Source organism: Melopsittacus undulatus, chromosome 10, assembly GCF_012275295.1.
Source record: "Melopsittacus undulatus isolate bMelUnd1 chromosome 10, bMelUnd1.mat.Z, whole genome shotgun sequence".
NCBI lineage: Eukaryota > Metazoa > Chordata > Aves > Psittaciformes > Psittaculidae > Melopsittacus > Melopsittacus undulatus.
Genome location: NC_047536.1, coordinates 8886434 through 9029408, shown reverse-complemented (window position 1 = coordinate 9029408; position 142975 = coordinate 8886434). Strand labels below are relative to the sequence as shown.

At 48.2% G+C, this 142975-nt stretch overlaps 2 protein-coding genes across 3 annotated transcripts; one reads left to right on the top strand and one right to left on the bottom strand.

Annotated features, from left to right (window-relative positions):
- The first annotated feature begins 32700 nt into the window (after positions 1-32700).
- On the top strand, positions 32701-67640 carry NEURL1B (neuralized E3 ubiquitin protein ligase 1B). The gene is made up of 5 exons (XM_034067169.1): positions 32701-32802; positions 57992-58552; positions 61254-61961; positions 62860-62985; positions 63700-67640. The coding sequence occupies exons 1-5, from the start codon at positions 32772-32774 to the stop codon at positions 63942-63944; spliced, it is 1671 nt and encodes a 556-aa protein (XP_033923060.1). The 5' UTR covers positions 32701-32771; the 3' UTR covers positions 63945-67640.
- A 1457-nt stretch (positions 67641-69097) lies between these two features.
- Positions 69098-142136, bottom strand: SH3PXD2B (SH3 and PX domains 2B). 2 transcript variants are annotated; one of them, XM_034066767.1, is made up of 14 exons: positions 141998-142136; positions 129486-129566; positions 108707-108782; positions 98876-98952; positions 95773-95864; positions 87341-87366; positions 86935-86970; positions 80973-81107; positions 79399-79503; positions 77250-77367; positions 75802-76028; positions 75211-75260; positions 74614-74739; positions 69098-73712 (listed from the first exon to the last, which is right to left on the bottom strand). In XM_034066767.1, exons 1-14 carry the CDS (start codon positions 142067-142069, stop codon positions 72216-72218), a joined length of 2718 nt encoding a protein of 905 aa, XP_033922658.1. In that variant the 5' UTR covers positions 142070-142136; the 3' UTR covers positions 69098-72215. The 2 variants fall into 2 exon arrangements, with proteins under 2 accessions (XP_033922658.1, XP_033922659.1); XM_034066768.1 differs by lacking the exon at positions 86935-86970.
- Positions 142137-142975: the final 839 nt, after the last annotated feature.

Sequence of the window (142975 nt, the reverse complement as noted above, 5' to 3'; positions counted from 1 at the left end):
TCTCTATAAACAAGGCTTTTGGGGCCAGTCCATATGGCATCATCTTGGCTATCGCCCTTCCGGTGCTGGAGAGACAAAAAAGTCCTGCTTGCAGCCAGGCTGGGAAGGCTGTTTGTTCTGAACTGTTTTTCTGCAGAGCAGCTCCTCTACCAGTACCCAGACTTGTGAGGGTGCCAGAGAAGGGTTAAGAATAGAAAGAGAGATGAGGCAAGCTTCTGGGAACTTCCCCTTCCACTGAGACACAGGAACATGTGTTATTCTCTGCCCCTTTAGCAAACATGGACAGCATGACTCTCCCCACCTACGCCTGCTTGCCAGCTGGTTGTCTGTCTGTCTGTCTTCCAGCATTGAGCTGATTGAACCTGTCCCATAGACACTCCACCAGATCCTTCTGGCTCACTGCCACCTCACTGCCCACCTTTCAGTATGGAAGAGGGTCGTTCCCTCTGCAGGGAGAGATCCCATGAGCTTTTGTACTGCACAGTGAGGAACAGGTTGTGTCCCGTCACATCTCTGCACTAGATGGGTTGTACACAGCACTCTTTTGTTTAAAACTTGGCAACTCGGCGTTGCTTGCAATCAGAGGAGTTTTGCTGTTGAACCATCAAATTGTGATTCAGCTTGTCCAAATATCATTGAAGCTGGATGGACTCTCGTTTAGGATGTGGCTTGGTGAACCAGAATCCAAAGATTGAATGTGTTTTGTGGGTTTTGATGTGACTATTGGCTTGATCTTCCTTCTTCTAAGTGAGTGAAGGTAGGATCCAGCTCTTTTGCCATGCTTAAGTCAAGCACATTTGGATAAAGCAGGAACCAGCTCAAACCAACGAATTAGTCTTGATCTGAATCTCTCAAAGTCTGAATCAAAACCCCCAAACCTAGGTTGTCTTTAAGTTGTTTCCATTTTCATAACCGTCTGCAGTTTCTGATGTCAAGCTCCTGACAGACACTGTCCTGGGGAATTCCAGTCTCACTGAAAGTAGGAGTAAAATGGTAAGGAATTTGTTCACCAGACTTATGGCCAGTGGTATGAATGCCAAGGATTTCATCTCAGTAGTGTCTAACACTTACGTGCCTAGTATTTGCAGTATGCATAGTAATTAATACACAAATGTAATGTGGGTAGTGACTGAACAGCTGAGCAATGAATCTGAGCTACTTTCCTTGGCCAAAGTTACAATACACAGGTTCTGACTTAGTCTTTTAAGTATGTAACTGGGACATTTTTATCTAGATGAAGTATTTGGAACTGAATTGTAACTTGAGTTCTCCCTTTCCCCCTGCTGATTGCTGGAGGAAACCCAAAACATAGAGTTTGATTTCCTTCAAAGGACTTCGGACCATTGGACAGTCTGAATGTCCTAAATGTATGGTAGAAAACTCCATGAGAACCAGCTCTCTCATGGTATCCCAGTGTTTGGCATCATTGTCCCGTGTAAGTATAAATAAGCCCTTCCAGAAAGCTTGATTCAAGTTCAATCCCAAAAGTGGCCATAGGCCAACATTTCTGTTGGGACAATTCCTACTGTATTTCTGTCAAAACTTTTCCAGCTTTAGTTCTTACCAAATACCAGTTCCACCAGTCCTGGACTCCTCAAATCTGTTGGCCTGCATTACAGTGCAGGTTATTAACTTGGCAAGGAGGACATTGCTAATGTGTCATTCTAGCTCAGAGTTTCAAAGAGAGGAAGGAGTGTTTTGATCTGAAGGAGTGGGGCTGGCTTTCCTACAGAACTTCATGTGCTTTGTATTTCATGTAGGCAATATACATATACACTCCTTTTTCCTCGATTTTTCCATTTGTATTTTGGATGTACCAACACATTGCTTCTATCATACTTCATCAGTCTTCTTTAATTAGCTGGTAAGATCATTAGGGTAAGAACATTTAGCACATAAGGCAGCTCCAGTACATTTAATGAATAATAACAAATGCAGTTTCCCAGTTATTTTTCCCCCCATCCTCTCTTACAAAAGAACATGCTATTAGCTGCTTCAGCAACCTGCCCTACACAGTGCCCCAGGGACAGGGGTCCTGATGGGCTTAGCCACTGTGTCACAGTGTCACAGGCTTTGAGTAGACTCTCCAGCAGTATGGGAGTGCTTGTGGGGGCTTACATAGCTTCTCTGTGGACAGGAAAGAGGATGTGTTCATCTCACTGGTACAGGCATTCAAACTTTGACCTGTGGTGTTTCCAGATTTATCTGGAATCTTTGTATGGAAACAGAGAAGTTCTCTTGTATGCTGTAGGTAGCTTGATAAAAATACCTGCAAGTAGTAGTTGCAAGTCAGGGCTGGGCTCAGGTGGGTCTCTTGTGTCTCCTGGAATTGGGTTGTGCATTTTGCTTGGGCTGCCCTATTTCATTATGTAACAATTATCACACAAAGGGCTCAGGGATGCTCAGCTTCTCTTGCAGAATGCTTTGAGACCAATGGAAGAAAGCTGTCATGTCTTGGGAAATAGTTGCACTAAAGTGGTAATTCGTGGTGTTTAAACAGGATCTGATGACAGATGGGATTAAATGCAAAGCAGCTTGTTATGAGGTTTTAATAACTGTGACAGACCTGGGGAAAGTGCTGTGGAGTAAGTGATCAAGTGAAGGCAGAAGCACATGATGCTGGATGACAGCTGATAGTATTGCCCAGGAGGGAGATAAGATTATTTTGCAAGAAATTGTGTGATGTTTTGGGGAGAAGGAATGAGAAAAATCCCACAAACAGGAACTTGACATACCCACTGTTCTGTCATCTAACAGAGCTACTCCTAACAGCACATGTTAGTGCTAGATCATGTGGCTACAAAATATGGGGGGGAATATGTCAGTGTTATTGTCAGGCTGGGAACTGAGGGAGCTGGAGACTCCTTCCTGTTAGCCCTGGGGATCACAGAGTTTGAAGTTTGAAGACCACTGAAGTTGTCATCTCCTTCATGTGTCTTCCCTAGTCCTTGCTCTTTCTTGTGGCATCTCCCTGGGGCCAAGGAGGGGATGTTACTCAGAGCTGAAAAAGTGGCTTTGTGCTGTGTGGAGAGCAGTGGTAGGGTCATGCAGTGGCAGAGATCCTGTCATGCAGTGCAGAGGCATATGGGGATGCACTGGCCTGGTTTTGCTGAGGAAAAGACTCATGGGGGTGGAAGTGTTGGCTTGCTTGGTTGGAGGGATCCCCTCTCAGTTCCATGATTTCTGCTGTCAGAGAGGGAGAAAACAGTGGCTCACACAGGATCTATGTGTATCTGGAGCAGTTACACCCAAGTGATAAATGCAGAGAAAGAATGGCCATATATGAAGTTTAGTGATGGATGAGTGAGAGAAAAAGCCCTCTGCTCCTGGTGGAATAGAGTTGGGTGAGATAGGGTTGTGTTGGAGAAGAAAGGACCAGCATTTTTGAAGTGCAGAGCTGATAAATGTCTCAGGTGGTTGCAAGGGTTCTTTCTCTGCCCGTCTGCCTACGGCTGCTGCTAGCACTCTGATAAGGCTGCAGAAAGGCAGCATTGTCTCACTAAATCTTGTGTTGATGAACCAAATGTCATCATCAGTAGTCGTTTGTACCTACTGCCATTAATAACCATGGAAGAACTTGATGGAGTTTTCCACTGGGCTTGTGAATATCACATTTTGGCTTTGTCACAACAATGTGGACTTTAAGGAGCTGAGGTTTGCAATGACCAATAAAACAGCAGTCCCATTATTAAAAATGAGTCTGTAACTGGATGTGTTTTGATCTATTAATGTTTTGGCCTTTATGCAGCTGCCTCAGGATGCAGCCTGGTGGATATGGTGCTGCAGTCTTGAAACATGTCCATGACCTGAGCTAGGGACATCATGAACCCACATGGGACAGGGCTACATCAGCTACCTTGCCAGGATCTCACTGTAGAAGACAGCTGCTTCTGCTTTAACAGGAAATTGGGTTTTACCTAAGCAGCAGATCCCATTTTGTAGAGTGCATCCTTTATCTAGGAATATCCAAGATGGAGCCTGTGCTTCTCATGAATTACTTTTGCATGCCAAAAGAAGAGGCGGTTCTTCAGCTGAGGTCCCAGATGCATTCTGCTTCTTCAGAAAATAGGATTTAGTTAAAATGCTGATCTGGAGCTACCCAATTTTTGCAAGTCTGGAGTTCTGAGTTCTGGGGAGCTTCAATGATTGAGCACAGCAGGAAGTGAATTGGCTCTAAGCCTTAAAGGCTGCAGGGATCTGTCCTTATATATAGCCTCTCTCTCTGTAGATAGGTGTATATATATATGTATTTTACATTCATATATACTTACATATCTTACATACTTCCTAGTCTCTGGCAATTCCTAAAAAGAAATTCAACCTACTGGTAAGGAGCAGATGATCTTCTAGCATCAGGGTCATCCTCTTCCCTAGCCAGCTTGCTTTCATCTCCTGTATTTCTTGCATGGGGAAATTTTTTCCCTCTCCTGCTATATTCTGCTGAAGACAGCTCCATGAAACTGGAGTCTCAGTTGATCTTTTTGCTCATTTCCACCCACAGAAGTCTGTTTTTTTAACATCCAAAATACCTTGGTAACAAGATCATGGGTCTTGATTTGAAATGAACCTTTAAAAGAAGATCTTTTTTCTCTTCCTTTCCTTTCCCATATCTGAACACCATCACAGAAGTAAAGATATGCATCTTCATTCAAAAGACTGAGAGGGTTTTGGAACCTGTGTTTCCTTTGGTCTCTTTTCTAACAGAGAATTTAATCAGGTCTCTTCTGCCCCTCAAAGAAAGTCTGGTAATTCAAAGCACTGGAGCTAAGGAGAAGATCTGCCTTTTGCTCTCATTCAAAGCATAGTGAATCCAGTGCAAAGCCTGGCACTAACTTCAAGGGGTGTTACCTCAGGCCTTTGGTCTGCAGCTGTGCAAGTTTTATCCCACCGTGAGCCCTTGGCCTCTGATAGGGCCATCTGCAAGCAGCTTCTGCCTAGCTGTGTCAGGAGTAGCTGTCATTGCTGCTTGGTCCCAAGAGAGCCCAGAATCTCCTTCCCAACAGGCAGGAGGTCTTCACCCCCTGCAGTGGCACAGCAGCAGGAGTGGTGTTTGGCACAGCCTTGGTCCTTCTCTTTGTGCCATGCTGGAGCTCATGACTTCACCACTCTCCACAGCAATGCTTTCTGAAGGGGATTAGAGATAACTGCAGAAATGGGGTTTCTTTTGATGGATGATTATACCTCTTATTAGAAAGCAAGTAAAAGTAGCATAAAGAATAGTCTGCAACCCACAAACTGCCCTCTGAATTTAGTTCTGGATTATTATACCCTCAGCAGAGGGTCTCAAAGGTATGTCAGCTTTGCATGGCTGTGTGGTTCTGGGAAATGCATGTGTATGTTAAATGCAAGCTGTGTTCATGGGCCTCAGTGTCTTCATTGCTATTAGTTTGCTTTTGAGAGAGAATAGTGTTCTTTTCATGTGATTAGTGCTTTGAAGTGATCTGAAGTGGGTTTGGTGACAGTAGCTTCTTGTTTGGTGGTTTCCAACCCAAACCTGACTTGAACATCTTGAAAACTGCAGGGCAGAATCAAACGTGGAGCTGGCTGTAGTGCGGGAAAGGTCTCAGTAACAGGATAATACTGTGAGGTGCATACAGTAAGGTACATTTAGGGCCAGAATTTTCCAGTGTACCAGGCAGAGGGGAGCATGAAAATACCAGGATCACTGAGATCTAGATCTACTCTCTAATAGAAAATGGGCCTGTACAACAACAGGTGAATTAAGGTTGTGACTGGATGTACAAGTGTTCATAGGGCTAAAATCTGAACATCACTGTTCCAGGTGCTTGGTGGATGATAATATTGTAGGGTACATGATGCAATTGCATAGTTTCAAGCAAACTTTCCTATCTGCTTTGTACAGATCTGTGAACTGAAACAGGAATTCATGTGTTACAATAAAGTGATTCAAGCTTATGAAAAGGGAAGGTAGGGCCAGCTATTCATGAGGCTGCCCAGTCATTCAAACACTTTGATGGTGAGTCAGGGGTATCAAAGACAACAGGAATGATCTGAGATCATAAAGCACTAGCTCTCGTTGCTTTGTAAAATCCTATGGTTCACGAGCAGTGTCAGACGTGACTAAGGCACAAGGTGATTAGTATCTCTGCCTGGTGTCCCCCAGATAACCCCATGCTTTGGAAATTGTCAACAAAATCTGACTTAATGAGCACAAAGTCCTTTTTAGATGAGGGTGTGGGGAGAAGATTTCTTGCTTTTCCAGATTCTTCCTTCACTGTCACAGCAGCTGTGAGATTTCTTTGCCTCAGTACTTACTGTGCTTATCCACCCAAGGAAAGGCCCAGTCTGCTACCCTCCAACATAGCTAGCAGATATCCAAATGGGAGGTTAGATCCCAGAGGCAGCCAGCTTTGTAAACTAGACCCTCCCTTCCAATCTCATCCTGCAGATTGCATGTGTGATTGATCTGGTATTCTTGAACCCCACCTCCATGAATTGACTCCTAACAGCATCCAGGGAAATAGTGGAAATTCACTGACATTGGTCCCACTTTTCATTTTCCTTTGTTTAAAATAAACAAATAATAATAAGAAGAAAAGGTAATTCCAGTAACTGCAATAGCTCTCAGAGTTAATCCTGATGGAATGGGAGCAGGATGTGGGTTCCAACTGGTTTTAGACACTGTCCTAATGAACTGTGAGACTTTGGCAATTCAGACTCTGGCCCTTCTATCTGTGATCCATTAACATCCTCATCTCCCAAAGACTTTATGTAGAGGAAGATAAAGTTTTAACACACACAGCCACAAGGCAAACTCTAATAAAGGAGAAGAACCATACAAGTTGATGGCTATTATCAGTATGCCTTAGAGTCATGTGCCTTGTATCTGTCCATTCATATTTCTAGCTAGCAGATAGTGTAGCTGAATGCATAGTGTGTGTAGGCACTCTGGAGTGAATGGGACAATTTATTTCACTGAATCTAATGGCAAGTTCTCTTTTGAGGAAGAATATTCCAGCTGAGGGGTAGCTCATGTTGGGACAAACCCAAACCAGTTTAGGATCATTCAGCATTGACCACTGGAAAACTAAAAGGCAGTGGCTAATAAAATGCATTTTCAGTTAAGGAAACAAAATGGATGGTTGTCCTGGAAAACCTGAATTAAATAAAAGGGGCACCCTAGAAAAGAATCACTGATCTCACCTGGAGTAGGTGCTCTGGAGCCCCAGGGCCAGGTACATCTTGTATACAGGGAACATGAATGCACCTGAGGAAGCTAAGGTAAACGTTAGAAAGGAAAAAGTAAAGTGAAACTGTCTTCTGAGATATATTCCACAAATGGGGATTTTATTTTGCTTTGCTGTAGTAAGGAATAGGTGGGCTCCATGTGGGAGAGTGAGTGACACTGAACAAACATGAATGCAAAACCCACCAACTGCCCCAGGCATGACTACAGCTGCTGAGAAGCAGAAGATAAACATCTCCAGTGATTACCCATAAGCCAAATATAAGTGAAAAAGAAGTTTGTTTTTGAAGGCATTTATGAAGGAGAGAGATATTAAGGTAGAAAAGTGTTCTCATGTGGGTATTTGTGTGAGAAACAGCAGCAACCAGGGAGCAACAATCACTTAGAGCGGAGTAATAAAGAGCCTGGAGGAAAGTGCACATGGAAGATATGGCAACCGTTAAGAAAATAACTGTAAAAACGACTGCTTTGTTACTCACTAGCTCCCCTCCTTTCTTCTGGGCTGCCACATTGCATGTGATTACTGAACTACAGGAATTATCAACTGGTTTTCTTGTCAACTTATGCCTCCACAATCACCGTGTCCCAATCACTGACTCTCTATTATAGGGAACAATCCAAGACTCAGGAAAAATACGAGTGGGCGATTTCAGCAGTTTATAGGATCTGTGATTAGTACAGACAAGGAGACCATCCTGACCTGGTGTGCTCTCTTCTGACCATCACAGCAGTCCAAAAAGGTGTTGCTAAAACCCTGTGGGATTCCTGCTTTCCTCTGAGCAGAGCAGAACATGTCTTGCTAATTAAGAAGTTATGTTTTCAGGGTGTTTTTAGTGTTGATGGGAAGTATTGATGCTGCTTTCGGAAAGGACATAAGCAAGGCAGAGCTGTTCTGGCACCTGGCCCTTAAGAAAGAGCACAGGCTGATATTTTTCAAGTGGAAAGGGCTGAAATCGATGGGGAAAAGAGTAATTGTTCCTCGTTCAGAAGAGCACGTTCCAGATGATGGGGAGGAAAACTATTTTCCAAGAGGAGTGCAACTGGGCATTTTTCAGGCAAAGGATCCTCAAAGCAGACATAATTGTTTATATCCACTTAGGGGTGAAGCCTAAGATAACCCTACTAAAAAAAGTCATGATGTAAAGGCTTCTTGTACTCCCAGTATTTTTCCTTACCTGGTCCCCACCTGCAGCTGGGAGTTTGCTTGTTTTTATTGTGTTGAAAGACCTAGTTTGCCTGAGATCTTGCCAGTGACACTTGCAGCAAGGTTTCTTTCCTTCCAGATTGTTGTCATTAGCTTTCAGATACAGCTGGATCTGTGTGGAAATTCAGTTTTCTACCACAGGCATTCTCAGTGGCCAAAATACGGCATTGCTTGAAATTTCTAGGGACAAAGTAAACCAGATTTCCACCAGGCAGCAGGATAGCTAGCCTTGCCATAATAACAGGCTTTGAAGAGGCTGTGCATATCAAAGATCATTTATGCCCCATAAGGAGGACATAAGCTTCAAAATGCTAAGATGAAGTTGAAAAAGGAAGAATCAGAGAATGTTTTTCAGATTTAATTTGGGACCAGCCCAAAGGATACCCATGAGAGAGGCAGGGGGAAAGAAATGTCAAAACACAGCTTTCCAGCAATGCTGATTCTTTTGCATTTTGTAGATAGTGGTTAAGAGAATATCTTTATTTTTATGGTATATCGAACATGTTTGTCATGTTTGTTCCCACAGACATAACTTAAATGCCATGTCCTTGCTCAAAGGAGCTTTGTATTGAACCGGGTGGCTTTATTTTATAGAGCCATGTGTCTGGTGATAAACAAATCACACATAGTTTTTCATTCCACTCATGTAAACAGTTACTGTCCACGACATGTAACTATGGCAATTGGTTGCATTGTCAGGTTCTCAGATTCTTCCATCTCTGCAGATGCTGCCCACAGGGGTATTCCCCAGGATACAGCTCGGCATCTCTGAGGAAGTCCTAACCTCAAGCTTCAGCAGGTTTAATCCCCACAATCTCTGAAGATTTTTTGCATGAAAAGCTCCAAATGGCTACTAAGATTTTTCCATGTAACTTCTTAAATGTACCCAGAGTCTCACCTATAAGTGGAGTTAAACTCTGGTTGCAATGTTCATTAGAGAGAAAAGCAGCAAGACACAGAGCAATGGCCTGCAGTGATCTGTGGCAAAGCAGAGGGGAGGGATGTCAGGAGGACTTTGAAGAGGTTGCTGCAGTGTCAGATACCTTGGCAGGTTGGCAGGGAGAGACTCTTCCAGGTGTGGGGAGGATGCGATGGAGGGTAGGAAGCTCAGCTCATGGGCAGCAGCGAGGTGCTGTTTTTTCTCCTCTGTGTGTAGCCACCATTCTGCAGCTGCAATGAGTAGTGGTGTAAATGGGCTGGTGTCAAAGCAGTCCTCATTCAAGAGCAAATGCTGTGGCAGTGCAGCTGCAAAAGGCAGCTCTGTGGCAGCCTTTGCTGACTCTTCCGCATTTCAATCCTTGTATAAAGCAGTCTGTGCAGCTACTATTTCTATTGGGTGCTTTTGGACCTTGTCAGTTGTGGAACCACATCAGGTATGCTCTGGTTATTGCAGTTATAACTTTTATTTAACATTCAAATTGTAGCTTCAAGGAAAATTTAGCAAGATATGTGTACCCAGGAGTGTGCCTCTCCTAATGACTCCAATATCCTGATGTGAGGGATGCCTAGAGAATATGAAATGAGACAACAAGTTCAAAAGTATCTGCAGGGTGCCAGGGACAAGCCAGGAGCTCATGCCTCTCCAGAAGCTGTGATAAAAACTCACACGCTTGCTTTCCTTGTAGACCTGCTATATGTTATTTATCGCTGCTCACAACATGGTACCCTCAATCTCTGCTTCAGGCAATCCTTTTTTTCCAGCCTCTGAAGCAGTCATGGAAAGCTTGCTGCTCTCCCCAGCAGATTTGAGAGCTGGGCTGTGTTGGAGAAGGTGGAGATGGGTGGGAGAGTCATTGCTCTCAGTTGCCATTTGGTGTTTTTCTTCCCTAACCATGAGCATTTGTGACCATTTAAGGCTGAGAGGTTTGGTTTCCTGGTCATTACTTCACCTAATACTTGTTCTACCATGTGTGTAATTCCTTTTGGTTTCCTGCTAGATCAGTGATATATTTTCTCTATTAAAATGGACAGCAGCATACATCTTTCTCAGTCAAATATGCTTCTCAATACTGGGTGCATGGGAATGTCATCCTTGCTGGGTGTTTGTCAACCTGAAGTTTCTATGGCCTTATTCCAGTGTCACCTTGGTGTGTTAGGAATAGCTCTTGCAGCAGTGTTTGTAGAGAGCAGGACACCAAGCTCTGACCTCCTCTTGGAGATTTGGAGGATAGGTGGTTGTGTGCAGCTGCAGATCAATGTTTGCACAAGGAGAGCAATAAATTTCAGACTCTCACATCGTGAAATCCTGCAGTTTGGTCTGGGATTCTGTCCTGATCTCAGAAACTTTGTTAATAGTTAAGAAGGCCTTGGCAGATTCTTAACTGGTTAATAACTAACTCAGAGCAGAGAAGGTTTATCTTCTTCTAAATTACAGGTTAGTTTGCTTTAGTTTTAATAATAATTCTGCACGTGCTCCTTATAAAATTTCTTGAGAGCATAAGTCAAACAGCAACAGTGCAGGAGCACTGACATCACTTGTGCTCTTCTTTCTGTGTCAAGCCAAGGCAACTTTGGTTTAGTTGCCTCCTATGGAATATATTATAGAATTAAATATGCTAACGTAATTACAGATTGAAAAGGCCTATGGAACTTGGTTACAGAATCTGTCTTCTTGCAAAATGGGATTACAAATTCCAGGTGATGTCATCTCAGGTATGAAATCCTTCCCTTTGGAAGAGATCAACTTATTTTTCTAATAGCATTCCTGAGAACTACTATCTGTGAATCTGTGATTCTGCAATTGATTTTGTTTCTCCATACGTTGAAGCAACCCTAGAAAAGGAGTGTTCAGTCTCCAATCCCCTTGGATTATATCGTGGATGTTTCTTTAATCTTAGATCACAGACAGACAAGCATCAACTCATGAAGTGTCATGTACCAGCTACTGAGTATAGAGCTATAAGAAGCAGAAAATGCAGGATCTGCTTTGTTGATTAGTTCATGCTGCTTCTTTGTTAGCTGGTCAGAAGTCCAAGAACATAAGGAGTACTTGGCCCAGGACACTGATAGTCATGCAGTGAGATCATCAACAGTTCTTTCCAAGAGGGAAGGTTAAGGAGTCCTCCTCTAGGTCCCAAAATAGATTTCCTGTTGAAAACCCAGATAGTTACACTATTTCAGTATCACACAGCCACTTCTTGACGTTATGTGAAGAGTTGTGAACTTCAGTGGAGTTTATACCCTGATGCACATGACTTTTGATAGCCCTCCACCTATGGCTGAACTAAAATGATCTCAGCTGTCTCACAGCTGTGTAGATATGTCCCTCATAAGCTGATGTTTCTCAATTCTGATGAGATCTCCCAAAAGGCAAAGATGGGCCAGGGGTCCAGAAGACATTTTTGTTTGCTGGTCAATGCAAAGGTTTGAACAGTGTATGGAAAGAGTAAGATCAAAGATACTTGTATTGGCTTTTTTATGCCTTGGAGAAAGTATGTTGGAGTTTGCTAGGAGTGGCAGATAGAAACTTCTCTGCCTGTGAACATGAAAAGCAACATGAAACAAAGATGGTGCAGTATGGGATTTTTTTGTAGTGAGTTGGTGGCTTTTCTCTAGGGGGAAGACTAAAACTCCACAGCCAGCGTTGATGTTTTTGTTAAGCATATATGGCCATAAGGAAAACATCTGAGACATTGGGTGCATATTCTTACCAAATGTGAGATGTCCTGTTTTCAGAAAGAACACCACTCATTCTTTTTGACACATTTTAGCTCATCCGTCTTTGGAATTACTACCTTGATATTGTACCTTTAGTGAGTCTGAAAAGCAGCTCTGCAAAGCAACGAGCAATATGCATAGAAGCACTGAGCCTCTTCTCCCCAGAAAGTTGCTCTTGTCTAGTACAAGTCCTGCCCAGAGCAGCGCTGCCTCTGCTCCCCCAGCATAAACAGACCCGATCAAATGAGGAATGGCCAATATGCACACTGTCCTGCTCAGTGTCCACCCTCCCAGGCTAGGATGAGTTGAACTGCCTGAGGATGTGGCTTTCTGAATTCCACTAAGAATAGGATGTGTGGGGCTAAAACCTCTTTTTTGCAGGAGCTGCACACTGGTGCTTCACATGAATTCATGTCTGTAGCCTTAGACTGTGTAATAAATAGGTATGTAAGGTTAAATCTGTTATCCAGCTGAAGTCTCATGCACATCTGAGGGCAGTGCTGTTTTCTGGAAAGTGTCTGAACCTCTAAAACCACCAAGTTCTACTGCTTGCTACCCATATTAATCTCTTTGAGTTAGGGCTACATCCATGTTTAGTGCTCATAATGAGAGCAGTCAGTCTGCTCAGTTTAGTCTTTGTTTCATGATAGGATAATTACATGAGTTTAGTTCTCAATATGATAAGATCAAGATCTGGCATGGTAGCCGATCATCTCCTAACCCTAACAGTATGCACAGACTTAAGTAAGTGTAATACCAAGGACCCACTGTAATCTTACCTGCAAAAGGCAATGGAGCTCTGGAGACATGTGCCATTAATTCAGACTCTTTTAGGGTGAGGCAATACATCCTCTTCTTTTACCTACAACTCTTCTGAATCCCAGTGGTGGGCACAGACACTTTCCTATGACAGGGGCCTGTTCTAGGCCTAATTCAAAGAGGAGAACTTAACCTTGCCCTCAGCTTTCCCAATGAACTTTGTAGGATGTAGCAGTAAATCCTTTTCTAAACCCCAATTCTGCAGTTGGGAGTTGAAGAGAAAGAAGCATGGAAGAGCATGTGCTGTCTCCCAGGTTTGTGAGTGAGAGCTTCATGGATGCTTTGGGTTAAGGAGAACTAGGGCTGATGATTGTGGGTTATGTCCACATCCTGCTTACCAGAGAAAGTTATGTTTACAGCTCTCTCTTTCCAAGTGCATCCATTCTGTCTTTAGGTTTTGAGTTGGAAATGTCTTCTTCTTGAATTGCCCAGGGACTGTAATGCATGTGCTCTGATTAGGGATTTTTATCCCAAGCTCTGATAATGCCAGGCTGGGACAGGAGGGACACAGTGTCTCTCTGGCACTGGGAGCATTTTCCTTAGTCCTTCATCAAGTCCTGCTCAGCCACTGTGAGCTGCCCTGCAGATCGTATTTAAAGCAATTAATTTATATCATAAATTGTTTGTTGAAAGCACCATACTATACCCAGTCCTGTGCCTAGGTTACTTGACTGTAACTGGAGCAGAGGCTTCTTTTCTGCAAGCTGGACCAGTTTTCTTTCTCTGGCTCACAAGAACTCCCAGGACAGTTCTATTGAAACAAGTGGGGAAGGGGTATAGGCATGTTTAGGCAGGGCACAAGGGTGGGAGCAAGCAGCAAGCACTGCAGGCATCTGAATTTTGCACTGCTGCTGAATGTTTTGTATTCTGTGCCCAGCAGCCAAGACACAGGGGTAAGAGCAGAGGCTGGCTGATGGCACATACCAGCACTGCTGTTTGTCTCCAGTCCTTGCATACCAGCCACATCGCTGACCCAAAAGGGGCAAACTGGAGCAAAGTTAAGCCAGGCCTGGTATGCAGGCAAGAGCACGTGTGCAGGCATACCAGTGCACACGCCATAATTGTCAGGCATAGAGATGCAGATCTGTACTTTGTGTGTTGTCCGTGTGGTACTCAGTCACACAAAAAAAGTATGGCTCAAGGAAAATCAGAAACCTGTCCCAGCTTTTCCTTATCCTAGGAGGAGACAACTGAAGCTATGGGCCCCACCTCTTAATTAAAGGCATCAGAGATGAGAGGTATGTAAGACAATCATTCCTAATTACTAGCTACATGGGTTAAATGCCATCTTGGTTTTCCTTCTTGGTGGCAAGGTGAGCAAAGGGCAGAAAGCCTTTGACTGGGAGAGGGGGAACAGGTTAGTCTGCAGCTTTCTCCTTCCCCATTGGGAGAGCACTTTCAGGTCTCTGAGGGGTAACTCAGCCCATTAATTCCAGGCAGTTTTCAGTTTGAAGAGAATGGCAGGGACAGAACAAATAACCAAATGTCAAACTTCCTTCCTTCCCTGGAACCGTGAACAGAGCCTTGAGCACATTTTTCAGAGCCTTTAAATGCATATTATTATGTGTGTTTTTGTGTCTTCCTTTTCCCCTCCAATTCTGTGACTTCATCTGAGTCTTTAAAGAGCAAGGGGGACTATTCTTGGAGTCCATCCTCACCCTAGAAATCATAAACCTGGCAGCTACCCTAACCCTCTCTTCTTGGACATGACCCTATCTGAAATGCTCCTGGCACATCAAAGGAGCCAACACGTGCTCCCAAAGGGTCTGCTCAGGATTGAAGACACAAGTGTTCTGTTCGCACATATCTAACTACTCACAGCTTCTGCTCTCACTGCTCTGTCACTTTTTACTGCATCCCCATGACCTGGGAGCAGTCATCCTAATTAATTGAGCAGCTGATGGAATGTCAGGACAAGCATGTCGCGCTGAAACTCAAAGCCACACAGGTTTGCAGTGTGGACATGATGAAAAGGCTTCTTCCTGTACCCTGGTGCCTTATTTGCATAATTAACTCTGCCCTGAGTCAACTGAAACATCAGCAAGTTGATAATTTTCAAAGCAGAAATAATTTTACAACAGCAAAGTTGGTATCAAAGCACCTGAAACACAGAAGAAAACCCTCTCCTTTCTGCCGTGGTTCAGTGTTTTTGAACAAAAGCTTTGTTATTATTGTGGGATGTTTTTTTCTTGTAGTTGTACATTTTGACAGAGAATTCACCTCATTTTCATTAATTTTTTGTCAGGGGAAAAGTCAGCATTTTCTCAGTGAGAACTCACTGAAGCAAAGAAGCAAGGCTAGATAAAGGAGTGTGGCTAACTCCAGTGTACCTAGTGACAAAACCCAAAGTGTGTAATAAGCAAATGCCTCTTTGGTTTTGTGCTTTAGCAAATTACCGATGTAGACCTGAGTTATTCCTGAGATTTTATTTCAGTCCAGTTGCCTTAATTTCATGCTGACCCCAGGCACAAACTCTGCTGAGGATGTTGCTTTTGAATAAGGAGATGAGTGGAGAACAGATTTGGCAGCCCACTGCTGCAGGCTTTGCTCAGTGAGTAGCACTGATTTGTGTAAGTAATGCCATTCCAGTGAGACTTTGTTAAGGATTCAGGGCTGTGGATCCAGAGCATCTGAGCAGCAGATACTGGGTGTGTTGTAGATTTTTGGGATGGTGAAATTTGAAGGATTGGCAATTTGAATTTGGTACTGGGAAAATCTGCAAAGCAAAGGATGGGAGCTTTGTTCCTTTTCAGGACATTTTCTTCCTGCAGCTGTGTTTCAAGGGAGTCAGTATCTAGTAGGCTGTTATCAGGACAGACTCCAGAGATATGGGTGCTGTGTTCCAGTCGGTCACCCAAAGGAAGTCTAAGTTCCTTTCCTGGTCTTTCCTACCATTCTGCAGATAACCTGTGATCTGCTGCAGTCTCCGTGACACTGGGAACAGCTTTTGTTGGGAGCTGTCAGACCTCCTGGAAACCTGACATTAATGAAGGGGTCACTGTCACCTATCTATGGGGAAGTCAGTGGGGTGGATGACTGATAATGCCAATCTCCGCAGCACAGAAGTGACCCTCTAGCAGTTTGACCGTAGCAGTCAATTGCCAACACGGGTCAAGGTAGCTAATGTATCTTTAGAAAATATCCCTCAAAGTATGATGCTGTGTAGATATAAGCTGTCCTTGAGTGCTTTCCTCCGGGAGACATGAGGGAAGCCAGAGGTGCCCCTACATAACTTATGGAGTATGATCCCAACCAGTGTTTTGTCCTCATTCTCCCCATCCACCGTGAGCATGGCACAGCCATAAAATCGTGATCTTTTCCTCTCTAAAGAAAGAACGTTCTGAAATCATCTCCATGTATGCTGGAAGGGCCTGTGCCAGAATGACAGGGAAGGTTTTCTTCCCCGGTGTTTGGCAGGCATGGTGGCTGCAGCTGATAGTGTGCTCGTGAGTCACTTCTCAAACACCAAACTGGCAAGGAAGGCTGCACGAAGCCTCCTCAGTGCACGATGGCCTAGCTCTTGAAGGAAGGTAAATTCATGATTATTTATAAGGCAATGTTAGTGCAGTTGTATTCTCCTAGGAAATACATGGCCGCAGCCCCACTGGGGAAGTGAAGATGAGCCTTTGATGTCCTTGCCATTTGCCCTAGTTGCAATTCAGTTCAGCAGGAGCATTTGTGGTTGAGGCGTTCTCTTCGTGATTTCCTTTCACTTTACAATGAGGGGCTTCCACTTCAGCAAACCAGTTCCCCCGTCCGCTCAATAAACCCTTGAATGAAGCTTTCTGGTAATCAGGAGAATACCCAAAATTCCACTTTGCTATAATCACCTTGATTTTATCTTTTTAACAGTGAGCAGCTGTCCCTTGTCTGAAGCACATGGGTGTTTGCACTGGCCCTGAGCAGTTGTTCATACGTGCTGCTGACAGTCTTCACCTGTGCTGTGCCCAAGCCATCAGTGCTGCTTGAATTCTGTCTCCAGCAAAGGTCTAAGCAGAGTCTTCTGCACAGCCCGTTATTCAGGTTGGTGCACATTCCTGGGAGCAGTGACTTATGCTTTTATAGCTCTTGCTTCAGCTGCAGTCTACTATGGAATTTTCCTCAGTAAACCTCAAGAACAAATCTTTCCTATCATTAACTGCCCTGTTAGATTAAAAGATGATAAAACAATTGGTTCTGAGTTAGGATAAGAGGAAGGCAGAGCCCACGCATGGGGTGGAGGAAGGTATGAACCTGTCAAGGGCTCACCCCAGCCATGGGAACCCTCTGCATGGCCTAGAATGGTGACTGCTGAGGACAGCAGATGATCTGTTGTCAGGTAAAAGCAGTTGCTGCACCTAAGCAGGTCTGGGTGAGTGCATGGAGACACCAGTGTCACGGGCCATTGTACACACTTTTCGTTAGCTCCTGTGAATGTCAACTGTGTCCTTCAGGGCTAAGCTTGTTTCTGGCAGGCGCTTATAGGCAACCGATCAGCCTGGGCTGATTTAACATGTAGGGGTGGAGGCCATGGGGCAGGAAGGGGCTGTGCTGCAGCCCAGCCCCTGTGTTCTTGGCTGGGACAAATGTACCAGGAGACATGGTCGTCTATGGCAACTTGTCATACACCTGCACTCTCCATGGGTGTGACTCTATGGTGACGTCTTGTTCCCCAGAAAATCAGGTTTCGAGATACCCATTTTCTTCCTAGGTGAGGAAAGATGTGTGGGTAAAATCAGAAGGATTTCTTTGTTCCCTGTGGGGTTTTGAAAAGCATCCTTCATGAAAAAGAGACCCTCGAGTTTAGATTTACAGCAGCCCAAGCAATTATACAGCTGTATTGAACATCTGCAGCTCTCAAGGAAACTCTTGGTTCCTTATCCTCCCATTCTGTCTTTTTTGATAGTCACAGATGTGTGTGCAGATGTGTGGTTTATTTACTCCTCCTGATTTAGGGGATATTGCGTTTTAAACCAGCACATCTTCAGGTTGGACTAAATTCCCATTAACTCCCAATGACAAGAAGTATGTCCTGCTTAGCATCATATGTGGCTTTTTGAAAGGAGGAGGGTCAGCATGAGGTTTATGCCAGTCCCTCATTGGGATATCCACATTTAGCTGGGTTTGACTCTGGAGTCTATTTTATATCTGAGGACACTAACACATTGTGCTGGGCAAAGGTGCAGAGAGAATTAGTGCCAGAGAGGAGCAGGGTTAGGTTATGCACAGTTCCCAGAGCTATGCATCAGTATGTGTCTGAGGAAGGCTGTGTCCTTATTTGAGCACCCAGTACGTGATGCCCTGGCTGCATTTACCCTTCCTGTCTCTTCTGGTGGCTCACCAGCCTTGTGGTGGGCTGCTGCTGTCTGCAGTCATTTTCTGCGATGTGAGCAGCCACTTCCCAGCCCCCTAGCATCTCTTCTAGTCATGGAAAGGGAGAGAGAGAGCCAAGAAGCATCTTTTTGCCCTGTGTGACAGTACAGCACCCGCACAACTGGGCTGTGGTGCTTGACCTGAGTCCTCAGTACTGCCAGCCTGCAGAGTCACCAATTGCTCCCAAGTGACATCCCCTGTCTTTCCATTTTAAGCCTATTTGTGAAAAGAGGGCTGTTGTAGTTTTGTTCTTTTGATGCCAATCTCTATTGTTTGGGGAAACTTTTGCTAGGAAACTGGGACTGGGGAAAAGGAAACTCGGAGACAGAGCAGCCAAACCCTTTGCAGGAATCTGCTCTCCTCTGAAGGTTAAAGCTTGTCATTTTTTGATTTACTGGAAATGATTGGTGTTTCCTTTGTTCTCCTTTGCGGTGGCTGCTCTGATAAGCCCTGAGGGATGCTTTCCTTGGACAGATCTGGAACGATTACAGCAAAGAAATATGGAAAGTAAACCCATGTCCTGTTTTTCCTTATTCCATTTCTCGTTAATCAGCGATTTGCCTTGTTTCAGAGAGAGACTCATGACTCTGCCTCTAATAGCTGGGGACTTTCAATGGCTTCAGACTCAGAAATATCATCCACTACAGACTGCTGTGATGAGAGTGTTGCTGAACGCATTATGTGGTCTGACCTTTTGGTTTCTGGAGAGCTGGCTTCTGGGGCTGACACAGCTCAGAAGTGAGAGTTGTTTGGAGCCCAGTGTAAAGCTTGCTGGCAGCCCGGAGCCCTTTCTATATGCAGTGTTGCCCTGAGTCCTTTCCAGGATCAGGGTAGGAGAGTGCTACAGCTCTAGGCTGAGCAGGGCTGTGTGTGGCCCTGCAAAGAGATGTTGTAAGTTAAAGTCCGCTGTTTAAGTCCCGCTCATTCTAGGGATAAGTATTTTCTACTAGGCTGGGTGCAGATGGTAGATAGAAAGGCCAGCCCTCTGCTGCCTTGGTGCAGAATGCATGTCGTGTGAAGTGGTGGTGCTGTGGGGAGCCAGCTCCAGTCTGTTCCTTCCCAATGGGGAGTCCTCTCATGCCCCAGGAATGCTGTTCCATGAGGTGCCATTCCCCTGGTTGTCCAACAGCAAACTTTGCTCCTGTGTACCATGGGCTTCCCTGCCTGGAGAAAGCAGGCAGCCCCAACCCACATTCCCACTGAAGCGATAGGAGACTTTCCCAGTGACTTCAGTGGGCTGTGACCAGCTCCGAGGCATCTCTCAGTGCAGAAATGCAGTACAGCAGCTGCCACCTCAGAGCACTCTGAGGCTTGTTTGTATTTTATGAAGCACTGAGATGTGTGGGGAAAAATGTGTCACAAAAACCCCTCCTGAGAAGGCAGAGCCTGAGCACTTGTCACTGCTGCTCCTTTGAGCTTGTGTTTGATGTTACTTGCTGTGGGCAGCTTTGCTTCAAGGCAGGAAGAAGGGGGGCACCACTGTCTTGCTATGTGAGTTGAGCTTGGACCAACATGAACTTGGGGGACCAGTAGATGAGTGACCCACTTCCCATTCCTCCTCCACCCCTCTGTACTTCATGGCCTGGCTGTGATGAGTTGCTCTGTGCTGCGCTGGCTGCTGCAGCACAAACACAACCTACTGAGTCTGAGGGATCATTAGGAGCCAGCAACTGGTCTAGTTATCACCCTCATGCCACCTTCCTCTACCAGCCTTTAAGTCAAGCTGCAGAGTGATGCTGGTGCCCACTGAGCTGCTCCAGATGCCCCAGAAACCTTCCCTGTTCTGGCACACATCTGTCGGGCAGTGGGAGCAGCTAGAAGGAGGTACCCAGCAGCACTGTTCATAAAAGTCCAGATGAAGGATTGAAACGCCTGCTAGCACCAGGAAAAATGTTTGCTATGGGACATTAGGAATTATACCCTGTGGTGCGCATGGCTGCTCACATGCATAATTTCCTCATCATTGCCAGTTAAAAAAGCAGGTGATGGATGGGCCAGTGTAAGCCAAGAGCATAGCAAAGGCAGCAGGCTCAGTGCTTGCCAGGCAGTGGAGATGATGTCTTGCAAACTGTTGTCTTTATCACCTAGAGCTATCACAAGTGTTGTGAGACATCACTCATTTTTCACTGCAGAGATATAGAATAGATGCCACTTCCTCTTTCCTTTAAATAAAACTCTTCAGTAATAAAGTGCACTGCAAAGATGAGTCCTTCTATAGGTGCATGATGAAGAAATGTCTGCCACAGCCAAGGGACTTGGAGCCACGTATATGCTTGCCGGTGTGAAGCTGGTCCACTGAACCATGTGGAAGACACAGAGATTGAATGACTTTCCCATGATAAGTGCATCAACACAGCTTTCCTTCAAGAAGTTGCTGAAGTTGATAGCTACAGAGCTTCTCCCACAGCCTCTGAGATCTCTGAGCTGGCCACAGTGGTCCAAACAGCCGTGCATGGTTCAGTTCACTGAACATCCCCATCCCTTAGCACATCCAGGGCCAGCAGCAGCTCTTCTGGATCCATCCTGGCTTATGTGCACACAGCTGCAGTTTCCCAGCATCACCTCACAGATCAGCCCAGGAAGCCATGTCCCTCCCTGGCCAATGTCACCAGGCCTCACGGGGAGCTGCAGCTCATCTCGCTGCCTGGGCACTGAAATGGGAGAACCCATAAAGAACCTTACAGAAGTGTTTTGTAGATATTGCTGCTTGGGGAGACCTCGTCTTTCTCATAAGTCTGTGTAAGATGCTCTGGAAAGGTCTGTTTTCCAGACACTGCTGAGCCCTTCTCCTGAGAAAGTCAGCTGCCAGGAGTGCACATCAGTGTCCTGGTTTCAGCAGTTGGTCACGCATTGGTGCTGTCTGCTTTGGAAAAGCCAGGACACTGCCTTACCCCTCATCCTCATGCTGTCTGCAGTGTGTACCTCATGGGATGTGCTGTGACAGGCCAGTGTGGTCCTTGTTTGTGAGTGTGCAAAGCCTGGAATGGGGCGCAGCCTTTTCAAAGGGAAGGGTGGAATATCAAGGTAAAAGACCGGTTCTCTGACACCGCAGAAGAAAGTCTTTAATGTCCTATTAAGTTTTGTAACATCCTCGTCATCTGAAATTTCTTTGAGCCCAAACCCAATCTGGGGGCGTAATGAATTCAGTGTTCTCCCTCTATTAGACAGCTCTGATTTCTGCAGTTTTGTAAACATCCCCAAATCCACGTGGTGCTGTAGTAGTTGTCTTTCAGCTGCCTATCACAAAGAGCCTTCAAAGGAAAAGAAAAATCCTGTATCCCGCTACAAGTCACAGAGGAAAACGCATTGAGATTCAGATCTGAGCCTTGTGTATGTGAGAAAAATGGGATAGTTGCCAGGTGTAGGGTCTAAACTTATTGCATTGAGTGTCTACCAGGACACAGCCCTCTGTGTGAAGTGCGGCCTGAGCAGTTGGTCCTGCTGACAGTGCCAGCAAGGGAACCTGAACAGGCAGGCAGGTTCCTTTCTTCACACTCCTGCACAGATGTGGATGCATGCACTGCCATCACAGACTGGCTCTGGGGAGCTTCCCTGCTCTCACAGGTTCAGTCTTGGGATTCATTAGTAGAAATTGTTAAAAATTAAAATGTAGGTAGGTAGCAATAAATCAGGTCACTGAGTTCAGGGATAAAACAATTGCCAGGCTTATTTAACAGCTGAACCCAACATTACTGCTGATGTTCAGGAGGGCTGACACTGCTGCTGACTGATGTCTGTAACTGTAAGCTGAGCTGGGATGATGCCCTTGCAGCTTGTGTGGTCAGATGCCTCATGCAGGAGCTGCAGTGACCCGTGTGGAAGCAGAGCAGTAAGTTGGTTGATGCAGAGGTGTGTGTTGGTTAAAAGGATGATTTCTGCAGCTGGCTGGTGGGAAGGGACTTCCCTGTGAACCAAAAAAGAAGAGTTTGCCTAGCATATGCAGCACAGAGGCAAGATTTAGTAACTGAAGCTATTAATTAGAGTCTGTTTAAAGCCATGTTTCATGGCTGCAGAGTTATCTTCAGTCTGAGTTGTGGAGTCTCATGGGGGTGTTTTGGGTTTTTTAATAAAAATATCCTACCTCTTTACTTACTAGCTGAGGTAGCAGGTTTAGGCCAGGATCTCCTGGGAAGCCTCTAAAATTGGCAGTTAAAAAAATACCAGTAGCTTTTAAGAGTTACTGAGCATGGATGTGCATTTAATTTGCAGACAGTTCTGCAGATGTAGTGTACCTTGGCAATTGTGTTCTCCCCTTTTTCTTTTGCTAGTAAGAATGCATGGGAACAGGAACATCATTCATTAGGAACCTTTCTGCTTTGTTTCTTACATGGTCTCCCAACCTTCTCCCAGCAGCATGTGAACATCTCTACCTGTCTGTGTTGCTGCAAACTGAGTGTGCAAGTGCCTGGTGTGGTGATTCAGCCAGGGCCACCTTTTCCCCATAATGGGCATGCAGAAGAAGGGTTTGGCTGGACAGTTGCTGGGGCCACCACTGCCATGGGTGGCAGCAGAGGAAGGACTGAAACTTGCCCTGTTGCCCATTTGTCCTTTCTGCCAGCTCTGTAAGAACAGTAATGCTGAATGATGCCCTTGGACTGTACATACTTGGAATGTATCTAGAAACTTTGACCCTGCTGTCTTCCACATTATGTCCAAGGGAGCCACATCTGGATTTAAAGTCCTTACGAGAGCTGAATCAGATGTTCTCAGAAGGGTTATTATTGTTACTAGAGTTATAGATGAGTGTGCAGCAGCCCCAGCTGAGTACTGGGAATCCCTGTTGTGTTTGGTGCTGGACTGTAGAGAATAAGACAGGCCATGCCCCAGAGAGCTACCTGCCCTTTAGGTTACTGTAATAGAATTTGCTTTTCATTACACATCAGCACTGGATAAACTTCCACAAATTTCTGCCCTGAGCCTTTTGGTCTAACTTGAAGCCTCTTGCAAAATTGCTTTTAATTAAACAGCTACTGTGACTTTTTCTATGGCAGGGGAGGTGGCAGCTCCTTAGGCTACCTGCTGGAGAAGCAAAACCAGGCACCATATGCAACGTAAGCCGCTCTCTCTGTCTCTATCTCAGAAATGCCGAACTATGGGAGAGAATTCGTCCCACCAAACGCCCACCAAGCACATTTTTTAAATCTGGTTTCTCAGCCTCTCAGGAAAGGAGAAGCAGAATCTAGCTGTGTTCTTCTTGCCTGCTGGAACCGGGCCCCGCTTCATGAAATCAAATGGCTAAGGAGGAAAAAAAATATATCCAAGGCAAAGATGCTATTCTCAACAAAGGGAACAGTATATGCAACAGCTTCTGCAGCATTCCTACAACATGATGTCTTTCCCTGCAGACTCTCAGTTAGGGATTGATTGTCTAAGCAGAGAATTGCCCGATTCAGAAAGGCTTAAGGCACACTTCATGAACTGTTTGCTAAGAGGATGAATAGATGGGCATGTGTGTATATAAATCTATAAATCATGTCTTGTTCTGCCCCGAAGAGGACAGCTGAGGTTGGGTTCTTTGTCATTTGATTTCATGTTCTTGGCGCCAGGGATAAAAGCAGCAGTGTTTCACACATGGGTCAGGATTTGATGCTGCAGCTCCAGAAGGGCAAACTGTGTATAATGGGAGATAACAATTATTGTGAACACTACAGCTTGAGCTTGCAAATGGAGTAAGAATATTCATGCTGCTCTGATGTGTTCACAGTTAAGGGAAAGTCTGGTGAGTTTTTCTCATTTGGGTTCTCCACAATCCTAACGTGATTTTTATACAAGGAGTGCATGGGTTCCGGTTTGAAATCATGGGGTGTTTCGTAGTGCCCTGGTTTTGGCTGGGATAGCTTTAATTTTCTTCTTAGTAGCTGGTACAGTTCTATGTTTTTGATTTAGCGTGAGAGTATACAAAGCTGCTGTAAGCTATTGCTTCCATCCCAATCCTTGCTCCACAATTCCCATTGCTGCCTCTTCCTGCCCTTCTGCTCGCTCAGAGATGCTCTGCTGTGTTTGTGCTGATTTTGCTGGAGCTTTTTACAGGCTTTGCCCCAGTTTGTCACTGATGGGTTTTAAAGGAGAAGTGTTGATGGTGGGAGTTGGCACCAACCTTAGAGCTGAGAAAGGCGCTGCAGGAGTGCCCTGCAAGTACCTGTCCTGTGACCAGGGATTCTCTGGGAGATGTGCTGAGCAGGGAGGAGTGTTCAATAGCCAGCTGCCCTGAGGAGCTACTGTGTTCATCCTCCAGAGATCCCTCCCATTGCCTGAGGAATGATGCTCTCCCTGGCCCTCCCTGGGGCGAGCTAAATGAGGAGTCCACAAGATGGGCAAACCTGAATCCCTCAACCAAAGACATGTTTTCTGACAGCTGAAGCTGTGCCTGGGGGTCATCTCTTCTAGGAAAAGCCTTAGAAAACAGCTGTAAGATGACACAGCAACCCCTACAGTGCTTGTGCAAGCGAATGTGAACCCCAGAACAAGAGCAGCACTGTGGCTGTGGGGCATCCTGAGCCTGTTCTCCTGCTGGTTTGGGTTATCTCCATAAAACCATGTGGGCTGCTTTGCAATCCCAGGCAAACGTCACAGTGACTCCATCTACACAGCAGCTTTGGGTGAAGCAGGCATGGGTGGTGGGATGCAGGCTCCTTCACTGGGCATGGTGTTCAGCCAATGGTGATCTCATGGTGACCAGGAGCACTGTGACTGAGCCCTTGGAAAGGCGCATCTAGCATAAGAGCTTTGACTCACCTCTTGCCTCACTTATGCCAGGTGTGATGAATGAAATGCAGGAGGTGTGCAGAACAAAAGGCTTTGTTGATTTCCATGTGGATACTCTGCCTCACTGGCCTCCATGTGTGTTTTTCCTTTGAGATGATGTGCTGGTAGATGGCTTCATGCAGTCCCCTGTGCCTGGAACATCAGGTACAGGCAAGCAGAGGTGCAAGGTTTTGGTGGGCTGTGCTCTGCCTCCAGCCCATGCAGAGCTCTCCCACAGCCCATCAGGCAATAGCTCTGTGCCTGGGTAGCTGGCACGGCAGCACAGCATCCCCTGGGCATAGAGCTTCCCGCTTATAAATTAACTATGAGCCATCAAGGGTCAACTCCCATTTACTACAATATGTGTGAAAAGATCGGGAAGGTCAAGCAAGAAGTGAAAGATGTTTTTTTTCCATGACAGTTTTCTGCACTCTCCAGTATCTCTCTGCTCCTTCTTCCTATTTCATTTCAAGAGAATGTCATTAAATAATTGGCCCTATATTTAGAAGGTATTGGGGGTATTATGTGTAGATTTTGTTTAGTTTTGTTTTCCATGAGCTCCTAAGATGTAAAATATCAGCAGGTACTGCATTTCAAGTGGCCTTTCAGTCATTGTCCTGTCTAGGGAAATGAGTAACAGGTGAGAGAGCTCACAGCATGGGCAGACATCCTATGTTTGTGTTTCTCACTTGTCATCCCTTCCCCAAAGAGCTCCCAGAGGCCAGCCATTGCTGTCTGCCTGCTTCATCTGTCATACCGACCTCTCTTCTTTTGCTAGGAAAAAGGCCAGTTATCTACCCAGATGCGTCCCACTTCTAACAGATTCTCCTTGGCAGCACCATGCTGCTTTTCAAAGCGCTAGGAAGAAACCCTCCTGCCAGCAAATGTAGATCCATTCTTATGGATGGGTTTCTTTTTCTCTCTGGGGAGGACTTCTCAGTCTCCCACAATTCTTCATGAGGTATTTGTGTCTCATATAAAGCAGCCTCCTTGCCTGTGGAAATACTGTGAGCAGGGACTGTGCGAACGGAGCAAAGCCAGGCTTCAAGGACTCAGAAGGCAGCTGGCCGATGGGAACAGGATAGCTTCAGAAAGTGGTACCTGGTTTCCTCCCTGCCTAATGACCCTTTGCTAAATATGGGCCACTTCATTTTTAACAAAAGAAGAGGGAATGGAAGCTTGGGGGGTCAGGAGTAACAGTTGCAGATGTTAGGCTCTGGGTTTGTTTGGATCTGTGGAGCACACTCTGATCCCAAACTTTTCCACTCTGATGTGTGGGACTGGGTAAACGGACTCCAGTACTTTTAGACCAGGCTGAAGTGGACAAGTGTCCACAGCTCTTGATTCACACACACTTCTACTTCCTCCGGGGTGGCTGCTCATCATCCTCATTTCAACCTGCTCACCACAAACTCTGCCCCTGGAGGTGGCAGGTCTTCCTTCAGCTGCCACTGCCTGGGCTTCTCCATCAGGAAATGACAGCTGATCTCACTTCCAGGGCTGCAGAGCCAACATTGCTTCTCAAGACTACATCACCATGCAGTGTGTGGAGGATGGGAGAGGGGTTTCCCCAAGAGTTCTTATTTATCAATATTTATCAGAAATTATGCTCCATTTTCTGAAGAGTCTCACTGTGCAAATCTCTAGGTTTCCTGTTAACGCTTCCTATTCCTCATGTTTCTGAAAATCATTCATTAGCACCAATGAGCTTGTGACTGGTATACAGCACCCAAGGATTGTGTCCTGGTAGTTCTGATAGTGCTTCCCAAGAACAGCCTGTTGCATCCAAAACAAAGTCCTTCTGCTTTTCTTCCCTTATTAAAATAGTAATTTGCACTTACGTAATGTTCTTCAGATCTCCTGTGTGAACATTAGCTAACCCTGCTGTAAGACACAGGCGTGTTTCTGCTTTGCAGATGAAGAAAGTAAGGCAAGAAGAGGGTAACTGATTTGCAAAGGTCACACAGAAAAGCAGCAGCAGAGCTAGGGCTGTAATTCAGATAACCCGCTCTTCCCCTCCTGCTCCAGCCACTGCTGCACGGCACTGACAGTCCAAATTAAGAGATTATAATGCATAATCCATACTGGTGCGCCAAGAATTCTCTAAATCATATTACACTGTCACATAAAGTGATGACTCATTTGGTAACACAGCCCACAAACAGTTCCTTTATGTTAAAATTACATGGACAAGACTGGGTTTAAAAAGAAAAAGGAGAGCTTGTTATGTGTGCAGTGAATGCTGAGTTATAGATACTTTCATGGATTTTATTTTGGCTGATGCTGAAGGAGCATTTGTGAGCCTGTTTGTTGACAGTGGTGCTCGGGACCAGAGATGCTGACGTTCCACTAACAATAATAGGAACTGCCTCTGTTTGTTTCTAAATTGGAAATTCTTCCTTACATGGGACCAACCCACCCTCCGCCCGCGCTGAAGGAAAGGGCATTTGTCTGGGACTTGCAGATGGAGCATCTCCTCGCAGTGCTGGTGCCTCTGGGGCTGTGAAGCCACTCTTCCCCCATGCCCTGTGGAAAGGGTGAGGAATGGCCCAAGGTGATGCTTTTGAGTTCTCTAGAGAGAAAGCGCTGTTTATCTAAAGCAGTTAATAACATGGCAGAACAATCAGCCCAACTACACCCTTCCCAGGAAAAGATGCTTTCACCAAGTCTCCCTGTTGCTGCCTCTGCTGGCTCCACTCTCCGTGCTCCTTTTCACAGCCTCATGATCCTCACTGCAACCCCGGGTTCTGCCCTTCACGACTGCCTCTGCTGCTGTTTGGGGATTGTGTTATTATGGTTACCAAAGCTGTTTAGGATGTGGCTTGTGCAAGTGACACTGAACTGTGTTTTGCTGTACTGTGGTTTCACCATTTCCTTTCCCTCTTTCTGCTTAGGCTGTAATTCCTGCAGCTAAAGATCCTATTGCAGAGTCCTTTTTGCCAGGAATGCCCACATGTTCTCCAGTTGAGAGCTGCTCTGGCATCTCATTAGGGATTGCTTTTCCATACACTGCATGGTGGTCACAGCCACTTGCTGCACTTTGAATATAGAACTGTGGTCAGGGCAGATGGTCACTGCTGCTTTTGAAGCCACGTAGGGCTTGTTTGACCATCTCTGGGGATTGCAACTTCCCTGTCTGCGTCAGATCCCATGGCTCACCTCTGGCCCAACACCATTCCACCCTGTCTCCTAGAAAATGTGTTCTGATGTCCCCAGCTTTGGATAAATAAGCCTCACAGCAGCCAAATCTTCAGCAGGCGGTAAGAAGTCGGATCAGGAAACAGCTTCAATTGCTGCGTAGTCAAGGCCAGTTCAAGAAGAGGCTTGGAAGATTTTCCTACTGTTGTGCTGGAAGCTCCTGCTTCCCTTGATTTCTTAGGGGAAAAAAAAAAGTAAAACCCAGTTTCTGTGCGTGACCTGTGGAGACCCAGCGCATCCTGTACTAGTGCTAGGAGCAGAGGAGGAAAGTAATTGCATTCAGCAGTTGGAAGGCGTGGGAGGCAGGATGGCTTTGTGTGGTGCTGGAGGACGCTCCGTACATGCATCCCTCCTAAACAAATACCTCTTTAAACATCTATTATGGGAATTCAGGGAACAGCTTTTTTTCTCTTCCTCTCCTGCAAGCAGGGAAGAGGCTTATTAGTGCTCTCCTTCCATAGGCAAAGTGCGGAGGCTGGGAAGTTGTGAGACAAGTAGCATTTGGTTTTATCAGTCGAATCTGCTCTCTCCTGGACAGTCACTTCAGTCAGCAGGATGAGGAAAGGAAACACAAGGTGCTGGCAGGAGTGTGACTTCTATAGGAGGAAGCACATAACACCATTCACCACAGCTACAGAAATGACCTTTTTGTTGTTCATATGTCAGTAGAAAAGAATTACTTCCATGATACTGCTTGGTGCATCCATGCTGGTTATGTACTTGTTGAAGAAGATGTATTGTATGTCATTGATGTGCATGTCAGAGTAACTGTATTCTTTCAGACATGGTGTTATTTGCATGCTGGAAGAGCATTGTAGGCTTGGGCTGTCAACTTAGGTATTTTTCCAGGGTATCTTTTGTTCACAGTCTCTGAGAATTCCCAGGGGGCTCCTGCTAAGTACAGGAGGGGACAGGAGGTTTCAAGGTGCAATGTGATGGAAGTGGTTTGGACAGTCTCAGAGCTCCAGACAGACAAATAGATGCTTCAAGCATCTACTCAACGTTGGAGAGCAAAGAAAACCAGAACTGAAGGTGCAGGGGTGTGAAACAGGAGTAGCGCTGACAGCCCCAGGCTGAGGGGCAGGGCTATACACAGCTCTGGAGGGGAATGTCTGCAAGCAGCAATCTGGCCTTTGGTAAAAGAGATTCAGGCAGGTCCACAGGTTTGCAGTGGAGCTCAGCTGTGAACAAGACAGAGCTGGCCAGTGTGAGAGTGGAGGATAAAACTGGTGCTTGCTGGGAAGAAGCCAGTGGCAGGGGTGACTGCAGCCCTGCTCTGTGGGCAGGGGAAGGTGCTCCCAATGGGACAGCTGTAGTTGGGGATCAGGGGAGACTGCTCTGCACAAGCACAGAAGGGTTTGCTGCCCTGAAGGGGAAGGACAGGCAGAAATTCCAGTGTTCTATCTCATTGTTGCTGAAAGAGATGAATCCGTCATTATGTACTGCCATCTGTTAGACAGGCAAGAATGGCAGCTGCTAACAAGGATAAGTTACATCTCCTAATGTCATTCATCCCCCAAAACTCGAGCCCCCAGGGGATTTACAAAGACAATGCAACCAATTTGGTGCTATATGAAGTTACACCTCAGACTAGAATCAAACAGTGGAAATTTTGCTGTTCTTTGTAAGCTATTTGTATCTCTGGCAACATTACATTTAGATGAGTGTGTTTATGTGACTGCTAATAGCCAGTACAGCCCATACCCTCTGTTGAGATGTCTGGCCCGGGTACATGGTTATAGGAGAGGTTGCATCATGTCCCTGTCTGGGAAAAACCTCAGGTGGAATTCATCACATTTTTGCTTCAGAAAGAGATTTGTCTCTCTTTTTTTGTCCCATATTTTAAAGGCCTGGGTACATATCCACTCACAGGAAGATTTAGAGGTGATTAAAGTGAGCTGGGAAGCAGATGTCTGACATCAGTGTAACACAAAATGCCTTCCAGGCACTTTTTTCCTTCCATGGTATTACCCCAATCTCACTCCACTGATCCCACTAAGACAAATTTGTTGTTAGGGGAGATAGAAAATGCAGAGGGTGAAGGAGCAGTACAGTTTATGCAGTTAAAAGTGTCCAGTCCTGCAAGTCAGATTCAACACAGTAAGTGTTTTGTGGCTCCTCTGCTCCCAGGTCTGGTGATGGCTGATGGGATGACCTTGTACATGTCTCCTGGGTTCCTTGTGCCTTGGTTTCATCACTTATAAAATAAGGATAATGTCTGGTCTGCAATGTGGTGTAAGATCTAGTAATAAAAAATACTAGGAAGGAGCTTAGGTGTTATTACTATTTTATATCTACAGAGAATGCAGATACCAAAGCAAATGACATGTGCAGCAGGTCACCCTGTCCCTTATCAAAATGAGGGTGAGAGAGGGAAGGGAATTTCTTAATGGGAGCAGCCATCTGTCAGGCATGCAGAAGAAATTACTGAAGTGTGTTATCAATACTTATCAAAACTTGCTGGAGCGGAAAGGGTTTTAAAATGCTAATGAGCTTTCACTTGCGGTTCTGTTGCTGGGGCAGTTGGTTTCTTTTCTGCATGTCTCCAGGCTGAGCAATGACTTTGCATTGCCTTTCAGTCGCGGGTTCTGGGTCTCTTGTGCTTTTCTCAGTGTGGTTTCTGGAGAGGGTGAAGTCATCCTCACTGAACTATTTCTCATGCTTATTGTTTTGCATTGTGTGAAGTGGGCTATTTTAACAAAACTCTACATTTTTACAATGCCAAGAAGTAGGAGCGTTGATTGCATTCCTGCCTCCATGTCCTAAGGATGTGCATTTCCATTTTATTGTCTTCTATTTTTACCTCATTTTTGGGGAGGAGGAAGGGCTGGATCACCCTTGGGACAGGCAGCGACCATCTCTGGGCTAGTGTGGTTGGTGTATGGAAGGAGGGACATGGCGCATGTCCCGGGCACCCTGGGGAGGTGGCACGTAGCCCATGCTTGGCAATCACATGAGCTGCCCTAGCAGCCCCCAAGCAGCTGCAGAGACCCAGCTGTGGAGAACCCCTCTGCTGCCTCTGGCTTTTTAAGGCTCATCTAAGCCCTAAAATAACAACTACCCCTCCCTGCTGAGGGAAACCGGCTGGGATTAGCCAAAGCCTCCCATTACTGCTGTCTAGTGAAACAAGGACTTTCCCCTCTGTGTAAATAGGATGACACTGCTCCCCTCCCCTTCTCCCTTAAGGGGAGCTCTGTGCTTCAGCACGCTGCTCCTGCCCTCTGACAGTTCCTGCACATGGTTTACAGCTCAGGGCACCCAAGACAGTGGGAGACATATGCTAACCTAAGAAGACAGCAGATGGGTGCAGGCGCTTTTAAGAACAGCTGCTGGTGTCTCATTCGATAATCCCGTTTTTAACAAATCCATGTGATAGCAAAAGATACTGGAAATTAGGTTTTTCTGTCCCCTCTCATCTCCTGAGCCATACTTGACCTGTTCCACGTGATCTAGGGATTAAAGGCTTGTTATTTTAGCTTCTATGCAGTAAATCTGAGCCTGGGCTTTGCCAGGCCATTGAGCTGCTGGCCCTTGGCTCTCACCCTCTTTCAACTTCTTGTGCATCAGGATAGCTCACAGATGTGTCTTCTGCTAAGGGTCATGGTGGTTTTCCCTAAGCACTGTGCCCCATAGCATCAGCCCAGTGCATTGGTTTGGGCATGTTTTGTAGCTCTGAGACTCCTATGCCTCCACTCTTCAAACTATGAAAACCGTCTCAGAGAAGAGGCTCAGCAGCATCACCCCTGAGCACCACAAGTGTGACCGGGAAGAAGGAGGAATCCCTTCCTCTTCTCTAATGGGGTTATAAACATGCTTTTACATCTGAGAGCCAAAGGGAGAGAAACTGTGAGGCAAATCTTGTCAATGCTGCACTTGGGGCTGTCAGCTGAGGTGTCCTTTGTCTCCATGGTATTGTTGTACTCAAAACTAATAACGAATTTTACAACACAACACTCCTGCTACCACCCTCCATTCCAAAGTGGGGAAGCTGTGTCACTGAGATGCGAAGCGGCTTATTCAAGGTCACCCTGTAAGTAAGTGGCATTGAGGGGGAAAAAAAGCCTCGGGTATAGAGACTCTCAGTGTTTCACAGTGCAGCTTGTGCCCTTTGGCAAGGCTTTGCCAATGGAAAGGTCTGTGCTGAGAATAAGGCTGGCATTGCCAGCTGTGCCCTCGCGCTCTCTGAACCATTTCTTTCCGGAGGGAAAAGATGATTTGCTGTAAGAGGGAGAGGCAAAAGGTGATCTCCTGCGGCCAATGGGACCCTCTCGGAAAGAGCCGTGCCCGTGTTTCCCCGGAGCCCCGGCCGGCTCCCGCACCGCTGCCCTCCGGCTCCCCCCGTTACCACCCCGCGCAGGGCGGAACGCGACGGGGCCTGGGCGGGTTCGGGGGACCCGCAGCCCCAGGCGTCCCGGGGAGGCACAGGGGCGGAGGGGGGGGGGGCTGGCTCCGCCGGGGGTGGGGCCGCGGGCGGGGCGGGGCGGAGCAGGGGGCGGTGCTGCGCGGCGGGGCGCGGAGCGGAGCGGGGAGGCGGGCGCTGTCCATGGCCCTCGGAGCGCCCCGGGCTCCGCCGCGCCGCCGAGCGGAGCGATGGGCAACACGGTGCACAAGACCCTGGCAGGTACCGGCGGGCGCGGGGGCTGCGGGGAGGGGGATGCCTCTTGTCCCGGGAGAGGCCGGGGGAAGCCGGAGGCAGGGACACAGTGGGTGTCTGTGCTGGCCCCGGGTCCGAGCCCCGCGCCCCTGGGGAGCGGCCCGGGATAAGCCGTGTGTTGTTAATTGTGATTGATTGCAATGGTCCCCGCTGCGGCGGGCACCGGGGCGGTGATGCTGAAGCGGCGGGGCACAGCTTTGCCCATGTGAGAGCCACAAAAGCGGGCGAAGCGGAGCTGTTCCCGCAGCTGGAGCAGCGATCCCTCACCCTTTAGGTCGGATCCTCTCAGGGGATTTCTTTGCATTCCTCCTGCTTTTTCTTCTTTTTCATTTTCTTTTTTCTTTTTTTTTCCTTCCTTTTTTGAAGCGACTTTTTAATATGGAGACACGTTGGTTGATCAAGAGTCTCCAAAAGAAAACTGTTTGAAAGCAGGTCTGAAATGTTTGGTAGACTGCCCTTGTTTTAAACTGCCTCTTTAGTGAATTCTGCCCTTACACAAGAGATGTACAGATTCTTTTCCTTTGCAAGTTCATAGTTGTGAGGTTATTTTCCTCCTCAGAGAGTCGGTGCATAATGAAAGCAGTTGGTCTCTATAGAATCAACAGTATTGAATTACTGCACCCTTGCCAGTCTGTATCTTCAGCTAGCTTGCTTTTCTTTTCTGCTCTTGCAGAGCTCTTGCATTGCATCCTTTGTACTTTGGGTTCACATAAATAAAAAGGGTATTATTAAACTTATTTAAAGAAGCAGGAGGACCTATTGAATACACACACATGCTTCCCTGTAATCAGCCAAGGAGCTGAATATAGAAATAAAGAGAGGAATAGATTTGCATTTGGATGTGCCATATATATTGTCTTTGCAAAGAGAGGGTGCTTGGGACCTTCAGGGCATAAAAGAAAGCTGCCAGGCTTGTGGTTTCACTATGAACCTGTGATTAGATTTCTAGCTGCATCTCCTTTCGTTCTCTATTACATTTAAATGGGAAATTAGCTCCTTTCACAATAAGGAAGTTTTAATTTTCTTAATACTTCACCAACAGGCAAATAAAGGCATTGTGAGGAGTGCATGACCTTGAAGAAAATTCATTTTGTGGATTGGCTTTTCAGCTGGAGGCACCATCAAGGGGCACATGAAACAGATCTGAGGGAGCCAGGGCAACATCCTTGGGTCAGGGGAGGTTACCTCAGTAAGGCCAGAACTTCCCAGAGGAAAAATCTCTGTGCCTGCTGGGATTTGGGGATCTAGCTGTGAGCTCCGTTCCAGAAGGCTGAGAGTTGTATGAGCCGTTCTGCCTCTTGCTAGAACAGTCTCTCCTGAGCAGCCTTCCCATGCACAGCCTTACACACGTGAATTTAAAAAAAGGGATGACATCAGTTGCACTGCAGTTCTGTGATTAAAGAGTTCCTCGCGGTGCTTTCAAGGGAAGTTGTTAGAAAAGGGGGAAAGTTTGATGGAAAAAACTGAAGCCTTGATTTATGTAGCCCTCCCAGCTCAAACATTGTTCTGGTGGCTTAGAAAATCCCTATCCTGTCCTGCCAGGTGGAGACCATCTCCAGGGATTGCTCTGCTGGGGATAGTCCACGCACAGGCATTTGTCAAATTGCGCAAGGCAAAACCATGCAGGACACTTGAACACCATTTGCTGATGTGCTGGAAGATGCTGAAAATGTGTCTTTCCTCTTAGATTTAGCTGTGTTTGGTTTTTCCAGAGTAATGACAGTCAAAAGAGCTGCTAACCTGTGGCTGCGGAAGCGATTTTTGGATGGTTGCAAATTGGAAGCTTATAAATGTATTTTGTCAGGTTGGCCACAATTCAGCAATTTTTCTTATCAGTGTAATTGGATCAATCAGATCCATTGTTTCTCTTTCATTTTCCAAATGACATTACAGGTTTAGAACTGTTCTTGGAACAGTCATTTTATAATGATAAAGTTTTTCCGGAAGATTGAATTGTTGGATGAAATCATATTTATAAATGCATTGACTGTTTTGAATTGCTTAAAGATAATTGGTCAGATAAAGTCTTTACTTTGACCAAAAGGTACCTCTTTCTTCACCCTGGCAGACTGAGCAGTGCACTTTCATTTTAACTAACAGAGGAATTGCTCTCCCCTGTCCCATGAGCTGAAGTAATTTATTAAACCCCCAAACAAACAGAACACCCCCAAACTAAAATTTGCCTACCTGTTGCATTAAATCAACAGGTTTTGATTTAACAATGAACAGATGAAGAGGTAAATCAGCTGGAGAAGCCTACAGATGCTGTTTCCTTCTGTTGTTTCTTTCACCAGGAATAGCTCAAGGTGGAAAATGTCTTTCCAGTCTGATTAAATGTAGAGAAAACATGGAGGGACCTTAATCATTTGGCTCCTAGAAAAGCCAAACAATCTGCAGCTCAGGTTTTATATAAAAATGGAAATACCCTTCTCAAATAGTGAAATTCAATTTAAAATCCTATTGAGCACAGTGCAACTCATTTTTATACCTAAATTTGTTCAAATAGCTTTTCTATGCTTGTTGCATCTTTAAATCCTTGCACAGCCTCACCCTTTCTCTCCACGATTCCATGTAATGTTACAAGAGCACACGCTATTTGTGCCGGAGAAATTTGTATCGGGAGCTTGGGAAATTTGTGTTTGCCAAAAATCCGATGGTTAACACACAATGGATGAAGGTTTTGTCAAATTAACAGCGAGGTTTCTAACCAGAGTGGTATTGAAATGAGTAATAGGCTAGGGCTAATGAAAGGCAGCTTCTATATTTGAACCGGTTGAGGAGGCATTTGAATGGAAAAGAGTTGAGATGTGTCAGATACGCTTAACAACGGTCCTGAGGTGGTGGTGGAAATCGCTCTTGTCTAGATGACAGCTAAATGATGCACGACACATTCCTCTAGCAGAACGGGTGCCTCCTGTGGCTGGCCTGACCCCGGAGGGGTGAGCAGCACCTCCTCGCCTTCAGGCTCCACGTGGTGCCAGCCCTTCCGGCATCTCCAGTGGGAGAATCTCCCATTGCACCTCCAGTGCAGCGTGGGAATTTACGCTTGGATGTCAATATTTTCTTGCCTCCCTCCCCTTACTGCTGCCCATTGTTTGAGGTGATTTGCAGGCAGGTGGTTAAGCAAGAGTGAATTCTTTATTATTGAGGCATGACGTTTTCGTGTCTCCTACAGGTGATAAACTAGGTGTGCAGCATTGCAGGTGATGGGTGGAACTCGTCCGAACCTGCAGAGTGGGCTGGGAGGCCACATGGATGATGATGGTGGATGGGTTGCATACCAACATCAGGCTTTGTGGCTGCTCTTATCTGTGATGCTCTCTTGAGTTAACTCAGTGGTGAGCAAGGCAGCAAACAGCACACATCCACACCCCAACGCCATGGATAGTGCTCATTTCTCCATGCTAATTGCTTGCCTTGGCAGACACTTCAAACAGGGCTCAGAAAAAGATTAGTAGCCAGATAGGGGCATGAAGCATTCCATGAAGATGCAAGGACTTGAGGACTGGCAGGTTGGGAGAAGTGAAAATTCTCCTGACCTGGTGAGGTCCTTACATGGAGCTGCAGGGTGCAGGAAAAAGCTTGGAACAACATCTAGGATAGTTGGGCCAGCAGCAAGTGTCCTTGTGGTGCACCACAGCAGGGTGAGCAATGGACAGCTGCTGCCACAGGCGGGCAGGAGGCACTCACTGGCCAAAGCATGAGTAAAGGACTTTCCAGTTGGGGTCCAGTTGTTGATCCTGGCCCAAATAGGGCCATTGGTATTTAACAAAGGAGCTAAATTCCCTTTCAAGAATCTGGCTGGGATCTGATTGCAGTGCTTCTGCTGCAGCCTTCCTCACAACTGCAAGGAATACGAAGTATGAGTGGCATTTGTGTCTGGTAAACACAATAGAGAATGGGGCTTTTTCTGGCAGAAGTGACTTCAATTTCTTATTTTGAAGAAATGATTTTGTATTCTTAAGAAAGATGCTTTTAATAACTAACTCTTTGTCAGCAACTCGGAAATCCCAAGTTTAGACCTTCACCAGGCTGATGATCCCATCTGCCAGTCTTTTGTAGAACAGTGGTGATTGTAGGGTCCCAGTTACAATAGAGCAGGCAGGAATTTATGGCTTGTGAGTAAAAGATGATGTTGCTATGTATCCTTTTTAAAATACTGATGCCTCTTATTATAATATGCACAATTCTTTTGTAAGAAATTAATATTAAAGACCATGTAGTGGGATAAAATATCTTTGCCTTTTCCAGGGACTAAAATATCATCTTCAAGGAGCATTCTTGATTAGATTTGTTCTCTGTCCCTCCTCTCCCTTTAGCTACTAGTGATGCACTGTAGAAGGAGTTCTTGGTATTGTGAGTAGGGAATTAGTTCAGTAAATTGTTTGGTTTGGTTGCAGTCTGACTTCAGTTGAACTACAAAATAACACTTCAGGTTGTTCTGGTTTGAGGGAAAAAGGTACCTGTTCAGACCAGTTTTTGGTTTGGGTTTGGTTGAACTCAAATCAGCCCTGATTACAGGTGTTAATTTTGCCTCAGTAACAGCCTTATATTGCCTGTTTTTCTGCCTTCTCTAGACTGGGAGTTGAGGTTTGTAGAGCCTGTCACTGATTTTGCTTCTGACTCCCTGTGTGACCTTTTGACCAAGTGGCTTTATCATAGTCTTGCTTTACATGTAAGGGAGGTAGGAAACAATGTTTGGCTTATGTGGGCATATGAGAGTTAATTAATTAACATGCAGGCATAAAGCATCTCCAGGAGGAAGGTCATAGAGGTGCAAAAATAGATTAATTCACTGCTTCTTTTGTAGCTTTCTGCTTTTCCACTCTTCAAAAGGAAACCTTGTGAAGCTGCTCAGCCTTCACTGTGATTTAGAGCTGGAACAGGTTGATCGTATACCGAGAACTATCTTTAACCAGCCTCGCACAGCACATACCCAAATCTGTGCTGCAGCCAACTGGCATGATTAATTCAGCGTTACCATTGGCATCTTGGCTGTTGAGACTGGAGAAACAACTGTACTTGAATTCAGAAAGGCATCACCTATCAAGACAGTGCTAAGTGGAGCTGTGTGTCATGCCCCCTGAGACATACACAATTGCCAAGTGTGTCATTAAAGCAAGAGCGTTTTGTTGTTCTCTACTGTTATGCTGGATAGTGCTGGGCATGTGCCCTCTCTTCTATTTTATTTACGCTGTAGAGGGGAATTGCTTTACTAAGAGTTAGGATATCTGGCAAACATCACTTTTTCCCTTTTATTTCACTAGATAATTGCCGCAGGTTAGAAGGATCTGTGTGTCACCATCTGACTCTACTGTAGATGCTTAAAATCACACCCCTAAGTCTGTGTGTGTAGGCAAAACCCTTAGAGAGCCCTCACCGCAGGCAAAGGAAATTGCTGCTTCCTGGAACATTATGATATGACAGCCTATGGAGGTGCTTAAGTGTGTTTAAGATGTTTAACTTTACGAAGTCAAGTTTGAATGCGCGGGCATTAGTGTTTACTTGACATGAAAAGGATGAATCACCTAGAAGCTTATGGCCTGCTAGTAGGGATCCTCCTTGCATATCACATTCAGTGGCTTTTTAATTAGGAATGCAGATAAGCACCTTGGTCCTTGTTAGCTCCAGTGGATTTAGCATATGAGCTTGTTGAGTTTTGGATTTGCACTTTTGGACAGTCAGTGTCCTGCCTGCACAGTTTGCCTTGAAAGGAAATGTTTTCTTTCTCATCAGCATCCCACTGTTTGCAGAGCCTATCTGTGCGGGTTGGTAGCTAAAATAAGAGCAGGCTTTCCTAAGGTGGAGTGTGTGTGTCACCATGATGGATGTGGTGGGTTCAGGAGAGAAGCAGGGAAGCAAATCTGCTGCACCAGGCAGGGGTAGAGCTAGTGAGAACCCAGGAGCAGGGGCGTGCTTGCTGGGGTGGCTTCATGAGCTGCAGATGTGATCAGGCCAGGTGTGATCCCCTGAAACATGTGTCAGAGGCTGTCTGAGTTTCCTTAGGGGGAAGGTGTGTGCAATCTCCTCCATCTCTTCTCTTTGTATTTGCGTCAGTCTTATCTCCTTCGTCTCCTTTCTTGTGCCTGAAGTAGTTTGGCATCCAGTGCCTTTTGCTGCTTCATGCCATGGCATCCACACCACACAGCTGACTCAGGACGTGCACTTTCCCTACTCCTAATGAGCGTGCTTGGCCACACTCATTAGATCTTCCTGGCATCAAAGCCGGGAATGGCCAACAAACCATTCTCCAGACTTTACCCAGAGGGCAGATGTGTGCTCACTTACCAACAAGCACAAAAAGAGGTTGTAGCCCAAAGGAACCTGGTTCTGTGTCGCATGTTGGGAAGCTTTTCTGTCTGTGGAAGCTGGAGGAAGTTTTGCTATAGGAAGGTTTCCACACTTTGTTCTGTCTTATTTAGGCAGCTTCTCCACCCTTGCTCTTGGTGTCAATAATCTGTGTCCTGGATGGGGCTGACCCTGTGTCAATGGACCATATGTCTATCTGATGGCCCCAGTGCCCTTTGATTGCAAGGTCTTACTGCTTCTCTGAAAACCTCCCTATCCTACCTCTTTGCATGCTGCAAATACAGCAGGTATGCCCAGAGGCATCAGCTGGGGCAGTCCCTTCCTGATGGTGGGATGTGTGCCCATGGGAGGATATGGTTGGTGGAAAGGAGATGCTTTTTCATCTGGATTGTTCCATATCTTGATGATGGCTGTATTTTTTTTCCTTCTATATGTTAAAAAGCATGAATCATTGGCACCAAGACATCTGGTTGAAAGATTTATCTCAGCATACCTGTGCCAGCTTTTCCCTTCAGACCTGGATGCCCTGTTGTTGCAGTTACTGAGTGCTGGAACATTAAATTTTGGCATCTGAGCAGTTGAAGCAGGGCTCTGGGGAGGATTGAGGGAGGGGAAAGTGATTTCTTGCTTGTTAATTTGTTTTTCCCTGTGTCCAGGGAGATACCTTCCTCTGCTCTGCATAAACAGGGCTTGCTTTCTATCCAGGAGGTTTTTTCTCTCGGTTCTTTGACACCTCTGGCAGTGGAGCAGCTCAGAGATCTCCTACTGAGAGGATCAGACTATGTCCCCTTCCCTGCTCCAGCAAAACCATGTGGTTTTTTGACTTCCTACACCAACAGGACTGGTGTAAAGAAACCAAGTTAGAAGATAAGAAATTACTTTTTGCTTGCTGCTGGAATTACACAGGAAAATTCTTTAAAGAAAAAAAAATTAACTTCATTTCAAAGCTTTTCAGTGCAGCAGAGAAATCACATTTTGGATTTTTTTTCAAGAGCTACTGATGCTTTGAAGGGAGGAAAATGGATGGAGTTGTGTTTGTAGAGTTGTGGCGAGATAGTTGCATATAACAGGTTTTGTTTTCTCAGTTTTCTTTTTTCACTGCGGCTATTTACATAATAATGAGGCTTTTGTACTTTAGGAATTGTATTTTAACCATTCACTTTTCTGTGACTCCAGGTTTCTTGTGATTGCACTCCTGATGGCATAATGTCTTACGGCTCTGTGGGAGAAATAAATAGGCGATATAAAAGCAAAGTTCTGCTTTTCATTGCCTTTGTAGCAACACAGGGAAGACAGTCAAGAGTAAATTTCCTTGGGTGAAAAGTTTTCCGTCAGGTCCCTGAATGCCAGGGAAAAAAGTTGTTTGATTTTTGCCCTCCTCTATAACTCAAATGTTAAACCTGCCAGCTGCCTTGACAAGCCAAAGATGTAAGATAGACTATCCCATTTGGCAGCAGAAATGAAATAATTTAGTTCAGGTTTATCTCTCTTTCCTCAGTGATAACTAGCACTGTGGCAACAGCTTTTCTCAGCCCGGAATCTGTTTTGGTCTCACTGGGACACCGGCTTCTCAGCTTAGCACGTTCTGTAATTTATGGAGCGGAGTTGAAAAGTTATCTCCTTGGTGTGATGCTAAGGTTGAAAGCATAATTCCTAATGAGGGGAAATTGCTATTTCTTGGGGTCTTGAACTTGGCATGGTTGGATAGAGCTTTTGTTTTGGTAACAGAAGACACTTGGTGCTTGAGGTCTGTCTGGTCTAGTATCCTGGTGGTGCCCAAAATTGCTGTTGAGAAGAGCAGCTAGGAGGCTGCAGTGAACTGCAGTTTTTTTGGGGAGCAGACAGGACCAGGACCTCTGAGCATGTGCTTGTGCTCTCCAGAAGGCAGCCAGGCAGGTTTAACACTGATGCAAAGCCTTGGTGGAGTACAGTAAATTGGAATATCTGTATCACAGGAGGTCTTAACAAGTTTGTTATTCATCAGCTAGGAATGGCATTAGTAGAACTGGTTCCTCAGAGGGTAAAGGTGGGCTAGATAATCCCTGCAGGCTCCTGCCACAGAGGTGTGCCCCCGAGAAACATCTCTTTAAGGTGCTGTTTTTCAGTAGCCCTTTCATCAGGACACCATCAAAACCTGTGGATTACTTTGTCCTGCAAAAGGAGCGGGTTTCTATGAATGAAATCATTTACTAACTGGTGTTGCTTCACTCTTAGTGATAAAGAGCATTGGTTTGTACACTGTGTGGTGGCCATTGTGCTGGTTTAGAAAGAGAGATAACTTTCATATGATGGTTCATGGGGACAAACTACACAATGGAAAGAGTGTTTAAGTAGCTCGACTTTTATCTGATGACCAGTGTTGGATTTGCTCTGGTGCACTATGTCCCTTATGGCTCTATGGCTGGCTGGTGAGCACAGTCCTGGGCAGGACTGGCTGGGGATGAACATGTGGGGGCACAGGATCTGCACGAGAGCCTTGTTGGCAGAGAAGGCTGGCAAATATAATTGAACACTGAGACCATGTGTGCAGGGAGGGAAAGCTTGATGCCAGCAGAGCTTCCCTACGCTTGCATGGAAGAAGGCTTGCAGATACTTCAGTATGCCAAGCATTTTGGTTGATCTCTCCTGGAAAGGAGATGTCCTCTGAAGAGTATGAGGCAGATCTTCTCACTGGCATCTGATTTGTGAGTCTTAAATAGCAATTACTGGGTGATTTGCCAGCAGGAGAATAGCACTGCTTGTGCTGCTGATGTGATCAAAGAGAGAGAGTGAGAAGGACAGATGCTTCCCAAGTCAGAATTTCAAGGAAATCCATCTAGGTTAAAGTTTATAAAAACTGATCTTATCCAAAAGACCCTATAGCATGTCTTTAAATACCACAGCCTTGAACAGCAGTCTGTATAGAGTCGTGCCTGGGGGTTGCTGTTATTTGGGGATATTATGAGGGCTAGGAAAAGATAAGGCAAGATACAATCACAGACACTCACAGAAAAAGACCAAATGCTGTTAAGTGTCCAAACCCCAATCTTTTGAGTCTGAGTTTTGTTTCCAAAAATGCCTGAGTGGCTCAGGGCAGACTCAGTCTGATTGCAGTTTGTTTTGCCCATCAGCTGCATCAATTGTGATGTGCCTTGTATGACCAGCTTGGCAGTCACCACTCAATGTAGGAAAGCTCTCACTTTGCCTTGTAGGTTCGGAGATCTGGCAACAAGTGCTTTTATGTAAGACCTTTTGTATATGTGGAATTGTGCAGGAAAAGAGGGTTTTTCCTGAAATAAAAATGCTATCTTCCAAATTAGCTTATTCTACTGCTGACGTTATCCTCTTTGAAAAGGCATGTGAGCGTGCCAAATACCAGTGTCTGCACATAGATACTGGCAATAATGAATCTCCTGTCCATTTGCACCCTGCCTTCTTCCAAAATAACTTTCATGTCTAGACAAAGGATGCAGCTCACCTGCAAGGCTCATCTATCCCCTCTGTTTGTTTTGCTATTGCATAGTAATTAAGATATTAATTTATTTTAAAGCATTCCAAAAGCTGCCTCTGCAACCCCAGTGTTTATGTAAGAGAGAGAAATTTATAATTTATTGAATTTGTGTGTGTTCTGCTGGGATTATTCATTGGAGGAACGTACTAAGTGATTTTTTTTGTATCCTAGTAACCAAATGTGCTTGCTTTTCCATGAATAATCTTTATAATTTAACTTGACCATCCAAATCTAGAAGGCAAAACTCAAGCAAATTAAATTTATCAAGGCAAATAATTACAAGGCTCAGATAGCTCTTTGCAGGTGAGAGAGAACAAATTTTTTTCTCCCTCATTTCACTAGATAATAATCAGATTGACAGATGCTGTCTGCAGAGTCTGAGTGTACTGAGCAGAACAATAGCGGAAGTTTGAGTCGTTAGGAACTAAACTTCAAAACTTGATTTGTTTAATATTCATAATTAATGAGCTGGTTGAAACAGCCCTTTCCTCCCTCAGACAAGCAATGCAATGGTTTCCAGTGCTCCCTAATTACAGTGCAGATTATTTCCCTTCTGCGGGTGCAAAGGTGGGGAGTTAGGGGTTGGAGTCCCCTATAGCTTGGAGTTCCCAGGTCTGCTGCTGGCTCATCTGCCTCAAGAGGGCATTGAGGATTAGTTACTAAAATGCTTTGCAAAGCCCTTGCTCCCTGGAATGCCGTCCCTGTGGAACAGCCAGAGTTTATCACTTAATAAGAAGTGCTTGCATTTTTCTCCTTCAAAATTTATTTTGGTTAAAAATTAGCCCCTTTTCAAAATGGAGTTTTGAGGGGTTGTGTTTCCTTTGAAATGTCTCCCCCTCAGAAATACTAAAATCTAGTTTTAGAAGCAAAACAAAAATAAAAGCTTTGCTTCCCAGCTCCCTGAGCGTGTTTACTGCTTCTCCCACCCTCTTCAAGCATTCAGCTGACCATCTCCAAGCAGAGGGCAGAGGTACATTCCTCCCAGAGAGGTCAAAACCGCTTCCCATTTTAAAACAAGCTATTTTCAAGCCATCTTTTTGTGTGCATTCCTATTTAGCAAATGTTTATACACCCTTGCAAAAAAACTGCCCTCCTGTAAATAATGAAATCTATGGGCACGCCAGTGGAATCAATCACCAAACCACGCCAAGCAGCTCTTAACTAGTTGCTCAGATTTTCCTTTGAGATGAGATTAACAGTACAGCCTCATGAGACAGTTCCAGAAAGACGGAGAAGCTTTCCTTGTGTGCTTTTGGATCTTGACCATATTTGCCCCCTCCCTCATTTATTCCCTGCCTCTTGAACACAGGCCTGCATGAGTAGTCCTTGTTTCCTAAAGGCAATGGACTAAAGGCAATGGGCAGAAATGTTAGGTAGGTCAGTGTTGAGGACCTTTCTGTGCTTATATTACTGTACTGTACCTATATGCCTGTACTGAGTCAGGGCATCACTGTGGAGTGTTTGTTGTTGTGCATCTCCAGATGTCATTCATCACTACACTTATCACCTCAGGTCTCTACCCTACCAAGTCAATGCTCTTCCAAAACTCCTCCTTTTTCGTAATCCTTTTTCCCCAGGGCTAACAGCAGTGCTGGGAGCACTGGTTGTGACTTGACTCTCTCTGTGGCAATGAAGGAGTAGCTGAAGGGAGTGATAGCTTGCCAGCATTGCCTTGGAGGGTTGTGGGGTTTGGGACCTGAGACCTTTTTTGCCAAGAAGGTGACCATTTTCCCAAGGAGGTGTTTGGGAAAGGCATGATTGATGGTAGAAGATGTGCTTGGGGTGTAGCCACATAGCCTGGGATACATGCTGGGAAGCAGCCTCCAGACTGTGGTAGAGGGGAATGATTGGGGCAGACATGGCAGGTGGGCTCCATCCTTCTGATGGCCCCACGCAACCCTGGGTGCACACACTACACCGGGGCTTTGCCCAATGTGGACATGTAGGTCCAACAAGGAGAAGGAAGAAACCTCCCCATTGAAAGTGTTGTGGGTCTGCCCTGCTGTGACAGGATGGGGAGCTGCAGAAAAAGATCAGCTAAATCAAATTTGGCACTTACTGCTATGAGAAATGAGGCATCACTGCAAGGCAGGTGGGAAAGATGGGAGCAAAGGGCAAGGCCTTCAGGCATAGGGCTACAGCTTGTGTAATACTCAAGGAATACTGTTCCCATGCCAGGGGGGCTCCCAGTGCTGCCTTTCTGGCTTGGAGAGGTTCATGGCTTGTCTGGGTCTGGTCTGGGGAGCACCTGCTAGTATTGCCCAACCAGCAGGTCCTCCTTATTAAGCACCACCTCAAGCTAATAAGATGCTGTTTTGCAGCATCGTGTGTTCTCCATGCAAGGGAAACCATGCAGAGAGCTTTTATGTGCCATTAATACACGACCATATGGCACTGCTTGTGTGCAGGCAAAGGCTCCTGGAGGTTTAGTAACATCATGAAACATTTCTGATATTGATCCTACTTGACCAGGGTGGCCTAGAAAAACCTGAAGGGGCAGAGGAGGACATGCAGCTGTCTCCTGGAGAAATGTGTGTGTAGGAAGCTGAGCTGGAAAGCATCCCTGAATTTGCTGTGGTCAGGCAGGCATGTGCTCTGTCCTGGGGCTGTTGATACACAAAAGGTTTGCTGGTCCCATGTCCTATGGCTCTGTCTGAAAAAACCCACAGTGGTGCTAATGAAGGGGCTTTACTACTGGGAACCAGTGGTTTTGAGCACATCTTCTCATGTACAAAAGCATAGGAAAGGGAAGGGGTAAGGAGAGCTACACTGGGCAGGTGTTCGGGGAATGGTGTACATCTCAGGGTTATGCTGAGGACAGGCTATGCTGCTTCCCAACCATTTTCCCTCCCAGTATCTGCCATGAGCAGCTCTTGCAAGCAGCAGGCTGGGCTTATCAGCAAAGGGTGATGAGTTTGTCTTTGGGGGATGCTCTGGTTTGCCTGTCCATCAAGAAGAGCTCAGGCATGTACCAAAGTACATGCACACCTTGCTGTGGCACACGCAGCAGGTGAGTGCTGGAAGTCCTCCATGGACCTGAGCCGATGGAGCTGTGCCAGGGTGGCCATTGGCCACTGCCTTTCAGATGATTTTCAGTGTTATTTTTAGACAGTTTGAGTGCATTTGGTTTCAGCTGAAGGCAGTTCCTTAATGTGCTGGCAGACAAGGGGCTGGATGGGTGGGAGTGTGTCTGTGTGGGGGGAATGTGCCTTTCTGTGGGATGCAGGGAGGTTTTGGGGAAGCCAATCCTCTCCTGCAATCAGCAGATCACTGCAATGAATGAGTTGCTTAGGAGAGGGCTTTCCTTCAGCTCTTGAAGTGACTGCTCAGATTTGGTGTGTCAAGAGGCACTCTATGAGTAGTGGCACCTATAGCACCCAGTATCTGGTGGATTTGGGACCAAGGAAAAGCCCCTTTGTGGGTCCATTTCTATGACTTCAAGCTTTCTGTACATTTGGCATTCCTTTTCCATCATGTTTCTAGCTCTAAAGTTCCCTAGGAGATGATGTGAGTGCATGGGAGACATGGTGCCATCTACTTCGAAGAAGTAGATGTTTCTGAAATGCTGAGCTGAAAACACAGTGCTGCTGCCTGTGTTTTATTCTGGCCAGAACCACCAGAGGCTCGAAGCTGTCAACATGCGATTGTATGTTTTTTGTCTGGTAATAAAATTTTGTTCTACCAAAAAGAAAGAATCAAGGAAAAGAAAAAACCACCCCAAGAGAAACAAATCCTTTCTCTCCACAGTTTTTCATATGTGATTTATAGGTGTGTTTTTCCAAGTAAATCCAAACAAGGCTAGTGAGTGACTCTGAATTCAAATCTGATTCAGTTACGTGAAACAAGAGCCATCTGGGTGGAAAGGGGAGGTTTTAGAAAGCTGTTTATATTGTTTCATGTGGGATTTCTGAAACTCCCCATTCCGTAGTTACCAAGGAGTGTGCTGTTTGACCATACAGTGGGGGTTCATAGGTGTAAATAATCTATGAAGAATGAAAAACAAATATGTAACATAGCTATGAAAATAAAACATCTTGAAGCTCTGCAGTAAACTGTTTGAAAGATCCAGACCAAGTGTGCTCTGCTGAGGGATGGTCCAAGCTTCACCTTAAAAAGATGGGAAAACATGGTGAAAACCAGCCCTTTCTATTGCTTGGACCTCTTCTGGCAGGGAGCCGTCCAGGGGTGATCGCTGTTGAGGCTGCAGTGCTGTTTGTTTGCTGTGTAATTCCCGTGTTCTCCCCATCTTTTGGGAGCAATTCCTTCTTCTAGGGGAGGGAGCAAGAAAAGGCTTTGGACTTTTTCTGGCCAAAAACCAGGCATTGTCTTCAACAATGCAAGGAATTGTCTCTCATCTCCAGATTTCTACAGTTCAGCTGCCTTTATCATCTCTTTGCTATGGTACCACAAAGGGAGAGTAAAGGGAGAAAAATGCTGGTGTTGACATAGGTGTGCTGGGATCAAATCCCACTAGTGTTAGGAAGATTGACACAGAGGATTAAAAATAAACCTCTCTTGCTCAAATCCTTTTTGTGTTGAAGTAATTGAAGACATTTGAGATTAAGAAAGGGGCTGAGGTCACTGTGCGTCCAGTAATGGTATGATTGTGTTTTCTTTTGTTTGGACAGTTTAATGTCTTGAAGTGTCTCTTGTTTCCTCTTATTAATTCCTGTAAATATCATGGAAAAGGATCTCACAGCTCAGCCATGCAGCAGCCAAGTGTTGCACAACCACCTGCCTCAGACTGGCTTCATAGCTTACCAGAGAGCTATGCATTTAACAGAAATTCAACCAAGGACAAAAGGATGTGTCTTTTTTTAGTGGAATGTTTTCTTCTCTTTCTGGACCAGCAAAGAACTCTTCCTTTTATTTACTTTTTTTCTTTTCTTTTTCTTGTAAAGATTTTTGGTTTTATTTTTGGAGATGTTCTATATTTAGAAAAAGCTTATTTGTCTGAACATTAACTAAAATAGCCAACAAAACGTGTGATATTATTGTGCAGGTTGGACTGTACGTGAGTTGGGTGAAGTCATCAGCCCTTCAGGTCACTTGGAAAGAGAGTTTGGCCAATATCTAATACAATTAAAATCTTCCTACTGGGACTGTTGTCCTTAGGCACCAGCCCACCCAGCACAGGCTGGCCTTGGCCCCTATAACCCATTAGAGTTACCACCACCACAAATCCCTTTGTGCTTTGTGATGCCTTCAGAGAAGATAGCCTGGTGGAGGGGAAGAGCTGTGCTCCATTCCCATGATTTAATTATAACCAGTTATTCCCATCTCTTTGCCCTGTTTTGGATTCTTTACATGTTGTTTCGGAAAAGCTTAATGGAATTGCAGCCTTTGTATATATAAAATATAGGATGATTGAAGACCTGGCCACTTCTTTATTTAACTTCCCCAGCCATGCGTTCCTCCCAAAGCATTTTCCCCTCTTGCTGCCAGATCACTGTTTAAAGTGTGTGTAAATACAAAAGGGACTGTGGACAACGTTTAAAAATGCTGCACCATGTTGGGAGCAGGGCTTGCTAGAAAGAACACCTTCTGAAAGGCCTTTTTTCCCCTTTTCCTATGGTTCTGTGTCTCCCCTAGGACAGATCAAAAGCCCTGTATGGGTGCCACCATTAAGTCTAATGTCTCTCTGGTTATCCATCCCTGTTTAGACTGAAATAGCTCCACGTTGTTTCCTTTAAACTGAATCCTTTCCTGTCCTTTGAGTGCAGAGAAGTTGTAATTAGGAGGAGAAAAAGAAAGAGACCCTTAGAACCACTATGAAGAGAGGAGATAAAGACGAAAGAGGCTTCTGTAGCAAATCTGAGGCAAAGCAAAATATCAGGTTTGTTCCTTTTATCATAAGGTTTTCTTGGAAAAAGCTGAAGGCAGAGATGAATGGTGCCTGTAGCATTGCTGTGAGTGCTGATCTCACCCTTCATCTGCAGCTTTTCTTCCTCTCTAGTTCTGGACAATTCCTGTGCTTATGAGAATGTTTCCTTGTGTTTTTACTGAGTGTGGAAAACAAGCTCAGCTCTTCTCAGCTGGAGCATCACACCCCACGCCGAGTCACCAGCAGTACAGCTCAGTGTAGAGTGGTACAGTACAGCATGCATGCAAACCTGGGGAGCTTGCTGACAGCACATCTTATGTACTGGCCTTTCTCCAGACATCCCTTTTGGAGGTGGGAAGAGCATAAGTATAAATTGTATACAGTCCAAATTCAGAAGGATGAAGATAACGTAAACACCAGCTTTTAGGGTGTTTTCACAGAGAACAATGCATCAAAAGTGAAGCTAAATTACTACTATTACTCTTCACACCTTTTTTCTCCCTGTTTCACAACTGCCCTCCTGGTGCAGTGCTGTAACGCTGCTGGGCTGTAGAGAATGGGTGGGTTTCCTGCATTAGGGAGACAACAAAATTCTTTCCCTCTTTTTGTTCCTGTCTGTGCTGGAAGCGACACATTACGGGCTGCTGGGGAGGATGTGCCAAACTCCAGCTCTTTCCATGAGCCCTGTATTGATGGAATAGAATTGCTGCTCTGAGGATATTAAAAGGGAATGCATTTCATTCTCCAATTTCATTAAAAGCTATTAACATTGGAATGACACGGTCACTATTTATAAATCCCCAGTGCAGATGACTTGGTACAGCTGGTCAGAAGAAAAGAGGTTCAATGGAAACAGGGAGTCTATTTGCACTAATGGTGGTTACGTGCTCCTCCGGCAGTGAGAGGAGAGGGTGAGGGCATGGACCATTTCAATGTGATTATGCCACTCACATATTCTTGTAACTCTTCAGCAAATCACAGTCATGATTGGAAAAGGAAAACACCTGTTCAGAACCATGCTTTTCAACATAAAACATTGCTCTGAAAAACAGCTCCTGAGCTGTTTAGACTGTCTGTAGGGGAAAACTTGTCTTGGAAGTGAGGAATTAATGAATGGAGAGGAATTGGGGGCAAGGAGACCAGCCCAAATTAATTTTTTACTCTGTGAGGACCTTTTCTGTGCGGTGATTGATCTGATGGGTCTCCTGCAGACACAGCAGCAGGGTTCCTCCCTGCCTCAAAGTGAGAGCCACATGTGGTGGCCTCAGGACTCAAGGGATGAGCAGCATTCACTGATATAAAAGGTTTTTGGGGTCTCTTGAGTTGCTCTTAGGCTGTCTCTGACATCTCTGCTGAGCAGTGAATGCTGCTGGCCTGGAGCAGGGAGGAAGGGATCCCTGAGACAGACCCCAGTGGCACAATGTCCCTTAAATTAAGACTATCTCTGTCTGTCTTGATGCCATGAAAATCCACATTTGAGCCATGTGTAGAGCACTAAAGCCACTGAGGACTGGAGCAGTCATTAAAGAAAAAGATGCCCTGAACCCTAACTATTCTGTGGTTCTATGTACTGTGGGACTGTCCTTGAGTCAGGCTGTGGAAAAGGGGAATGCATGTAGAAAATGGTGTTTGACACATCAGCAAAGCACTGTTGAAATGGGAGCCTTTGATGTTGGCCTTAGCATTGTAAGTCCATGGAAGCTGGAATCCATGTAGTAAATCAAAGCAGAACCCAATCGCCCCAGAGAACATGAGGTTTTCCGTTCACATCTCTACTCTTCTCCTTCTGTTTTTGAGTCTCCTTCTAAGTTCATTCCTCCAGACCAGTCTTTCCAGCCTGAAGTATTTTAGTGGTCTCTGCTTTATGGTGCACTTTACTGTCTGTTTCTAGAAAACAGTCAAAATAATAAATCACAAAAATACATATTCTAATCTCTGACTGAGAAGCTGAACATTTAGATTTGGAAAATACTTAGTTTTCCAACCTTGCAGTCTTCAGAAACCTTTTGTGGAGTTGCTTAAACAGATGTCAACTTCTCTTTGCTTTTGATCCACTCCCAAGCCTGTGCTATGGACTCTGAGTTTAGGGCTAGAAGATGAAGCGAGCTGAGCAGCCCTCTGCTCTCCCCAGGTTAAACTTCACTTTCTAAAGAAGATGACAACTTTGTAAAAACATAATACGTCAAGTCAGAGTCACAGGTTTGCTCTTCTGGTGTATGAAGTCATATGTGTTGCATATCCAGCATATTAGTGAGAATATGGTCCAAAATTCACAGTAACAGCTATAGTAAGAGCGGCTGACTGATTATTTTTGACAAGATGTTTTTATCTTAAGCCAGTAGCCAAAAGTTTCATCTAGTTTTGCATCCTGTATTTTATGACTTTTAAATCCCTGACATCTTTCAAAGCTCTTTGGCTCGTGACCATGGCCCTCTGACTGACATGAGCCAGTGGACTTGGGTGTTGAGGCCCTATAACAGATTACAATCAGCCATGCCATTTCCAAGGCTCCTCATCTATCATGCAGCTGCTTTCATTGCTTGCACCAAAAGACTTCAGCAGGGATTATGGCATGAACTCTGCCTTTTCTCCATTCCTCTCCTTCTCACTCTCACTCTGTCTCTCATTAACCAAGTCTAAGAATTTGTTACTAGAGTTGCAGACTCATTGACCCAGATTTGCTAATAATATGGGGGAGAGGAGATTTTTTTCCGTGCTTAATCGCTGGCTTCTGTGTATTCTTAGTGCTATTTATATGCAGGAGAACTAAAAGCCTGTAATAAAGATGGGGCCAACTTTGCAGCAAAATTCATGCATGCGCTCAGCGAGAGGCACAACAGGAGAGAGATGGGGGAAGAGAGAGACGGAAGTGAATGTAGGTGGACTCACCAATACTTGCAGACCCAGCATCAGATTTCTTAAGAGCAGACCCTGCTTCTACAGCCTGATCCACAAGACCAGATTGGTTTAGCTCAGGGCTCCCCACTTTGCTCTGACAATGCCACACCATCAGAGTCATGCGCTGGCTTCTTTGTGCCAAGTTTGATTTCCCTTACCACCAAAAAGCAAAGTGAAGCAGAAGGTCTGGAAGTGGGTTTGGGAGAGTATTCCTGCCTGATCTGGGAGAGCGCTGGCTCTCCCCAGTCTTTGGGGTTCTGTGATCACTTCTGGGTCACGGAAGATTTGCTGTCAGCACTTTTCATCCTCGGAGCAGGCCTTCTGTCATGGTTTATTTTCTGCTTGGAGCCAGCTGGTGGATCTTGGAGATAGTCATTGGTGTTTCAGCTGCACTTGCTGTCTTTTGGCTCTGACGCCGGTGTCATGATGTGACGTGTGGTTAGCCAGGAGAGCTTAGGCTTGGCGTTGGCTTTCCTGTCAAGGCAACCGTTCTTTTAAATGATGTGGTTAAACTTCGCTTTCTTATGAGCTCCCCACTGCAAGCAAAGGGCTAAATTTGAAAAGAGCAGTGATGCAGGAACTCATTTCCCTAACACATGGTGGGAGACAGGGGATGGAGCAGCCTGGAAAATACTCCAAGGTCCCGTTGGAATTGCCCGTATTTGCTGGTTTGAGAAAAAGGATCAAAACAAAAGAACTTGGCCTAATGTTGCTGGCAAATACCTCTCTGCTTTTATGGAGGAATGCCTAGAAGACATCATTGTCTCATTAGTCTCTGCCTAAAAAAGAAATAGTTTTTGGTTTTTAAATTCCCCCTAAAATGTTTTGTCTCAAGCAATGGCCACTGAAGCAAGAGGGTTTTCTCATTTGAAAATCCTTGTGGAGACAGACACAACTTGATTTTGAGAGCTTGAAGTCAGTCCCTGTTCTCTGCCAGGGATTTTTCTGGACCGTTTTGCCATGAAAAATGTTGCATGTTCATTAGATTTTTGCAGTGAGAGTTACCTCGGTGCCACAGCACACCTTCTTTGAATGAAAAAACAACTTCTGCCTTTCCTTCTCCCTCCTTCCCAAATTAGTGTCTTAAAAATGTCTCATTTCCTGCAATTCACAACAAGCTCTTCTGTCTCCCCTTAATACCTCAATTTCTGCATCACTATTGCAAGTGAACCATGTGAGGGTTTTTAACTCCCTGGAAATTTGTCTCAGGTTAGAGAACTGCGCAGGGAGATCTGTACATCAAAGCAGGGCTCTGGACTGGTCATGCAAAGCACAGGGATCTAAATGGGGGATATTTATTAATTGTCAAGTTGAGTTTCCCAGTGCTGGAGCCAGCAGGATATTCAGAAATGAGGCCAATTCTTTTGTAGCAGCCTTGTAGTGGATTCGGTAGCCTGACTTCATAAATTCACACTGGTGAGCGTGGAATAGGCGACACCAGTGCTTCCCACAGAGGTCCCCAACACATTTTCTGTATTAAAAAAAAGGATGTCTAGGCAGTGCACTAAATTTATATGTGAACAGATTTTTATCTCTTGTTCTCAGCAGATAAGATCGCGGCGCAGCAGAATCCTGTTTTGTGTTGCTGTTAGCGTTTGTTATCTGCAGTAACAGCCTAGCCTGCTTCTTTCAGTCTCCAGCGAGGCTCTAGCCCTGTGCACACGTGCAGCTGCATCATCTCCAGCAGTAAAGATGCAGAGGGGTGAGCACAGTGAGGACCATGGTTTTACTGGACCACTGTGGTTGACTTTTGTTCCATGAGGGTTATTTCTACAAGCTTGTGATCATGCAGTAAACTTGACCTTGCTGTCCCTACCTGTTGGAATTTTCCTGTTTAAAAGCAGAAGCCACCTGCCCCCTCTCTCCAGATGGCTTGTTTAATGTTCAACAGGGTTGTTGCAGCAGCAGCCACCTGACTATCAACTGTAATAGGAAAAGTTCTACTGTTACAGATAAAGCAGCCATATAGATAAGGCAGGGGTGTGTTTGGTGGATTCCCTTTCTCCTGTGCGGTGGGCATTAACAGATAGGTTTCAGGCTGCACACCGCTCCCTTTGGGCCTTTTCTCTGAACAGCACAGGGAAACTGTGCTCCAGTTGCCTGCTGATGAGCTCTATCTCCTGTGAGCTGTTCACCCAAGGAGTAGTGATCCCCTTGACATCCTTGCTTTATCCAGTATGCATCCGTGTTTAGCACCTGGGTGCCTTGTAATTTGCTTGCCTTGTGATTCTGCGCATCTTATATCACGGATTTATGTGCAGAGGTTCCTCAGGAAAGGGCTGTGGGACCCAGACAATGTCTTCTGATGCAGACCATAGATTTATTGGTGGTACATCAGGAAGGCAGTGCTCTCCTCCATCAGGCTGCCCTTGCTGTAGCTCCCTGGTGTAGCTCTGGTCTCCTTGAACATTATGCTCTTCTCTCTTGTTTTAGGGCTGTCTGTGATATTATTCCTGCCTGGCTTCTCAGGGCAAGTGAAGATGGGATCAATCTGGTTTAAGGTCAACTCCCCAGCTAAGCAGTCTCCTCAGGAGAGAGCAGCCATGAAGAGAGCTCTTGTGCTGAACATGGCCTGCTGCTGTCAGTGGGATTTCAGTGCCAAAGCAAACCTGATGCTGTGAACACATCAGTGAAAAAATGTTTCTTTTTAGAACTGGAACCGTGATAAATATGTGGGGTTTGTCCAGGGTCTGCTTGATGCACCTTTTTGAAATGCAGAGTGCATGTTTATTAAAATACCTCTCCAAAGGTCAGCAGAACCTAAGAAATAAATGTGCTGGCCTTTTGGAAAGCGGGTGAGGTTTCAGATGTGTGACAGTTACTTGCAGTTGAGAACGTGGACCCCCATAACCCAAATCTGTTTCAGCACTGCCCATGTGACACAATAAGGATGTGAATGGAAATGCTGCCTGGCCAAAAGGGTTTCTGTTGCAGGTTTCAGTGAGGAAACCACCATCCTTAATCCTTCAGCTGAGCTTTTTGTTCCATTTTCTTGCCTTATTCCATATTTGCCAAAGCTCTGCTCATACTTTTGAGGGACTCATGCTGCAAGCATCAGGTTTGCAGTTGGTGGGAATAGGGATGTAAAATGGAAAATTCTGGAATGAAAAGAACCAAAATGCTGGATGGGACCTCAGGACATGACAAACCCATGAGTTTGTGTCCTGTTTGATGATGTAGCCAGCCTGCTGGCATGCTTACAGTGCTCAGGGTTTGAAGTATTTGAGAATCTTATATTTTTTAATCCTTTTAGCTTCCTGTGAGATGGAGGAATACTATTACTCTCTCTGAGGCAGGGAAGTGAGGCATAAAGAGAAGAAATTACTTGCTTAAGGCTTTGTAGGAATTTCATAGCTGAAAAGGAGAGTTGGCGTAGATTTTAGCTGCCTGTCACGGCATCAGGCACCCTTGGGTAAGGTGATGTTTCTGCCATGAGCTTGGCTGTCATTATCCCACTGACGGTCTTTTGGGCAGGAATACAGACAGGAGGGGTTGGGAGAAGTGGCAGAGGAACTGAAATGTGATCCAAACTATGGAAGCCAGGCTGCAAATTAGGGCAATTCAAAGGCACAAACATCCTGTTGAGCTTGCTGAGTCCCCGCCAGAACATAATGAGCAAAGCACGCGCCCAAGTTCAGCTTCAGGCGTGTTTCAGTGGGAAAGCTCTGCCTCTGCTGCCTTGGGTTATGTCAGGCTTTATTCCTGGTGGCAACCGGCAGGTGTTCATGTGAGGGGGAATGGCATTATAAATAAATTATCCATTCATTTCCTTCTGGGGATTTTCCTATTGTTTCACCACAATATGCTTTCCTGTTTTCAAAAAAACCTCCAAAACAAAGCAAAGCCAAACCCTGGCCCCAAGTTCCTCTCGGGCAGGATGGACCCAAAGCTGTGTTTGAAGTGGGTGTCTGTGTCATTGCTCTTCTGGCAGTTGTGCTGCTGGCACTGTCACTCCCACCTCGGTCCCCCGTTCTTTCAGTGTGGGAAGTACCTGCCCGGGAGCTGTGCTGGAGGCATCGCATCCTGCTGTGCTCTGTCTTTGCACAGGTCTGTTCTCCAGCAGGTCGATGTGGGAGGAAGGCTGGTGCTGCACAGGGAATGGAAAGCAGGGGTTTCTTGTGATAGCAGAGAGGAGAACAAAAGTCCTCTTCCCTCCTTCCTCCTCCTGGCCAACACACTGAGGCCAGGGCACTCGCTCTCGCAGGAAAGTTGTTTTATCCATTTTAGAAGGATAATGCAGCTCAATGGACAGCTTCTCTACACGGCGAGGCTGTCGCTCAGCAGCACCCATTGGTGGCTTTGCTTAAGCCATGTTCCAGCTGGACAGCACAAAGGCTCTGTGAACCCAGATGTAAAACAGGGAGCTGATGTGGAGAAGTGTGTCCAGGAGAGGATTCACGGCTCGCCTCTCAGGGTCACTCGCCACTGCTGTGTGCTGGCTGGGTTCATGCCGTCATGCCTCTCTCTGCGAAGGAAACCCCAAGCCTATTTCCTCTGCAGCAGCATCATTTGTCGGGAACATTTCCAGGCAGACACATGGAGCAGCACCCACATGAGCTGCGGGGGGGTCTGTGCTGAGAGCAGCCATGTTCTGCATTTTAGCTCTTCAGGAGGCAAGAAATGACATTTCTCCTGGCAATACCCAAGAGAAATACTGACATCTCATGTAAGCATGGCCAAGGCTGACCCAACAGACCCAGAGAACCCTCTCCTGCCCTGGAAGAGCATGGGGGGAAGCCTGGCCAGCAACACTGCTGTGAGTGGAGGTGCTATGCTGAGCAGGGACTCTGCCCTGAGAGGTTTTAACAGCCAAGGGAGTCTTCTCTGCTCTCTGTCTCCCCCAGGACTCTGCCTTCATGGCATGGAAATAGCAAACACCCCACTGGTGTAAGAACAAAGATGTATTTATTTACATCACTGTACGACAGGGTTAACCATTACCTTGTGCTACGCAGTGATTGTCACGTGCAGTGTGAATGAAGAGATACAAAAGACCTTTTATTTAGCCACCGTGTTTGCCTGTCACAATTTAGGGTTGCCTTTTTTAATCTTGATGTAAACAGGAGCTTTTTCTGCCTTTGTAGCTCTGACTCCTGTTGCAGATGCTTGATTTCAAGGGCTAATCCTGTGTTCACATCTTGCTTGCAACCCCTCTTCTTTTGCATTCACAAAGGCAGTGGTTGCTCAGAGCCTCTAGTAGTTCAGACATGAATGCAAGTCCCAGTGTCTTGCTGCCCTACCTGGTATTTGCTTGCAATAAAAAGTGTGACAACTGCAGCTCTCTTTCCAGCTTTCCAGCTGAGCTCCTGGCATCTTCTGGTGTTTCCTTCCAAAGGAGAAAAGCATCAGAAAATCCTTCCCTTGTTGCGATGCAAAGCCAGGGGTTACACAGAGGAGGAAGCAGTTTGAAACAAGGGCCAGGCAGACAGCTTGTAAAGCTTCAAATGTGGCAAAGCATTTCAGAGTAAGTGTGTGCAGGTTTATATTTAACAGGATGACTTTGAGCACCCAGGGTGCCTTCCATTTTTGCTTTCAGAATCTGCAAAGAGGAGGAGTGGTGGAGTAGGTGGGAAATGGGGAAATCAAAGTGCCTGTGACACCCTGCTGGTGGTCATGGGAGCCCAGCTCCTTGAGCAAGACCCTGTGTGTACAGGGTGTGCAGAAGAGGTTGCCTGCTCCTCAGGGAACTTATAGCTAAGGCTTAAGATCAGAAGCTGAGCTTTTTTCATTTGTGCTTCACGCGTGTGTGAGCTTCACTTTAGGCCTCAGATCTGCTGCTCTTGAAATTGGTCTCAAAATTGTTATTGACTTTAAATGCTGCAAGATCTCACCCATAAATTCTTCTCCCATCTGCAAAATAGGGATGGCAGGATTTCTGTGCCATCTGTGGTGCTGTGAAGCTGAAAACAATCATCATTTATAAAGTGCTTGGAGCTCAAATGGGAGGTTCTGTGTAAAGACAAGGTTTTGCAGGAGGAGATGTTCCTTAATGTGCCAGTTGCATCTGATGGCTGAATCAGGGGCTGGGTTAGACATTTTGGAAGAACAGTCTGGTGATGCAGAGGTAGTGTTTCAGCTGCTAAATGTCTTGGTTTATTTTTGTTGTTCAAAAGCTCCTGTTCATCATTACAAAATTAAGGGACAGAGAATCTAGTGGCTGAATGTCCCACAAAAATCAATATCCTACATCCATGCTCATTTTGAGCACCTCTGATCTTAACAGCCTTGAGTCTCAGTGTGTCTCTGGCCACCAGCTGGTGATTTAGCAGCACATGCATTGCAAATAGGAAACTCGGAGCCACAGTCACAAGTGTTAAGCCTTTCGGAGTGCAATAGGATGCATCTGATGGGAACAAAAGGATGTTAATTTATACCCAGCTTTGCAGAGCACAGAAGGGAAGCTGCCTAACCTTTGCCCCCAGAGCTTCATTTGCCTTATATTTGCATAAAACTGAGGGCCCAGTTGCTGCAACAAAGAGCAGATTGTGGCCAAGCACAACAAGTTAAGATTAAATACTGAGGTTCCCAGTGGGTAATGCAAAGCATGCGTGGCAAGCAGCAGTTGTCCAGGCTTGAGCTAACATATGGCTCGGGTCAAGCACTTCTAATGGAGCCTCTGGTTTCTCCTTTTGCAGACACAAGCCACCCGCCCCGCTCCGTCTCCAGCCGCCCCTACTACAGCTTGCCCAACAGCAGCCATGAGAGACGCTCGGTCCTCGCTATCACAGAGCCACCGCGTTTCCACTCCCAAGCCAAAGGCAAGAACGTGCGTCTGGATGCTCACTCCCGCAAGGCCACGCGGAGGAACAGCTTCTGCAATGGAGTCACCTTCACCAACCGGCCCATTCACCTCTATGAGAAAGTCAGGCTGAAGCTGGTGGCTGTGCACCACGGCTGGAGCGGGGCTCTGCGCTTCGGCTTCACCATTCATGACCCATCACAGATGAGCTCTGACGAGATACCAAAGTACGCCTGTCCAGACCTAGTGACCCGACCCGGATACTGGGCCAAAGCTTTGCCGGAGAGGTTTGCTGTGAGAGACAATATCTTGGCCTTCTGGGTTGACCGTCATGGGAGAGTCTTCTACAGTATTAATGATGAGGAGCCAATATTGTTTCACTGTGGTATTAAAGTTTCCGGTCCCCTCTGGGCACTCATAGATGTCTATGGAATTACTCATGAAGTGCAAATACTAGGTAAGTGTGTGTTTTGGCCTGTGGGTTGCTCTTCTGTTGGTTTTGTACCTCAAATTAACCATTTTACTTTTCCTAGCAGCGGGGATCCAGAAAGCAATATATTTCAGAGATGTCAGTGATGGAAATCCCTAAGGCTGTGCGTTGTAGCAGTCATGTGAAAGGATAAATGGAAATCTTTGCATGTAACTTTATCTAGCTTTTTCTGAGCTAAATATGGTGCTATGGCATGGAAAAACATGGTGCTGCTTTACAGCAAGGTCCCAGGGACTGAGGAGACAAAAGTGACCAGTTCTGGCTTCCCCTGTTCTTTCCCAGCTACCACGTACTGTTAGTCCACTGGAAAACCACCACCCATTCCCCAAGAGTTTTGTGGTGCTTTTCCTCAGCCCCTTTCTCAACCCTTGGCCTTGGTCCCTGCCTGGGCTGGCAGTTTAACAGGCTGTGTTTGCAGATGAAACCAAATTTACCCTTTCCTTACACGTGGGCATCGCTCTATGTCCACAAAGCACCGGCTGCAGCACAGATACAGCCCACCAGCTGAAGAGTGATGAGAAAATGTAGTGTGAGCTCCTGTGTGCTTTGGGATCCTTGCCACCATGTGCCATATCTGCCCTCACCCCTAAGCAGATTGCTGCATTCAGGTGGTGCTTGGCTGATTTACAAGCACCATCCTTGGGGGGGCTGCAGGAGGGGATGAATTTGTTCCCATCAGCAAACCGAGCCAATTGCCATGGAATGACTTTCCTTTCATGACTTTTACAGCACTGAAATTTCAAATGAATTTAGTGTTAGATGGAGTGTTTTGAACTGGTCTAAACCACAGGGAATCCGTTTAAAATACAAGAGTGCTGCCATTTCCCAGAGGTTCCAAGGAGCTGATTTAGTTTTAGCAGCCAAACTACGCTGCACCTGCTCGAGGGGATGGTGCCTCTATCCTCACACGCAGCAGACACCAGCCATAAGCTGTGAAATGTTGTCCAGTGGGCAGACAGCTTCATCACATATTCTTCTGAATGGTGCCAATTATTTTGCAGGCGAGAAGGCTACACGTAAACAATACTTTGCCCTGCCTGCTCTGCCTCAAATGTGTAATTAAGCCTTACCAGCAGCTTATCCTGTAATTGCACTTGTGACACACTCCAGTCTCTGGTGCTCATCACAGAGGTGAAGGAGCATTTGCTGTATTGGCCAGTGCAGCTGCTTCTGGCCAATACAGAGTGGTCCTTCTTCCTCATTTGATTGTAGTTAGAGAAATAAAATGTAGTTTCTTTCTGCCCCCTCTCTCACCAGTCCTGCCTGCCACATCCAGTTATGCAGAGGGAAGAACTCAATCTGAGGGCACCTGTACTCTGATTTGTTATATATTTCTTTAATCAAAGTGCCCAGCCCCACAGACTGCTGCAGGAATCAGGGCAATGCTCAGCTGTGGTACCAGGAGACCCAGCCTCCTTGCTACAGATGTGGTGGTGTTACAGCAGACATGTTTCTTTCACTGTCTCTTCCTCATAAAAGTTTGCAATTTGAGAAAGCCATGAAATACACAGGTCACAAAATGCATCTTTCAGCAGCATGAAGCTTGGGCATGTTTTACTCCTCTGTGGAGCATTTTTTGACAGATATCTTGTAGTTGCTGGAAGCATCTGGTCCAGCCATTAACTGACACTAGTGGCCTCTCCTGAACGGGCTTCTGAGCAAAGGCAGCCCCTGCTTTGCAGCTGCTGGATGGATTTGGGTGGTTTTCCTGCTGGTGATTTTCTCCTCCAAGGAGCAGGCAGTGTTGGTGCTGGGATGCATCTTCCCACTCCATCTTTGGGAAGACCAGGATTATGCTTCATTCACACACTCAACTGCTACATGCTTTGACTTTGCTCATCTAGTTAATGCCTTACCATCAGAGCGAAGTGTCCAGGCTGCCCCAGGCAGTGCAGGAGGTAGAAGGAAGAGCACTCTTGAGCCTCTCCACACCTTTAAATCCTCCCCCAGCCTGGCATGGCCAGCTTGAAAATCTGTGAAATGAAGAGTCAGCATCCTGGCTTTCCCTTTGCTGTCAAAGGATGAAACAACTCCCTGCTGTAAAAATCTTCTTCCTAACACCTGCAGCAAGTAGATTTTGTGCCAAGCTCTCTATTGAAAATCTCTGCAGTGCTGTGAACACCCCTGAGGTACAAGGCTTGAAAGCCAAGAGAGGTAAAATGACCTCTCTTGAACACACCCTATGCCTAGGCACCTCTGTATTGAGTGTGAAAGAATACTGTTCATGCTTGTACTTCTCCCATCACTGTGCTTGGGATTTGGTTTGTGCAAGACCTTTGGACAACAAGATATTGAGACGTTTCCTTCTTTTACAGAGTAACCTCAAAGCTATTAGACCCCTCTACTGAGGAAGCTGTAGGACCACACTGGTTTACAGCTTTTCCCAGTTCACCAGTGCAAGGAGCTCCCACATTACATGGGTACTTCATGACACTAATTTTTCCTCAGCCAATGCCAATATGCAGCTATTTCTCTGCCCCCTCCACATGCGACTCTCCACTCCCAGCTCTTTATTAATGGTTGACCTCTGGCTAATTTTCCCATTGTTTTTCCATTTGAAGGAACAGAATCCAGATAGTCTCTAGGCTGAAATAATAACAAATGTAACAAGAAAAGTAGGCAATTTTATCTTACTCTGATGCCCCTTATCACTGTCTTTATCTCACAGATAGCATGTTTGCAGAGACCATGACCACTGCTCGTCTCAGCTCTGCGCGTCTCAGCACTTGCCTTCCGCAGAGCAACCACGATTCAGCCAATTTCAATAACAACGAACTGGAGAATAACCAAGTGGTGGCCAAAATTGCAAACCTAAACCTAAGTCGGGTACCAGGACTTGCGACAGACAACCACATCATCCCCTGTTGCCCAAACCGGCGGCAGCATGCCCATGGGGTCCCAGCCTTCCTGGACACAGACCTGCGATTCCATCCCACCCGTGGACCTGACATCACCTTTTCCCAGGACCGGATGGTTGCATGCACCAACTGGCAAGAAAGCAATAGGACTTTGGTGTTTTCTGACCGGCCTTTGCACATTGGTGAAAGCCTCTTTGTGGAAGTAGGACACCTTGGGTTGCCATACTATGGGGCCCTTTCGTTTGGCATCACTTCCTGTGATCCGAGTACTTTACGGACAAATGAGCTCCCAGCAGATCCAGACTTTCTCTTGGACCGCAAGGAGTACTGGGTGGTTTACCGAGCGTTCCCGGTCCTCAACAACGGCGACATCCTCAGTTTCATGGTCTTGCCGAATGGGGAGGTGCACCATGGGGTGAATGGAGGCAGCCGAGGGATGCTGATGTGCGTGGACACCTCACAGTCTCTCTGGGTGTTTTTTACAATCCATGGTGTAATCAATCAGCTCAAAATACTGGGTAAGTGCAGCCAAATGGAATGATAATGGGGAGCATGTGGCTGGTGAATTTTCCTGGGCCGGAACAGGAGGTAGGGGTTTGCATTCCCAGTGTTCCCTCTACAAGGTGGTCACTGGTGTGAGGAAGCAGCTCCTTATCTCACCTTGTGTTTGCAAGCAACAGTGTGTGGGACATGGTAGCTCTCACATGGATGCAGCTTATGCATGTACCCCAGAAAAGGATGAGACTTGAGAGATAAAATAAGCAGCAGGCTGGGGGGGGGGACACACAGCTGATTTTCAGATGGTTTTGTTTTTAAAAGGAGATCTTTATAAACCCACTATTCCAGCTAACAGGTATTAAACTCCTGTCTTGGTAAGGGCAATGATTTTTGTGAGCTCTGGTTTAATCACATGTGCTGCTGATAGACAGTAACCACTCCCCAAGCACTGCCACAGTTTGAATATCAGATGTCATTTCAATGCTGAGCTGTTGCTGGTGACCAGTTACAGTGCTTCTCCTTTCTAAGTTAAGGATTCTATCAGAAAACAGATGGTGATAACTTTGTGAATCAAGTTGTTCTTATTTAAAGCAATGCCCTTTCCCTGCTGCCACTGAGACAGCGGTAGCTAGAGGCCACTGCTGCTGGAGAGATCAGGACCATGGGGAAGGGACTTTACACCCTAAACAATGGCTGTCAGGTAACTGGTTCTTGCTTCACTGAAGCCAGTGTACAAGGGCATTGTGAGGTCCAGGCCCTGGAGGTCACATCTGTAATCATGCACCTGCATCATACTAAGGGGCAGCGCTTAACCCAGCAGCTGGGCTTTACCCTAAAGCACTGAGGGCTGAGGGGCATTTAGCTGAGCTTTGGGTGTCCATCAGCCCCGTGGTGTGCTCAGCTCTCCTGTGTTTGCAGGCACTGTGCAGTCCAGCCCAGTGACCGTCTCTCCCTCAGGATCACCTGGCGGCTCGCAGTACGACAGCGACTCGGACATGGCCTTCAGTGTGAACAGGTCGTCGTCTGCTTCAGAGTCATCACTGGGTAAGGAGAGCCCATGTGCCAGGACAGGGATCGGGGCAGACAGATGGTGCTGGGGTTACACAAGGCAGCAGGGCAAGGTTGTGGGGCAGATGTTACATCCGCAACACCAACAGAAATAATTGGAAAGAAACAAAGTGATTGGGAAGATTTTCATGGCCTGAGGAAAGGCTGCATGTTGCTTCCCACTTTGTCTAATGGAAGTAGTCCCTGCAGGGCTGCACTTGCTGGAGCAGCAGTGCTGCAGTGGTTGGGGATGCAGTATCATGTCTGGGGGTCTTTCAGCACCCACACCACTGCTTTGTGCGCTGTCAGGGCTCCACTGATGGGGGTACCCGCATAGCCACTCACATGTTGGTGTTTGGCATGTGCTGCTGCCATTCAGCACGGCTGGTGAGAGGCAGGGGCACCCTTAACAGAGCATGGCTCCTTTGGGGACAGTGGGGCTTTGCACACTCACACCATGAAATGAGTGTGCAAAATCACAGCCCTGCTTGGGGAAGCCCTGATGTGCTGTGCTTGCTCTGTCTATACAAAAAGGATGGTAAGCTCTGCCTGAGGCTGAACCTGTGCTACCAATTAGGATACGCTGAGATTTGTTTGGCAAATGAACCAAGCAATGACTAAGGAAGGAAGAGCCTTAAAAATTGACTTGAGTGTGCGTTGTAGCACCATCCTGGTGATTAAATGACCTTATTCCTTCCTTCTCTTTCACAGTGACTGCTCCGAGCTCCCCCCTGAGCCCCCCCATCTCTCCCGTTTTTCTCCCTCCGGAGCCAGCAAGCAGCAAGAACGGGGAATGCACCGTTTGTTTTGACAGCGAGGTGGACACGGTGATCTACACCTGCGGACACATGTGCCTCTGCAACACCTGCGGTCTTAAGCTGAAGAAGCAGCTCAACGCCTGCTGCCCAATCTGCCGACGGGTCATCAAAGATGTTATTAAGATATACCGCCCGTAGGGCCCGGCTCGGGCCGTAGGAAATGGGAACGCCGCTAGCAGTAACCATGCCTTTCCGTCCCTGCTTATGGGTTATCGTGCTGGTCAGTCGTTATCAAGTGGCTCGTTATCTGTGTTTCCTTATTTGACTGGTAGGGCACAATTCAGGGATCAAATTGAGCTGAGGATCACGTGGGGCCCAAAGGCACGGCTGCCGTGCCGGCCAGGCTGTGTGCCCATGGGTGAATCCAGGGAATCGCGGTCTGGATCCAACCCAGCTGCAAATGAGAAATTTCCTGTGCAAAGGCTCTTTTTTCACTTCTTTCTCCAGAAAAGGAGGCTCTTGCTGTGGTGTGTGTTGGGAAGGGGAGGTTGCCACTTATTTGGTCAGTGCTGGGTGCCACTGGGCTTCCCAGTCCCGAAACCCCAACAGCTCTGGTCTGCTGCCAGGTGCTTGTGCTGTGGTGGGATAAAATTAGACAAGGCCCAGTGGGAGGGTTCAAAGTGGACAAAACTGGTCTGGAAATGTCATGTTGATCCATGTAAGGGGAATTAGCTGAGGCCAAAATAGTAGCACAGACAGATTCTCTCTTGTTTTGTTTGGGTTTTGCCCCCCTTGAGCAGGCTTCTGGGGCACATGGAGAAGCTGGTCTGGCTTTAGATAAAGCAGCTTAGATAAAGCAGCTTTTGCTTTCTATGGCAGAGCAGAGACTTTTGGCCAGGGAGGCTGAGACCCATGGAGCAGCCACAGGGTAGCGGTGAGGAGCATGAGCCCACTGAGAGCCCCAGCTGCTGCAGCAGCAGTGATGGAGCAGTCAGCAGCAGTGATGGGCTGTTCAGGCAGTGCCGTATGGCTGGCTGCTGAAGCCATCCATGAATTGCAGCCTGTGGATGAGCGGGGCGTTTGGACAGGCAGTCCTAGCTCAGAAAAAGCACGAGGCTACCATCATCTGCAGTGATGGTGTTTGTCACCTCCAGGCACACAACGCCTGCATTTTCCTCTGCTCCTCTTTGCAGGCGGTGTAGCTGCCATCTCACACTGTCCTGCCTGGCTCGCCTCCCCATCCCTTCCCCTGCTGCCAGTACTGCAGCAGGGCTCAGCCTTTCTCCTGCCCACCACAGGGACTTTTTGGAGCCCGTGGTGAGAAACTGATTTCTGTCCCAGTCCCAGCAGACTTAGCTTTTTCCTAGGGACTGTATCTGCTGATTTTACCTGCTCTTTCTCCTGCCTTTCCAGGTTTCCTGGCACTGCTCCCAGCTGCCCAGACACTGGGTCCCAACAGTAGATGAGAACTTGTTGAGATGAGCAGGGATCTGTCTCACTTAGCTTTACCTGGGAGAAGGAATGAGTTTTCATTCCTGGGACTATTAGTAGATGTTGGGACATAAAAGGTAAATGGATTTCAGCTGTGATATTAGCTACAAGCAGCAGCAACCTGGATGAGCTGGGCAGCATCTGGGCATGCAGTATTGGTGCTGGTTTGAGGAACTTGGTGTTCTCCTGCTCCTGCAGGAGCTACCCTCTGTTCTCTGTCCTCTGCCCACTTGTGTGGCTCCTATCCAGTCCTTCAGCCTGTGCCTGGTTGGTCTCCAACTGGTCCAGGTTTGTAAAGAGGGGAAGAGAGAGGACGCAAGTGATAGGATAAGAGAGGGGCTGGTGTCACTTTAGCTCTGTGACCTTGTGCCACCAAGTGCATAGAAACAGCTTTCTTCAGAAAGGTGCAATTACCATATTTTTGTCCAAAATAAAGGAAAAAGAACAGCAGCCCCTGTATGTTCAGGGTTTCAGGGCCCAGAGGGGCAGCCTGACTTTGTTGGTGTCTGTCACCTTGCCTTGCCATTTACTCTATCCTCCAAGATGCCATAGCCATGGGTCTGCTGCCACCTCTCACAGTGCTGGCACTTGGTGGTGCCACCAGTGCTGCACTTGTTACCAATCAGCACTTGGCCCCATCCTAGCCCTGCTTCACCATCAGGAGGGCACAATGAGGAGCAGCTCATCCTCCTCCTGCAGTGCTGTGCTGCCAGCTCACAGGGCACAGAGAAAAACTTTGGGTTTTTTAATCTTGAACAGCTAAATAATGTTTTAATTCTGTGTATAAATGAGAGGCTGCTGTAGCACGAGATCTCTTACCCACTGCCCTGCTGCATCGGCACTAGAGCCTGCTGGCTTTCCAGAGCCCTTTAGGGAAACTTGGCTCATGCCACTGGCTGTGATGCTGCCGAGCTTGCCCAGCCCTCAGCAGAGCCACTGGCACTGCATCTGTGGCATGAGTTCACTTACTTACCTTTGCCAAAGATGGCAGTGAGGGCATCTTTCAAAGCTGGAGCCTTGTCCAGGCCCTCTGCCCAGGGACTGCAGGCATTGCCTTCACAGAGACCTCCTTGGTCATGCTATGGCAGATCAGGGTCTGGCTGTGGTCAGTGGGTGCAGCACTAAGAGCATGATGATGGCAGTTTGTGAGCAGGTGATGAAAGGCCAGGTTGGGTTGGCACCTGCCTGGTGGGTGGGCTGCAGTGGGAAGCCTTTGCATGATGAAGAATTCCAGGGAAGCTGTCTGTATCCATAGCGAGTGATGTTAGCTTGGGTCTGGTCTGGGCTAGCAAACGCCAGCTGCCATCCCTGGGGCTGCTGTTCTGGTTTCAGGGATGCCTGGATCTTTTTAGTGGGTGTGCTAGCAGAGCAGAGCCTATGTGCTTGGCTGACACTTCAGGTCCTCAATGGACACAGCTATTTGCATGCCTGGGGTGGGGTTTTCTTTGGTGTAGCTCTCTTTCCTTTTATGTGCTTAAATCCAGCAAGGAGGAATACTGAATCCACTCCAGGCTGTGTCTGAGCTGTTCCCAACACTGCAGAGGTTGTGGTTTTGCTGTAGCAGCCCAGTCCCATTTCCACAAGGGCAGCATCGAGTGGGACCAGCAAGGGAGGCAGCTCAGTGAGGGTCCAGAGTGTGGCCGTGCAGCGAGCAGGAGGTGAGAGTAGTGGATGTGTTGCCCTGCCTATCTGAGAGCAACAGGAACGTTCCAGAATAGGCTTCTTAAAACCCAAGGATTGCCAGGAAAAGGTAGCCTCTTAAAGATTTAATTGTTAGTACTCGTATTGCTATTATTTTTTAAACAGTCCGATGATATATGATTTGTACAGAAGATCTGTTTGTGCCTTATAAGGGTGTCCGTGCACTTTTTATCCTTTTTAAAGCAAATTTTAAAAAGAAAAAAAAATATCTGGGGAAAAAAAAACCAACACAGATCAATGGTAGTTTTATAGAATTTTGTGTTCACTGAGAATCTTGCTTTTTTATATATATATTGGAGTGAAAAAGTGTTTTATTTCCATGGTTCCCCCCACCCCAACCTATTTGTTTAAAAATTGACAAAAGGAAGAAAGAAAAAGAAGAGCTGGGGGAAACTCGTTTACCTTCCCCCTTTCTGAGACAGTTACTCTCCTATCGTTACCTTTATGATTCAGTACTGTGACCTGTACATCATGTTTAAGCTGAATCAGATTTTGGACCTCTGTATTAGGCTTTTCAAGCGAACCATCTGGGGGACATGGGGGGGTGGGAGGGCACCGCACGAGGGAGGGAACTGCACTTCTACACGTCAGTGCTCTATAGCGTTGTGTTCAGTGCTGTGTGTTTTACTTTTGTCCATTTATCTGTTTTACATTAATATAATTTTACTTGTTTATGAAACAAATAAAACTTTGGCTTGTAAAGCGTGCTCCTGGGTGTTCGAAGTGTTTGAACTGGAGGGTGAATAAATCCTTTATTTCCAAAGCGTGGCACTATTAATGCACAGAGGGAGGCACCTCTGTTCAGCTCAGGCACCTCTGCTTCAGAAAAATCAATGCTGTGCACTTTAAATACCTTGCATGAGCTTTGCATTGCTCCTGGGAGGACACTGCACACTGGCTGCACAGTCCCTTGATAGGCAGGGCAGGGTAGGGGGTATTCCTGGCTTATTTAACCTTGCAAACCCCTCCAAGGCAGGCTGCTCACTGCACTAAAGCAGGGTGTCCTGTGGCAGATGCCCTCTCCAGGTGCCCCAAACTCCTCACCCAACCTGTGCCATCTCAAGCAAGGCAGCTGCAGTTGTGGCCCCACTCCTGTGCTTGTGCTGGGGCTGTGGCAGCAGCAGCCTGGGGAACACGGTGGCTGGCCAGGGAAGGGGTGATGCAGGCACAGGAGGGCTGCTTTTCCTTTTCTTCTGTTTTTCTTTTTTGTAAAGAAAATAATATATTTTCTTATTCTGTTTTGTTTGGGTTTGTTTTTTTTAAGGGTTGTTTTATTTTGTTCTTTTTTTGTTTGTTTTGCAACAATACCTGGCTCGCTATTTCACAAGCAGAGGCCAGCAGAAGGCTGCTCTCTAAACTGTTTATATCTCTAAATGTACCAGCTGAAGTCAGACACCAGTCAGGCAGCCTCAGATGTGGTCTAAAGCAGGGTGGAAGAAATCATTCATAACTCTGCCCTGGCAAGAACACGGCCACATTTAAGTGTTTGCATGGAAAACCTCACAAGCCACAGGTGGCAAAGGAGCCCGGATGGCTGTTTACACCAAAAGGCCTTTTTAGAAACTCTGCTGCCTCAGTTTATCCAGAGAGCTGATCCCTGCGAGCTGCCAACAGGCTGATACTGCCAGTCTCAGGCCACAGCGTGACTTTGCACCACACTTACCATTAGTGTGAGGATCTGCTCCAGCTACTGTTGGCCCAAACCTGTGAGAGCATGGAGGATCACTGCCTGCTCCCATCACCTGCATCCACAGCCCCCTGCCAGCCTGGGTACCACTATGCAAGCATCAGCCCCAACAGAGCCTCCCACGGCTGAAGCCCCATGGTAGTGTTCTGCCAGCTCAAGTGCAATGCCTGATAATGCCCAGACCTCCAGCTCTTGCAGGATCTGTGTGGACTAGGTGGGTTATGGCCATCTGAAAACCAGGGAATAAGCATGGAAGAGGCTAATGGTCCCAGGCTGGGCAGTGGTGAGCTCTTCCATGTCCTTTTCCCCCTCCTTGCCTAGCCTTCTCCAAGCACTGTATGCATGAAATACCACACACATAACCCTCTGCCAGAAGGAACTTGGGCTCTGGGGTCTGATACTTACTTTTGCCTGAGTACATCTATACCAGCCGTCATGCAGCACACCAGACATAGACCAGCCAGACACGAGGTCACAAGGGTGCTTGAAACCAGTCAAGCAATTTCTGTTTATTTCTTAAAAAAACAAAAAACCAACAAAACCCAAAAATGCTAAAAAAAAACCCCAAAACCCCACCGAATTAAAAAAGAAATCAACCCCATAATGGTGAAAGTATAGATACGGCATTTACACAGCTACATCTATCTTCTGCTGACCCCCCACCCTCCCACAGTAATGTAGATTTATACACACATAATATAGCAAGACAGACAAACAAACGGGCTTTGAGAGCCTGCGGGGTGCAGAGAGGACCTCCAGGCTGCCAAGGATGTGCTGAGCTGCAAGGACCTCACAGCACCCGGTTCTTCTGCCAGCCATGGTGATGCCCCTCCTTGCTGCTGCGTTGGTGGTGGGAAGGAGAGAGGTTGATCTTTGGCTGCTGGAGTGATGCGCCCTGTGGCCAAGCTCAGGGTATGAAGTCTCCTGGCTGCCCTCCTCCTCCTCACGAGGTAGTTGGGGAGTTTGGCCACATTTGTTGTGTGAGGTACAGAGAGGAGGCACAGCCTGGCAGAGGGCACAGATTGGATAGGGAGCAAAGCCCTGCCAGCCCATTGCTCTCAGCATCTTCCTGATAGGAGCCATTGTCCAGCCTGTGGTCCCTTTGCAGACGGAAGAGTGGTAGGAAGGGGTAAGGCTGCAGGTGTTGGTACCCTGCTGAGGGTCATCCCCTACTCGGGCACTCACCTGCCTCCTTGTAAGCTCTTTGGGAACAAGGGAGCAATCCTGTCACACACTCAGTGAGCCAAATACAGTACTTGTGTCAGCAAAATGAAGCACTACCAGTTCTGAGGTTCAGTCTGGGAGGAAAGCAGAAATAGCCCTCATTTGGTATGGAGGCCACAGAAATAGCATTGTCCCTCCTGAGGAAAGGTGGGGACAGTGAGGTCTCTGAGACAGAGAAAGGAGAGACACTTCTGAGATTAAAAGGCCATTCAGAAAAGAGAGAACAAGGACACAGTGCCACTGAAAAGGATGCACAGCCCTTCCAGCCTGCTGTGTGATACTGCTAGAGCGGATGGGGACACAGCTCCAGCCCCCACCCCAGATACAGCAGGGGCTGGACTGGGCTGCTGCCAGCTCTGGCTTAATTCATCCTGTCCCCATTCCTTTCCAAAGCAAAAGGGGTTTACTGGAGCAAGAGATGCACAGAGACAAGGCATTGTTGTTCCCCCAGCCCACCCTGCAGCTCTCCTGCGAGCACATCAACACCTCGCAATGAGCCATGCAAAGAAATTTGTTATTGGATTGGGTTGCAAATGTATTGCTTATTGCCAGCTCAGGTGAGTCATCCTGATCAGGGGCTGATGTGCCACCAGAGAAAACTGGAAGCAGGAGGAAGAGGAATCAGCTGCAGACTGGGGTGAATGAATTCCCACAGTTAAACACAAACCTTGGGGCTTCTGGATATGACACTGGACTGGAATGGTCAGGACTTCCCTATCTGATAAACCAGGACTGGGACAAGCTGCCCCATCAGCCTTTCAAAATGAGCCTGGCCTGAAGCACCACCATTTTCATTCGGTACACAGACAGAAATACCTTAAACTCCACATTTCCAGAGAAGAAAATAGGGGACAGAGAAGGCAGTGAGCATCTGGGGGAGTGGAGAACACTCCTTCAATTCTGCCAGCCTCAAATTAAAGGGAAAACTATAATTTTCAGCAGCAAAACAATGTGGCTGCAGAGCTGCAGCTGCAGCGCTTAACACTTGCAATTAGACTAGAAAGGGCAACAGGGCTTGGTCAACAAGAAACCCACAGAAGCAGTGGGTTTAAAGCTCCTCTGGAGAGAGGAATGTGGCCCTAAATCTGCAAGTAGCCAAATACAGAGGGAAGAAAGCAGCACTGGGGAACAACAGCACATCTACTCTCAATCCTCCTGCTAGGACAAGCAACACTGTGGGCAAGATTAGGCTGTGCAAGCAGGAATGGCAGCATGGAAAAACCCCAGGGTCTGCTTGCCCTGAAGACCCTCAGACAGCCCAGCAAGCATGGTGAAAGCAAAGTACCTGGAAGACAGGCAGATGGGTGAGAAACAAAGCAGGGAGCCCCTGAGCACCAGACACACCTCACAACTGGTTGTGATGAGGAGCTGAACTCCCGTATGCTGCATTGCACTTGATAATATCAGCACCTACTAAAGGACCCACCTCCTGGCTGCTGCCCGCCAGCCTGGGAAGCTCTGTGGGTCATGGGAATGGGTGATCCCCTCTTAGTCCAACAGGCAGGGCAGTCTGTGTGGGAATGAAAGCAAAGCATCCTTTATCCAGGGCTCCTGGGGTCAATTTGGTCCTCTGTGCCTTGCATAGTATTCTTCAGCTACCAGAGCAAAACACCTCTTGTTGTTTGGTTGCGATACTGCAAGGGAGAAGCCTGCATAGTGTCCTGGATCAGCACAGAGAAGACCTGTTATATACGTGTGTGTGCATGTGTGCATTTGTCTGTGTTTTTTTTATCCTTCAGGAGGATGCTGAAGTTAACACTTGTCATTTTAGAGCAGGGAAGGACTAAGGGACAGCCCCATGGCATGCACAGGGGGTAGCAAGTAACGGGGTGAGCGCAATGCCTGTGCCTGCATGTGCATGCAGAGCTACAGGGACCCCATCCTCAGCAATCATTCCTCCTTTTTGCCACGCTCCCTATGGTTCTGCTACACATCTGGACTAAGCAATGTGACCTACAACATCTGGCCATGACCCTGAGCTTCAGGGAAGGCAAATCCTTTTACACAACCAGATTTCCCTGGCTGGTACCATTCCACAGCCCGTACAGGTGGAACAATGTCTAAAAAGGGTCATCTCCCCAGCACAGAGAACCATGGTAACCATTGTATGCCACAAAGCTTGGCCAGAGCATCTCTGGCTGCTCCGGGAGACATGGGGAGGAGGGCAGATGGAAGCACACAGGTGGGGAGGGAAGGCTGAGCTGCTTCCTTCACGCTGCCACCAATGGGCACCAGCTGGGATGCGTGGGATCTCGAGTATTATCTTTTGTTTAAAGCCAGACTCAGGGAAAACTATAAATTAATCTGCTAATTAAATACTCAGGTGAGAGACCAGGGAACCTCCGGCTGTGCAAGCAGAGGAGCAGCTATGGCTTCTTCCGCAGGTAATTGGAAGGGATCCAGCCCTCCCAGCATGGCCCTCCAGTCAGGACCTTACAAAACCACCAGCCGCTGCTGTTCTTCTCGCGAACTTCAAACAAAGTCCCTTCTTTGAAGCTGTTGGTCTCCTCGTCGCCTTCAAAATCTGCCACTGCCACATACAGAGCTTCCCTGGTGATGTCCGGACTGGAGACAGGGGCTGAGGTCCTCTCCTTGGCTTCCCCTCTCTCCACTGGCTTGGATATGACCTTTGGGCTTACGCTGCTTTTTACTTTGGCTTCGTCTTGGATGGAGGCGGACAGGAATGGTTTGGCTTTCGGAGGAACCAGCATGGGCCTCCCCGGCACTGGGGATGACCTGATTTCAGGTGCTTCCCGTGTTGGGACCCTCAGCTCTGCTGTGGGGACAGAGGCAGGACCCCCTGTTTTCTTAGGAGGGGGTGGTCTGCGAGGTGGCACCACGGGGCGTTGTGGTGGGGGTTCCCTGGCACCCGAGGGGTTTGCTGGGCCCAGGGGGGGTTTGGGCAGCACCTCTTTCGTGGTGTGGCTGTCCGGTCTGGGCAGGGGTTTGCTCTCCATGCCTGGTCGCTCCTGAAACCTTCCAGAAGGCTCTGAAGGGGCCATGGTGCTACTGAAGGAGCTTTCACCAGCAGTGCTGTCCTGCTCGGAGGGTTTCTCTGGGCACTTCGCAGGTCTGAGCTTGCTGCGCAGGTTGCAGATGTCCAGTTTATCATCAGCTGGTGCTGGGTCAGTCCTGGGGGCTGCACCGGGTTTTGGCCTGATCTGAGGTCTTGACTTCAAGAATGGATTCTGAGTGATGGGCTCAGGCTTGTCCTCCACAGACTCAGCTTTTGGCTTCGTTGGCTTGACAATGGGCCGGAGGTTTGGCTTCTTCACCTCCTTGGCTGACACCTTATGTCCACATTCTAGTCCCATTTCATTTTTCAGTTGGAAGAGTTTGCCCTTCTCTGGTTTGATCTCTGGCTTCTTCATGTCCTTAGGGGCTGCTGACTGCTTGGGTGGAATCATGGGCAAGATCATGCCTGGGGGCTTGGGGGGCGGCCTCTGCCTCTCCAGTAACTCACCTTCTGACTTAATGATGGACTCCTTCCTGGGCGGCAGGCTGGGCTTCTCCTCTGTGTCACGGTCCGAGATCTCCTCATAGCCACCAGCAAAGGCTAGGTCCCCGCTCTCGGGAGCCTCCTTCCCCTTCCAGTCTTTGGCCCACTTCCCACCACAGTCCATACCATTAGGAGGAGCCTCCGGCAGTGGACGGCAAGGTCCTGTTGCTTCCTCACTGGTGCTGCTGTCAGCTGCAGCATCCCCGAGCCGGAGCTGAGCCATCTCACTGGGAAGTGGAGCCAGGAAATTTGGCCTGGATGCGTTGCTGGTTTTCTTGTACTTATCGATGAAAGTAGCAGGGGCCCAGCCTTCCTTCTCCTCAATCTGAATGTACCACCAGCCACTCAGGTTCTTCTCAATAACCTGCCAAGGGGAAAGGAAACCTCAGACATCCATACAAGAGTGCTCTCTGCACAGAAGGGGATGCTCACTGTCTCTGAACTGATGTCAGGGTGGCACATGGCCCCGGTGCCTCTCTATCCAAAAGCCATGTAATCACAGCATGGGTATCTTAACGAGAGGCGAACATGGTAACAGCCTCTGGCAGGGAAGGGGACCTGTGTGCCATGGGACTGCGGAACGTCATCGCCCCGTTGCGGCTGCTGCTGAACTGTCCCTATCCCGGGATCGGGACGCCGGGTACCAGCGGTGGCCACTGCGCGGCACTGTTGGAGCGACCAACGGGCAGCGATGCTGCGTGGGCCGGACACCACCAGACACGGTCCGGGATTTGTGTGCTCCACAAGTGGGGCTGGGGCCTGAGAGGAGCCCACTGGGGCAGCTGTGAAGAGAAAATCCTCTTAAGGAGGCACAGAGTACGTTTTGAAAGGCAAAATCACATCTGCAGGAGGAATTCTGCCAGGAGAAAGCAATTCGGGAAGGGCTTTTGAATTTAACCTGGCCTAATTAAGGAAAAAACCCATACTTTCTACCCCCATTTGTGCTGTGGTTTTAATTTCCATTAGCTCAGACAACACAGCACCCACACACTTGCATGATAGGATGACAGGAGGGCACCAAGAGCACTATGGACTCCAAAGTCTTGTGAGCTCATACAGGTGTCTCTCCCACTCTGAGAGAGCCCCAGGATATTAACAGTCCACAGAGGCAATTGCATGCATCACCATGCTCAGTTTCCACCCAGAATACTACGGTGAGCAGATCTTCCCTGCCTGGAAAGGGACTGCCTGCCCGAAACAGGTTCCAGAGTAATGGAAGGCAGGAGCACTGCACTGATGTGAAGATGTGAGAAGCCTCATCTCACCTCTACTTTCATTCCTGCCTGGAAGCTGATGCCATCAGGGATGGTGGTCTGGAAGTCAGCGATGGTGTAATATTCCTCTTCCACTTGAGGAGGGACAGGAGGTTTGGGTAGATTCAAACCACGTGGCTATGACAAGAAAACGCATCAGCATGTTTCTACAGCAGGTGTGATACAACATCCACACAGGCCACCAGCCTGCAGAGACCCAAGACAGCACAGCCAGGCCAGGGACATCTGCTGTGCCCGTGCAGCATCCTCACCAACATAAACAAGCAAACCACTTCCAGGCTGAGCAGAATAGAGCCCAGCATTCCCCAGAGGGAGGGAGCCAGTCTGCAGCCTCCCACTAGCAACCCAGCCCTGCAGAACAGACTGGCCAAAAGCTCCTTTAAAGACCACATGAAAGAGAGGAGCCTTAGGACATCAGGGAGGTAGCGTGTGTACTCCAGCCTTGACCAAAGCACAGCCAGACAGGCTGTGACAAGCAAAGTACAGGGACAAAATCCCAGGCAAAGAATAAACAGTGACCAGAGCTCCTTTCAGTGCTCCTCTGACTCCCTTTGCCATTGTTGCTCTCTTATATCAACTGGCACTTACTATGGTGAGATCTCGGCGAGGAGGGGGTCTCTGCCTCATCTTTGGTGACTCTGTGGAAGAAGAATTTCAGATGCTGTTGAATTTCTGGCTTTTGATTGCACGTGTGTTCAAAACACACAAGTGACAATGAAAAGAGAAAGGCAAGGACCAGCCTGACCCATGGGCAAGGAAGCCGAAGGAGGAATCTATCTGCCCTGAGTAGCACAGGTCACCCAGGTTTTGAGGGTGTCCCACTGGAAAAGGAACCAGCTTTGCACCATCAGGTGCTGTTGGGAAACACAGCTGAGGTGACCATGTATACTGGCTTTTTCATTGCAGGTCTGACCCAGAAGACCTGGCTTCCAGAAGGGTAAAAATGCCCCAGCTTCTGAGAGGAGAGGCTCTCCAGATCCCCATACAATTTGCTGATGCTCAGCAGGTCCCAGGGCAGCACTGTGCTTGTGCAATGCCACCTCCAGATCTTGCTGCACAACCCACAGCACCTACAAGCCTTTTGCCTCCTTCACACCCCCTTACATTGCTAACAAGCCTACAGAAAAGACTATGCTTGCACCCCAGCCACCAGTGGCCTCCTCCCAAGCAGCCACTTACTGCGTCGGATGTCAGCATTGGGCAGGGGACGGCCGTCAAATCTCCCATCCCTTTGACCAGCAAGCACATCCTTCTCTCTGCTTGCCAGGACCTGTTGCCGGGAGATGCCATCCAGATCCAAGGCACAGGAATGGGTAGAGGAGCCTGACCCCAGCTTCTGCGAGAACATCTCCCCACTCCCCTTTTTGAGGTAGGAGGCAGGGGCCCAGCCTTCTTGGCCCTGGTACCTGTGGTGGCAACAATGGCAGTGTCACTGCACAGAGCCCCCGTGCTGGACCATGGCCATAAGTCCTTTCCCACAGTAGTAGCCCATTGCGGTCCAGTGGTGCTGAGACATTGGTCATCTCCAGAGCTGAGCTCAGAGCAAACACTGACTGAAGATGCTACACGATCTGGGCAGAACGAGCTGGTCATGCTCCATGGCAGAGACCTGGAGAGCTCCAGCCATGACTAACGCTCCTGTGCAAGCTGGCCATAGCCAGTGGGCCAAGGGCTGGGAATGGCACAAAGCCCCATTTCCTTTTTGCCTCAGCAATGGCACTAGTTCAGGAATGATACTGGCTGAGGAAGCAGAGCGGAAAACCAGAGGGCTGCTGCTAGGATTGATGTAACTGGTCTTTGGAGAAGGCACAAGCCTCTGCCTGCGCACCGGCAGCCTGGGTCCGTTCCCTGCTCTAAATCTGCACTGTTCAGCAGAGAAACCAGCCCCGTGATGCAATTGAAAACCCACATCCGCAGTGTCCTGACATGCTAAAAGGTCCCGAGCCAGCAGCAGAACCTCTCCCCACTGGCTGGGCTGCAGCCCCTACGCTCAGATGGCACCAGCCTTTGGAGCTCTCGTGGCAGCCCTCCTCCACTCAGAAAGTCAATGGATGTTTTTCTGGGGCTCTGCTGCTGCCAAGACCACAGGTTCAATGGAAGGTTAAGAAAACTGCAGCATGTGCTCCCACCCTGCTCCAGTCCAGCTGCTTGCAAGACCACAGACAAGAGAAAATGAAACACAAGTATCAGATCAGCATGGTCTGGAGTCTTTGGCCTCAGCACACCCTGCTCACGGCAGCCCTGGCCCAGACAATGGCCCTTCTCTTCTCACCTCCTAACACAGTCAGAAGATCCAGCCTGCCTCTGGAACACTCACTGGTTTTCCTACCAGCAGCACATGATGTAACACTAATGCTCTCACACCTCTTCCCCTTGCACTGCTGTGGCATGTGATGCTGTGATGCAGTCCACCTCCCAGCACAGGAAATTAGGGGATTTTAAAGATGTTCAACCACAGCTATGGTTGGCTGAAGTCCTGAAAGTCAACTAGCTTTAGTTTGTAGGGATGGAGAGAAATGACTTCTGGTTCTCTGCCCTTCCCTAGGCTTGCCTCTGGACTGTACCTCCCATGTGCTTTGCACAGCCCCAGCTGCAGTGCCAGGGAAGAGGAAGAGGTAGGGACATACCTGATTTTCCACCAGCCCTCCAGGTTCTTCTGGATCACCACCACCACAGCCCCTTTGTCCAGGTTCATTTCATCCTGGTCTCTTGCGGTATATGGGTAAATAACAGTGTACTTCTCCTCTGTTGGAAAGAAAATGCAGTTTCACAGAGATACTGTTTTATGGAAATCTGGACTCAGTCAAACAATGGTTAAAAGTGCTTTATATAAATGATAATTCTTGTTGCAATATAGGTGCAAACACACGGAGATACACAACCATTTGGAAGAGAAATGTCAGTGAAATGCACTTCAAAACAAACCCAGCTGCGTTTGGAAATGTAAACTTTGGGGAGCTAGTCTGGCCCAAAGAAATTGTCTGCAACAGTTCCTCCTCTCCCTTAGGACTAAAGACTACCTTTTATATGACAGCTCTCCTTTCACCTGCTCTTTAAGAAGCCCTTCCATGATTCCATTTCAGTTCAGATTTATCTCTTAGAGTGTTTAAAGAACTGTCTCCTATACAAGAAAATAGATCCCATGGCCATCAGGGAGTAACCCCACATATACAGATGTGCTCTCATGCACAGCTCTCAAACTGCTCTACAACGGTAGGTCTACATGAACTTCCCTGTTCAACATCTGAGTTCCCCAAGACACTTGTCAAAGCCATGTGGTGAGCCTGAAGAAGAGTCTGAAGTCCTGTCCACTAGACCAAATGATGGCAAGCAGGGACATGGATGCTTTTCCCTTCAAGAGGAAGGGAACATCCTAACAGCCATGCAGACAGCATGTCAGACAAACAGCTCCATCCATCCATCATCCATCCATCCATCCATCCATCCATCCATCCATCCATCCATCCATCCCTCACCTTGTTCTGTCCTCTCTGGAAGAAACCCAGGAAAGCAATTGCCTGTGCTTATGCAGGGCCACAATAGGGTGAAGACCATTTTGGGAAATGTCTACCTCCAAACCCCACACTTCTGAAAATTCATGTATCCACACCATGCAGGTTTCCTGGATTTGCCTCCTTGGAGCAGCACAGCCCTTAAAGGGCCCTATTCCCAACTCCCTTCTAGCACAGGAGTCAAAGCAGAAAATGTCCTGTTGCACCCAGCAGGCTTTTCTCCTCCTGACCCCATCTGAGCCATCAAGTCAAAGATCACAGCTCAGAGGATTTCCTTTTACAGGAACTAAGGCAGTTCACCAGCAAGTTGCAAGAAGTCTGCACACATGTTGGGGGAAAGCAGCAACTGCAGCCTCTGTACCCAAAACAAGCCTCAGAAAGTGTGAAGGGGCAGCTGATAGACGAAAGAGAGATGGATATGAGTGGGCCTAATAGCAGGCTGAGGAGCATGTATGGCAGGCATTGGGCACTGACACAAGCAGGGTTCATCACATGCAAAGCAAACAGACATGCAGACATGGTTCCAAGCACAAAACACCAGCAGCCAAACACGTCTCTGTGAAGGTCCACCTTGACCCCATCCACTGGTGTACAAGTCCCCAAGAGTCCGACGGCGGCCAACGTGCCTGGGCAGAGACCAGTATCTCCATGGGACTGGGAAGAGCATGTTGGGGAAGCAGGAGAAGGACAAGAGAGGACATAAGGAGGTGGCACTTCAGGTCCAAGAGGAGACAGGGCCAGAGTGGCACAGAGACTGTACTCACCTAGAGACCCCTCCCCAGTCTGAGCCCCCCTCCCACCTCCATCTCCAGGGGCATTTCAGATTTGCTCTGAGCAAAGGCTGCAACCTTGCTATTCCCACAAGGTGATCTCTGTGTGTTCTTTGTCCTGTGTGGGTTTAGAAAACACATGAATCCTCCTAGGAGTTGAGCTTTTCTCCTCCTCCACTGCAGGTCAAACAGCTCCTAAAGGAGGCACTGGGATGGCAGGAGCTGGAGGTGGCACCTTCAGCCCCTCTGTGGGGAGCAGAAAGGCCAGCAGACACACCTCCAGTGTCCAGCTGCCCCACTCTTGCTGCAGCACTGGAGCAGAGCACTGGATGGGCAGAACCATCATGGGCAGACAGGTCTGATCAGCATGTATGGGCTTGTCCTTCCCTGGGCTCATGTCCTGCCCAGGACAGGGAGGGCTATGCAGTCCTGCGAGCAGCTCGGTGCAGCTCAGCAGGAAGAAGCTGGGGCAGATGTCTCCAGCACCTTCTTACCTTCCTCGGACTGCATGGAGAACTCATCCTGGACACCATCCTGTGCCTCCAGGCAGGTCGCTGGCACCCAGCCTTGCTCCTCCAACGTGCTCACAAACCACCAGCCTGAGAACAAAAAAGCAGGCAGCTCAGCCCAGGGCTCCCACCACCCAAAATCTCACTCCAAACCACAAGCCTTGGGTCTTTGCCTCTCCTTGATGCCTACATGGGAAGCTGGGGTGACCAAAAAGCAACAGAGCCAAGCACTGTTGGACAAGGAGCACAGACAGCACCACAGGAGAATCACAGCCAAGTAACATCTAAAGGTACAGCTCCCTCCCCATGAAGAACGGGAGAGGCTCTGAGAAGCAAACAGCTCCAGCCATCAAGTTTGCTCTCCCTTTTTCCCCCCCTTTGTGGCTCATTTTCCCTCAGTCTGGGTCAGCAAGCCTGGGCTAATTAGCAGAGACGAGTCCCCTGTCTGTGAATCAATAGCTGACTCCTGCTGTGCTCTCACCTTCTTTACATCTGTGGAAACAGCAGATTTTAAAAGCTAAGAGCAAAGGCAGGATTCAAACATGAGCTCTCCCAGTGGAAACCCAGTCAGCTCCAGAGCGGCCACAAGCAATTCCGGGCCACCCTGGGTGTCCAATCAAAATAAACGTGTGCTTCTCAGTTATTAAAAGCACAAGCTATTTGTGTCTTTGGGGGGGAATAAAGAACCTCACCAGTGAGTCATTTAGAAAGACAACTAGATTGTCGGGGAGGGAATCAGCAGCTATCTGCATGGAAGGGAAAACAAGGCTGACAGGGATAAATAAATCATTTGCCATAGCTTTTGAATTGGCTGTGCTAATAGGCTTCACTCGCTTGAGGGTTGCTTTTATTTTCCTCATTCCTCAACACAGCTGCGGGTGCAACCAATGCTCTCGGGACCAGCTTTCTCCAGTTCTAAAATCTATGTTCATGATTTATCTTTAAACCCCCATAAGCAGCTCCTGTTAACTTCAGGGAATGAATTCCCCTTTTCAACAAACTCCAGAGGCTGTGCCCAGGACATGACTTGAGCCCTTTGCAGAGGTTAAGAGCAAGTTTAAGTTCTGAAGTAAGCAAATAGCTCAGCTGCCCGCCCTGCTTCACAGCCGGTTGCTTCATTGTCTTTAGAGGCAAGAACTGTGAATGCACAATGGGGCCTTTCACTGGGTACTATGGGAATGTCCCCCTATCAATAAAACAAGCCTGCCAACTCCAGGAATGGCTTTTGTCCTCAGGATCCATTGGCCGGGTGCTTCAGCATGAAGAAGCATAAAGCAGAGATTTTAAAAGATGGATGGTGCCTGGTGTTCAGCACAGGGATAAGACCTTTCCTTTAGAGACAGCCCTGAAGCCTTGTCTGTGCTCATACAGCCTGCAGACTGAAGCTGCCTCCACAGGCCACCTCAGCTAACCATCCAAGGACATCCCTGTGAGGTGTTTGAAGGCTGTCTTGCTTAAAGACCTATCAGGAAAATGCTGACGACACAGGATTACTGTTCCTTCCCTTGCTGTGCAGCACAGTAGACCCGAAGGCCCCTGCCAAGCCAAACCCTCTGTACCTGATTCATTCTTCTCAATGATATCCACCAACTGGCCCACGCACAAGCTGATCTCGGAGCTCTCCTGCTTCTGGTAGTCTGCCACCACGACATACTGCTCCAGCACCAAGGGGTCAACCGAGGCAGAGTCAGCTCCTGCACAGGGGGGACAAGAACCGACCTGTGTGCCAGGGTCAGTACCAGCTCCTGAGAGCATGGACCACTGCTCCCGAGCACCTGCTGGCCTGCAAGCAGCTCCAGGACACCCTCGGACCCCAGCGTGAGAGATGTGAGCCAGAGACTTGGGCAGAGTGAGGAGGAGAGACCAAACCAGCAGCCAGGTGAGATGGGTACAACCAGGTGAGACTTTTCACTTGCTACCCACCTTCCTGCTCACAGACAGAGCTGTCCAAGCAGCCCCACCACCACCGCAGATGCACACAGCATCCTGGACCCTGCTGTCAGACACCAAAGGGACTCAGGGCAGTCATCTGTGTGCTGGCATCAGCTGTCCCAGTGCAGGGACCAATTCAGATCCCAACTCAACATGCACACAACCTGCAGTGAGTTTTGTGGGTCCTGGCCTAAAAGCCTGGAGACCCAGGTGGAGGGATGTTTGTAGGACAGGGCAGCATCCCGCTGTCACCATTATCCTTATGTATTTCAGTCACCTTCCCACAGCTTGCCAGCAATGTTTGCACTCTCTGTTATTTGCTTCGCTAACTCTGCTCAGCTCCTCCTGATGAGATCAAAATTTAACATCAGAAAATACTAAAAAGGTACCCCAAAGAGGAGCAAACTGGCAAGATACACAGGGAGCAAAGCTCCTCTCCGCCCAAGAAAAGCCCGACACCCGGTGGAGAGAGGGATGCTGCTGTCCGGGCTGCACCGAGCCCGTGCAGGCTGCGGGTGGCACTGCGAGCTAAGGCCAGGGACACCCGGGAGCACCGCCAGCCCCTGCTCGGCAAGAGACCAGCAGCGAGGAGCTTGTATTCTGCAAGCACGTCTTCATTTGTGAGAGTGCTCAGGATACAGATGCACACCCTTCACTTGGTGATGCTCGCTATGGCAGCACCGCAACAGAGGATTCCACTCGCATCAGACACTGCTTAAGAAACATGGTCCCAAGTTTGTCCCTATACACCCACCAAAGCCACCCTTTTCCCATACCTGCACCGAGGCTTGTGGTGTGCAGGAAGACCACAAAGTCACCCAGGGCTTTGCATACTAACACAGCACACTCTGAGTGTGCTCAGTGCTAAGCCTGGCCTATTCAGCCCCACCAAGCTCGGTGTTCAGTTGGCTCAGCCTCCTGCTAAAGAAGCTCTGGCTACCCAGAGGTTACTCTGGTTACCCATAACACCACCAGCACTTGTCCCATCTGCCTCCAAAGCCTTCAAGAAGCAAAAAGCTGTCAGAAACCATTGCCCACGACTCCTCTCCACTCCAAGCCCTGGCTCTGGCCTCCAATCCAACACTTCAGCTTGCAGCTCCACAACATGTTAGATGAGGACACTGTTACATTACCCTGTTCTCCCCAGGTGCAGAAAGAATTAATACCTACCATGTGCTTTGGAAGTAGGACAGTGTTAATTATTATAGCACCAGTGATCAAGAGTCACACATCTGATGACGGGTGTTAAGCTGTATGTACAGGGGCTGTGCATGTATGCTAAGGAGAGAGTCTCAAGCTTTGGGTTGGGGCATAAATCACATCTGCTGCAGACCTCTAGCTGCTATAGCACAGCAGATGTACAGGACAGTTACCTCCCAGTCTGAATGGTGTGAAATTACATAGAGAGTGGTAGTCTCTTGGGACAGTTAGGTGAAATGCAGCAAAGAAATTCAGGCTACGTTATCAGGAACACATTTCTATGGCAAGTGCACCTACCCTGCAAGAGAACCCAACACATGAGAGGACTCAGCCTGACAAAAGATCTTTCTCATGGGGAAACTTATTGCAGAGCATAGGTTCCCCAGCAGGAAACCTACAGTGGCACACTCATCCCAGAAGGGTATGAGTAGAGATGGACAAGATCTAGCAGGTCTTCATCAACCCTAGGATGCTCCATTGCCTCACACAGTTCTCCTGTGCACAAGGGTCACAAGCTCTCAAATTGGTTCTGAGAAAGAAAGACCACAACAAAGATTTAAATGAACAATGTATCTTCAGGGCAGTCTTATTTAAAGGAAAGAGGCAAATTGTCCATGTTATTCTGCTATAAACAGCGCTCTGCAGAGCTCCAGGTGAGCTGGCCAAGTGCAGAGAATCTGTTACCACTAATGAAAGCTTCCTCTGTACTAAAACCCAGAGGTGGGGCACCAGACAGAATTAAAAATAGTCCTCTAAAGTGAATGGTGGATGCTAGGACTATCTGTTCTACTAGCTCAATTAAAGGTTTGTGCTTAAAGTGATCAGAGGATCTATTCAACCCCCGGGAGAAGAATAACAGCTACAGGAAGAGAGAAGTACTCTCTTTTCTGCCTCCCTCGCTATAATTACACTCATTGCTCTGAGGCTATTTGTAGTTTCAGCAGGCAATTCTGGATGCCCCAATGTACCTATTAAACCAACAACAGAAGTTGTAATCTGAGCTTGGAGGAAGATGTAGGAGTTAATTTCAGGAGCATCTTCACCTGGCATAATCATCCTTAACCACAAAACCCACACTCAAATAAACAACAAAACATCCTATATAGGGACAGACTTGGGTCTCTTAAAAATAGCAATGGTGTAAACCTTACCATCTAAGATGAGAGACAGTACTAAAGTTCTGCAGCTGGGGAGCAGAGGAAGCATTACTACAGTCCAGAGCCCACAAGAGAGTGAGTTTTGCATACAGGTGTAGGCAGGAACACATCATTTGTATCCTGAACACCCCTCACTTGTGAGACTGACACAGATGTGGCCTTAGAAGGGATGTGCATTGGCTCATGACACAGAGAGGTCCTTAGACTGGTCTTGCAGAACTGATGCTTTCTGTGGATGAAGGAGAGCCACTGGGGAGACACATAGTTCCAGGCAGTGCACATCCCAGCTACCAACCCAAGGACTGCTCAGGAGAGTGACCTTGCTCTTGAGACATGTCACATACAGGTCAGCCCGTAAATCTCTGCAGGTTTTGTTTGACCAGAAACTTGTCCATTCACCCAAAGTGCTGAGATGGACAAAACCAGTAGGAATTCTCATGTATATGGAGTTGCTTGTGATGTTTCTAGCCTTTCCAATCCCTGGCTTTGCAGTATCAGTGACAAAAGCCAGGACTTTATTATGGGGCTTAGACACTGGTGCCTTCACAGGGAAACAAAGAGCTCAGGCACAGGGGGCACAGGTACGTGGCTTTGAAGCTGTACACTCCAGTCCTTGCCTAACACATCCTCCAAAGATGTAATTCTTTGGATAAAGTTTTTTCCTCCTAGTCCTCTGGCCTGTGCTAATCAGACCCAATGTGCTCACTCTCCCAGCCTCTCCCATGAGTTTGTGAAGAACAGCACTGCAAAAGTGACTTTCTCCCTGCTCTCACATGAAATGGGCAGTAGATGCTGTGCTGTACCTTTTGCAAGTCTCTCATCTCTCCAGGGATTTTTCCAGAACTGGAAAATAATCACATGGAAACATCATTCACCATTGGAGTTTTAGAAAAGTCTCCCTATGGCTGCTGTAGGATACAAGAGCTGTGTTTTCACTGTATCTCATTAGAACGAATACTGTGGTTTGGGGGCTTTGTAGACACACTGCATAACACAGCAAAAGGGATGTGGCCACATAAGGAAGCATCTAAAATAAAGCTGGCAGGGGGATATTTGAGCTTTCTGCCAGCCTCTTTGGGCAGCTCCTTCCAAATACACACTCTGCAGACAGTTTCAGGTTCCCTTGCACTAAATGAGTGCTGCAATGAACCCATGACTGAATAGAAATGCTCAAAACAGTCTTAGGGACTGACAAGATGACTACTTTTAGATGTACCTAAATCAGTGGTCAAGTCAGTCCTCAGGATCCCAGAGACTGGGGAATAATCCATCCCCCTGGAAGCTGCAGGCTGTATGGAGCTTGGGCCCCCACCTAAGGTTCACAAACATGTGGGATTATAAATACTGGTAAAAAAATACTAAGCAGAGGAAACAGATTTTATTTCCAATGCTTCCTTGCGTCGGGCCCTCCTCACAACAGCAAATGTCACTTGAGTCTCTTTGTCACCACGGGAGGTTGAGGGCAGGCAGCACTTTAACCCGCTTCGTATCCCAGTGTTTGCTTAAATCCCATTTCAAACAGGGCTTGCTGCCAGGAGCTCGGGAGGTTTCTCCAGCACTCTCATGAAGAGCAGTGCAAGCCCTCTCCAGCAATGCTGGGAGAAATCAGCAATTGGGAACTTCTTTTTGGAAAATACTCATGATTTGTGTTTGTGCATAGCTACTGGATGCCTGTTCCTTAGGGAGACCCATAATGAATGAGCCTTGTTTGTGCCTTGCTGCAGATTGGCTACCTCAAAGCAGGCCTGGCTTTAGAAACTGATTAACTTCCTCAAGGCATAAGTGGTATCGGGATAACAGCAGCAGAAACACACTGTTTCTGCTGCCAGAAAATGCCACACAGTGAAAGTAGCCTCTGAACATGTCTGGCATGAGGCATCACCCTTTGTAATGTTACTGCATGCAAACATCTTTCCCTGATGGCTACTGCACATATGCCAGATGCCATGGGCAAAACAGTGCAACCTGCAATGCCAGAGCAGGCTCTAGCTTGGACACTTTCTAAACTCTCCCTGTTTCCTCCCTCTCAGCGGTGACAAGCAAACAGCATCCCAATGAGCATTTAATCTTTGACCTCAGCAACATCCCTCTTCCACTTACAAACCCCCCATGCCAATAGGATGGCAGGGTGAAGTTGCCCATAAACTTGCAGTGGGAAGGCAGGACAAAGGCAGGACACAAGCAGGGAAAAAGCTCCTGCTTCTCTAACAGCCAGCACCCTTACACTGAATTCTGCCATCAAAGAACTGAGTTTTGCAGCAGAATATTTTTCCCTCTTCTTCTCAACCCCAGAAAGGATTTCTTTTTTCTTGCCTAATACAAGTGGACAGGATTCAAAATGATCTAAACACACACTGATCTCATAGGGAAATACAACACCCTTCCCTTACACACCAAATGTTCCTGCTGAGCCAGCACACAAGAGTTTGTTTTTAAGATGAGGGAAATTTTATCTTTTTTACCAAAAGGGAGGAGAAGGGAAGAAAATGCAGCCTGTTTTTTTCCCCACCCATAGCAAGAAGCTTCTTTCTCCCTCCAAAGCTAGATGAAGACCCACCACTTTGGTTTATAGCAGTGCTAACTCCATGGCCAAAACCTTTTACACAACCTATTTCAGCAGAATCTCCATCCAAACCTTCCTTCCCAAAGACCCTCATGCTACCTTTTTATACCTTCTCTGATAGCTCTGGTAGCTGAAAGATGCCCTCCCTAATCCACAGATTGAAGGCTCTGTCCCTCCCCTCTCCTCCTCTTTCTGGCAAGCACAGATAACTGCTAACACACCAACTAGGGGGTCTTCCAGAGATGTTCCTCTCTTGAGGATCAGGGTTAGGGCATCCCAGACCCAACCATCCACCCAATAGAGTCCCAGTTAATGTGATCATGAAGCAGAAAGTGCTGCTGCATCAGAGGCCTTTTAACCTCACGCTGGCTACCAAGCAGCTCAGACCCTCCTCTGGACATGGGAAATTCTGCATCCCCATCCTCCTGGCTGCAGACCAAGCCCTTCACCCCAGACCTGTGATGGAGCTGCTGCGTGTGGAGCTGTACCGACAGCCAAGCGCCAGTCCCAGCCTGCTGTACCTCCTCTCCACTACTGCCCCGTGTCCACCAGCCACCACAGAAAGCTACAGGGGACGTGACAGCTTCTTGCCCACCCAGCCCGAGCAGATGTCCCGCTGGTGAAAGGCAAAGCAAGAGCAAGGGCCGGGCAGCGAGCGGCTGTTACTACCTCTCTGCAGGAAAGAGGCCGTTCTCTGGATAAACCCTGATGGAGGAACAAAAGGACGGGAGACAAGGCATGAGGTGGGGAGGGAAATGAACTCGGGGTGGCAACAACGGAGGCAACAAGTTGGTTAATGAGTGAACGGGGGGGGCATTGCAGCACAGAGAGCTGCGGGCGTCTATCCCACCTTTGGGAGTGCCACGGGATGCACAGGGGACATGGGACCAGGACTTGGAGACTGCAGTGAACTCCCAGGTGGATGGAGGAGGCACACCACGCTGGAGAGCACCATAGGGAAAACAGCAGGGGTTTGGCTTGCCATGGGGCCAGGCCCTTGCCCTGCTCCAGGAGACCAAGGGTATGGGTGGAAGGGGGAGTTTGTGGAACCAGCGGAGAGGAAAGGATTGCTTACCAGATCTCTTCTTTCCAATAGGTTCCCTGAAAAAGAGAAGGAAGAGCATCAGCAGAGGGATGGGGCAGCTGGGTTGTTGGCCAAGTACAAACCCACTTAGGAAGGCACAGCTCTTGTGGCCTCCTCAGCCTTGGTCTGAGAGCCACAACTCCTGCCATGTCATTGAGTGAAGGTGGGAGGATTGGGGCTATCTGGCAACAGAGTCAGGAGCTGAGGAAGCCCAAACCCCCAAAGCTGCTCCCAGTGCAGACCACAGCTCCCACAGAAGTGGGCACCAGTCAAAAAACAGGCAAAAAGGGAAACACTGAAGCTCCTCCACATCCTGAGCTCTCAGGGACAAGAGAGGAGCAGCTGGGGAAAGGGCAAACATTTATACCCCAAAACAGGACAAGTCATGTAGACAAGCGTGGTAAAAGGGATGAGTACTATGGCTGTGCAGCTCAAGAATCTTAAGGACACAGCAAACAGGAGATATTGGTGGCTATGAAGAGGCAAAGAGGTAGCTTCAGCATAAGCCCTCTTGCTACGGCCAGCACTGGCCACACCACTGATGAGATGGGTTAGAAACCACAGGTCATGGGTCCCTTCTCTTATTTGAACGTTGCCAAGAAACACGGTCCCTGAACAGCCTCAGACCCAGGCACAAGCAGAACTCTTCAGGCATGATGACATCTGGGTTCTTTCACAATTAAAGAGCAAACACCAAAGCAAGGAAAATATGGGCCTAGAAAATCATGGGGAACAAACCGAGACACCCAGATGGCCTGAAAACCAAACAAGTGCACCAGCCCTGTCCACAGCCTGACCACGGCGGTCCATGTTGCTGCAAAAGGGCTCTCAACACTTCCATGTAATTCACCACTGTGGGCTTGAAATGCTTCTGTAGTGTGTGTGATGGTGGCTGTTCCCTGTTCCCTTACAGAGGAGACTGCTCTCCCTGCTCTTCAGACTCACATGCATGGCAGATCAAGACCATGTAGCCAAAATGAAATATTCTGGTACAAGGAGACCTACACCTATCCTTGTTACTTACAGGAACAGTGAAAAGCACAGAGCAGGCACTGGAGCTTCCAAGGAGGAAAACATTCACCTGGTGGTAAGGCTCTGAGCTGCCTGATTGCTGCTTGGAGAGGCAGCTGGACCAGCCCAGGTAGACCCCAGGAGCCTCTTCGTCTGTTTATCAAGTCCACTGGTAAAACAATCTTTCCTGCCCTCCCCCTTGTTTTCAGGCTAACCAAAGAAACCCGTCAACGCTCAGCCAGAAAGCCAGCCAAAGTGGGGCTATGCTTTGCTCTCCTTCAAGCTTATCTGCATTTTCAGACCATAATTACTACAGACAGTTTATTCCCCCAGAGCAATGGGGTGATGTAGGGACTTGGCTGCCTCCAAAGCCTGCCCACCCATCCTGGCAATGCATTCTGTTTACAGTGCCTTATCCTCCCAGTCCCCCCTTCCCTTTGCACTTTAAACCTCTGGTACACATCCATGGAGCTATCAATAAAGTTAAATGAAATGCAACAAAGATGGACTAGAAACAAATGGGACGTGGTTATCTAGAAACTGGAGACTATCTGTTAAGGTCAGAGACCACAGACTGTGCAAACACCTAAATACCAGGTCCCGGGTACAGAGACACTGGAGGAAGCTACTGGACAGAGCATCCCAAAGACATTTCTAAACAGAGACCACATTGCAGAGCTAAACCAGAGTTCATCATTAAGCTGCATTAAACTTGCCCCAGCGCAGCAGTATGGCAGGGCAGGGAGGTGAAGCAAGGCCAAATGAGCACCATGGTGGACATGGCACCCTCGTGTTGACAGGAGGACACTGATGGAATTAACTTGTTTTTTCCCCTGCCATCTGCTAAATCTATTACTGCAACTGATCCCCCTGTTTCCTTCCCCTGGCTGCTCTGTCTGAGTGAGGGGGCAAGGAAAGAGCTGCAATTTCACTTTGCTGCTGGGTTGTTCCTGGCATAAGTACAAAGAGCTGCAGGTCTGAAGACCAGAAACACCAGCCCACCACCTCAGAGGGGACAAGAGGCTCAGACAAGACAGGAAACAGCAATAAAACCCCATCAGCATCTCCTCCTCCTCCATTCCCGGTGGACCAGGGAAAGGCATGCTGCAGAGCTCGCATGCACAGCTGCCTGGAAACTGGTGGTTCCAAAGAAAAGGAGAAGGAAAGGCCACTCTGCCTTCCACTGTGAAACTCATTTAGCTCTTACTCCCACAACAGCCAGGCCATGCAAATGAACCAGGCATTCACATCACAGTCACAAAGCATGATACACAGACTGTTCTTCAATGGTATGTAGGCAAGCTGTTAAACTCCTTACTGCAGGATGCTGTGGACACTGACAGGGTTCATGGACTTACAGGGTCATAATTCAGGCAAAAAAAAAGTTAATTAAAGGCTGCCATTTATAAACCCAGGAGAACCCTAAAGGCTACAACAGTGCCTAAAGAAGAGGTATTACAAGCTTGCTTTACTTTAAACTCCTTCCTAAGGCACTCACATGCAGTGGCTGCTAGGTGAGGCAGACCTCTGTGTGCTGCAGGGAGGTGGTTCTGAGTTTGCCATGCAGAAGAACCCATCTTGCAGTGGGACTCATGGAAGGAAGGTGTCCTGACAGCCTGGGGACCTCTGCACCATGCCTGCTGCCCCACAGGTGCTCACAGAGCTGGACAGGGGCAGCGGAGCACCAACACAAGGAAGGCAATTCCAGCTGCTGCAAAGCCAGCCAGACTGGAGCCACCATCAACATGCAAGATGAAATAGATATGAAGTCATCATTCCAAGGAAATGTCTCTTGCAGAAAAAATCTTGCTCCTGTAAAAAGCCATCCTTCTGTATTGCAGTAATGTCATCAAAATAGTTAACATGAGGTACATCATTTTGTAAGTATACGGCAAGCTTGGAGATGCTAGCAAAGGTTAGGGAGGTGAGAGATTGAGAAACGGGGTACAACACAGCTCTTGCTTGGGAAAATTGCTGTTTAGCAAATGCTCTACTGAGCACTGAATAGAGCTCCTGTCCCCCACACTACAGTGCCAGTGCTACTACCGTGCTTAACCACTGGACAGCTGGCCAAGCTGCACCTTCAGGCTCAAAAAGCTGCCCTCTTAGCACAGAAAATCAGTTACTCTGCCCATGCAAATGGCTTGCACTGGCACAAAGAGTATTTTTGCAGAATGGATTCAACCCCTCTGACATTTCCATCTGCTGTCATTTAGAAAAGACAGTGCTCAACAGAGACTAAATGAGACTACTGTTTTGGAGCTAAGACCTAGCCTGCATAAACTTTGCTAACCTGGTGAATCTGCACGTAGGCATCAGGAGAGCAGCAAAACAAACAATTCATTATACCAGCTGTAATTTGCCTGGATAGCAGGACATGGCTCAAAAGCCACAAGCCAGCAAGCATCCTTACCCAAACCAACATTCATCAACTCAGAGATCTCTAGTTTATCAGCAAAAGCTCCTGGAATGGCTTCCTAGATGGGGCAGCCACTCCATCTTGGATCAGGGATCTGAGCCCACCCTTCTTTCATTAAATCCCCTGTCACCTGGCCCAGGAGTTCATGCCACTATTATCCCCCAAACAAACACCACACAAGGATGACAAGGAAAACTTTTGCTCAATGACAAGGAAAGGTAACCACACAAAAAGCTACAGGGAAGCAGGAAGGGAAGAGACTTGGTGTTGGAAGACACTGGCTACAAGTTTGCACTTCCAGTTTACGGAAACAAGGGAAAAGAGAAGATTAGCTCTGTTTTAATGATGGAAATACGCATCTGTCTAACATCCTCTTTTGGCTCTTTGGACCAAACTGCAGCCCTAAGCAGGACCTTTCAGTCAGCCCCCGTGGCAGACAAGCTGGCACAGTCAGATCACATCAGGTCTGACTCTCATTTTAGCCCTGTTCTTCCTTCTATGATTTACTGCGGCTGGTGCCTGCCTGGACACCCTGTCATCCTGCATGCAGGAAGTAATTCATTACCCTGCCTGCCTGTGCCACCCCCACCTAACCGCACATCACCAGGATTTGGGATTAATAGAATAAAGACAGGCTGCTGGAGTCGCTGCAGGCTCAGCCTCATTAGCAGCATACTTTCCTCATGTGGTCAGGTCCTAGCTCCTTGTCATGTGCCTTCCACAGGCAGCCCCCAGCACTAACAGCCCTATGCTGACAGCAGGAACCAGTCAGGATCCTGGGTCCTGCCCATTCTCTTTCTCCCTCCAGTGATGCTTCCCAGGGCAGGGCATGAGGCAGGGATGATCTGGGTTACTCCTTCTGCACTTGGTCCTCCACCTCAGCAAACATCCGTGGCAGCAGAGGTGAACTGCCCTTAAAACACCCCCAAATCCTTTCCCTTTAGCCAAGCCCTGTCTGCGAAAAATAGGAGGAAGACAAGATGAGGATGTGAGCTCCAAGGTACCCACACATATAAAGTCTTCTTAACAAGCCTTCAGAGAGTCCCGGTGGCAGGACTGCTGCCCACCCCAGCTCTGTGCTAAGCCTTGGTGTGCTGTCTGAGCAGACAGGGAATCCACATCAGCCCTGGCTTCCCTTTGCAGGAGACCTGCTGGACTCAGACAAGACCAGCACATAATGATGAAGACAGAAGAGGAAATTCTGTCTTTTAAAGACATCAGTAACTCCTGAAGCTGGTAGCTTTCAAACTGTGAATCCACAGCCTCCAGACAGAGTGAGGAGGGGTGCTCCAGGACATCTTTAAGAAATTAAGAGATAGTAAATTTGCTTTATAGGTGCCTGTGCCCCCATTGGGGAAGAAAACAAAAATCAGGTTAAGCTAAAAGGTTCTAAAGCACAACTTTAAGTGTCTTATATATGATGAGATGCTCAGCTACCTGAAACACAACAATGAAAGATGCTTTTAATGAAAAAGGCTTATCATGGCCAGGGTGCCTCCTGTACGGAGGAGAGCAGCCCTGCAGCCTCTGTGGAACAGCACGATGAGGGCTTCCATTCCCAGCACATCCCATTTGTACACCATGGACAACTATTAAGTAGCAACCTAGGAACACTGTGGAGTTAACCTGGGCTCCCGCATGTCGCAGAGCTGAAGTTCAGCTGGCGAGGACAATCAGCAGCTGAATGCCTTGACTCAGCAGTGGCTGTGTGCCCAGCCATTCAGACTTCCCTGCCTTCTTCCAGAAACTCTTTGCTGTGGCTAAAACAGACTTTAAGTTGAAAAAGGGTGGATGGGAGGTACGGGGGGTGCTGCACACAGCAACTTCCCACCTCAACAGCCAAGCATCCTGCTGCTGGTCAGACCTGCTGAGATATGCGGGGAGGAGGAATCTGATGATTTCTCTTCTTTGAAACTACTGTTTCTGTAGGGCTTTCATCCAACACCAAAGAGAAAAATCCCACATCCCCTCAGATGCTGACTTTCCAGAGCATTTCTCTTTTCCTTCTGCCCCCCACCACGGCTCTGTGGCCACTTCTTCCCAAAGTTAGCCAATGCCTCTAGATTTCAGCCCCACTTTGATCCATCACCGGGCAGCCCTCCAAGGCTGAAGCAGTTGACTTATCCCAGTCCAGAGTTTGCTGGACAGGGATCCATGTCACAAAAGCCACTGATCATCACTGCCAGTGGAAACATCACAACCTCAATCTGCTCTACTGTTTGAAGTGACTTGGTTTTCTTAGTGCTCCAAACACCAGGAAAGGGACACTGAAAGGAGCTGCACTGCAGGAAAGCAGAAGGAGAGCTCTGGCTCAGCCCAGGAAGAGCTCCAGAGCTGGGGAAAGCAGACATGACAGGGGCATGAACACAGATGCGTGGGCTGTCCAGCCTTTTCTTTCCATTCCCAAACACTGCCAGATCCAAGGACTAAATTCACCCTTTGCAGTTAAACCAGAGCTCCATGGACTGCAGTCAACTGCAGGCCCTGAATGTGGTTTGACATCCTGGGGTGATGCAAGTTGGATGGATCCTATACCTGCACCCCAGACAAAAGCAAGCAGAGGATGCCTCCAACAACACTCAAAGGATGTTCTCTTCAGTGGCATCAGCTGCAATGCCCATGGGTGTGTTGCAGCCTGAGGTGTCAGACAGGAAAGCCAAGGTGAGAGATGGGGAGTAGGAAGACTCCCAGCCACGGTGCCATGAGAGCGGCTGCCTGGCTTGGCACCAAGCATGCTGACCAGTCCATTTTCTCTCCCTCATTCCCGCCTTTCAGCCATCCAGCATGAAACGCTGCCTTTTCTTTTTCACTCCGCTCATGGCCTGGCTGCCTTTCAAATTCCCGGAGAAAAGTATTTATCTGCTGGAGAAATGATGACATCCAGCCAAACCCCAGACATGCCATCGCGTCGGATCCAGCCCAGCCGTCTATCACAGCTCTCATCTCATTATTGGTAAGGTGGCTGTGAGCCAGCACTCGGAGCTCAGGAAAGGGCTCCCACCAATCTCTCCAGAGGAGAGAGTCAAGGACTTTTATTAATTAGCATTTTGAATTGTAGCTAATAAATACCCGTTTGGCATTCAGGCTGGGACAGGAAACACAACAGAGATGTCCTTGAGATGCTATAGCATTTTCCTGCTGGAGGCAAATGGACAGGAGTCACCCGCTAAGTCATTCTACGTGCTGTGAGCTTGCCTCTCCTCCCTGGAGAGGAGAAAGCAACAGGAGGGAATATGAACACCACTGGATCCAGTGATGCATCATCTGCTCACCCATCCAGCACTGCACTGCTCAAACACTCACAGACACACAGTGAGTTTGCAGTGAGGGCAATTTCGCACCTGGGAGCTGCTAAAAGGACACTGTGGGATGTACCTGAAGACAGACCCCACAACGCAAGCACATCCTTGGGATTGGAGTCTGGGCTGGTACCTCTGCTCCCCTTGTCTGTCAGACCCACAGGCAGACAGCAAGGGACATGGCACTGATCATTGCTTGGTCAGACATCCAGGAGCTACAGCTTCAAATACAGCAGAGCCCTGAGCTGCACCACTCTGGGCTTGACACTCTGCATGCAAAGGTCTCCACAACTGAATCTGCTCCTTGTTCTGGCCACAGCCCCCACCTCATCTGATTTCTGGCTCCATCTACAAGACAAAATATAGGTGAGGAAAGTGCATGCCAGACTGGAGCTGCCCTTCAATACACCATGTATGAAAGTGCCTCAGCTACCGGCAGGCTCAATAGCTGACTCCTTTTCCAAAGCAGCTCACCCTCCCATTGCACAGGGCTCAAAGACTAATGCACAGACTGCCCCCCACATCCCAAAAAAAGCCTCAGGGACCATTAACACCACGATAAACCCCTACACCATGTCCTTGCAAGCTCATCTTTAACTTGCATCTCTTGCTTGTCCTGGAGCTGCTGCCTTTGCTAAGGGATGACTGACAGGGTGGCAGGTTAAATGTGAGCAATAGCTGGGCAGGACAGATGACAGCGCCAGCGGACAGCAAGCAATCAGTTAATGGGCTCCAGAGCCCTCAGACCAATCTCATCAAGTGACCAGGCATTGCAGCAGGAATGATGACAGGCCAAGCAAATAGAAACAGGAGCCACAGGGGGAAAGCAGGGATGGGGGAAGGGAGAATTAAGACAGGGAATGGAAAATAAATGAAAACCCAGGGAGGAGATGTAGTCCACACAATCGTAATACTCAGCTGGAGAAAGGCTCAGTGTTGCTGCTCAGAGGAGAAAAACTAAATCCCTTTATCTACCTCCACACCCTTCCAATACAGAATGATGTCAAATCAATTTACTGCCTTTCCTCTCACAATTAATCAAGGCTCCTCCATTGCTCAACCTTTGGTAGAGCTGCACATCATGTCACATGCAGCATAAAAAGAGAGAGCACATAGCAGGAGATGGAGGCGGCTGATCAGATTTATGCTGCTTGTGATTAGTAAGAGATGGGTGGCTCCTGGCCAAAGTAGCTCATAGTCACAAGACTTATAACCACACAGAGTTGCGTAAGGCACGCGAGATTCCTTGCAAATGTTCCTTGTTTTGCATGGAAAGACTCTGGAGTGTTATTATAGATGGGACTCATGGACATGGTTAAGGGCAAGGGCCTTTCAAATGAGGCAGAGGTCATTAGTAGCCATGTGAATTGAGGCTTTTTAGACTAACCATGTTTCTGAAACAGGCATTACAGACAGAAAGTGGCACAGGAGAAGACCAGCTCTTCACAGGGTCCCAGATAATTGTTTCCACTTCCCCACTGGAGAAGGCTGCGCAAAGAGTTGGCTGAATAGATTGAGGTGTCCACCTTGAGCTGCACAGCCCCATTCCCTCTCCAAGAAAGTCTCCAAATCCTAGATCTGTGACTCATGGAGGGAACCACTGATGAACATCACAGTCTTATGGATACCGTCAAGTTTAAGGCAGCTTGTGTTCCATCACCACCCTGGCAGTGGCAGCCACCCGATCAACTTACTCTTTGGGGGGTGTCAAGTCATCGGGTCTTGTCTCAAAGAACTGGAGAACCTCCTCGCACTGGGAGATGTAGGGAGGCAACTGGATCAGAGCCTGTGGACGAAACAGATACACTGGTGATGGAAAGCGTCAAGACTGTGCAAAGAGGCGAGTAAGGACAACACCTTCAGAGTACAGGGGACTGGGTCATGGCACCAAGCTCCAGAAGTGTGGAGCCAGGCTGGGGAGAGCTACAGCAAACACACACTGGAGTAGAGCAAGACCCAGAGAGCCCCAAGTAACACTCACCACACCACCCCTGCTGCAACTGAAGACTAAAGGAGAATAAGTAGAGATTGCCCAGGCCCTGCTTAGCCCGCTCCATCCTTTCGGATGCACGTGCCCTCACAAGGTAAGAGATATGGGGACATCCATCCCGGCACCCAGCCTCCCAGCCATCACAGGGTCCAGTTTCCTAGCCGTGCCGTGGATATGGAGCCATCAACCTTGGGAAAGGCTTTATACACAGCAGAATCTTAGTGGCATCAGCCCTGACCAGCACATCCCAAAAATGTTCCAATGGGGGATGGCAGCTCAGGAAGAGGCAGGGAAAGAAGCAACAGGAGACAAAAGTGCAGATACCAGCTTGTCATGGCAAGGGCTGGAAGACTGCTATGCGTGCTGTTGGATGGCAGGAGACATAACCTGCCTTTGTTTTTCTCCTTTCCTTTGAAGGAAGCCTATTGCAAAAAGACAGGCTTCAATGGTGGGACTTGCAGGGTGAAAGTGTGTGTGTCTGTGGAAGCTGCGGGCAGAGTCTGGGACAGCAGTATTTGCCTTGGGCCAGAGCTCTTGTAGATCCTCTCCAATGTGTGCTGCAGTGAGGGCTGGACAGGGAAAGCAGGATGGGCAGCTGCCTGATAGAGCACTGCCCTGGGCTCTGCTCATGGGAGAGAGCAGAATCACAGATTACAGTGGCTGCAAGAAAAGTAAAAACCCTCCATATAAAAGGGATGATTTGAGATCTGGGAGCAGTGCTGCAGCCTGGCCTGGAGCAGATGTTTAACCAATTTTCTATATAATTCCCTCTCCTGTCCATTTGCTGTCACAGCAGTCTTGTGACAGGGGTGTGGGCAAACTGAACCACCACTCATTCCTATATCAGAGACAAAGCCACATCTGCAAAGCCCTGGGGTTACCACACAGATCAGATGTGGCTCCATGTTGACCTAATTGCATGCCCCCAAAAGCCCTTCCAGCCATTCAGCACACAGTCATATCCACTGCCAGCACAGCAGACAGGCAGACCACTAATGACAGGCCAGCTGCAATCAAGATCATGTGAGAGGCAGGAGAGAGAAAACTACTCAATCCATTGTCTTTAGGGCCAGGGAAGGACTATTCAAAGACCAAGCTTTGCATGGATGCCATTCCCATGTGGGTACCATTTACCAGTTCCAGGCATCCCATGATCTACACAGATAGTGTGACATCCGTCCCAGCTCTGGCTTTGCCGCCCAAACATGTAAACTGGGAGTGTCTTCAGAATGCAACTTTAGGCCCTGCTGCCCATGAGCCTGAGGAGAAAGATCATTTGCCAAAGACAGACAAGCCTTATTGCACTGAAATCCATTGTCTATGGAGTCAGAAAGATTATTCCCTAGTAGCACTTCTTTTAGCGGTCCACCCAGTCATGTTGGGATAGAGCATCACAGCATTGCAACTCTTTCATCAACCCTCCAACTAACATGTTCTCAAAATCTTTTAGACAGGAGGAAGGCCATTTTCACACTAGGGGGAAGACTAGCAGATGTAGAGCACAAAGAGAACAAACTGGAGAAATGGGGAGAACTTTCAGACCTCCACTCTGCCTTATTCCTCCTCTAGTTGTTTGAAGTCTCATTTGGTGCTAGTTGCTCTTACCAATTGGTCTGATTCATCTACTGCTCTTCTTGCACCTTTCCTTAAATTGCCACATTTTTCAGTACAGTGGGACCTGGAACAGAGCCCTTCAGCAGCAAGAGCACTGCCTTGTGAAAGCAGTGGGTCCCTGCCTTGCTCCTCTCACCTACTTGTACCCCAAATCTTACCCACCTTATTTCGAGGTCTCTCCCAGAGAAGAAGACACACTATTTGTCTTGCAGATGGCAAGAAAGCAAATACTTTCTCACACAGCTCTCTGTGGGAACTTGTTCACAACATATTCACCCAACCCCTCAGCAGGGTCAAGAGGGAGGAGGTATTTTGTATTTCTGTTCTATACCACCACCCTCCAAACATTGACTTCCAATGATAAACACGGCAGTAAGAGTGTGCCCAGGACCCTGTGGCTGCCATCTGCAGCCCACTGTGCCCTCCAAGGACATCTCTCTGCTCCTGCTGACTCCTTGCTCATTCCACATCTCTGCAGCCATTATTCTCACACCCACCTTCAGCTCAGCAGCTTTATGGTTAAGTAGCAGGAACTGGAAGGCCAGGCACAGTGTGCATGTCATTACTTGGTAATGCATTAACAGGAGGAGAGAGAGGCTCCTTAAGTGGGTCGTATAACATCAGCCATTACATTCAGCTGTTAAGTCAAATGGATTCATTATATTTTATGCCATTAATGGCATCATTCTGAGACAGCTGCAGTATCTTACCACTTAGGGACTTCTTCCCAAAATTAAATTTACAGTTGTGTGCATCTGCATGTAGCTGGCATATTTCAGTGATTCAGAAGACAAGGGGCTGATCATGCCTGGCTGGAGCCAAGTGGTTACTTGCGCCATCAGCTTCCCCTGTGCTGTATGGAGCACACAGATCCAAGCACATCTTGCACTACATCTCCATCACTATGCTCTCATTTGGTATCCTGGCCCGCAGTGGTTTTCACCCGCAGCCTGACTGCAGCACTGTCAAGATGCGTTTACTAATTCAACTTTATCCTTGTACTTGTTATTCCAGCCATGACGTCCCTTCCATTGGTTTGGCTGATTCCCAAAACCCACAGTCTCTCCCACCACACAAAGCCCACACTGCCCATCCTCCCAGCACTGGCACACCATTATGTATTATCAGTCAACCAGGATCGAGCCTGATCAAGGTGGCTTCATCATTGGTTGATGCTATAAACCTCCCCTTACCTTGCAGTACTCATCGATGGGTATCAGGCGCTTAACTGCAACGTCACGGATGTGACTCCGGCGGAACAGGATCTTCCCTTAAACAGGAGAGATGGAAAGAGAAAAGCAGGTCAGCACAATACCCAGGAACACTCCCTTGAATCACTCTGTCAGGACCTATTCCCTGTGCATCTTCTTCTTGCCAAAAGCACAGTACCTGAAAAAACCCCCAACGTTCCCTCCCACACATTAAATACCTTATCACAATAAGGCACATTTAAAGCAGCAAGCACATTCAAGGAGAGCAGAGGAAACAATATCCAGCAAACTGCATCCCCATCTTCTCTCACTGATGCAGCGATGATGGAAGAGCAGCCCCTACCCAAGCATGTGTCTGATATCTTACAGTCTGCTGGCATGCAAGTGCTGGGTGTACAAGTCCAGTGGCAAATGCCAGCACTTGCCAGAGAAGTGGACATCCCTGTGACTGCTGGTGAGACACTTGTTGCAGGGCATCTGGGTCTAGTGGGGGCAGAAGCCAAGCCAGAGGATTTCTCTCTGTGAAACTCCTGCATCGAACTGGTCCTCGAAGCCAGCGTTGGGACTGCAGCTCTGAGTCAGACCTATAGGATTTTCCTTCCTGTCTGGGGATTATTTGTGTTCTCCATTAATGGGATCCTCTTGCCCACTCTGTTTCCTCCCCTCTGGCTTGTGGTACAGGCCTCTTTCCTTTGAAGTCTAATGAGTCCTAAATGCTTCAAGCTGCTTTCACAGAGAACAGCTTCTCTGGCATTTAATGAGACTAAAGCCATGAGGAGACAGTGAAACTGATATATGATGATCAAAAGGACTGGTATCTGGTAGGATTTCAGACCCAGCTTCCCAAAGCACCAGGAACTGGCACTGCTTTTGCAATACAATAACCTGGAAAATTGTGGGTTTGGGGGTGGGTTGGGTGGTTACGAAATTCCCACACTTCCTCCTGATATCTTCTGTACCACGGGAAATTCTCATCTCTTTTTGTCCCTACTTGGGTTTCCAGTTCCACCACCAAACCCAGGGAGAGCAACTGATGTGGTCATCCATGCAATCCCTTCACTTATCACTGAGGTCACCATGGGGCAACCCAGAAACCAAACTCCCTTCACAACCAAATACCAACTACCCTTTTTGCAAGCAACATGAGAACAAAGAAAAGCACTCTGGTGAGTCACACCCTTGGATGAACCATGGCTAGTTTCAGCCCTACAGCAAGCCACTGCAGGAGCCATGGCATTGGTGGAACCAGAGGCTGATGGTACCAAGCTATTCAAGAACAGGATGTGGTAAAATGGTGCAGACTTATCACAGCTTTAAAATCAGGGCTGGGTCACCCCTGTGCTCCTCCCTCACTTGTGCAGGATCCGGAACACACATGATTTGTGCATCCTGCCAATGCATTTTTCGAGCAGAGATGAGCTAAGCCAACCCAACTGCAGCTTGCAAGGAGCATGAATCAGAACTTTATGGAGGAGCCAAATCTCCTGCTAGGTTCAGTTAATGCAGAATGCCTTCGAAACCGCACTGTCCAAGGGAACACACAGCAATCATACCCAGTACTAGCTTTGCGCTTGCCCTTCAGTGAAAAGCATAGGGTCAGACCAGTTCATACCAGAAGGATTGTTTCTCTTTTATGTCCTACTGACTGTGAGGGCCTGAGACACTCATGGTGGGAAACGCTCTGCTCTGAAATACATTCCTTCTTGCAGCCTGCCAGAGCCAAGTCCTGCAGTCTTTATGATACAGTGAAAAGAAAATACCACTCGATTCTATCTGTCTTTTAGATTTTGAGGATGAGAAGCCTGGGAACACAGAAGTTGCCTGGAAAGCCTGGGAGCAACAAGCAGGTCGGAGCTCCTTTGTTTGCCTATACCAATTATTTTCTATCAAGACAAGCAAATGATCAACAGTTTTCCCTTCTCATCAGCAGTTGTGGTGTATTTGCTGCCTACGTTTCTATTTGAATGATGATTTTTTAAAAGATGAATGGATCACAATAGTTTCGTTGGCAATTGTTTAAGGAATGGCTGTTTTGCTTTTATGTCTGCCAAAATTCAAACACTAATGGGTGGGTACATTATAAATGTCTGAAATAATAAGCTCTGGGTGTGGGAATACGCAAATGTTCAACAAACAGATGCTAGTGAATAATAATAAAAAGAATATACTTTTGGAGAATAAATATATCACAACTGAAGTGATCTTACATTAGCCCAGGCACAGAACATATGAACCAGCAGGAAATTCAGCTCTTCTCTTGATTTGCTCTAGACCTCGTATTTTTCAACAAGGAAGTTTATTTTCTAACAAAAAGCTGTTCTTTAATCAAAATGCCTAATTAACATAATTGTAGACCCTTCAGCGCTGCCAAACACACTATATAAATCAATGAGTGGCAAGGCAAGAGAGTGCAGGAAAATACTTCCCTCTTAGAAAGGAAAGATGAGCAACTTGCTGCGTCAATGAGATGCAGTATTTTCCTGAGAGCATTTTCCTTAGACCATATCTGCAAATATGTGCTGTCCACTAGTGCTTTTCACATGGCCAAAGACCATATAATGCAAGAGAAATGCATGACATCATTATTCATCCCATATCTGCACCCCTCATTGCTGCAGCTCCAGGGAACACAGTGAAGCCAGTGGTGCTCATCACCTACACCTCATTCTAAGTGCTCTATTTTACCCTGTTTTGCTGCCTCCAGGAGCTTGTAACAACTGAGTTCAATACTGGGGTACTGCCCTGCTAATTGTCCAGGAGGACTCTTTTCCTCCTGCCCACAGCACCTACTCCGTCAAGACTGGACCAGACTGACGTCTAGTATTCTATGGTTCATGCCAAAGGACAGGAGGAAGTTCAGGATTATGTTCCCCAGCAGAAAAGAGGGAAAAGTCTCTGGGATTTTCCAAGGTAAGGTTTCCCAGTTGGCTGAACTGTTCACTCAGTAAACCTGCAGCATGAGAGATGCAGAGTGACAGCAAATGGGGAGCAACCTCAGTTGCCTTTGTAGTATCAAGCAAGAACAAGGACAGCCTTGGTGCAGTTTGGATCCTTGACTCCTGGATGCCTCAGCAAGATTTGATCCATTAGGAGAAAAATAACTACCAGCTCTGCTTTTTCTTTAAGAACATCCTCAGACAAGACTTACTTTTCTTCTAATGTCCTCATAGCAGTGCTCCTGCCCTCAGCTTCAACATCAGCATGAAGAATACCAAGAGGAAGACATGTGAAGGAAGGCAGTGTTGGACATCTGGCTGATTAGTGGGGTTTCCATCAACAGGTAGAGCCAGAGCTGCTGCAGGCTCCAGTTCATCAGCTTCACACTCTTGCCACAGCTCAAGCATCCAGAAATGATTAGATTTCGTTATCTACATACCTAATGTTACCCATGAGCAATCACAGCACTTAGTCTCCCTCCAGGCTAGCACAAGAAAGTCAAGGCACAAGGAAGTGAGGTAAAATACAGTGTCCTTTGTACACACAATCAAAGCCACAGAGACTGAACATTTATCACCTGGGAATGTGTCAAGTAAGTTGATTTTGGAAACAGAAGACAGAGATAAGGCACTACTACAGAATGGCTGCGCTGGCACATCTCCCTGTGTGAGAAGCACCCAGACACCAGGACATGCTGTCTGCTTTTTCTGGATCTTGAAAACCTGTTAATACTTACAGGGAAAAAGTGATGCCTCTGAGGAGGAGAACAGCTCTGAAGACAATCAGTGTACAAGTTACAATTTAGGAAGTCCTCTTTCTTCAGTAGAATATACAACACTTATTTCAGTGCATATATTTATTATGTGTTACATTTATACATATTTATATATTTACATTTAATATTATTATGTATTAATATTATATTATTAATATAGCTGTAGATGCACTGAAGCATTGCAAGTGCTTTGCTTGCTATACATTTGTTGCCCCCTTTCCCAGCAGAAATTAGGTGTTTTACATGCATCTGCACTTTAATGATAACCCTGCAGTATTATTATTCTCCATCAGCATTTTGACTGGAGAAATCTGACCAACACAACCCATCCTTTAAACACAGAGGGAATAAAACCAAGAGGGAAAGAGCTGAAATGTATGCAATTCCTTAAAAGTCAAAGAAAATGAAGACAGCTGTATCACAGTGCTGTCCAGAAGACCCCAACCATCCCCAGTCCCCATGAACAACCTAGGAAAGGGGCAGAGCAGAAGCAGGAGCCCTTAGCAGAGGATTCATCAAGCACAAGAGACGCCAATCCTCACTCTGCTGCTCTTCCCCAGGCCCCCCAGCCCCTACACTGAGCTGATGGCACAGCCAAAGCCTGCTGTGCTCTCCAAAGGCTGCTTCCAAGAAACTGAGGCTCTTACCTACCCAAAGAAAAGACAAATTCAAGAGTAACAAGGCAGCAGAAGCCACATCTCTGGCTCCCGTTGCTAACTTGAGCATTTGTTTACTTGTTTTATCTCCTTGTTGATCCTGGTTAGTTTTTACAGCCAAGCAAATACCAGTACACGCAATTCAGCACTGGGGGCACCAGCTGGTTCTCAGAGGGGGAGGAACTGGGGCAGGGTGTAAAACTAACAGAAAGATCTCAACCTACCACAATGCCAATGTCTGACCCCATCTAAAGGACTTCTGAGTCAGCAGCAAGCACCCCATCTCCTCATCTTAGCAGAGGGAGACAGACCTAGCAAGCAGCCTAGAAAGAAAGCACTCATGCCTGCTTTCCCTTCTCCTGTCTGACCCTTTCCCTCCCTTTTGACCTGCCTGGCATCATCTGCTCAGCTCTGGCACTCAAGTTGTCCCAGCGCTTCTGCTTTCATTCCTTCCTTACCCTGAGCTCTGGGCTGACAGAAGGGAGCTGTCAGTGTTCTTCACCCTGCTGGAAGGGCCTGGAAAACCACAGTGGAGCACCTTGATGCTGTTTCAAACCTCCATCAGTCAGTGGATAAGGGCTCACAACCTCCTGGGATGCAAAGCTCCCTGGTTACAAAGCTCTATCTCCCAGCAACACAGCTCCACTCCTCCTTTCTTTCCTTTATCCATGAGCACACTCCTCTCCCTCCACCACTGTTACTTATTTCCATCCACCGTGGCCAAAGGCCCACCACATATCAGAGTTCATCCAACGTGATGAATAGGCAGCACATCCAGCCAGCATGTCCCTGTGAACCTCAGGCCAGCCAGCACTGTGCCACAATAGCTGTTGTTGCAACTGTCCCACGCTGTGCCTCACCCTAAGGGAGAGTTTTTCTCTAAACACTGCCATGGCATGGTATGGTTCCCTTCAAATCCCTCCTTAAAACCTTCCTTTGTCACAATTCCTACACTCCTTTCCCCTACAAAACCCCACTGTGACACTCCTTTCACTGACACAGTCTGTCCAGGACACAGGGGGACAATCTACTGGCTTATAATCTGCACATCACTGGCTTCAGAGCTTCAAGAGCAAATAACATTGGTGTTTTCTCCTACCCAGCTGGGCAGGAGGAGGAGGATGAAACTCATGTCCCTGGGGGGCATGAGCTTCATCCCTCATGGAGCAGGGCCAGCACCAGCTAGAGAAACTCCACTGAAGATATGCCCATGAAAACTGTTCTAATGCCAGGAAGCCTCTGCTCTCCCAGGAGTGGAAGAACCCCCTTTGTGGCTAATCAAGGCTGCTTTGCTTTGTCTGGCTAACCAAGAGCACAGGGTGCTGCAGCAGCTCCAAGGGAAGAGAGGGCTGCAAAGAGCTGCAGTGTGGCCTCCTCTGAGAAGCATCAGGAGAGAGCTTGGGGAAAGGGCTGATAAGGAATTCGGGTCTCCAGCAGTGTGAGACAGAGCAGGCAGGACACAAGAGGGGTTAATCTCTCCAAACAGGGTTAATCTCTCCAAACAAACAGATAGGGAAACAGGGCTCTGCAAATCACTCCCTCCTACAGGAATGCTCCAGACAGAGCTGAAGTTATACGAGGGAGCAAGGAGCTGGAATAAACCACAGAGGCAGAGGGACTTCAACCAGCAAAATAGCTGAAGTTCCTCTTGAGCCAAAGGCTGTTACTGGATCTGCAGCAATCTGGAGGGGCAGAGAACCTGAAACACATCACGCTGCCGATCACAGCCATGAACCAAGCCAGATATTTCGAGAGTGGAAAACCAGCTGTGCCTCTTGCTTTACCCTGATGGACTCCCCACGCCCCACGGCCTCGGAAAGAATTCACTTCTCTGCACCTTTCAAATCACATCCAGATTTTCCCTGGCACAGGTTCCAAACTCACTTCAAAATAAGGCAGCCCCAAATGTACATATAATTAATCCCAGCCCGTGGAGCAGCCAGCTACATGGGCTATTCCTAGGATGGGGAAGCAGGCATGAGAGATGGTGTTTCCAGGAGCCCTGTATTTAGCATCTGTTTGGCAACATCCTGTGCTGTGAGTGTATCCTGGCAAAAAGGTGGGGAACAAGAAAAGTGCCTCTGGGGCTGTCCTGGGTATAGCATAATCACGGAGTCCCACACATCTGTGAAATGAAGCTGAACTAAATAGTGCCCCTATCAAGACAGCCCTTAGGCTCGTGCATGGTACCATTTGAGCACAATGTTCCCAAGGCCATTGTTTCTATGTGATGGGGAAAAATATCAGGTAGTTTTCTTAAAGATTGCTCAAGGGTCAGAAGTAGAGCAACTGCTCCAGCACAGCACTCAGCCTGGGGTAATATTGTCTGCACATCAGCTTAGCTGAAACCCTGCAGAAAAGGCAACCATACTGCAAGCACACCTGGGACTGTCCACCCAACAGTGCTACAGCGGAGATGCTCATCTTGCTAGAGCAGAAAATAGCAATTAGGACCCTTGCACCATCTCCAGCTCAGATGAAGACACAATGGGACTGAGGAAAGTCAGGTACTAAAGCCTGAAAATGGATGAGTTGTTCTCTACCTCCTCCATGGGGCCTTTGTGGGGAGCTATGAACACAGTTGTTCTGGGAGAAAAGCCCCAGAGTCTGTGGGTAGCACTGATGCCCATGCTGGGCAGGTTAGCAGGCTGAGAAGGGAGTAGAAAGGAGGCATAATTCTGCTTCTTAAAATGATCTCACCAAACCCCATTTCTCCTGCTCCCTTCTTGGGAGTTCACTATTATCTGTAGCTAAAGCTTCCTAAAAAGCAATTTTACAGCCAAAGTTAGCTCAGCCTCAGGCAACCCCTCCTTGCTGGAGCTCACGTTTCCAGTGAAGCAGACTGGCCAGGATCTGCTCCAGGCCACTCGGGCTGTACGATGTTTGGAAGGCTCCACTCTCCTTATAAAAGCTGTTTCCTGAAAGATCTGGCACAGCCCTTACACAGCAGGCCCAACTGAGCTCATTTGTTTTCTTAGTTCATTCTTTCCTGGGGTCTCCATACCATCATCTCCCAGCCAAAAAGTATGTAACCCTTAGTGCGGACTCCTGCAGGCAAGGATGGAGCTGCCCAGCACCACATCCCCAGGGCCAGGCAGTGGCAGCTCTCTTCTCTCTTGCCAGCTGTTTCTGACTCCTCTCCAGGGACCACAGTGGATGCCATGGATGGGCTGGGTGCCATCAGAGCTGTTCCGAGGGGCCATCCACAGCACCACATGAAGCTGAGCAGGCTGTGCCTGCCAGCTCAGAGCCAGCAGAAGCAGCCAAGAGTCCATTTCAAATTCCCCTATATGGTGGCAGAGGTGGTTCAGGCATGGTGCAGGAGCACTGCAATGCCCTGCCAGGCAAAACCTGATCCCATCAAGATGCGCTATGGGATGAGCATGGTACCAGTGCTGGGGAAGGGACAACCCCTGGCCCCAAATCTTAAGTGCTCAGCTCTGAAGGACCCAGCTTTATGACTCCATGTCAAACAGCCAAGCAGGCTGACAGACACATACAAGAGCCTCTTCTGATACCATCAGAGACCAACTTTAAAAGACCCAAAGTCTCTAGAAATTTCCAAGATGTCAAATTCTCAAAGTAAGCACTAACAAAACAAAGCAACACAAAGCAGAGTTGTTGTGGGCTGGATGTTGTAACTAATCATGGAACCCTTCCCATTCCAGGAAACCAGCCTGACAGACAATTCCAATGTCACCTTCTCAGGCTGTGGTGGTGACCCTGCCTTTAGAACACTTCGGGCGTTTCTCAAAAAGCCAAAGCTGCAGAAGGCACCGGGTCACAGGAGACATTTTTGAGAACAAAGCGGCCACAATGTCTTAGGTTACTCTACAACGGGCTTCCCAGAAAGCAGAGTACTTTCAGTAAGTCACTGGAGCCAAATCCCCGCTGGTAATGAAATTCAGATGCTAAGAACGTTGCTCAAAATGGGATTGGGAGCAAATTGCAGTACTCACAGAAGCTGAACATAATCAACCCTAGCAAGTCTAAGCCTACCAGAGGACACACAAATGCACAAGCTCCTCTACAGGATGGTCATCCTAAGTCCCCAGAGCTGCTTTCTTACAAAAGAACCAGGCTTTATTTTCCAGTAACTTCAACTCCTTTTTTCCCCTCCAATGGAAATCCCAGTGACATGCCTCTGAGCAAAGGGAAACCATTTCAACACCAGGAAGAAGAAACAAATACTGATGAGTGCGCTGTGAGAAGAAGTGCTCCGACCAGGCTTCCCAAGCCCGATCACTGCCTTCCAGAAACAGCAGCATTTTGGTGGGAATTTTCTGCAAGTGCAGCAGGGCCAAACCACGCATCCAATTTTTCCAAGTTACACCCTTTGCCAATTCGACATCCATTTTTCCTCCCCACTTCTTGCTGGCAGGAGCACTTGTACAGCAAGGGCTTTTCTGCGGTATTCCAGTCAGGTGTGCTTTGCTTTTGCTAATGTTACAGTGCAAGGACAAGCCCAAATCAGAAATGCCTCTATGGGAAACCCAAACAATATCCTTGTGCTCAGAAAGGGACATAAATGGTTTTCTTTATGACAGTCAGAGGAAAGTAAAGCCCTCTAAATGCCTTTCTGCTTCTAGAAAAGCCAGGAGGCAGAGCACAGCACAAAGGGCTGCACTAAATGGACCTGACAGTCACTGGAAGTGATTATGGTATCGTGACATTTCTAAATATGCCCATTAGCTACTTGGGGGCAGGAGTAAAGACAACTCTGTGGTCAAAGCCATTAGCTATGGGTGCATGAAAGATTCCCAGGGCCCCCTCAGGCTGGTTATTTTTGCCAGGCATGTTAGGGTTCTTTTTTTCCCCACAGCAACAGCACCGAAGGGCAGCCACAAGCAATCCCCCACATCAGGAAGTCTGCAACAGACCCTGGCATCTGTTCCTCAAGCACACACTCAGCTGTACACTGGGCTGGGAAGGCACACGTCATGCCACAGAAATCCTGTCTTTGAGCAACCAGCCCTGAACATTATGGGAGGAAGCCAAGGCTGTCAATCAACTTGATTTAACATGTGGAATTCAACTGTTTTTCCCCTCTCTCTGGATGTCCCTTTGAGTTGCATGGGACAGGAAAAACAGTGTATGAGCACTTCCATGGGGAGCCTCACACCATCCTCAGCCCTGTGCTGTGCTGGCCAGGCTTCCTCTGAGAACAAGCACACTGCTGCTGGGTTGTTCCTGGCTAGCTGTGCTAGCAGGGTTGCTTAGATGTAGTCCTCCACTAATGACTTCTGGAGGGAGAGAGAATGACTGAGGTGTTTAACACTTGCTGGGCACATTGCTAACAGAGATGCACTAATGGACATGGCCAAGAACTTGCTCAGATGGTTCAGTAGATAAGAGCTAAAGCACATGTATGCTCACACACAGACTGGGAAAGAGCTCCTGCCATGACAAAACTAGCATAGTTTTTGCTGGAGCCCACTCTCCTACCTGGCAGAAAGGGGATGATCCTTTGCTTGGGGTCTTTCTGCCCTCCTTCCATTGGAAACTTGTCCAGCATTTGCATCTAGAACAGGAAATGCAAGAGAGGTGATTAAAGTCAGTGAATAACTTAGACAACACAAGGTCACTCTAAGGCTGGTTCTCCTAACCAGCAGTGTACTGAGACATCGTACACAGCATCATTAGCCAAAGTACAGCACCGAGGTAAACACACCCAAAGCAGCGCCAGAATCACAAGACCTCAGCATCATCTCCACTATTTCTCACCACCAATGTTGTTCATCACTATAATTTTGCTCAGCATGGGTGATTTATGTAAGCTACACTTCTGAAACTATTAAGTTTCATCCTGATGGACCTTGGTCACTAGATCTCAGAAACTCCTCAAAGAAGGCACATTTTAAGCTTATTAGCTCAAGCATAGCCCAGCACTGACACAGTTCCTGGACTACAACTGACTTGGACTCACAGCATCAATTCATGTTTGCCTGCAAAAGGCCATGAAGTTAGACATCAGGTTTGGGGAACACTTTGTGCTAAACAGGCTTTGAGGGATGAATATTTTATGGGATCTTCAGCATTAAACAAATTATTTCCTGACTGATGCAACTACGCTTAGTACATTTAGTCAGCAAAGAGGTGATAACCACCTCCTGCTCTCACTGTGTGCCTGCACTGGGCCTTCAACACATGCACACAACTTCCTTGCAGTTGCTATGGTGCTTTACCAATGCCCTGGCAGGATCAATGTCCTCAGCATTTGCTTTACTTAGTCTTGCTGGAAAACACCATCTGGATTGGATTTAGCACTTTACACAGAGCAGAAGAGGAGAAAGCATGACCAGCCATCTATCCAACCACTCAGATACTCCCTCCTTTGGAAGGAAGGCGAAGGAGATGCAAACTCCCCCTTGTTTTCTCTGGGTATGGATCTGAGCTCAGTCTCCCATCACTTGAAGGGCTCACTAGTCCTAAGGATATTTGAAACAGGTCTTGCCCTCTCCTATTTGAGCTATTGCACTCAGCATAAATAATTAAGTTCTTATGGAAACACTGCAGACAACCTGCCCTGGGAGTGCCCTGAGCACCTACAAAGTCCAAACAACCGTTCTCCTCCGACCCAATGAATATTTAAAGTATTTCATTGAGGGAGGAAAGCATGCAACTGGAGAGCCAAAGCCATTGATGCTACGAGAGGCATCTGCAGGCAGCCCTCACCGAGGGGGACAGGCATCACCGAGCCCCTGGATGCACAAGTTGTGCTTCCTCCTGTCTGCTGCTCCACCACGTAACACTGGGAACCCCTTCACCACATGGAGCCTATGCAGGGCCAAACTGTGGGGGCCCAACACGCCCTGGGGATGTGTCCCACTTGGCTCCCTGGTTTTCATGGCTCTTGTTCTTTGGCACCTATTTTTCCACATGCTTTTTAAAGGTCTCTGCCCCAGCTAAGGGCTGTGGACTCCTGCTAGGCATGAGCTTGTTTAAAGTGCTGTAACTCTAAAGCTAAGCACTCTTTGTCACTCTGCACATCCAATAATTGTTGGGTTTTTTTTTTTTCTTAGATCTCAAATACACTAAGATAAAATTCTTGAGGTTTGGTGAGCAGGGGGCAGAAGGAATTTTTCCTACATTCCAAGATGGAATAAAAAACTTCCCCAAAACTCCCAAAGACAACAGGAAAACCAAAAGAAGCTCTCAAATATTCTCTCCAAAATGATAACAAGATAACTCAAACCCAGGATGACACTGAGCACAAACGGATCATGTTTACAGCTGCTTCTCAAAACAAATTTGAGGGAGTTCATAACAAAGCAAATGACTCCAGACTCAGCAATAACTGGTGACTGTGGTGACGTTACCAGCAGCCACAAAGTGAGCAGAGCAGGGATGAGGGAGAACTCTCCTCCCCGCGGCACTGCAGGCTCCCAGGGCAGCACCACTTCCCCAGCCTTTCTGGGCATGCAACACCCTCCTGCTCTTCCCTCAATCCGTGAAAATAAGGGATGACACCACATCCCCATTACCCTGTAAAACACCCGTGTTGTGCTACAGCAAAGAGGTGGGGAAGAGCTCGGGAAAGCTTGTGACTGGCAAAGGGTGAGCAAAACAAGTTGCAAATGCTGCACATCTGATTGCTGTTAAGCAACACAATACTCGAGTCACTGGAAGCTTTCCCTTCCTCTCAGCTTCGAACGCGAGCCGAGGATCTCTCACTCCCGGGAGCACTATGAGCCTACAAGGCACGAATGGTGCAAGCTGTGTTTTCTCCCATATGCACGTGCCTGGGCTGTGCCCCTGGCCAGATCTGCTCCCAGCCATGTGATCCCACCAAACCCAGCCAGAACTTCAGCCCGTTTCTCCATTTCCATTTGCTTCACCAAAAGTGCCTCTTGTAGTGGCTGCTCAGTGAGCAGGAGGTGGCATGGGGGCCAGCTGGCACTGCAGGCATCCTGCAGCATCACCCCTAGACCAGTCCCTGCACTGCCTGCCATGGGTTGGTACCATCATGCCTGTGCATTCATAAACTGCTATCTCTTCTCTTGCTGGAGTCAGAAAAATAGGTTCCAAGGTGACTGGAGCCTCCTCCAGCACACACAGAAAGTGAAGGCAGAGAAGGAACAAGGCAGAGAGGTCAGTAGCATGGAGCCTTCCGGCCTGGCTGCCACATCACACAGCTCCAGAGAAGGTAGCAGCAAATACTGGTTCATCAGTTTTACAAGGAATAAGCCTGTGGTTGAAGAACAGCTAAAAAACCCACTCCAACAAAAACAGCTCTGGTGCCACTGCAACCACGGCAGGCAGTTTGTGTTAGCAAGATAGAAGAGCACACATCTGCAGAATCCAGCCCACAGGTCATGGGCTGATGGTTCTTCTGTAGTACTACACACACAAAAGAAAACACAGAACAGTGACGGGAAAAGGTCAGCTCCAGACCTGAGAGGTGCCACCAGGAAGCCAGAGGAAGCCAGCGGGCAGGGTTCTATGCCTTGAGGTTCCCTGTATCCTTTCTGGCCCATCTTGGTCCTGCTGATTTTGCAGGATGGGGACTACAGCACAGGTTGTTTCACTGCTCTGCCCCAGGGGAGCCAAGGAGAGTAGGCACAGCTCTGGAAGAAGGATAAAAGTGCAGCAACCCCACAAGCCCTAGGGGAGGGACACACAGACAGGCAACAGAAGATGGTCTGCAGAAACCAAGGCAGGTCAGGGTAGGATTCCTGCGAGAGCACCTTTCTCCCTGGCCTCAACAGGGAAACGTGCTCCCCAGCCAGCAAGGAATAGTGGAGGGGAGGTGATTGGCATGGGAAGACTCCCACAAATTATATCAGCAGCAAGGGTTTCCATCCAAGCTCCAAACAAGACTGCTCACATCACATTTCCAGAAGGGAGGACTTGCCCAGACATCCAAGATCCAGGGGAGAGGGGGAGATGGGGAGACAGACACGCAGCCTTTGGGAGCACAGCCTTTCCTGCCAAGCACAGGAGAGCAGAGAGAGGCCAAGTCTCACTCTCAGCAATGCACTCAGCCAGGCTGGGAAGAAAAATGAAGGCTAAAAGAACAATAACACTATTGTTTCACCCTTTCCAAGATTATTTCTAAGTATTTGTGACAGAATCTTGAAAAAAGGTAAATAAAATATAGGAGCAGATGCAGTTTGAAGTATTTGGTGTGCTTCAATTCTGCAGGAAGCTGCTGTAATCAGACTTTTCACCCATTCCTTTGCAGCAGGGAGGGTGCTCACACAGCCGCAATGGCCAGGGCACAGATACCCACACAGCATAGCCAGCTCCAGGCCAGGCTCTGACAACAGTACATCAGGATAGGGCACGTTTCTCCACATTTACCTCCACCACCAATTTACCCTATCAATTAGCTGGTTTTCTTATTAACCCAGAAATGCCTGGGCAGTGAGTCTCTTTGGAGAGAGCCTTTGATAAAGGTCTGTGCACATCCTGGGAGCACGTGTTCCCCATGGCCAAGCTGCCCATTAATAGGACAGGCGATAACAGGGCCACCCGGAGAGAGGAAGCCTTTCAAGAGCAGCTTTGTATCAACAGCTAACAGACAGCTTCTTCATTAACAGGAAACTCGTAAGATAATATCCTAATTGAATCAATTAAGAGTGCTGCAGGCTGCAGACGATCCTAGGGAGAGAGGAATGCATATGCTCAGCAGTATTCCCAGGAAGCAGACATTCAGGAAGGGCTTTGCCCAAATAAGAGCTGATGGTGTAATGCCAGAGGGATACACCATGCATATGGTGTAACCCCAAAGCAATACATCTGCTGGAGGATCATGGCCCCAGGTCTAACAGCCTGTGAGCTGGCCCTATTGCTTCCCAGATGGATCCAAACTCTAAGAAGTCTGCAAAACACCCCAATAAACCCTCAAGCCAAGTGCCAGTAGGTAACGTGTGCAGCTTTGCTGCTTCTCCTCTGCTCTCCATCATAGAATAGTTAGGGTTGGAAAGGACCTTAAGGGCATCCAGTTCCAACCCCTCTGCCATGGGCAGGAACACCTCACATTAAACTATGCCACCCAAGGCTCTGTCCAACCTGGCCTTGAACACCACCAGGGATGGAGCATTCACAGCTTCCTTGGGCAACCCATTCCAGTACCTCACCACCCTTACAGTAAAGAACTTCCTCCTTATATCCAATCTAAACTTCCTCTGTTTAAGTTTTAACCCATTACCCCTTGTCCTACCACTACAGTCCCTAATGAATAGCCCAGCATCCTTATAGCCCCCCTTCAGATACTGGAAGGCTGCTATGAGGTCTCCATAAAGTAGAAAAAGTTTTTACCTCTAAAATATAAAAGTGGGATGGGACAAAAACTGCTTTTTCATATAAATCTGATCTGGTGGAAAGAAAAATGTCAAGTAAAACATTAAACATAGAGGTCCTGCACTCCCCTGGTAACAATGCACTAGAAGGGCACAGGATTACTCTTGCAGCAAGTCCTCTGCAGCTGAGGGACTGTGAGATTTGCATTTAGCAAGCTGCTCTAAAGCCCAGGCTCTCCATTACTGAGCTTTAGGGCTTACGTGGCACATATCAGGGTTGCAGAAGAGAAAGCAAGTCTTTGCCAAGTTACAGAGGGGATGGTGGTTCACACCACTGAACAGCAAGATACACCAGCATAGGCTGGGGGGTGATGAAATACCCAGGTGGGGAGAACAAACTCTTCCACTCTTGCACAACACCAGGAGCTGATGTTGGAGCCAGGCCCCGGGCCGTAATCACAGGCATGGGGTGAGGGAACTTCCCCCCTTCTCTTATCAAGAGGATTTGCTTTGCCTGCGTGACAGTGGTTCAGTGTAAAACCACATTCCTCCTTCTTCGTCTCGCAAGTGAGAGCTGACCTAATCCATGCCTGCACCAGACATGTCTGCTATCCACAGCACAGCAATCAGCTTTTGACATACCCCAAAGGCAAAAGGGAAAAAAAAAGAGTTCAACAAAAGGCTTCAGAGTCCAGCCGAGTGCATAGAGGCAGAATCACAGGAGACTCTTTGTGAGAGCAGCAGCCTCCCCGCTGAGAGAAGGCAGCCGCTTGCCATGGGGAAAGATGGGTCTGAGCCAAGCCTGCTCTCATCCCACAATCCTGAATCACCATTGGCCCCATCCCTCATGAGAGGGGGAGTGCTGCAGGCAGCCAGGCACACCATGCGCCCCATTTTCCCTGTGGTGGCAAACTCCAGATGGGGACATTCACATGTACTGCTCACCTCAGCCTCCATGTGCTCAGCAGGGCATCAGTCAGGTCTGCTCTTATGGGGAGAAAAGTCCTCCTCACACCTGATCCACTGATGGACAGCATCCCACTGATCCCCAAATGCAGTGGGAAAGGGACACGGGTCCAGCAGTTGCCTGCTGTCGCAGCAGCACCCTGGCCCCACAGGATTCTGATGAGGGACATGACTGTGTGCTGAGAACCAGAAACTTTGCAGATCAAAGCACCCTTGTGCCCTGGAGCCAGCTGGTTTGGGAAACATCTGCCAAGCAGTCTGGGAAAAAGAACATCTGGCAGCATCTCACAGACTACTGATGTTTAGTCTCTGTGACCCTACAAGAGGCACCTTGCCTGCATCCACATGGACTGTCTGTGAAGACACAGGGGATGAAAACACAACAGCCCAGAAGACAGAAGGACCAACACAGAGCAAGCTCATATCTGAAGTGTGATGATGCTGAGCAAAGGAGGTCAAGCCTGGGAAAGGACTCCACTGGTGTAGCATCACGTAATGCCCATTCAATGACCAAAATGAGTTGGGTGTTCAAAGGCAGTAATGGGAGCTGAAGAGCAGCACAATTGAGCTGTTTCCGGATGACCACTGTTTCTCCATAGCTCCAGCTGCTCTGGGCAAGGGATGAATTCAAGTGCATTTTACACGTTACCCCTCAGAGGCAATCCTGATCCCCTCAGTACTAGGAAATGGCATCACAGAGCCTGGATTGTGAAAAACTGATGGAAAACTTTAAGCATCACTCAGCAATAGACAAAAAAGAATTAACTGAGGTCAGAGAAAAAAGCACTACACAAATTGGCAGCAGCTGCTACTGCAAGAGAAATTTCCTATGAAATCACAGGAAGCATTAGACAGAGGGAGACACTGGTGCCTGTGAAGTGCTCACTGGCATGGAGAGAGCACTAGACAAAGGGCTGGGACAGGCGCACCCCACTGCACCCCAGACCCAAGCAGCCCCTGGCCACCACCAGGCCTGTGTTACCCCAGGTGCTTGCCGATAAACCACACAGACCGTAACTGGGGAGGTGGTGGGCTCTGCCTGCACACAGGGGCTCAGAAGATGTGGCAGTTTTACATCCCTAGGTTTGGTACAAGTGCAATGGTCCTCCAAAAGCAGTCAGACAAAAAGCTTCCACTGGCCAGGAGATGTTTCCAGCCTGAGCACCCACTGATTCTCTGAGCTCAGCTCCATCATAAGCAACTGAGACCACAGCATGCCCACCAGGGATGCTGGGATTCCCAGCAAAGGACACACTCAGCCCCAAGCACTGAACCCCTAAAGTCTGTGGTAACCTCAGTGTAAGAAGCTTCCTGTTTTGTCATCCAGCCTTGAAGTTTAAACCCCATAAATCCCTAAAAGTTTATCATGTTTATTAGTGATGAGAGATGGGGACTTTCTAGTCCCCAGTATCATTATCACAACCAATGTGCTAATTGCAGCAGATGGATGAAAGAGAGAGGCGTGGAAGGAGAAAGATAATAGCTTCATCTCCAGATTGGTGTCTCTGGTCAAGCCAGGTCCTGCTCCCACAGCCATCTGTGTCTGTTCTGTGCCCATCCACAAGAGCATTCAAAAAAAATCATTTTTCTAAGACATTTGAAGTCTGTATGCTTTCAAAAGCAACAAGTAGCTCCAGGTACCCAGAAAGGAATGAGAGGGCAGACAGAGCTGCACCTTCCCAAAACCCAGCTCCAGTAAGGCGTTGGGTGAGACACCCCAAGATAGTGGGATCCAAAATTACCACCTATTTTTGGTTGGCCCAAACAACTCCTGAAAAGCACTGCTTGCTTTCCATCCTTTTGTAAGCTTGTCAAGAATACAATGCAGAGAAACTAAGGAGGGAGTTTAGTGTTTAAAAGAAGAAAAAGAAAACCTCAGATTTAGAGAAGAACAGCAAGCAGTCTTCCATTTACAGGCTCCTCACATTGCTGCTGATCCCTCTGTCTGCTTGGGTGATTAAAAGGCATTGCTCTTTACATACGATTCATTGGGGCTGAATCCTGGAAGTCATCATTCTCTTTACTGTACTTTACTAATCCATTTTCCATTTAATTTCTGATAATTGCAGCCTCTAGATGGCATTGGGTAGGCAGGTCTCAGACTGCACAGATGAGTGCTGAAGGCTGCAGCACTCCATGCTGGCACTGGGAGCAGAGCATTAACATCAGCAAGCAACCGGTACAGCATCCATAATTCACCACCATGACCCAGCCATGGGAAATGACTCTTGCCGGTAGCAATACCCGGTGTGGTCTGCACCGCTTCCTCTTCCCCATCCCGTCCATGGGAACATCCCTCCTGCACAGCTGGGACTGTGTCACATGGGAAGTACCCCTGGAAGGAGCCTCAGCATGGGAGCTGGGAAGAGCTGCATCCCTTGCCCCAGGCTGATGACAAAGACCACAGAACCACCACCATAACCACTACTGGAACTGTCATGGCAGCAGCATCCACAGCAAAGGCTGCAAAGACAGTTCATGTTCACCCACATCCTCCTCTCTAGCATCCCATACTTGGAAGACTGAGAAGTCATGAGATTTAGTTTCTGCTGTGCAAATAGAAACAACAGTGGAGAAATACCAGCACATTTGTCCTGTTTCATGTGTTGAGCAGCCGAGGCATAGCGGGGGGAGGGCTGTGCCCAAATATTCCAACCAGATCTAGTTTCACATCTAACACAGTGCTTCATGCCAAGAGGCAACCTTCAGTCAAGCATTGCAGTGACAGGTCAGACAGACCTTACATACATGTCACCCCACTTGGAGCTGCATGCTTGCCAAAACCTCAAGATGACTTGTCCCTAGCTTCTCCCCCAAATAGCTCTTGATGCGATTTCTCTTTGATCCCTCCCTTCCCCAAAACTTTCCCCCCTCCAGATGAGGAGAAGCAGACCAGCGTACATTCTTTCCCTGAAATTAATGCAAAGGTTTCAATCTGTGGCAGGCCCAAACGTGATGAGACAAAGAAGCTACAGGCAGGGCTGCAAAAGCTGCAGTCCTACCACTTGGGAGAGTGCTGCTGGTCAGAAACACCAGCCTCAGATCTTCCTCTTGCATAAGACTTCTTGCTATTTTCCCTGCTGTTCCTTCCCTGAACACAAACCCCATCTTCCAAGCAAGTACAGTCAGCAGAAAGGCCAGTGTGAAGAGCTTTTCATCCCCACCCAAAGGAGGATATTCTGATTGGGATCATGGTGGTGTCCATCAAGAACAGCTCCGTGGCAGTGAGTGCAATTATGCAGGTAGAAAATGAGACACTACAAACCCCTGAGGTTTAACTGCCAACACCAGGGTCTCCATTCAAAACAGATATGCATGTTCATAGCATGACCATGCTTCTTTCCACCCTCTCCCACCCGATAATAAAACTCACTGTCTGGCAGAGACAGCTGATGAAACCCCAGAGCCCTGGGTTAACAGCCCCATGGACAGCAGAAACCAACCCAGCTCCTGCACAAACCCACTGGTGTCCCCACAGCATCCCCACACCAGCAGCATGTTTCCCTCATGGAGCTTGTTGCCCTTGCATTCCTCCATTGACAGAAATGGTGGGATTTAAGGATGCCAAATTCATTGGTGCACAAAGTCCCAGGTGAGCAGAAGCCTCTGCAGGCTGCAAACACCCACAGCCGCAGAGGAGCCTGGCACTGCCATCATCTGCATGATGACAGGAGAGGACTCTGAGCACTTCTGAGTTCAGCCCTTGCCAAAGGGACGGAGCTTGACAAGAAACTCTGCTTACTTCAAAACCAGAACAGTGCTGTCAAGTGATGTCTGATGGAGGAGTTAATGCACTGACCAGGGAAGGCTTGAGTGAGCACCGAGCAGTGGAGCTGGCCCATGGGGAGCCCTGTGGGGAGCCTTTGGGAATGCATAAAGCAGGATGCAGTGCAACTCCAGTGGGAAGAATGCCATCCTAACCCAGGATATTCACCCTTCGCCAGGGCCCAGAGCCAGCAAACACAGAGGCACCATGGAGGAGCCCCAGCAGCAGGCAAAGCACAGCAATCCTGCAGCTTTCTGTGCACTTAAACACAAGAATGTACAGTTCACACAAAATTCAGCCCAAGCCACATGCCTTGAACTGCACCTGCTTTTTTAGGATCCAACCAGGAAAGAGGGAGATTGAAGAATGCCAAGGTTTTCCAGCATAGCTAAACCTCAAAGGAGCATGAACCTCGACAGCATCCTCATCTTAGAGCTCTTCTCTCTCACCACAAAGATGAAACCTGACAGCCTTTGGCCAAACTCACTGATTGATAAAAAACAGCACGATTTTGGGGCCTAAAGCAGCCACCTGTTGGCAGGTGGAAAGCAACTGCCCCCACATGGAAACCTCAGAGCTCCCTGGGAACCTTCCAGCAGGATTTATTTCCTGGAGGTGAGAGGAAGTGTGGGAGGGGGACAGGAGGGGAACTGGAAAATGCTGATTTGCCAAGAAGAAAGATCAGCAGACAAGTATCCGTTTCAATTAACGTTTCAGTTTGAACAGCAAAACCCAACAGCTAAAATTAAAGCGATTCTTATTTTTTCACATTTTAAGTGACGCATCAAAAGGAAACTGCTTTTTTGCAAAAATCAATAGTGAAAAACCAAGAGAACTTTTTACACATCCTGAACTGAGCTTCTTTCTTTGCTAACATTTAAACACCAGCTTTCTTCCCAATTTAGGGCAAGGAAACCTCACTATTTTGAGGAGCTGCACAGCCTCCCAGCCAGCCTGGCACTCTGCATGGCCGGACACAAAGCCTTCTTCAAACGGCTGTTTCATCAGCCACTTTCAGCATGTATGTGTGCAGTTAAAAAATACAGGATTGCAACTTTCTATTGACTGAGATTGGGTGAGAATGCCAAGATTTTGGGTCCCTACCAGAGGTGCTGGTAGTTTCCACACCCCAGTGCTCATGAGGCAGGAAAGGAGCAATGCCCGCTGCCAGCAGTGGCTCTACAGGTAGAAGTTCTCAGACAGAGAGCAAGACCCACAACTTACTTTTCTAAGAAACAGTTCCTGCATTTTCCAGCAATATTTATTCATAAAAACCTAAAACAAGTAAAAAATCCCCCCCAGATGGAAGCTGCACTCTGCAGGGCTGAACACCTCAGCAGTGCGGATGGCTCTGCAGTGCCTGGGTAAGATGTCCACTGAAGTGAAGTTGTACAATATGGTTGAACCAACTGAACTTTTCTCCTGCAGCACAAAGGCAGGGAGAGGTCTCTCCTCCACCCTCCTCCTCATCATTCCTGGAGACCCTCCAAGCTTGCAGGGATGTGGGCTGGTTTGTTGGCAGCATGGGGAGGACCAGCTCTAGAGGGGTCCCAAAACTCTTTGCACCCAAACTGGGCACTAAGGGAGGCATTTCTCAAAGTCTGCTACAAAATACCTCCTTCCTCTCCAAAAAAGGTCAACTACCAGAGCACAGTTGATGGTAAATGTTCATCAGGCTGAGCTTGCAGATGAAATTCTCCGCAAGGAATTCTCTGTGAGGTGCACAACAGCACCTGGCCTATTAAAAAATACCTGGTTTGGCTAATTTAATATGGTATCTGCAGTGAAAAAAACTCATCTGAATGAAAGCTTTTTCTTGTCCAAACCCTAAAATTCTGTCATCAAAGACAATATTAAAACAATAAATTCACCAACCTTAATTACACCAAATTTAATTTCCAAGATGGAATTTCCATGCTGCCAGGTAAAGACAGGCATCAACATCATTTATAATTCACTGCTCAGTAAATCACCCCTGCTGCAAAGGCCTCAAGATATGGTACCAGTAAGGCAGAAAGGCTCAGAGTGGTGAATTAAGACAAGGAAAATGCTGACTCTCCTGCCACCAGCTCGCAACCATTTTCCACATAGGTTATTGTTCACTCTGCAATTCTGGATAACACCAGAATATAGGATTTACCATAAACCAGGGTGTAGAGCAGTACCCAGCAGACTGGGGATGTGTGGGATCCACAAGGTGATGGGATGATGGGCAGAAAGGGTGCCACGCACCCAGCAGCACTGGAAGACCCCATGGCAGTGGAGAACCACAGGGTTCTGCAGAAGCAAAGGCACAGCCACTGGAAGGAAAACCACGGAGTCACCATGGCATCAAAAAGGGAACAGGCTGGCTGCTGGAGCCCTACAGCATCCACCCCCTGGCACCACATCTCATTTTCCCCTCTCCGTTTTCTGGTTAAGGAGGTTCCCCTCCCCAGTCCCGGCTGGCTGGAAGGCATGAATCACAGAGGAAGGGCAGATCCTGCACACCCATCCTTCTCTCCCTGCGAGGTCTCCCCTAGTCCAGCCTGTGGAGCTGCCTCGCTGCAGCTGGCACAGATGGGCCTCCCTCATCCCACCCACAGGATGCTTGCCACATACCCAGGAAAAAGTCTGTGCTGGATCCCAGAGATGGCAATGAGAAGCCTGACAAGCCTCAAGGCAGAGAGAATATAGAAGAAGGAAAAAAAACATGTGAGAAAAGTAAGAAGGAGCATCACTTCTCAGATGGAGCAGAGTGCTGGGAAGGTAGAGCAAGTGGTTAAATTCTTCACTTGTCCCCAGGCACACAAGGAAGATCACTGCAGAGGTCCACACCTCACTTTGCAAGGGGACTCTGAGACTGCAAGACATCCTTCACCAAACGCACTTTTAACAGCCAGTGAGGGAGCAGTGATTTACAGCACTGTGAAAGACCTGTGACATCCAATGAAAGGCACAGAAAAGAAGTGGAAAATCCAGACTGCAGGAGAACATGTTGTTCTTTCAGCTTTATCACCTCCCTCTGCAAGGGCAGGAGAACCCCAGAGCCACCATCTCCCTCTGTATCTCCCAGATCTTATTTCCATCTCCCATTCACCATAAAACTGCACAGATGCTTCCATTTCCTAGATGCCCATAAAATATGTGTAGTATATGCTATGGTCCATACTGTATCATACAGATTGAGCATTATACACAGGACCTGGCCATTTTACTAAAAAATCAGGACTCTGAGATACAGACTCCTTTGCACTGATTTACTGCTATCCATCCTCAGCTCTTCCACAAGCAGCTTGAAACTGCTTTGTTTCGGATCCTGAGCTGCTGCTACATGACATAAATTGCAGATCTTTCCACCAGAAAACTGAGCTGAATTAGCTTGATCAAGAATGATCGAGACTCTTCCATCAGCCGAGACCCACACAAACCTCATCAAAGCCCCTGGCCACAACCAGCTCCAGGCAGGCACCTGGGCACCTTCCCATGGGCTGGAAAGGGGCCAGCAGTGAGCTCCTGCCCTCCTGGGGATGCTCCTCAGCCCTTCCATGAATGGGGCAGCTGAATTTCCAGAGCTTTTTCATTAAGTAGCAGGGGAGTAGAAGGGCATTAGCTAACCCAGAGACAGAGAGAGGAGCGTAACCCCTCGCCTTGTGTTATAGCACAACTTTTAAACACATTACCACAATAAACCCACACCAGATGGTCAGCAAGGATCTTAGTTCTGTCCCTAAGGAGGCAAAACTTTTTACCTCTCCATCTTTATGCTTCCTCTCTCCTGGGTTACATTCATCAGAAGCTCCCCTACAGATTGCACCCACCAAGCAATGCTGTAAGTGGGACATACTTGCCCCAGGGCTGGGAAGCAAAGCGCACCTCCTCCAGCTACTCTGCCAAGTTTCCACCAGGAAGGAGACAGGGGATGCCAACAGGGATGAATGAACAGAGCCTGGGCTCAGGAGCCAGCTCTCCTTTGCCACAAGGCCACCACGGCAGCTCCAGGCGATGAGCCTGGGAACAAGAAGGGATCATCTGATGGGAGCCAGCAGAGATGGGAGCCAGGAGATGAGTGAGAGCCCTCAGGGCCCATAACAGACCAGCAAGAAGCAAAACTGCTCTGGAGGCAAGAGGGCGGATGGCAGAAACCTGGCGAGGGTGCAGACACAGCCTGCAGAGCCACGTGCTTGGAGCAAAAGGAAAAGGCAAATGCTGGCCATCAGCTTGGAATAAACCAAAACTCACCGGGTGCTGTTCCCAGCAGCTGCTCAAGAAAAAGCTTTAGCTACGAGAATTGGAAATGATTTCTGCTGCAGACACGCACTGCCCGTGCTCGTCCCAGTGTACACCAGCCCTGGGAACTTCCATCCGCATGGACTCTCCGGGAGGACAAGCTGCTGTTTCCCAGAGGCAGGCATGGCTTTCAGCAGCTCACAGCCCCACTCTCTGCCAGGCATAGAACGCAGCAGCTAGTCAGGGTGCCAGCTAGAGCCAATTATAACTCACTGACCTGCCTTGGCGCTAGCACACATGGGAATGCGCTGGCTCCCGGCTGCCAAATGCTGGAAAGCTATAAATGGGAGACATTTGGAGAGAGGAAAAATTAAGGAGCCAACTTTTAACTAGGCTGAAGTGCATTGGACCGTGCATGCTCTTTGTGAAGGGAGAGAGGAGGAGAACGATGATGATCTCTGATGCACTGCTGGAAAAATATAGGCTGGATTTTACAGACAGAGGCAGTCCTTAGTTAACGGGAAGCATTTCTTCTGTCGGGTTCGATTACGGCAATTCATTGTTTCTATACTTCTGCACATGGTGCTCAAGTTCACAGCTCTCAATGCAGTCCTCTGGGCACAGAGGAAACAAATAGTTGCTTTACAAAGCAGGAACCTCACCATAGGAAGCTGTGGGGTTTTTCTTGTCCTTGGTCACGCAAGGGCCTGTCTTTCATGATCCAGCTGTCTAACAGCGAGATCCTGTTTTTTTGTGGCAGGGTGAAACCACAAAGTGCATCGCACACGCAACCCTGCAGAATTCTGCTGAACTCCATAAACCCTGGAGGAAAAAGAAATCCCCAAAGTGCTGAAATAAGACTCCCGTTACGAAATAGCTATTGAAAGAGCCTTGTTTACAGTCCCTCAACACAGAAAGACATCCATCCATCTCCTGCAGGCAGCACTGCCAAGATGCCTTAGGGCTTTTGCATCAAAGAGGCCGCCAGGACCAGGCATGAACCAGAAGAGGGGTGTAATCTACCTGGTGCCTCTGTGTTCCCACCTGAAGGAGCCTTGTGCTGTTGGGTCACACTACCTGGCACGTCTGCCCTTTGCTTTTCATATCTGCAGAATTAAGATAACATCTACTTCACCTTTGTGAATGCTGTGCCCTGCCAGGAGCCCAGCTTGAGGAGCAGATGAAGAGGAGGAGGAGCGGTGCTGCGGGCAGAGGAAGGCGAGCACAGGGCTCACAGTACTGGAAGCAATGCATGAGGCTCATTTTAATTTTTCAAGAGTCCAACTGCCTGAAACAGGCTGATGAGAACAATTCTTCTCTGTGTGCCAGCTAACGCCTTCTGAGCACACTTCAATGCAGTCTGAATTACTAAGACACTGACTTTCCCTCCCTCCCATCTTTGCCTGTGGTGGCTGCATGCACACAAGTAGTGCAGAACCCCCTTCAAAAGGGCTAATCTATCCGCCACATGGAGACGACATGCACAGACCGTTGCCTTTTGCCAGTTTTCTCATAAAAGCAGGCACCACTTCAACAGCCTATTTTTTCTGTGTTACACACAAAGCTGTTGGCCTGAGGGCTGCAGGACTCTCTCCAAGATGACATCGCTCCAGGTGGGTCAAAGCTGAAAGTTTCCAGCTAAGAACCTGAGGGATTTGTTAAACATATGGACAAGCAAGAAGACTGGGAAACACACTCAATGCACACACAGAAAGGAGTGAGGGAGAGAGCCAGAGCCAGTTTTAATGTGGCTTAAAATTCTCATTTTTTCTGTCTGAATCATGCATTGAGCACACTTACTCCAGCCTATATCACATCTCTATCCTTGGGCTCAACATTAAGCCTTTGCACAGAGAAGCAGCCATGCAGCATCGCCCTCTCCTATAGCAAGGACAAGGACTGAAGGAAAGGTTTCAGAGTGCAAGGGGAAAAGCCTGGCATAAACTGTCCCCAAGGAGGGCATCCTGGAACAGAATTGGCAAATGCTCCATCCCTGGCAGTGTTCAAAGCCAGGTTGAACAGAACCTTGGGCGATATGGATGTGAGGTATCCCAGCCCATGGCAGGGGTTGGACGCGGATGACCTTAAGGTCCTTTCCAACCCAAACCATTCTATGACTCCATGAATGGCAGTTACATTTTTAAGGGCTTGCAGCTGCCTGCCAGAGGAAAAGCCACTGTTTAGGTGGTAAAAAGGCAGGACATGGAATGAACAGCAAAGCCTTCTCCAAGGGCAAGGTTTGAGACTGAGCTCCATCACAGCTCACAAGCAGATCACTTTGTGACCAACAAAGTCTGCTCCCAGTTGCAGAGCCACACACCTTGCTGTCCAGGATGCAAAACAAGACAGGACTGAGAAGAACCAGGCACAAACTCTTGGTCGAGGAGAGGATGGTTGCAGCTGAAAGGAAGAGGAGATTGTGGACATGGAGCAGAGCTGCTGCCCGGGGAAAGCACTGGGGTCCGGTAATAGTGGGAAAAGTGTAAAAGTGTAGGGTTTGGACGTAGAGGACATTTTAGAAGCACAGTGAGACAACAGTGGCTCCTGGTCATATGAAGACTTGAAACAGCCACCATCGTGTCTGATGAGCTCATAATTACAGAGTGGGGAAAAAATGTTTCTTTTTGGGGGTTTCTGTAAAAGAAACACAGAGTACAAGCCAGTATCTTTCTCTAACCAACAGTGTTGCTTCTTACAGCCAACAATTTAAAGAGGATCCTTCCAAGAGACTTGTTAACCTCCTCCCGAGTGATGCATCCAATGTGATCCAGCAGAACCCTGTAGTCACTGAATGGCTCTTCCCACACCAGCAGGGCTGGAAGCATCTCTCAGGCATGTAAGACCCCAGTCCTCTATATCTGCCCATCAGAGACAGCCACTCACATATCTGATTACCAGGTTCCATGCCAGCTAACATTCCCAGCATATCTGCCAGCCCCAGTTAGTGTCCAGAATACAACTGGCATCCTTGCAAGCATCAATCTTATTGCTTTATTTCTTCGGAACAGCATCCATCTGCTCCCAATAGCTCACATCTGGCATTTCTGAGCATTACGAAAGAGACTCAGTCCTGTTCTAAGGAAATGATTCCTCCAGCCAAGAGATTCATGCAGAACTGAGTTTAGTAGTTGTAGGTACAAATTTATTACAAATAATCCTTGAGGCTTCAAATTTCAGAATTACAATTTTCATCTAGGGTTTGTATTTAATCCCTATAAAGTTGCTCTTATGTAAATCGTTGTGTGACAGAAAACATTTATGGAGAAAGCAAGGAGAGGTGGCAGGAATCTGAACACAGAGAACCCACACAGCAAAAACGCTCCTGAGCACTGCCCAGGTTGCTGAAAGTTTCCTCCTGCAGAGAGCAGTGTATAGGAGGTGGAGGTGGTATTCCTCAGCTTAAGCATTCCCTTCCCTTTTCACTGTTTAGCATAGTACACTAAGTCTTCCTCTGATGACCCCAGAGCAGGAAAGGGTATGACCTGCACCTTCCCCAGGGATGAGGGCCACTACTTCATCTGCTCAAAACACTGAACCAGGACAAAGCAGGCTGTGCCTCATGCTGAGACACACGAGCTTAACTGCAGAACGAATGTTGGTCATCAGCTCTTGGCAAGGGGGTGACAATCTCCTGTGTGACCATGGTCAATGGGACAAAAGCATGTAATTAGGCAGAAGACCTTGACACCTTGGAAGAGGACAGCAGGGTGGTGCTTGGAAAGGCTGTTTGCAGCTCACAGCAGTGAGCTATAAACTAGGACTTTTGCAGAAGAGGCCCACCCTTGGGTATCAATTACAGCCAAAGGGAAGAGCTCTGCGAGTTCACAGTATTCAGAGAACACCTTGAACTCTCCCAGCTAATAACAACATGGCCTGCGGCATTACTGTGAGCAGCAAGGTGGCTTCTGACATTATCCATTCCAGTATGGGGAATGCCTGGTGTGATGTTTTTGCATCCAGATGCAGCAGATATCAGCGCTGTGTACACTCCAGGCTTCACCGCTGTTTCAGCTGAGCTGGCAGTTTGTGTTTTGTCATTCCTGCCTGGCCGGGGAGGCATGGACACTTTGCCCTCTGGTTGCAGTGGGAGCAGCCCAGCTGGTGAGGCTGTCAGTGCTAAGCGTGCATGTGTTTTACTTGGCCCTACTCCTAAAATAATTGTTTGGCCACAATAGAAGGTGACAAGCTATTCAGCTGTGGGATATTCCACAGGGAATATCAGGAGAAACTCCCCAACCACTCACATGATGGTGCCTGCGCTGCTCCAAACTGCAACTTCACATCAGTCCCCAGGGTCAGCCCTCACTCCTGGCCCAAGACACTCTTCTCCTCTTTCCTACTTGGATCAAATGGCTTCCTTGTCCTCCTGACTGGGTTAATCAGGAGGGTCACTGACAGCAAAAGAGGGTGAACCAACCTTGACCCGAACGTGGCCAGAGCTGCTATTGAAAAACCAAAACCCTGCTCAGCTTCTGGCAGGAGCATGGAAAGTGCAGCCAGAATCACTGGGAACATAGATATGGAATTAACAAATATCTCTACCCAAACATGCATATTCTGTGATTGCTCAAGGCCCTAAGTATGAATAAATTTGGATGGATTTTCACTGGAGAACATGCAAGACAGTTTCTTGACACAGGAGTCACCTGCGATCAAGTTTCCAGCTCTTCCTCCAACACATCAAAAAGATCATCAGAACTGGACCCGGGAGAAATATTTTCCCCTCTTACTACGTCTTCAGAAGCAGCTGAACCATTTTTGCCAATCAGTTGTTTTGTGGGGGTTTTGGGTGGTTTTCTACTTTTAATAACCAAAGGCATGAATAATTTCCAGCATGGAAAATTCCTGCCTAAAGAGCTAAATTTGGCACAGAATCATCCAACAGTCATATAATAAAGGCCTCCAGCAATGGCAACAGTCAATGTTACCAATCCTACCTAGAGCGTTTTTTTTCCACTGTACTAAGAGGTTCTGTTTCACTCCTTGCCTTTCAATCCAATTTCCACTGCACTGCACCACAAGTTTAACATAAGGATACCAGGAAGCATGTGCGATAAGGGGGAAGGAAGGGAAAAACCGCAAGTTCATTCATTCTTTCAACAGAGCCAAAAAGGAGTGGTTATTTCTTTTTTAAAGAAAAAGCTACAGGGAACAGGGAAGGGGAACATGATTGCTTTATACCTTCCTATGTATGTACGTATGGGAAGGTATACATATATATATATATTTATACACATGTATATATAAACACACAATATATATTTATACATAAAGCATCTCTGCCTCTAAAGATGCTGCAGGGTGTTTTGTAGAGGCAGTTTGAGTCTCTGGCTTCACATGCTCTCCAGTGATGACGCTTTCCATCTAGGAGCATGCATAGCTCCAGCCAAGATGGAAGGGGAGGAAATGAAGAAGGACAGCCACTATTTCCCTACATGTCCTTCCCCACGAGGAGCAAGGCAGTCCAGGAAAACAGCACATTTGGAAGCACAGGTTTATCATGTATAACTCCAAAGGACCATGCCTGCCTCACAGCAAACAGTGGCATGGGCTTGGCCACCACCTTGCAGCACCAGTGAAGATGAGATGATGCAGAGAAGGAAGCATTGAGCTCCATTTCCTTCCAGCCCTGGCTGTGGCCCAACAGCTGTTCCCTGTTTATTTACTTTAATATTTCCTTGGTTACACAAGCAGCTGCACACAGCTTAACCCCTGCCTGCACCAGCAGCCGCTCGTGCCACCCTACCTTACCTTGCCTGGCACAATGCTGTAGAACAGCATCATGGGGCAGGGTAAGCACACCCAGGGTCTTGCCAAAGCTGGGCTCTCAAAGTGTTTACTCCATGTGCTCACCCTCCCAGTCATATCCATGGCTCTGCAGAAGGTGTCCTGCTGGGCAGGGGAAAGGGCATCACAGATATGAGCAGCCGTCCCACACAATCCTAGGCTTACGCAGGCTGAACTGATGCCAGCTGAACCTGGGAAAACCATCTGGATTCCCATGAGCTTGCTTTGTTGGACAGACCCAGATGTGCTGTAGTTTTAACAGCATATTCGTGCCTGGATGCAGCAATTTCAGGAAAGGCAACCATAGCACCGTTTCAAATAAAGCATAAAGTGATGCTTAGCTTCACCTGAAAGGGTCATTGCAGACAGAGGGTGCCCAGCTCCTCTCCCGGTTCTGTGCACAGACCATAAGTGACACAGCAGTGACAACTCTGGCAGCTGCTGCTGGTTCATAGATCCTTTCATGCATTTTCTTTCCTCATCTGCACAAAGCCTGCTCCAACAGCTCCGTTTGTATTTTGGCCCATAAAGCTCAGCCAGACCCCTTGACTCATCTCCATCATGGAGAGGGTGGAAAACACTCTTTGCCTGCTCGCCCAGAACACCAGCTCCAGTTTTCTGCAACCCAGCCTCTCCCAATTGCCTTTCCAGCCTCCTCTCTCCCTCCTGACTTCATCTTCTTCCTGGCTCCCCCCAGCACCAGGAGGTTATTGCTAAAGCAGCTGCCCTCTGGGCTAGCAGTACTCTGCATTTCCCCAGTGCCTGCTCCCCAAAACACCAGCCAGCGGGACACAGGCAGAGGGAATTGGCAGCCCTGTTTTGCTGGGATAGCAGTATTTATTAGCTCTGCAGGGATGGACTTTGGGCTTAACGTCAACAAAATCCCCTCAAAGCAAACAAAAAACCCAACAAAACCCTCTCCACTTGCAGAGGTTTCCAGGAATTCAAACGCACCTACACAGCTCTGGATGCATTAATCCAGGGAGTGACAGCAGAACCGTAACACCTGGGACATGCAAAAGACCTCAGGTGTCCCAGCCAATGCACAGGAGGCACTGAAGCAAATAGTCCAGCTCTTGGGGTTGGTTTGTTCTTGGTTTCTCAAGGATGTCCAAAATTGCATTCAAGTTTCCTCAAACCAAACCATTTTCTGGGAGATAACAAAAGGTGTGCATAGTGTAGGGCAGAAACTGCGCTTCCCAACTGACAACATCTTTCAAGCCAAAACCCCAAGAAGTGGTGAAATGCTTACCTGCAGGTCAAAGAACTTGCTGTACCGTCGGTATATGACTTCTGTGGACCCATTGGACCAGGTGACTTTAATAATGTATACCTGTGGGGAACAGAGGAAGAAATCAGAGAGGAGTGACCCAATGACCTGTACTACAACCCAAAAGCTGCTGAAGTTCCAGCGCAACCCCACTGCTGGATGTCAACCAGGGAAGTTCATGGGAGAACTTGAAGTCATTTCAGCAATACAAGAAAATATTTTAGTGTAAATTATGAAGCTCCACTGGTCTACTAAATCCCTATTGCTAGTTGTGAACTAGGACAGCTCCCTATCCCTAAATAGGGACATACATCAAATGTGAAAGGGTGCATCTGTGTAATACCACAGTTTAAGTTACTCTGGACACAACCACATTACGAGCTAATAACTACGCTGTGGCCATCCCATCTATGGCTGCAGCACCAAGTTTGATGTTGAGATCCATAGCCCATAGGGTGCAGCACCACACACCACCGCCAGCCCAGGTCCCAGGGCTGGGGCTTGCAAGGACTCAAACCCACAAGGTGTGAAACTCCATCTGTCCTGCCATAAGCAGCTCTGAGGTTTTGTTTATTTAAACTTGCTGGGGTGCAAATTACCTCCTGTTCCTTAAACTGGCACACAATCAATGCTGGTAATTGCAGGTTATTCACAGGCTTTTACTGGTGATGGATGGATTAAAAAAAAACAACAAACCTTTTTTGTTTTGTTTTTTATTCTTCTATGAAAGACAAGAAGCAAATACCAGAATTAAGCAATTACTTATCTAATGTCCTTGCTTGTTGTTCACAGAAACCAAAGATGACCCCCCATGAGACAGTGCAACACTCAGTCTTTGCTAATTGATAACAGATTGACTAAGCAGAATGAGGCATGTGCGTTTTTTCTTCCATCATGTCCTGCTTATTTCTACCAGTAATTCAAGTGTTGATTCACTGAAGCAGGAGCAAACATTCAGCAGCTCAGGTGGACAGACCTGCTGGAACTTCAGCTAACTTCATTAAGTGGGAGGACTCTTAGAATACTGTTTTAGTATCTAAAATGGAATCCGTTAAGAGTTTCACGAGGTTTCTCACATTATTCCAGGTCCTGGAATGTGGCCAACATCCCAGCCCAACATCAGAACTCAAACACCAGGAGATTCAAATGGGTAGCACAACACTGAATTATTTGAGCTCATCAAACCTGCTCAAACGCTGCACTAAAAAAGTCTACTCAAAACTCACTCTGCTGCTCAGAGGGCTGACACCGCATGACCCTCCAAGGTGAGGAGACGCAGGAGACTCCTGAGGAATGACACACTCTTTCCAGCGGAATCACTTCCAAATTAAGTTGGAAAAAGAGGCAGCTAAATGAAGTGAGTTCTTATTGCTAAAATAAAGAACTTCAGTACTTTCAACCCAGCAACTCAATGACCACTTCTCCTAAATCAGATGATCAGCCCAAACACAGCTGCGGGCGCTCTGCTGACTTGCAGTGAGCTGGCTGGGTGTCACAGGCACCACCAACATCTCCCAGACAAAATCTGACTCACTCAGCATCATCTTACAGGCTTTATTCAGCTAATCACAACCCTCCCCATTCACAGATTCTTTTTTTGAGCCAAAAGACCTGCTCTTTCTGCATATTAACACAGGGAAGACAGAGGGCTTCTTCCAGACAGCATCTGTTGCAGCTGTGGATGGATTTGCTGCAAGGAGGCCCAGACACTGTACTTACCACAAATGTGGCTTGACAAGTACTCTACATTGGGTCAGGTACAATGTTCATTCAAGAACATACTTCTAGACCTCAGCAGGTCAGATACAACTTGGCTGGCCACAGTGAAATGGATATGGATAAAGTTGCATGACATGGCCTCTGAAGTATCTGATAGCATCCATACAGTCACCAGCATGCCATCAGAAAACCAGGCTTTAACTTGATGCTAAGTAAGCATCCAAGCTGCCTTTACCCTCATCCCAGGACTTGCCATCAAGTCAGCATGAGCTCATCTTGGTTGGAAGCTCAGCTGATATCCCAGCTTTCTTACCCAGTTTGCAGCACTTTACGGGGTTATATCACTGCTGGCTGGCTGCCTGGAGAAAGCCTTCCACTGGGGCAGGGGGAAGAGCCAACTTTTCTTCATTGTTTATTCCTATCCTGCCTTTATTTGGAGTCAACAGCTTATTAGACTGGGATTTTAATCAGGATGTGGATTTGCTCAAGCCAAAATGAATTCAAAGCTCTTAAGTGTAATAAAGCCATGAGATTTGAGTGCACACCATGCTTTATTATACCCTTTGCAACTGAGGGAAGGAGCACTTCTCCCAGATGATGAGCTCACTCTGATTTTGCTGAAATGCAAATCTCCCAGGAGCCTGGATAACGGTGTCTCGCACATCCCATTTGGATAGCAGGAATGTCTCCAGGGGCATCTCCGTGCCTATTTGAGGAAAGCAGAGAAGATGGGGAAGCCCACAGGAACAGGAGCTCCTCAGTATCTATAAGAACACTGTCTCAGTACAGCTGTGTTCCTCTCTCCTTGTAAATACCCTTTGTCCTGCACTCTGCCCCATCCCACTGAGGGATTCTGGTGGCCAAAACCACCACGAATCTTGGTCTCTGCCAATACCTAATCCAGTCCCTGTTGTCTTAGGGCTAAAAAAGACACCAGAAAATGTAATTCAGGTGATATCCTCAACTGAGAACACAAGTGCAGATTCTGAAAGGTATGAATGGTGCAGTCAGCCACTCAGTGATGGTTCTCACATGGACTGGAGATGATGAAGCACTAAGCTCCCATAGGAACCATCCTTTTCTCAGGTGTTTTTGGAAGACATTTTCTATAATGAAGACAGTTTTTAAAGCATTGCACTTTAAACCTGAAGTGTCCCCTCCTGGCCTTGCACCGCACCATGTCCTGCCAGGAGGAGCCATCATGAAGTACCAGTTCAAACAAACCCAATTTTGTCCTGGTAGGAGCCACACCATCACTGACTCCCACAGCCCTGGATCCTGCAGAGGCTGCTCTGAGGACAGGCTTTTTTCCCAGCCTGGCTGTGTGGATGAGGGCATGTGGAAACAGTTATTTTATGGGTTTTCTCCAGCTCCGATTTCTATGGTCCTTTAAAGAAATAACACAGAGAAACCACCAGCAGGCCTTTTCCATGGAAAGAGCAAGAGGATCTCCCAGGGCTGCAGCTAGCACTGCCTCGGGGACACGTACCCAAGGGAAGCACCACCGGGAAGAGGGGAGCAGCTGCTCAGATCCCTCTCCGTGTTTCCTTGAGGGGTGGGGAGAGCCCAGCAGATGGCAGGGAGGCAGCGGGCAACCAGACCCAGGAGGGGAGCTCTGGAACCCCACCACGTGTGCTGGGCCCCTGGCCAAAACCAACAGGCAGAGCTATCTAAACATGTACAGCCCTTCCCGGGCCAGCAGCAGGGTCTGCACCATGGAGGGGAACTAGCTGAGTCAGTGAAACCTGGGAACCGGCAGCTCCCCTCCCTCTGGAGAGGATGCCTTACCCTGTCCCGCTCCCATCCCTTGCTCTGCTCCAGCCTACGCTACTGCACACGTGCCACGTCAAACCCCAAACCAGCCTGATGCCTGAAGGCAACAGGCCAAGCTGAGGTTTGGAAGCAATCACCAGGCAGAACCCAATCGCTTTTGGCAGAAAACACAAGGACTGAACCCTCTTTAGCTTCATTTCAGCCATGGGTTAGGGGAGAATAGCTGAAAATCACGCTCATGCTTCTGAAGTCCTTGAGACACAGCTCATGGTGTTTGTCCTACAATAGCAAGGTTGTACAGAGCTTTCAGGGTCAATCATACACACAAAATCCTGCTTTAAGAATTAAGAGTCCCATGCCTGCACACTCAGCCCCCCATCACTCCTCATCCATCCACCAGCTCCCCTGCCCTTGAGCCATGAAACCAGTCCCACACTGCAGCAAGCCCATTGTTACAGAGCAGGAGGAGCTCCTGACAGAACAACCTTGTCAGCCACAGCAAGGCTAAAACAAGACCTGCCCTCCACTCCCAGGGGCCATGGGGACAGTGCTGGAGGTGCAGATGGATCTTTAATAACAGAGGAGAGGAGCACTTCACATTAACACCAAATGCTCTCTGTGCTTCTGTCCTGTGGAGGGCAAAAGCATTTCAGACCCTTCATAGAAAATGGAAACATGCAAAAGGCTGAACTCCGACACTCATCACAGGGATTTGGGCTCCACAAACTCCCTACATTACAAGTAATTGGTCACATATGAACTACTTAGAAATCACCAGCCGGGAAGCTTATCATCAGGACCACCACTGCCCAAGATTCCCCTTGGTCATATTAAAAACCAAGTCCCCTAAACAGCAATTTAAAGATGCCCAGGGGATCCTGCAGCCTGCCTGGCCAGACATCACAAGCTTGGTCCCCATGGCATTCCTGTAGCATGACCCCATGCCTGTCACTGCTCTCCCCAGCATTTCTGGAGAGGCAGCTCAGAGGGAGAAGGGGCCAGTGGAAAGTGGGACTGAAAACCTTCGTAAGGGACCTGTCAAAAGATGACAGGTTGCTAAAAGAAATGCAAATGGCACCTGGCCAAGTGTAACAGAGCTGTCAAGGAGAGCTGCCATCAGCCCACATGGCAGCGAGGGTGCCTGGGGGAAACACTGCCAACTCACAGTGGCTGAGTGCCTGAGGGACATCCAGGACATCCCTCCTGAGCAGGAAGGCACTGCAGGCAGGGACTGAGCTCCAGTGTTGGGCAGGGAGGCTGCAGGAGCCAGCTCAGACTCACATCCAGAGCAGCCAAGTCACAGGGACTCAAGCGCGAGAACAGAGGGGACAGAAGCCAGCACGAATTATCTCTATCTGAAAGGGCAGCCAGAGATTTAATGCTATTTTACTTTTTTCCTTTCAAAGAGATGAGCAGCAAGCACAAGCCTTGGGAGCTGCCAGACCCCAGAAGTATTTTTCCAGAGACTGATAAAGAGCCTCAGTGCTGCAGATTGCAATGGCTCCTGGTGACTTCCACCACCCAAAGGGACTGAGGACGTGGGAGTCCTTCCCAAGCCTTCATTCTTGCACCTTCCTCAATAGGCACACTGTCCCGTACAACAACATGGCTAGAGAGAGGGATGATTCAAGCAGCTGACTTGAGGCAATGGAATTAAGAACAGATACTTCAAATAAATAAATAAAATAATAACAGAAACAGTTCCCGTTCTGAAACACGAGGCCGTGTGACCTCCTGGAAGAATCACTTCTGGACTCCTTGCATAAACACACTGTGGACATACACAAAACATGACCTGGGAAACAGCCTGGACTGCTTAAATCCGAGATGGAAAAAGGCAGACTGAAGCTGCAGAAAAACCTAGAGCTGCAGTTTCAGCCTCTCTCTTCCCATGGAGGAGTTTTCCCAAGTTTTCCAAGGAGACTTGCAAGGCATTCTGTCTGGACAGGGGCAAGCATAAAGCCCGCAAGTAAGGCTTTGGGGAGAGGGCAGCTCCTGGCTGGCCAGCCTGTGAGCTTTCTGCTGGCACCCAGTGCAGGGCTGAATGGGGCAGCAAGACCTCCCTGAGCCAGCACCATTCAGCTACACCAGCTTGAGGCCAGAAGCAGCACACCCATACTGACACAGCCCTGCAGCCCTCCCTGGTCAGCTCTGCAGCAATCCCTGAGCTTCCCCAGCCCCAGAACATCCCCACACCAGAGCTCCTCACATTGAAACCCTCCTATTTCCACACCAGAGGCAGATGAACAACGGCAGGGAGGAAAGCAATGCAATGGAACATGGAAAGACACCTCTATGGGGCTGCAGGGACATGCAGTTCTGATCACCCATGACTAGCAGGCATCAACGTAGGTCCCCAGCTACTCAACAGAGCTTCTACAGCAAAGCCAGACATAACAGCCTCCAGCAGAGGCAGAGCTGTCGGCAGAGCTGTTTCCAATGGGTTGGAGCCTGTGTGGTCTCGGGTCCAATGAGGCTATGTACAATAAACCTCTCTGTGGAAAACTCCACATATTTAAAGCATCTTTTGCCAGCAAAGGGGAAAAAGCATCAGTGTGTCTATTCCACCCACACTCCCCCCTAACCTGAAACATGAAGAAGCGATGTGAGAACCTTGCACCCTGGAGAAGGGAGCACCAAGAGATTCAAAGGGGCAGGGAAACCAAAGCAGCTGAGGGATTGAGGCAAACTAGAGCGGGTTCAATACAGAAAAGGGAGTGGGAAATTGTAAGAGGAAAAGAAAAAAAAGGAGGGAGGTGGCTGGAAACAAAGAAAGTTCTTGGCAGCAAGCTGCTGAGCTTGGCCCCCCTCCATCAGCATCCACTGCTGCAGGCATGTGGGGCTGGGGAGGGGAGTGTAGGGCTCTTGTGCCACAGGACATTGAAGCTTGGAGCAGGAGGAGGGCAGCCAGCCCCCAGCTCTGACCCCACACACCTTGTCACCCCCTCTCTCCTGCTCTCTGGACAGGGAGAGGTCGAAGAAGGGTTGTGTCAGCTCAGATGGCTCTAGAAAAGGCACAGAGAAGCAATCTCAGCAGTAACTGCAGGGCTCCATGGATGCTGCTGTGGTGCCTTTGGTCTAGCAGAGAGAAGCAGAAGCAACGAGTCAGAGCTGCAGTGAGGAGCTGGGTAGCTGGGATGTGGCAGCATGAGGACGGGCATATCCTCATAACCACAGAGAATAACTCAAGCCAGCCTGCCCATGCACCCAGAACTACAAACCAGGCATCTTCCCTTGCTCTGATTCACCCCTTCGACTGTACCCTCCCTAAAACCCAGCCACAGACTTGCTCTGCTGTACGGCTTTCCAGGGCACAGCACTCACAGAGCTGCTGGGTTGAAAGGCACACACATGTGGGGTTACACCAATCACTGGGACCACAATGACAACCCACTGAGCCCTCTCAGCTGCAGCACAACATACATGTACAACATATACGCCCACTTGTTTGCTCCCAGTCACACTGAAGGTCAAACATATGGGTTCATTTGTTTCCTATTTCCCACTGCTACATGAAACAGACGGAAGATAGAGATACCCTCCAAAGCAAAGCTGTGAGGGATCAAGGTCACCAGACCTCCAAGCAGGGAGAGCCGATGGATGGCCCAGAGCTGAAGTTCAACTGCTGGAATGGAGTACAAGCAGCAGCCTTCCACACAGAGCTGCATCCGCCCCAGTGGCCATGTGCCAGGCAGGATTTGGCCCATCCACTGAACTGCGACATTCAAGGTTTTCAACAGCCTTAAGTAACATGACTAGGGAAATAAAAACAACGGAGGGTTTGCGTCTGAGTGTTGGTTTTCATCCACAAAGCTAACAGCACTCCCTGAAGTCCCAACTCCCTCGAGAGGTGAGAGGGAAGGAAGGATTGGTGTGCTCTGTAATGCTGTGCAGCAGAGCGGGGTTAGGCTCAAGAATGGGTGCATATTTCTATCAGCTACAGGCTCCAAGAGCCTGCCTGTGGCCTGCCTTGAGCGGGAGAGTGTCAGCCAGCTGACAGGAAATGGGATGAGATACAGCAGAACCACAGGATACAGCAGCAAAACACCACTAAAGATGCTGAGAAGACCCTCAAACCTCTCAAGGCCACCAGTACTCAGGAACTCCTCACCACACCAAAGACTCCAGCTTCCCGGGTTCAGCCTTGCTCATGCATTCTGGTTTTGCTGTTGCTCTCTTTCATTCCCAGATCTGTTAACGGCCCCTGCATTCATTTTACACTACTCATTTGAACATCCTGCTCCCTCAGTCTTATGCACCCAGCTCCTTCGGCTCCCCACAGGACATTCCCACCATACCAAGAGCACCATCACTTCCCCCAGAGAGCAGAGCACGGGGGAGTCATGCCCCAATGCCCTTTTTAAGCCAAGCAACCGGTATGATTCATAACAGCAGAAATATCACAGCTGCACAAGGTGATGCTGTGCCAGGTCCCCACAGAGCTCTGCTCCAGCATGGCACATTGTGACCAGGAAACTCTGACATACAGGTCCATGGGACACGTGTTCTTCAGAAGACATCTGCTCTATACATATGCAGCACTGAAGAATCACTGAACCTGTGGATTAGCAGCTCTCATCCTCTTGCCATTTGAGCACTGTTCTCTGAATGCTCCATAATCAATTCCAGCTAATCAATGGGGTTAGGTTGGACACTGAATGAAACCATGAACAGCCTCACCACTACGAGCAATGAGAGCAGAGAAGACTCCTATCATCACATCACTATTTCCATATCAAAAATAGAACACATTTACTTTTTGAATGTGATTTTCATCAAACCTGTTTTAAAAGATGCTATCAACTATTCTCCAGATCCCAACACGTACTGTTGGTTACTTTCACAAGGCAGCTAGCACAAATGAAGTGGTTCAAGATGTATGGGCATTCACCTTGTTCAAAGTTTGCAACCTTGTTAACTGAGCTTGCAAAATCAACCTATGCTGCACACTCTGTTTAAATTTCCTCTTTCAAAAAGATACATGGATGCATGGAGGCTGGGAAAGGAAGTCCTGCAAGAGCATAGTCCAGGTTTCCCAACAAACTAACACAACCAGACGGCATGCTGCTCTCTCCTTCCTGTCGGATGTATATGTATACCTTTGGTTTGTGCTCTAGAGCAACCATTTAAACAACATGAACTATAGAAACATTCTTGGTGGACGGGTTGTAGAAAGGAAGATAGTACTGTTATTAACACATAAAACACACAAACTGTAGCTGTATTAAAACAAAAGGTCCTGAAGCTTGCGTAAGGGGAAAGAAAACCAACTCAAGTCTGGATTTAGTAGGGAAAAGCGTCTACTAGAGAATAACAAACACAAAACTATATAAAGATCCTGCGTGAAGTCCTTTAAAGGAAAATTCAGTCTGTTTCAACTATGGCTTTGTTTTGGGTCTTTTCTGAATAAACATTCATTTATCAGGAGCTGAGATTTGGCCAGACCATAGCAATGACAGTCTGCTCTGCTGTCACCCAGAATGATTATTTTTAAACCTTGCTCTTGGGCTTTGCCTTTCCAAATTTGCAGCATGGCCCTGGAGCACTCGCCAGCAGTGTCCCTGAGGGGCATGAGCTGTAAACACTTAACGTAGGATTGTATGGGAAATGTCACTGCACCCACCACCTAAAGGATGGGAGTCCCCTTCTTCCCTTGGACAATGGGCTGCTGAGATCCCGAGCTCTGTTGTTTTCTTGGCAGAATCAGAGCAGTGCATGCTGCAACAAACACCTCAAAAGGATCGTTTCTTGCTGCCCCTTCCAGGTATTGCCCATGAAAAAGGCTTAAAGACACAAGCAGCACAAGTGCAGTTGAAGCAGCCAGGGTTAGCAGCCCAGGAGAGGTGGCTCTGCAATACAACGTGGTAAAGTTTCACAGCCAGCAGAGCATATTTGAAGCCCTGATCACTCAGAGCAAGAAGCTCAGTTATCCTTCCCCTCTCGGCCATTCCACATGTGTGAGCAGAGTTGGTTTGACATGAGTAGGAGCAGACGTGTTGGCCTCACACCATGCAAACACCACAGCAGCAAGAGCCTCCCAGTAGCACAAGCAGAGAAAAGCCCACAAAGACAGAGCACACCCTGCTAATTGCAGTTTAGCCTGGCCCTTCCAGTGGTGCTCACTGCAGTACCCACCAAAGGGGTCAGCACCTCACTGAGGAGAAAAGCAATCACGAGGCCTTTCCCATTTTCCCTACTCCCCAAATGGCTTTAAACATGTCTGGGCTGGGAATGCACCCAGCCCTCCTGTGCTCAGGTCAGGTACTGGGCTGTCACCAGGGTAAAGATGGGCAGGAGATGGGACAAGTGCACTGTTGTCCCAGCATAGCCTTCCAAAGGAGCACAGCCACCAGACACACTGTGAGAAGTGTCAGGACAGCAGCACTGCTGCTCTCTTGCACTGGAATTTAAGCCAGTGGCATTCACAGGCACACAGGCACACAGGCACGTGAGGGCACGGGGCCGTGTTAAGGTCCCAGCTAAACCCAGACACCCAGCCTGTGTTCAAGCTGGCACCCCGCTACCCAAACCCCATTCAGCACCTTCTTGGGTCCTTGTCCAGCCTAAGCCTGAATCTGAGGAAACACTGCATCTCCTGCCTTGAATCAGAGCAGTGAAAAAAGAACAAGTCTTTGTCCCAAGCACCACAATGCTTTTTGCATCAATTACCAAGGTGACGGGCAAACCACGCTGGCCGGAATAGAGCTGGCCTTTCCCACAGCCCCTCCCCACCGCAGGCATCAGCCAGGACTTTGAAACACTGGTTTGATCTCACTTTTCTGGGAAACTGGAATCCACAACTTTCTGCTGTGGTCTCACCACAGCCAAGACAACTGCACCTTTGTCCGGCATAGAGAAGCCTCTCATCGATGCAGAGAGGAGCCTGAGCCATGGGTCACTCGCTGGTCAGACCAGAGCAGAGGCAACAGGAGGAAAAGCTGGAGTGCTCCTGCTCCTCCAGCCTCCCTAGGGACAGCAAACGGTTGCCTCAGAGGATGGAAGAGAGCACACTGATGCTCAGCAATGAGAAGCCAGAGAGCAATGGTTTAACATACACTCTGCGGTTGCAGTGTGCCAGCAGATACAGTCTGAAGTAAGATGACTCAGATGTGATTTCTGCCCCTCCTCTCCCTCTTTTTATGGGAGTAGGAAGAAGGAAAAAAAAAGACAAGAAGGTTTTGATTCCATATAATTAACTGGCTTTGTGAATCTGCCTAGTTCCTATCAATTCCCTCAAACAAGGCATGTGCTCCCATTCACTCCACATGGTCTGCCCCTCCCTGAGCTCAGCCCTGCTGGCTGATGCCGCTGGGTTTCTGTCCAAGGCAAGTACAGGGAAAGATTAGAGGCCGAGGACTCGAGTCACTGGTTGAAAAGGGAGCAAGTGGCTGGGCTGTCATGAGCTGCCTTCTAGCATCAACCCTGAGCTTCCGCTCCGGTGCCCCCACCCAGCTGCCCTGCTGTACATCTCTGTACAAAACACCCCTGTCCCAGATTTCCAGCTTCAAAGGGATTATTTGTGCTCTGCCCAATGCCACTCTGCAGGAGAACAGTGAGCAGGGATAGTGGGCAAAACAGATTGTTTCCAGCACCTGGGGTGCATAACCCAGCCATGGGGGCACAGGTCCTGAGGAGTGCACGGAGCCGCCAGCCAGGGAACAAGAAGGCCTAAAGGGCGAGCAGAGGAGCAGCCGCAGGCAACCCCATCGCAGCCCCGTTACAGGAGCTGGCAGCAGCGCAACAGATCCGCCAAGACAAACAGAATGCATTCACAGCTCAGCAAATCTCCTCACGTACACGCTCCTCCAGATTGGATGCATAACCCAGCTATGATGATTTAAGTCTGAGATGGACACGGCAGGAAGAGGGGCATGTCTGGAGCTGCGGCCAGGCTGATAAAAGTTGCAGGCAGGGCAGGAGAGGAAGAAGGGGTGATAAGGGGTTGGGCAGCAGAAGCCACCCCACATCCCTGGATGCAGGCAGAAGGTAACAGCCCTCTCCACCCACCCCTCCATCCTGGCTAGAGCTGGCCTGCCCTCTACTTCCCTCCAGCTGTTACTCACTGCCACAACCTAGCCAGGGTGACATAGAGAAGCCCCTGATCTCCCAAAGAGCTCAGGGAGCCTGGCTCTGCTGACTTGCAACACTCCAGCCTAAGCAAACAGCACATCCTCACAACCCAGCTACACCGCGAACACTGTGTCACTGGGTCACCCCGGTCTGAGGTGAATGGGGCGGGGAGAACATTTTGGTCTTTGTTTTACGGCTGTTGCCAGGATTCACCCACAAGGTCTCCATGGATGCCTGGAAGCACACCAAAGTTTAAATAATAGAAAAAAGAAAAGCCCAACCCCTTCAAAAAGAGACAAGCCCACAACAGTTTGGAAGATGCCCTGCAGCATACAGGAACACGCTCCCTGGGTAGCTCGGCAGAATGGGTGCAGAGGACACGAGGGAACACCTCACAGGGACGGTGGCACCGTCCCAGGCGCAGAAGGAAGGAGCCGGGTTGTCCCTTGCCCCCGGACTCTGCAGGCGGCAGGTTCCAGAGCCCCTCCACCGAGCGCTGCTCCCTCCCTAACGCAGAGGCACTTCTCGGGGGTGCCCTGCAGACCCCATCTCCTCCGGGTGCCTGCTGCCGTCCGGCAACCCCTCTCCCGCAGCCACTCCCGGGCACGTTCCGGGACTCCTCCCGCGGGTCCCGCACAGGGTCCGCACCGCAGCCGTGTCCCTGCCCGCTCCACAGCAGCACGGCTCTGGGGGTAGAGGCAGTGGGTCCCCCGCTGGCAGGGGGACACCGGGTGATCCCCACGGGAGACGCCGGGGGTAGGAGCGGCAGAACCGGCAGCGCTGCCCTCTTCCTCCTCCTCCTCCTCCCTCCCGCCAGGGCTCCGCCGGGGCAGCCGTGGGGGAGCGGGGCCGGCAGCGCCCGGCCTTTGTTTGCCCAGGGCCGGGTGCGGCGGAGCCGGGCGCCCCGAGCCGAGCCGAGCCGTGCCACTCACATAGTGCTTGTTGGGGATGCGCCGCTTCTGCACGTCCAGCACCTTCACCTCCGCGATGCTCCGCCTGGGCATGCCTCTGCCCCTCGCAGCCCGGCGCCAGCGGCGAAGCGGGGAGCGGCGGCGGCGCTGGGGGAGGCACTGCCGCACGCAGCCGGGACCGGAGCCTGCAGCGCCGAGCCGAGCCCCGCCGAGCAGCCCGCCCGCTGCCGAGGGCGGGAGGCGGCCCCGGCCCGCCCCGGCCTATCCCGGCCGACGGGGCGGCCCCACCGCAGCTGGCTTAAAGGGGCGACCGGCACCGCCCGCCCCACGCGTGTCCGCCCCACGAACGGGGCCGGCGGGGGGTGCGCGGCGCCGTGTTCGAGGTGGAGCGGAGAGAGCGGCTCGGCTGTGTCTAAGGGCAGCTCTACAGAGGTGCATCCGGCTGCTTGCATCGTGGGGAGGTGGCTGGAGGGGTCCCGGCTTGGTGATCCTGCCTGCCACGGTGGACCCGTGTGTGGGCTCCATCACCCTGCTCATGCCCCATGACAACAGCCCCCAAGGCGGTGCTTATGACTTGGCCATAAGCAACCACATCCCTAAAGGACACAGGAAATTAATTGAGTAGGAAAAGGTGGCTTTCTGGGCTGACAACCTGCCCAGGACACCTCTCCTCCCTGGCAGTCCAACCTCTCCTGGATGCCCACCTCTGCCTTTGGGGCAGCTGAGGAGACAAGGCAGTGACCAGGCACTTCTACATCAGCACCATCCATGGCCTCCGTCTTCCAAGCAGCTTCTCAGCACGTGGCATAACCACAGCTCTCTTCCCCGTTGGGCTTTTAATTACATTATAAAGTTACTCAAGGCTTGCACTCACAGGTCATTAGTTTTCATATGAATTTAATTTAATCATAAACAACTCATCTCACTCCTTAGCAGCTCCTCAAATGTGGCTCTTTCTTATACTGTTAACTTCACTACAACCACACCAGAAGAGGTACA

Coding starts and splice junctions, on each gene's coding strand:
- NEURL1B (XM_034067169.1), top strand. CDS start 32,772: ATGGGCAACACGGTGCACAAGACCCTGGCAG. Junction 58,553..61,253: donor TCATGAAGTGCAAATACTAG/GTAAGTGTGTGT, acceptor TTTATCTCACAG/ATAGCATGTTTGCAGAGACC. Junction 61,962..62,859: donor CAATCAGCTCAAAATACTGG/GTAAGTGCAGCC, acceptor CTGTGTTTGCAG/GCACTGTGCAGTCCAGCCCA.
- SH3PXD2B (XM_034066767.1), bottom strand. CDS start 142,069: ATGCCCAGGCGGAGCATCGCGGAGGTGAAGGTGCTGGACGTGCAGAAG. Junction 79,504..80,972: donor CATTGAGAAGAATGAATCAG/GTACAGAGGGTT, acceptor TTTTGTTCTCAG/GCTGGTGGTTTGTGAGCACG. Junction 76,029..77,249: donor GAGGGCTGGTGGAAAATCAG/GTATGTCCCTAC, acceptor TTGCCACCACAG/GTACCAGGGCCAAGAAGGCT.